Here is a 121896-nt window from a genome sequence, read left to right as displayed (position 1 = left end):
CCCCGACCCCATGCAGCATGTGCCCACCCTTCTGCCACCTCCAGAAGAAATGAAAAATTTGGTTTCAGAAGAAATTTAACCACAAGAACTCTAGGTTTGTGGTTGTCAGGCATAAAGATAGATGTGGGTAAACTGGCTAACTCAAAGCAGAATAGATTAAGTGAAAGTGTGTATCATGAATGATGAGAACATACCCTGCCCCCCTCTCCTGCTCAAATCCCAGAAAGCCAGTGGTCACCTCCTCCCTGAGGCAAGAATTGTTAGGATCTTTCTGTGAGGAAATTGAAGAGCCACAGAGAAAATAACTATACATATTGACATTTTTGTATGACCTAGTAAAAAAGCTAGCTAGCCACCCAAACCCCACAGTGAAGTAAGTGCACGCTCTCAACAAGTTTTGTCCTCTCGTGGAGTTTCCAATAATCCTTAAAGTATATCACCTTCACATATGAATGAGCCATCAAGGATCACCTGCCAGTTGGGGAATTCTTCCAACATGAAAGAGAGCAAAACAAACAGAGAAAAAGAACCTGACAAAAATAGAAGCAACCCAGAAATCAGACAAAGACTCTCAAAACACCCTCAGAGAGATAAAATGATGCTATTATCATAAAATAAGAACTAGATGCTAAAATAATTAAATGATTGGACATTAAGAATGAAATCTTAGAAAATAAAAACATGGTATCTGAAATAAGAAAAAAATCACTATACTGATTGGAAGATAAAATCAAGGAAAAATCTCAGAAAATATAATAAAAGGCTAAAAGAAAGGAAAAGACAAGAAAAATGAAGGATCGATCCACTAGTTTTAATGTTTATCTTTTGTTTAACAAAAGATGATCTAGAAGGATAGTATAGAGAAAATGGGAAGAAAAATTCATAACAAAATAATGCAAGACAATTTCCATTAATGAAGACTATGAATCTCCAGATTGAAAGTGACATTTGAAAGGTGCCTGGGTGGCTCAGTCGGTTGAGCATCTGCCTCTTGAAGTGGTGCTCGGTGCTGAGCATGGAGCCTGCCTGGGATTCTCTCTCTCTCTCCGCCCCTCCCCCACTCGTGCTCTCTCTCTCTCTCTCTCTCTCTCTCTAAAAAACAAACCAAAACCAAAAAAAAAAAAAAAAAAAAACAACTAAAAACCCAAAAACCTGAGGGGGGAGGGAAGAAAGTGCCATTCAAGAGACTAGTATAATTAAAAGAAAAAGGAAGAAAGTAACAAGTAAGATAGACCCAAACCAAGGTACTGTCTCATGAAATTCAGACCATGAGAATAATGAGAAAATTCTTCAGTTCTCCACAAAAGAAAACAAACAGGTAACATACAAATTATCAGGACTAAGAATAACATCAGATCTTTCAACAGCCATCTGAAGGAGAAATACCTTAAAAACTGATGAAAATGATTTTTAACCCTCATACTCTATCCACAAACAAATTATAAAGAACTTGAGAGAAAAATACAATTTCACTTTCCAACAAGTAAGGTCTAAAAAACATTTCCTTCCCATTTTCTAATTTTTAGGTAGTGACTCTAAGATGAGTTAATTCAGGAAAAAGAGGAAAACATGGACTCTGGAAACAGGAGATCTAACACTAGAGAGAATTGAAAACAGTTCCCCAGATGATGGCCAACCCAAGTGCCAGGATGAGAGGGGTGCTGTGAGCCCAGAGAGCAGGTTAAGAGTGGTCAGGGTGACTTCAGGAAAAGCAAAGAACTAAGAAATATCTTGAAAAAGAGGTCCAAGTACGTGGAAAAGTGAAACAAGAGCTGTTGGAAGCTGTAAGAAAACTCAGCAATGGATAATAAAGAAAACTTAAAATCGCTAAAAAAAAAAAAAGGAATTGTTAACTTTAGGGGAAATGAAATTTGTTTTTTTGTTTGTTTTTAAAGAATATTTGGAAGAAGATGGTGCCCTCTGGACTGATCTTTGAGCTCACAGTATCAGGTACTTATGGAAGCCACCAGTTTCCACTCTAGGCAACATTTCAGAGTGAAGAGAGAGAGGGTGCTCTCATTTTCCCACCCATCCTTTAGGGTACCGGAGACCTTCTTCCAAATCTTCTCTGTAAGGGCAGCACTGACGTTACCAGAGGCAAGGCTGAGGATCCCTGCCTGTTAGGAGGAATCTTTCTATCTCATTCCTCTAATTCCCCAGGGGAAGTCTTTTCTCCTAACACTTCCGTTATTCTCTACCTGCCCTCCTCATTGGCTCCTCCCCCGGCAAGGAGGAAGGACTTCATTTTATTGGTGGATCTGAGGGAGGTGAGGAACTGGGCATGCCTGGTTCTGCTTCTTTCTCTCATCTTGAGAGTGCTTTCTTCAGAGGCTGTGTAGATCGAGGCTTGCTCCTCTGTGCTGTTCCAGGTAGAGTTTCTTTCACTGGGAAGGCTCTTGAATGGGGAAGTCTGGCTGGTTATCCAGTGCTGCCAGTCACTGTGCGGCGTCAGTCTGCCCAATCCTGCAGTTCACAATTAGGAAGCCCACTGTTGCCCCATACCTTCACGCAAGCTTTCGGTAGTAGTAAAAGTGATGTTTTGGTACCTCCATTAGCCAGCCATCTTGTCCTTAGCTGTTATTTATCAGGTTGAATCTAATTCACCATTAACTCTCTCAGGTATCTGGCTATCATTCCTTCGGTGTTCTCAGTTCTGTAGGATTTTGTGTGGTCAGCTTCGTGGCAGTGTATAAATACCATGTATGCTAATTCTAAATTTAATAACCTTGTATCAAATTCTTCTTTGCATTCTTGGTGTAAAAAGTCAGTTACATAATGAGAAAATGAAGAGATTAAGTTAAATTTCCTTGATTTGCAAGTTACCCACATTGAAAATATAAAAGTTATCAATTAAAATATAGAATAACATTTTGTTTCCCTCCTGAGAAAATATGAAAGTGAGGAATATGAGATTCAGTAAAGTGAAAGGTTGACAAAAATGATGTATACTTTCCTATTGTATCCCAGGAGAATGAGTTCAACTCACATTAGGAATTGACTTATATAACAAATGTGCTTTGTAACATAAAATTATTGAGTATTTTCTATGTGCCAAGCAATGTTTTAATGCTAGGGATAGAGTAATCAACAAAACAAGCAAAAACCCCTACCCTTTTGGAGTCTTTCTTTCCTTATTTCTTTTTTCCTTTTTTCCTTTTTCTGCTTTATTGAGGTATAATTGCCAAAGGAAATTACTTTCTCATGGACAATGCAGATAATGAACCATAAATAGGTCAAATATGTAGTATGTTAGAAGGCAATGAGTGTGTTGGGGAAAAAAAATAAATAGGAAAGTTGAATATGGAGTGTTGAGGTTACAGAGTATTCCTGGAAACAGGATTGGTTGGGGTAGGGGCTGGACTAGGAGCAAGGTTTGCTGGGGGTGGGGAGCTGAAAGATGAAAATTAGAATACACCTGGGTATGCCATGATTCCTAATCAGGTAAGTGAACTTTATAATGGAGACATCAAAGCCAAGGTAAGGCGGTTTTAGTAATATTACTCTGATGACCTTGTAGTTTTGAATGGGGTAGGGTTGGGGGTAAGAAATTGACTTTGTGCATGACTCTATCCAAATTTGTTGTGGTTTGGCATAGGCACTTGACCTTCTAATACTTTGACCTCTGGTAATTCCTCTGCTCAGTTTATCTAAATTCCATTCCCCCTTTGAGGCCTAGTTTGAGTTCATGTGTTCTGTGTGGCTGTTAAAATAGTTTGTTCATTCCAATTCCTAATGATCTCTCCTCTCTATGATTTATTGCATTGAAAAGAAAACGTTTTTTTTAGATTTTCACTATGGTTGCACTTTTTTCTCTGTTGCTATTGAAGAATTGCAAAACCAGAGGACATGTATTTTAATTCCTTTATATTGCTTCCCAAGATGCTGTAAGTGTGCTTGGCGCTCTGTTTTATTATTGATTATCGTCATGATGATATTTGTGAAATCAGGTCACCTGCTCGTTAGAATTCTTTCCTGGGCTCTATAACACATACACAACAATGTTCAGATCCTTTAAGTACCCTCAGCCTACGCTTATAGTTTTCTCTCCTGTCATTCTGTACCATTTCCATGTTTTAAATAGTGAGGTTCTGAAAAGATAAACATTCAGCCAAATTTGTCATGCTCCCATCACCCAAGCTGCCAACCTCTTCCCTTGACTCTTACCTATCTGAAATACTTGGATGTTCTTTTTCTTTTCCTTTAAATGATTTAATTGATACATAATTTCCATATTATAAAATTTATCCTTTTAAAAGTGTGCAGTTTGGTGAGTTTTAGTATACTCACAGAGTTGTGCAACCATATATCTATTTGCAGAATACCTTTATTGCGCTAAAAGAAACCCTGTGTTGTCAGTCACTACACACTGCTTCCTTTTCCAGTTCCTGACATTTACTAGTCTACTTTCTGTCTCTATGGATTGGCTAATCTGGACATTTCATATACATGGAATAATACAATATGTGGTCTTTTCTGTGTGGCTTCCTTAACATGGCATAATCTTTTCAAGATTTATTCATGTGGCAGTACTTATCAGTCCTTTTAATGGCTGAATAATATTCCATTGTATGGATGTACATCCAATGTGAATGTACTGTACCACATTTTGTTTGTCCATTTATCACCTGATAAACACTTGAATTGTTTCTACTTTTTGATGATTTTGAATAATGCTGTTTGTGGATATTTGTGTACAAGTCATTGCATGAACATATGTTACGATTTTTCTTGCATATATACCTTGGAGTGGAATTGGTGGGTCCTACAGCAACTATATCCTTAACAGTTCTGAGGAACTTTTCAGGAACAGTTTTCTAAAGTGGCTGTACCATTTTATCATTGTACCAGCAATGTATGAGCGTTTCAATTTCTCCGTATTCTTGATAACATTTGTCATTGTCTTTTTTTTTTTTTTTAATTTTAGTCATCTGAGTATATATGAAGTGGTATTGTTGCAGGTTGGATTTTACTTTCCGTGATGGCTAATGATAATATTGGGCATCTTCTCATGTGTTTATTGGCTACATATATATATTTTCAAGACATTATCTAGTCAGATCCTTTGCCTATTTTTCTGTTGAGTTGTTTGTATTTTCATTATTGAGTTGTTAAGATTTCTTTTTATATTTTAAATACAAATTTCTTATTAGATATATGATCTACAAATATTTTCTTTAATTCTATGGGTGATGTTATCACTTTTTTGATGCTGTTAATTGAAATGTAAGAGTTTTTAATTTTGATGAAGCCCAATTTATTTATTTTTCCTTTGTGGTTTGTGTTTTTGTTGTCAGTATTTAAGAAACTCTTCCTTACCCAAGATCAGAAAGTTTTAGTCCCATTTTCTAAGAGTTTTACAGTTTTAGATCTTATATTTACATCTATGCTCAATTTTGAGTTAATTTTTGTATATGGTGTGAGGCAAGGATCCAAATTAATTTCCTTTGTGTGGATAACCAGCTGTCCTTGTACCATTTGTTGAAAAAACTGTTCTTTCCCTCCATTACATTGTCTTAGCACCCTTTTCTAAAATCAACTGATCATAAATATATGGTTTTGTCTTGTTTTTATGTCTGTCTTTAAGCCAATATGACAAAGTCTTGATCACTAGAGCTTAGTAGTAAGTTCTGGAATATGGGACCTCCAACTTTGTTTTTCTCCCAGGATTGTTTTGGCTGTTCCAGGTCCCTTGAATTTCTAGATAAAATATAAGATCAACTTGTTAATTTTTACAAAAAAAGCCAGTTGGGATTTGATTAGTGATTACATTGAATCTGTAGATCGATTAAGGAAGTATTGCTATCTTACTAATAATTATCTTTCAATCCATGAAAATGAGCTGTTTTTCCATTTATGTAGATTTTCTTTAATTTCTTTCAGTAGTACTTTATAGTTTTCAGAGTACATGTATTTAATTTCTCTTGTTATATGTATTAATTGTTATTTTTGTGTGTGATGTTATTGTCAATGGACTTGTTTTCTCAATTTTGTTTTTAAATTGTTCATTGCTAGTGTGTAGAATTCCAAGTGATTTTTTAATATTGATCTTGTATTCTCCAATTTTGCTCATCTTCATTAGTTATAATTTTTTGTGGATTCTTTATGATATTCTATATATAGGACCATATGATTTGCAAAACAAAGATGGTTTTGCTGCTTCTATCCAAATCTGAGAGTCCTTTATTTGTTTTACTTGTCTGTTTGTCCTGGATAAAACTTTCAATTTTGAATATAAGTTGTGAGAGCAGGTATCTTTGTATTGTTTCTTATTTTAGGGGGACAGCATTCAGCTCTTCACTATTAAGTATGATGTTAGTTATGGGTTTTCTGTAGATGTCCTTCAAAAGGTTCAAGAAGTTTCATGTATTCTTAGTTTGTTAAGAGTTTTTTATTAGGAAAGTGGTTGGGTTTTATCAGTTATTTTTTCTCTTTTTATTGAGATAATCACGTGGTTTTGTCCTTCATTTTATTAATTAATCTCATGCACTGTACTGATTTTTGGATGTTAAACCAACTTTGCATTCCTGGAGTAAATCCTACTTGGCCATGGTGTGTGATTTTTTTTTTTTTTTATATTGCTGGATTCATTTGCTAGTATTTTGTTGAAGATTTTTGCATCTGTATTCATTAACAATACTGGTCTGTAGCTTTATTTAACTGTGACATCTTAATCTAGTTTTGACATTATAAAACAAGTTCTTTTGTTGGAAAATGTCTTCTCATATTTTTTTGAAAGATTTGTAAGAATTGGCATTAATTTTTCTTCAATTGTTGGGTAGAATTTATCACTGAAGTTATTTATCTAGGTGTGGGCTTTTTTAAAGCTTTTTGTTAAAATTGAAGTATAATTGACATAAGATGTCATATTAGTTCCAGGTATACAACACAATAATTAGATATTTGTATACAGTGTGACATGATCACAATAAGCCAATAACCATCTGTCTCCATACAAGGTTGCACATTTTTTTTCTTGTGATGAGAAATTTTAAGATTAACTCTCTTAGCAACTTTAAAATCTGTGAAACAGTATTATTCCCTATAATCACCATGCTGTATATTTCATTCCCATGACTTATTTTATAATTGAACTTTTGTACCTAGCTCCAAACCCATTTTGTTCCCTCCAGTGGCTGCTAGGCTGCTAGTTTTCATAGGTTTTAAGGCTACTCACTGGTGTAAAGACCTATCATGCAGCTGGGAGAGAAAAATAGGAATAACACAAATTCAAATGCCACAGAGTTTACTGTTTTTGAGATTTAGTCACTTTTCTTGAAGGAACACTCCTCAGATTGTTGAAAGCCTTTGGTTACTTTACATAGTTACAAAAAAGTTGATATTTACAATTTTTTCCCATGTTCCCATTTTTTCAGAGGCACTTTTATGGAGGAGTAGATTTTCAGAGGCACTTACTCTCCCATTCTAGAAGTACTTCTCTTGGCTGTTCTTTTTTTTTTTTTTAATTATGTTATGTTAATCCCCATCCATTACATCATTAGTTTTTGATGTAGTGTTCCATGATTCATTGTTTGCGTATATTGGCTGTTCTTTTTAACCACCACTTTTGCACAGAGCTGGAAAGAAGTCCAAGCAAAGACTTAACAGCTAGCTAAACATAGGTAAGCCATAGACACAGACGAGAGAAGACCAACTTGCATACACTTTTCTTGAACATTGAAAATTGTTGTTTACAAAAAAATTAAACTTTTTCCACGTGTCAAGTTTTATGCCATGGTGAGCAAAACACAGTCTTGGCTTTTTTTTTTTTTTTTTTTTTTTTTAGTGGCCAAAGAACAAAGTAACTTTGGATCAGAGAGATGATACCAGGCTAACAATTTTGAACTTGCAAGACGTAAGGAAGAAGTGGAAGATTCCAAACAGAAAAATATAACATGGTCTGAAAAAGGGTGTGATGTCAATCATGATCATGATTGAATATAGCATTGTAGAAGCCAGAAGAATCAAAGTAGCACATTGCCATTCGATATAGTTGCTTTTATGCTAATCACAAGTCTTTTGAGGTAATGCGAAGGGAACATATTTTTCTACCTTGTTTTTTGTAACCATAGATAAGGAAAAGTTTAGACTTTAAAAGATGAAGATGTGATGGTGAAATGCAAAACACTGGCTCTACTGATATCATCTAGAGTTAGTCAACCCATGTGAATTCAGAAATGTCTCAGATATGTGACCACCGTAATTTTAACACTTTAATAAGCCTCATCCACAAACGTGAGAAAAGGTTGTTGTTTTTTTCCTTTTTTAAAATACAAGATGTATTAAACAATGAATAAAAGACTCCTGCCCAGCAAACAGTCCATTTCTGTGCTTTCCCAAAATGTGAAATACTCAATTCAAGACATTACTTTCTTTCCTATGGTATAACTCACCTATGGAATTTAAAATCTTTTGCAAGCACTAATGGGGAGAACCATTTATTTTTAATTTCAATTTTGCTCCTGTTTCCATACCGCAAAGTGAGTCTGGAGACCAACCAACATGACCATGTTGGTTGGTCTCACTATTACTGGTTGTCTCTGAATATAGTTGTGTCTCATAGTTATTCAATTGTCCCTTATTCATCCAAGTTGACTCCCTTGCACATTTATCTCATTTGACCTTGAAATCTTTTTTTTTGCTCTGCCAAGCTTGTATACTCATCCCTGATGGTTGAATTGTGAGCAGACATAATTGATTACCTCTTAATTAAGGAAATGGTATATATATATATATTATATATATATATTATGAAATTTCCCAACTTTGTTTTCTTTTAAGCTATCTTTGTGCTTTTGTGCATCATCTAAACTGTCTTTGCAGTTTTATTTATCTTTTAATTTTTCCTGTTTCAAAAGAAAGTGTGTCCCTCTTCCTCTTCAAGGCTGGTCTACTTCTTGTGTCTAAGATCCCAATACTGCCATCTTTTTTTGGACAGTGTTTAACAACCACTTTCTCTTGCATTGTTATTTTTACCATCTCCTTTTGCATTTACTTTCTCCTAGACCTGTACATTTTATGAAATTTCCTAAAATATAAACAAAGAAGTACAAAGAACCACTAGCTCAAAAATGTTCCCTTCCATTGTTTCATTTTTTTTTTACTTTCTTTCATGGACTACACTCATTTTTAAGAACATGTTAATTTCTGATTACAAAAGTATAGTATATGTACAGTTCAGAAAACTTGGAAAACAAAGAGTTCAAAGAAAAAAATTACAATAGAAAAAAGTTATTAACATTTTAGAGTATAGTCTTGCATGATTTTTCTGACACTGCAGTTTTTTTTCTGTGATAAACATGGTACCATTCATTTTATATATATGTCTCATAGTGTGTATTACAGATTGCAATATATTGGAAATATTTTCCCACATCAATTTTTTTTCCTACAATTTGATTTTAATGGCTATATAGCCTGCCATTGTATAAAGGTACCAAAACTTACTTGGCAAATTAATAAATTTTCGTATTGTTATTGGAAATTATATTGTATAATTATTGTTTACTTTTTTATTGTTTGTCTCCCCTACTACTTCTATGGGAATAGGAAACTTGATTGTCTTATTTCCCATTGTTCAGTGTCTAGAGCAGTTTGGGTACACAGTGCTCACTGAATGGATAGTTGTTTGTTGTATGAGTTAGTATATCAATACATAATTAAATTACTTCTAATTTTTAATATTGTAAATGATGGTGCAAGAAAATTTTACATATATATATATTTTATCACCTCTGGCTGTGTTTAACATTTTCTCTTTTTGTCTTTAGTTTTCAGCAATTTTAACATATGTCCAGCTATTTTCTTTTGTGTTTTTATATTTATTCTCCTTTGTGATCTCTGAACTTCTTGGATCTCTGGTTTGATGTCTGTCATCAATTTGGGAAGATTCTCAACCATTATTTCTTTACATTTTTTTCCCTGCCATGTTCTCTCTGTCTTCTGGAATTTTGATTACACATATGGATTGTTTGTTATCGTGCCATTTCTCTTGGATGCACTGTTCATTTTTTTTCACCCATTTTTCTTTTTGTTTTATTTTGTTAATTTCTTTTGACTTACCTTAAATTTCACTTGTTCTGTTTTCTGATGGGTCAGGTCTTTTGTTGAGCCCACTGAAGCCATCTTCATCTATGTTAACTTCTGGCATTTTCATTTGATTTTTTTTTGCTATGGGTTCAATTTCTCCACTGAAATTACTATCTGAATTTGCATGTTGTCTACCTTTTCTACTAGAGCTTTTTATATATTAATCATAGTTATTTTTTAATTCCTAGTGTGTTATTTCCAACATCTATACCATATCTGAGATTGGGTATGTTTATTGCTTTGCTTTTGACAAGGTATTGTTTTTTGTTTGCTTTTTTATGTCTTTTAAGTTTTTCTTGGCATATGGACAAATTGTGAAGTATAGCAAAAACTGTGGGGTGCCTGGGTAGTTCTGTCAGTTAGGTTAAGTGTCTGCCTTTGACTCAGGTCATGATCTCAGGGTCCTGGGATCAAGCCCTGCTTCTGGCTCTGCTCAGTGGGGAGTCTGCTTCTCCCTCTCCCTCTGCCTCTCCCCCTGCTCCTGCTCACTCTCTCTCTCAAATAAATAAATAAAATCTTAAAAAAAATGGATAGAAAAAACTGAGATAAATAATTTTTGTGCCTAAAGATGATGTAACAACTTTTTTTTTTTTCCTGACAGGCCTTTAGTATAGAAAGAAGTTAGGTCAGTTAGTTAGGAGTTGAGCTCTGTTTGCATTTTATTGTTGCTATGGTTACCTTCTGTAGAACACCAACTTCAAATCCTTTAGCATTATCTTCTGTTCAGGGTGGGGACTGGTTTTCTAGAAAGATTTCCTGATGGCTTCTCCACCCTCTGTTTTAGACCTTACCTTCAGAGTGGGCCTCCCTACATGATCTTGTTCCTTTCCCAAAAGTATCCTGCTGTTTCTCGTTACTCAACTTTAGTTGCATCATGGTAACAGGGTGTGTGTGTGTGTGTGTGTGTGTGTGTGTGCACATATGGTGGTGGTGAGTATTTTCTGTTGTTCTGATTAAGATTTAAATAGGCATTGTGTCCTGGGTCCTAGGAGTCTCATGGGTCATCTCCTGATGGGTTATCTCATGATGTCTCTCACCCAGCTGGAGAAGACCTTTACTGGTCTGGGATCAGCATGTGTTTCTGCCCCTCCCCTAAGGATAGAGAGCTTTTTCCTATTCCAATCCTTTAGCTAGAATGGATTTTCAGCAGTGCCCTAAAACAAGGGAAACAGGTTTCCCTCCCTCCCTTTTTCAATAGTTTTAAGCCCTTTGATTCTAGGAGAGATAGGAGAGAGGGATCCAGATCGGGTTTTGTGCTTTTCCAGGGGACTGTTCCCTTCCCAGAACTGCATCTCAAGGAAGGCTTTCTTAGTACTCTCACCGGGGTTTTTGTAAGCATTTGGGAAGGTCTGTAGAGACTGGGCTTGCAAGTGGGTGCAAGTCCCCTTATGTTTGCAGCCCCCGGGGGTTCTATGTTCTCTGGCTAGCCCATATTCAGCCTGTAGCTATTCTTTAAATATTTTAGTATAATTCTTATTACATGTGTCCAGAAGCATCTACCCCAGGTCAGCAAGTTCTTGCTTTCTGTCTTTGGAGGGCATTTCCTTAGGTTTCAGGTTAGTTTGTTCCTCCCCTGCAACCTCAACTAATGATGGGTTCAAGTATTAGAGATTTTCCAGCGTTTTATTGTTATGTACTCAGTGTGAGATTACATGGAGCTTAAATATTGAACCACCACACCTTGAGTATAGAATTAAAGCAGACAGTGAAGCCATAAGGACTCAGGCAGGATAGCCAACCTATCCAGTTGTTCTATTCATAGCACTTGGCTTTTGAGGTGCTCCCAAACTGAAAAGTCTTATGCCTTTTCCAGTAGAGGAGACACATCTACATGTAAGAAGTTGAAAGAATGATTCTGAGCCTTTTTAGAGTAGCAACAATGTAGTAAAAGAGTTGGATTTGCAATAATTCTTGTTTTCAAGTGCCTTTGATAGATGATTTTTAAAAAGGAAGAAGAAAACTGCTAAAAAGACAGCTGAGCTCAGAATAGTGCTGAGCAATGCTGGAAGACCTTCTGGCCAGCCCAGCGATCTCATATCACAGCCTCCATTTGCCTATAATCTTAAAGGATATTTGATCAATTCAACATTGTTAACATGTAGTAAGACTGCTAACTTTTTGGCACGTACATTTATGTCATCTGGTTATACAAGCATGGAGCCCTGTTGATCAGATGATGGTACAGCTGTTATTTATTGTAAATTTAGCCATCTCATTATAGGTGAATGAAATTCAAATCGTCAGAGTGTCAAGTACAATAAAAGCTTTATCTCTTTTCCTGTCCTTCCTGCCAAATACACACGACAAACACATTTCACTTTAGGAAAAGACTTAAAAGTACTCTGAAGTGCAAACTATTCAAAGGTCTCCAGTTTCTACAGAAAGAACACATAACAGCAAGGCAATTGCAAATCAGGCTAATCTTCAAGGTAATAGGATACTCTTTAAATCTCTTAAACTATGTCTCTTTTGTATATAATACTACAGAATTGTCAGAGAAGAGAAAGGAGAATCCCATAGTACCTTTGAAACTTAAGTGTTAAAAATCATATTCATTTTATATTCAATCATTTTAAAATGCAGGTCCCTAAATCCTGATCTGTAAAGTTTTCTTGATGGGATTGTATTGCCACGGAACACTGCCAATGACACTGCTTAAATAGTAGTCTTCTTTGTTCTACCTGCTCTCTCACCCTTTTCTGTCACACCAAGGCTCTCCCTCTATGCCTTAAAAATTCTATACAAACTCATCATTTTTATACAGCTTTCACAGATGGATGGCCCCAGGGTCTGGTCTCTCGGCAACAGTATAGCCCTCATGTCTGATTCTTTGCACAGCTGAAACTAGCTGTGTGTTTTAGTATGTGTTTTTATATACTTACATATTTATATTTATCCTGCCTGACACTAAGTGATACGCTTTTCAAATACAAAGAACATATCTACTCCCCTCACACTTCTCTACAATATCTGGTATACTGCTCTTTGTAGTGTGCCTTCGAATTAGACATAAAGTCAAGCTCTGAAATTACAGACATTTTGAAAAATCTTACTAGCCCACTATAACTGCAAACTGGTGGGGTATAATATGCAAAGGAAGGATGCCAGTTTTTCTTGAGCACAGGATTAGGGGCAGGCAACAATTTAATGTATATATTTCTCTTAAATTCAGCTATCATCTCTCTATCTATCTATCATCTATCTATCTATCTATCTATCTATCTATCTATCTATCATCTATCTATCATGTGTGTGTTTGTGTGTAATATAATGTGTGTGTAATTATTCTAATTTTTATATATGGGGAAAATAAGCCCAGAAATTAATAAATTTGCACAAGGTCACACAAGTAATACTTTGAAGAGAGAATTTATTTATTTATTTTTTAAAAGATTTTGTTTGTTTATTTTGAGAGAGCGAGCAAGCAAGTGAGCATGAGTCGGGGAGGGGCAGGGGCAGAAGGAGAGAGAGAACCTCAAGCAGACTCCTTGCCGAGCATGGAACCTGATGCAGGGCTGGATCTCATGACCCCAAGATTATACCTGAGCTGAAACCAAGAATTGGATGCCCAACCGACTCAGCCCAGGTGCCCCTGAAGAGAGAATTTAAACCAGGAGTATTTGCATATAAAGTCAATGCTGTAGTCAACCACAGACTCTCCATATAAATTCGCCAGTAATTATCTTGACTTCCAAATGGGACCCTTATGCAGTGAATAATTCACTGACTACCCCCAAGGTAAGACCTTGTCATCCTTGTTTAAGTACCAATTTTAGAAAGAACCCATATCAGGATACCGATTCTAGAATGATCTTCTATTGATCTTATTATTGAGAACTGATGGGTGAAAAAGTCCACCTGAGTTTAGAAATATCTGCTAAAAATAATACTTAAAGGTATTACTGCATTGGGTCTTTGGAAATAGAAATGTTAGTTGACAATAATTAATACTGATTTACTAAATAGCTGTCCTAGACACACATACAGTATCCTTTAACTAGGATGGAAAATGCTATTTAAAATAAGAGCCAACTGCAGAAGCTTTTGTATATAAGGGGAGCAGCCAGATTCCTATTGGAGAGATGACCTTTTGTTTGGAAATGGAAGAGATGAGAGATATGACAGATTCACTCTTCCTGTATTCATGGTCTAAACCAGAGATTTGGGAGCACCTGAGAAACTTTAGAAATTCTGATGTCCGGGACTAGCACCCAGGCATCAGTTTTTAAAGCTCCCAGGTGATTCCAGTGTACAGCAAATTTGGAAAACATGCTTCTAGAATCTTGCTTCTCAAAGTGCAGTCCTGGGTGCTTATTAGAAATGCAGAATCTTGGGCCCCACCTCAAGTCTACTGAATCAATGTCTGTATTTTAACAAGCTCCCCCCGTGGTTTCTATGCACATTAAAGCTCAAGAAGCACTGGGCTAGAAAAGTTTTCAACTCAAGATGTGCATTAGAATCACCTGGGAGCTGTTAAAATATGATATTCTGGCCTCACTCACAGTGATTACAGTCCATTTGGTGTAGGGTGGGGACTGAACATTGGTATGCTGTATGCTTCTCAGGTTTCCAGTGTGCAGTTACGATTATGATGGGTGATGCAGCAATGTGTTGGGAATGGGGGCTCAGAGAGGAAAGATTTTCCAGTGAGAAATTTCCATGGTGGTGGGGAAGGAAGAGTAGAGATTGGTTGAAGGACTTTAAAAACACAGATGTGTAATATTCAATTTTAGGTTGTTTTTTTTATGAAGCAGAAGAGGTGACAGAACATCTGACTCTAGTAATTCCCATGATTCTTGTGACATGTGTAAAATCCTAACAAGATTATGAAGGATGGAGGCTTGAGCTATTTAAAATATAAACTACAAGAAGAGTAACCCCAGAAAGTTAGAGGCACCGTCTTATCAGTCATATGGGAAACAAACACATCGTATAAAGACAGTTTGTCCTTTGAACAGCAGCTGTTTCTACTGCTTCAGGAATGAGTAGTACCTCTCTAGCTTGAGTCTAGGTTGGTAACTCATTCTGGCTTTTTGGTTATCTAGCCTTTTCTATACTCACTCATGCTGCCTCCTTCTTGAGATCCATGTTGTTCTTTTAGTCAGAGGATCTTTCTCATGTCTAGTTATTAATGCATGAAGACTTTTCATCTAACTCTTTGTCTCTGGTTCTTTGTCATTATGTCCAGACACTCCTAAGCAAGGAAGAAATTTTTCTGATTGCTGAGTGCAGGATACATCCCTTTTAAATAAGGAGACAGAAACAAAGCCAAACGACAAACCCAGAATTCTCTCTCCTTCTGAAATAAGAGGGGTCATTTATCTACGCTTAACTAATTTCAGAGGGAAGTGTGAAAAACTCCCCTTGAGGCATCCAGGTCATCTGTGTTAAGCTTGGGGATACAGCCACACTCAGTGTGGCTGTATCTTGTACCTAAGACATTTAAACCGAAGGGAGTATTAGGTGTAGTAGTGAGAGCTTAAGTTATCGAGCAAGCAGATTCTCAAGGGAGGAAATGCTTTACCTCATTTCATCTAACCTCTCCTGTCTCTCCTCTCTGAAAGAAGGAAAAATGGACAAGAAGTAGTTGTGGGAGATTTTGTGTCTAAAGTGTAACATGTTTGATAAAAGTGCTATTTTTCTGTGTACATCTTACCTTGGACTGCACAACAAGCAGGGCTTCTTTGGGGCTTTTGCTCCAGCAGTGAAGTAGCAATGTAAAAAACTGGAAAATGACCAAGGCTGAGAGTAGTCAGTCTGAGCAAGGGCAAGTGTAAAGGGAAAATCAGAGTTGAAAGAAGGTAAAGTGATAATACCAAGGTACCCCATTGCTTTATCTATCAGGTAGAATATCATTTTCACTATTTAATATTTAGCAGAAAGTATCTTTAAATAAGAACACAGCCCATGCATGAATCTCATACATATTGCTACTTAGTAGAGTAGAACCACATTTTCCCTTTGTGAGTCAATATGCCATAAAATGACTAAAATTAATCTCCCCCCATCAATCTTTACTTCATGTTAGGTTACAGACAGAGAGTGAGCAAAGAATGTCTAGGAAACCAGCCCAGGGACAAAGGAAGAAACTGATTCAGTAATTGGAGCAGTAGTCTGAGCTCATTTAGTATAGAGGCTGCCTCCCATACCATTGGATTTACCACATAGGGAAGAGATGCTAAAAACTGGCAATTAGAATAGACTAGTAGGTGGGAGGAATTCAGTGAGTTCAGTTTAAAGTCTGAAGTCCTCAGTGGTCTTGAGATGTTCAGAACATCAGCATGATGCTTATGATAAGGACTCTGTGTTACCAAGATAACGGTAAATCCTATTCTCTGATATAAGCAGGGAGGAGAATTCTACATCTCAGCCAGACTTTCAGCAAAATGATTACATTGTTTTGTAATGGGATTTAAGGGGTTACATTTTCATTATTCTAGATATTCACTTATTTGGAAGACCTTCCTGGGACATCAGTTGGATAGCTAAGGTGTCATGATATAAACGTGGAGTCTTCTCTTAGTTACCAAATAACATGCTTCTTCCTTATTGAATACATTGCTTGCATCTGTCCTTTTAACCTTGTATTAATAGCACCATTGAAAATTACTTTAAATGACATATTTTGGTTGCTTATTAAAATATATTGGCATGATCGTCCCTCTCTTCCCTTCCTTTAATCATGCACTGAGCCCACTTTCCTCTCCCCATACACTTCTCAAACCCTGATCAAACATAATTTGATCAGAATGCTCCCCTACCTTCTCTTTAGCTTCTCTGCTCTGTTTCTCATCTTTTTTATTGAAACTAACACCTAGACAATTTGTTTCTCAGTCATTGTCATTGCTCACCTCCAATTTTAGCTCTTCAGATGGTATCACACTTCTCTCTCAACACATGCAACTAATTCAGCCACTCGACATGTTTACTCCTCACATTTATACAAAACACATTTAAACATTCACTTTTCATTTGCATCTGCATTTCATACTGTTTAGAAAAAAGAACTCACACAAGAGAAGCATCTGCCAGAGCTCCAGTTCTTGCAATTTCATTGTGCTTCTTTTTTTTTTCTTTTTTCTCTCTTTTTTTCAGCCTCATTTGGTAATGAGGGGAGCTATAACATGGTTATGTAATACTTGGCTGACCATGTCAAACAAGGTACCAATATTTCCTTAAATTTACACCTATGTAAATATCTTTGGGAGTGATCTTTATGTGTGTGTGTATTCCACATGGATGTATGCACAAGGTCATGTATAGAGCATGTATTTATAACAAGGTTCGAAGATTGGCAGCTTAACTGTCAATTCCTATCAGACAGGAAACAAACCAGGCTCTTCTTTAGCACAAAACCACCAAAGAGACTGTGCTGTCTGGCAGTTGCTTTCAGGTGAATGATCAATTGTTCCTTTGCTTCCAGTTCTACTAGAGAAATTTCCACTGTGGACCAGAAATCCTCCAACGCCACAATTTACCCTTTCAGTACTTTCACCCTTTTGCCCAGGCAGTAGATTTTATCTTAAACACTCAGGAGGTTTTCTTTCACTTAATTGTATCCATATAATAATTTCTTGGTCTCTAACTTCAGCATTTGCTCAAGTGTATTTAAATAACAGCAGATGATGCTTGCCGGCAGTGTAGGGGTAAGAAGACAGGCTGGTTTGGTAGCTAAGCAACAGGCCTAGAAGTGATAATTTATAATCTGCATTGCTTTGTGACCCTCAGCCACTTTTTTGTCTAGTTTCATTTCTGGTAAGATGGGGCTAGTAGGCTGATAGTGGGTATTTACATGACTTCTATTAGATAAATAGACAAAAAATATTAGGTACTTCTTAAATCACAGAATCCCATTTTCCCTCTAACCTGCAGTGAAACTTTCTTAGACTGTGGGATTTTGTAGTTAAGGCTCCCTTTGTGGCTGAAGTACATCTAAAAGCCACTCTACGTGTCATTGGTTTTCCCCTTGAGATGTAGGTTATCCATTGATTCTATACGCTACTAAGCTCATCATATGTGACCTCAGGGAACTGATTAACCTTTCTCCTCCTTCAGGCTACTATTGCCCCTACGCAATAAAATAAACAATCTTTTTAATGTACTTTCTTGTATTCATTTGTCTTTCAAATCTCCTCAGTTTCTCTTTTCCCAGCTCTGCAATTATTCAGAACCCATGTAACCTGTTGGCTGGAAGCTTTAACTCCACTCCCTGTCCTGAGATATGAAAAGCTTCTCTTGCTTGGTAAACAAAACCTGTTAGTAAGAGTTTGTGTTACAAGTATCTATTATACTGGAAAAAAAAAAAAAAAAAGCCCCACAAACGCCCCAAGTATCTATTATACTATAATATCTTGGCTTATAAAACAGTTTACCATTTAGAAATGCAGGTACCCGATGGACAAGAATTTTCGTGAGGGATTTTTAACAGGTCACACTAATGGCATTAATAGAGCTAGGACACACCACCTTGGTCAGAAGGGAATAAAAACAGTACCCAGTGTACTTTTCTCCTCAGGAAATTCTTGTCTTGTAGCTCCCAGTGCCTGACAAACATGGTAATGTGTCTGTAAATTTCAGCTGACAGAAACACATCAGGTAATCAGTAACCTCAGAAAGTAAACAAAGCTGAGCTACTGAGAGTGATCCCCAGCAGCCAGCGGGGTTCTTGGAGGTGGTGTTAGGAAAAGCATACCCAGACAGGAAGGAACACAGAAGATAATTCTCTTTATCCTGGGTGGGAAACTGCCCTCCAGTCACTCCCAGAAGGCTGAGACATTAAATACTTGCCTGCCTCCTTTGGCTGGTAATTAGCTGGTAGACCATGTACCTTGATGCTTTGTACTTTGTCATCAAAACCCTTTTCATCTCTCTTTCTTTTTCTACTTTGAAGAGTTAAACAGACATCATAAAACTGTGGAGAATAATATAACAAACACCGATGAACCCACCTGGAATTTAAAACTGGAACCATTTTCACATGATGCTCTGGACTTAAAGCATAGGTAACATTGGCTTCCTTTTCTTCACCTAGTCCCATTCCCCTCCCTGCTCCTCTCACACAGGGAACTGTTTCATGAATTTGAAGTGATTTTTCCAGTCAGTTTTTTAAAAACTACTTATAAATTTGTTGCAGAAAAAATGGCATATGTGTAAAAACTTAGATAAGCGATCATCTCCTTGCTCCATTTAATTATTTCCTTACTCTCAAGCCTTATTATACTTTTGTTGCCCTGTCTTTCATTTTTTTTCTTGCATGTTTGTTCTCCTCATTTACGTCTTTATCTGGCTCATTCTATCGCCTTCACTTTTTTTCCTTCCTTATCTTTGTTCTTGTTTCTTCTTTTTTTTAATTTTTTTAAAAAATTTATTCATTCGAGACACAGAGATACAGAGAGAGAGAGCATGAGCAGGGGGAGAAGCAGAGGGAGGAAGAGAAGCAGGCTCCCCGCCGAGCAGGGAGCCTGATGTGGGCCTCGATCCCAGGACCTGGGATCATGACCTGAGCCGAAGGCAGATGCTTAACCATCTGAGCCACCCAGGCACCCCCTTGTTTCTTACTTCTGAGATACTTATTCACACATGCTCATCAGCGCATGTGCCCATCTATCCCATACATTGCCCATAACTGCACAACAAACCCTAGCCATCCTCTTGCTGGTGGACCTTCCCAGATTTAGCTTTCAGTGATGTGGTCCTCACTACCAGAAAAAGAACAGTAAAGTCCACACCAACAAAGGGGGGTACACAGAAGATCACAAAGTCTCTGACCTCTAGATTAACTCAAGTGTCTGATAATCAATCCTCTTATGGAAAATGCCCCATTTGTGGGTGATATATAAGCTTTGTGAATGAACAGTGCATCGAATAGTGCATTCAAATTAATGTGGCTGCCCCAGTCCTATTTTGCTATCTCCTGGTGATGGAAGCAGCTGGAGTTTCCAACTACAACTTATACAGTGTTAGGAGAGATTTGACGTTTAAAAGGATTGGGACCCCCTTTTACCCCGATAGTTTTGTAATTAGGTCTTGGGATTTCCCTAGAGCATAGTAAAATTATTCTCTCTACTGTATATACCTCCTGTTGCAATTCTCTGGTCCACTTACTGAACTCCCACTCAGATCAAAGGGCCACATGTTTAACTCACCAGATTCTTGACCAGTTCCTGCCCTCTCCTAAGTTACCTGATGGGTTTGCCATGTGGCTTCTCTACCACATACTCCTGTCCTCAGTCAAACACTGACACTCGTATTTTGTTGTACACTCTTGATTGACCTCTTCCTCTTGCAAGAGATCCAGAGAGCATACTTGTACTCAGCAAATGTTAAACCTCTTCCAAGGAGCTTGAGTCATTATGGATATCCTGCTCTTCATTTTCACAAAACTTTTGTGGTGCACAGGGGGTGCTGAAGAGAGGAGGCAGAGAGGTGATGTACCCTTTCCCCCAGTGATTTGATCTTCTTTGCACACTTCTTTGCTACATAATTAGCCCTTCTTTATTCGCAATTTGGTTTCATCTGCCCAAACGGATTTAACTTCTTTGAGGGAAAGGCTCATGACTATGTCATTCAGTCTGTTTGTATGAAGCAGGCCCTATCTACAGAGATCTGTGCCATTAGCATACTGTAGTTTTTTTAGTTTCCCGAATATGGTCTTCAGTGTACCTTAGTCCCTCGAACACAGGTTTATCTTTGCCTGAAACATCCCCAGTAAACCCTTTCCCCACTCTGACCCCCATGCCAGTCCACCCCAGATCTACATCTGGCTAACTTACTCATATGGTTTGTCTCAGTGTAGATACCGCTGTCTCCAGGAAATCTTTGATATTCCAAGTCTGAGAGCAGTCTCATCATCACTTACCACGTTCTGTCCTTATTGCCGACATGCCCGTATGCCTCCCCGTCTAGACTGCAAGCTGCGGCTGTCGTGTTCAGGGTGCACCTTGAATGCCGGGCAGTCTGATACACGATGAAACTCTTCATATGCGCCTGTATTATATAGATCGAGGGGGCTCTTACTTTACTCTGTCCCACAACCTCGTAAAAACATTTAACTTTTTTTACCTCTCCATTTTTCTTTTTCTAGTCAATTACAGAGGAAGGAAAGTTGTTTTACTCTTAACCTGTTCGTGAGTGAATGCACTGCACAGATTGAACTAAGGGAGGAGAACAACACCTTTACATATGCTTAGCTACTGAGTTCACTTGGCTAAAAACTTGAGTTTAATGAGTATAAAATTCACCTTGCTAAAATCCTCACCTTAAAGTGTATGAAGCACCTTAAGCAGAATCCATATTTCAGTTTAAGAAAGTTCAAATAATTCTTCTGATGACACATTCACCAACATCTCATATGTGTACTATATATACAGCTTTTTATCTTAGGATTTCACATGGCCTTACCCAAACTAATTAACCAGTGGAAACAAGATCCCGTGTGTAGAGGTAAAGAGATGGCATCAATAACTCCTTTTATCATTGTGAACTAAGAAACTCGTAGATTCTTATCCACTAATGAGAAAGTATACATTCAAAGTTGTATTAGTCCAAGGCGTTTCTTAATCCAGCAGACTTTCCTGCCCTTTGGCAATTAGTCATGCTTACATAGGCTGTCTGTGCAATAATGATTTGAAAACTTTTGAAACGTTGACCCCTGAGTGTGTAGCTAAGCTGAGCAACTTCTAGAAGGAGTCAAGTGATTATTTTTCCCATCCCTTCTTGTATGGTTCTTTCTGTGTGAAAGGAAAAAAAAATCTGGTGAATCATGTCAAACAAGTAGAGAATAATGGCCCTGAAATGTACAAAATGGCAGAATACTGACTCATCACATTTACACTTACATTATAGCTTATTTTAATATAAATTCAAGCTGCTAAAATTACTCCCACAGACAGCTGTGTAAAGTCACTTCCCCTCCCCACACGCACATTTTCTTGTAACCAGAATCTTAGAGTAATTCTTTCAAATGTCTGTAGAGGAAAAGATGAAGATGACATATCCGTCTCCAAATTAGGAAGCCACCTCAGTGTGGTGACCGTTTCTGGAGGAGGTACTTTGGAGAGCTGCAGTTGCTCTTGCTCAGGAGATTCTGGTCCTGTCCAGCTCTTACGCATGGTCTGCTATTGGGCCAGTCTCCTCACTCTGTGGAATAGGTGCCATGGAGGAGCATGGCACAAAAGTAGGTTCTGGATTCAGAGAATCTTTGCGCAGATATTCTCTCTGCTGCCTTCCAGCTCTGTCACTCGGATGGTTCATCTCTCACTTACACTTGCTGCCCAGGCTTGTGGTGAGGGTGACGTTAGATCATGTAAGTAAGGTGGCCAGCACTCTGACTGGCACATAGTAGTTACTCAATAAATGTTAGCTCCTTCCTCTCTCCTCTGTGCTCTTGCACATTCTCTTTCTCTCTTGGCAGATTCCCTTCTACCTTCAAGGAGCAGTACTTAGAACACTCATTCCGAGAGTTACTTCATCATTCCAGTCCATATTGATTGGCATCTGGCTTTAAGTTACTCTTAGTTGGGGTCACCAGTTTGATATTACATTTCTAGTTATATGGGTAGGTGTATTCTGAATATTCAGCAAAAATGTCTGTTGGACATGTTTTATTTTTACATAGCTGCCCTTTATACTCATTTTACATAGCTGCCCTAGTACCTAACAGTATGGGTAGGTAATCAAGGGGCTCCAAACTATGTAATTGATTGTTATTAGCTAGGACCCAGCAGATATGTAAGGTGTTGATAAGGCTAAGCTCTAAAAAGACAAACACGGTGCTTTACCCACTTTGGGGTTTCAAGCTTCTAATTAAACAGTCATCCCTTCATTCTATGAGCTGACCTACTGTTTAAGATAAACTATCAGCTGGTTGAGGTTTATTCCCCCCCCCCACATTCTTCTCCTACAGAAATCAAAACAAAACTAAAATTTCTCACTCTGTTATTGCATTTGAATTTCAGGAACTTTGAATAGCTAAGCACATATTGTACAGTCCCTCACTCTATTCGTAAGGACATTTAGATGATGGGTTTAATGTTGGTGGCATGAGAAAACAAGATTCAGGGAAGATAACCAGTAACATTCCTTCCAGATGTGATCAAATATACTGAGGAAAGACAACATAGGGACTGTTCTTTGGGAGCTGCTAACCAGCATACTGAAGATGAGATTGAGTTAAATGTCGCTAAGTCTCTATAAGTACCTTTTTTAAAAAAATTCACAGCCAGAGCAGTTGCAGATTACTTGATAAACAAAAACATCTCAATGTTTATAAATAATTTCTTTCAATAAATCAGTGTCTCTCAAAAGAAATTATTATCCATCATTAAAAATATAAATCCTTGCTGTGCCTCACCCTAGAGCACCTTATGTGGAGTTGCCCATTTGAGAAGCAATTCAAATGCAAAATAATACTTTCAATTCAAGAGTCTAATATTGCAACTTTTCCCTTTAGGGCTAAGGTAAACTTGCATTTTACTTTGTTCAGGATAGTGCTGGTTTATGCCGGTTGTCCTGACATAATTATGCATTGCACCCACTTTCACTATCAAAAAGTATTTTAATTTGAATAATAATTTTTTCTTTATCCTTTTTGGGGTCCTAATTGCAGCTCTTTTTGTTTTCTGTGTTCATAGCATTTTATAGCCTGGGGCTTATCTCTCCAGATTGGTATTTAGTGCCTGGCGTATTGTGGTTCTCCACCCATGTCGGCTAAATGGTTCCTGTTATTTGTTCAATCGTGTCCCTCTACAAGATACGTTAAGGTTCGAACCTCTGTTACCTTATTTGGAAATATGACCTTTTTGGGAATTCAGTATTCGAAGATACAATCAAGTTAAATGAGATCATACTGGATTAGAGTGGGTCCTAAATCCAATGACTGGTGTCTCCATAAGGAGAGAGGGATTTGAAGACACAGAGGTTACACCAAGGACAAGGCATGTGAAGACTGAGGCAGAGGTTAGATTTATGCTACCACAAGCTGAGGAGTGAGAAGCATTGCCAGCAACCACCAAAAGCTAGAAGAGACAAGGAAGGATTCCTCTCTAAGGCCTTCAGAGGGAGCGTGGCCCTGCCAACACCCTGATTTCAGACTTCTAGTCTCCAAGTTGTGAGAGAATACATTTCTGTTGTTTTAAGCTACTCATTTTGTGGTAATTTGTCATAGGAGCCCCTAGGAAACTAGCACATTTTCTCATTTCACCTGTTCTGGAAGATGATTCGGGGTTCACAAAGTGAACCAAGTTTTTTTTTTTTTTTTTAAGTAGGCACCATGCTCAGCGTGGAGCCCAACATGGGGCTTGAACTCATGACCTTGAGACCAAGACCTGAGCTGAAATCAAGAGTCAGACGCTCAACAGACTGAGCTACCCAAGCATCCCTCTATTACCCAGGTCTTAAATCAGACCATCCCAAATGTGTACTTCAAATGAGGTAAAATATATCCTCAGTTTTGGCCACCTTATAAAGTCTCTGAGACTGAATTTTGCATTTGACATAGAGTCTATATTTTTTTTTTTTAAGATTTTATTTATTTATTTGACAGAGAGAGACAGGGAGAGCAGGAACACAAGCAGGGGGAGTGGGAGAGGGAGAAGCAGGCTTCCCGCTGAGCGGGGAGCCCGATGTGGGACTCGATCCCAGGACCCTGGGATCATGACCTGAGCCGAAGGCAGACGCTTAACGACTGAGCCACCCAGGCGCCCCTAGAGTCTATATTTTAAAATAGGATCATCCCCATCATATTCTTCAAATTTGGTGAAAACTTACATAGCATGGGAACCATAGGTAAACTGACAGATTGTCAGAAACTCTTTAAAAATGTTTGTATAGGTAGATGAATATAGATATGGATTTATCTATTACAACATTTTAAACAGGGTGCCTATCCCATTGTTCGCTTAAAAAAAACCCTGATGTCTATAGCTACATAGCTGTAGCTGTAGTTATGGCTATTTATACATTCGATCTCTATCTGTATCTCTTTTTATGTCTATATCTCCATCCATATATGGTATTTTTCAGTTTCTGTCCATCTGTCAGTCTGATCTGTCAGTTGATAGATGAATCAATAGATACTGATAGATACAGATATATAAAGGCCATTTACATTTGCAGGAAGTGCCATGAATAAAAACTACCTTTCAGAATACTTCACGATTGGACCTCACTCCTTTACAAAGATATTGTATCCTTTCTGAAGCTGTCTTCTCTTGCTGAGTCTATTCAGTGGGAATAAAATCTACATGCTTTCCTAAACTGCTGTTAGGACTGAGGGAAAACATTCAAGTCCTGATGGCACTAATGGCAGAGAGACCAGGAAGGGCTGGATGCTGCCGAAACCCTGCTGGGGAGTAAGGAACAAGCCATCTGGACCTCCAGCTGAGGCCAATTGGATCCAGACAAGAGCTGCCAGCAGGAAGGGTCTGGCTCTGGATGAGGGCCATCCCTGCCGGAGGAAGTGGGCTGGCCCTGGAGCAGAGGGAGCGGGATGCTCTTCTCAAGAGAAAGGAGTTGGAAGACAGGTCCTCTCAGAGGTCACAGTGAGGGACAGACACGTTATAATTATTAACCTTGATGGAAGGCCAGCAAGATGATGAGCACTGTTGAGAACATGGAAGCATTTTTGATTTTTGTCCAGGGAATCATTTATTCAGGTCAACTCTTTGGCGTTCTTGTCCCTTACATCATAACTCTGCAGAGGAGTCATTTACTTGAACCGAAGAGACCAACTTTTTTCTTTTATTGATCCCACCCCAGATGTTATGCTTCTACTGAAAATTTCTTTCTTCTGGTGCTGCTGCTCTCATCCCTTTATTCTCAGTTATTTTGGCATCAACTCCAGGAGGAAAGAAACATCCCCTGGTTCATCACATCTTTTCTAGAAATATCTACAATATTTTCAAATGATGTGGTTTAGTAACATTATTGCTTCCCTTCATAGGTTTCTAGTTACTAGATTTGTATCAGCACCTCTTTAATTCTAGAGTAGACGGGGGAACCCTGAATGAACTCTTATTATCCGCCATAGTTTATTCATTGGGTTTAAAAATAAGCTCTTGGTGAAATTTTGTCTAATTATGTGATTTTTGGGGGGGTCTAGTTTAGATAAAAGATGATTCAAGGTAATTACTATATTTACTGACTTGACCTGTTCTCTGGCAGAATGAGTCTGTGCTGGTCGATAATTTTCTGTCCTTCAGTATCAGGAAAAGCATAGGAACATTGTTGCCATGAGCACCATGACACAGAATCTAGAGCGTTTTTGTTCTTTAACTACGCTGAACCATTTTACATATTTTCCCCATCAAATTATTTGGTTTTGGCACTACCTGGAAAATAGTTAAGAATTGGTTTATTATTATCAGAAATGTGCACCAAACCCAGAAATGTGCATCAGACCAAGAGTTTGTTTTTTTTTAAGATGCTTGTGTCAAGGTTACCTCTGGAGTTTTTGATTCATTTGTTCTAGGGTGGATACACATTGTGTGTAATTTTGTAAAACCATCCCAAGTCAACCTGATGCATATCCTAAATAAGTGTCATTATTTTAAAGAATGTTGCATTGTACATCATACACTCAGCAATCCAAGGGTTTCAGTATAGCCTAGTTTTTGTCTCCTTCCTGACTTCCTGAAAATGCTAAAATTGTCCTCTGTACATAATGACAAGTTGTTCCGTTGTCTCTACACACGTAGGCCTGCAGACTCAAGCCCATCAAATTCCATATTCCTGGCAGTCAGACTTTTCCATAGCTACAGACACCAAAAGACTTTTATTCATTTGAGAGTCTTAACCTTGTCCCCAATTTGACCTGCTGACAATAAGCAGGGTGAACTAATCTGGATTTAGTCTTTTTTGTTTCTCATTTACCCAATACTGAATAGTAAAAGGGCCGAGAGGGAGGTTGGCAGTAGTGAGCTGAAGCAAGGTACCTCATCAATCCGATAATCAGTCATCAGACATCCATCTTCTGGGTGATGGAGAGTAGACCGAGAAAGGCTGAGAGAGGCAGCAAAGTAAAAAGTGAGGTGGCTAACTCAGTCTGTATGACTGTAAACACAAAAGCAAATAAAACAGCAACAAAAGATTAACAAAATAAGAGAGGGTTAAACAGTACTGTATTAGACTATATTTCATTTGAGACTGTTTCTATTGGAACACATCACAAGTCTAAATTGGAAATAAAAGCTATTAAGTTTCAGTCAACCCATGAAATTATTACTGCAAACATTCATTATTTTTCGAAGCTGCCTATTGACAGCCCGTTGCCTGAAGAAAGAATTATATACCCAAGTCACAGTGGAACACAATCACTGAATTTCAGATTATAAATTCATCACTGTGCTCATAAGCCTATGCCATTGTTTCAAGTAATATTTAGGTAAAATATGTGTATGTTTTGTAGTTTTTCACACTTTTGGTGCGATATGCTACCTGATGGAAATCACAGTGCTGAAAGTCAAAATGTGCCAGATTATACACAGAGGCCAAAATTAGAATGTCTGTGTATATTAAAATATAGGACAGAGAATAAATAGGAAAATCTGAAGATGCAATTTTGGACATATGTACAAATTGATCTTCCTATTATATGAATAGAGATATTGTTCATTTGTCATTTATTCATTCAAAGAAGCATACTGGGCAGCTACTCTGTCCCAGATACCAAGTGAAGCAATGGGAAAACCAAGTTGGATAGGTCATCTTCTTGTTCCAAAGGACAAGCGGACAAATCCATCACAGACTACCAGGTAGAGTAAGGAGCTGCGGCTTTAGGGCATAAGGGGCTCTGGGAGCACAGAGGAGAGATGGTTATGGGAACTGGGTGGTTAAAGGAGGACTTGCCCGAGAGGTGACGCTTGGGCTGAGTTTTAAAGGGGCATTGGCAGAGCAAAGGGCAAGGGGAAGTGAAAGAAAGTTATTCTGAAAGAATGCTACATGAACATTCAGGTTCTTAAGACCCTTTTAAGTTTTGTACAAGGTCACGGTCTTGATGGAGTTGCTAATCTTGGAGTCTGAATACCCTCAGTGCCTTTGGTTTCTTGATCTTCTGGGCTGCAAGATTGTACAAAATCCATTGTGAATGTTTGGTATTTTTATTTCTGAGGAATGTATTTTTGGTAATGACAACTTCAACCAGATTTTGCCTTTGTTATGCTCTATCTTCAGAGAGATTTATTCAATTTTGTAGGATTTAAAAAATTCTACTTTTTAAATTCATTTTGAGTTCAGTGGAGTACCATATGCTGCAATGTAGACAAGTTGGGGAAATGGATGATTCTCCTGTGTAACAAGGACATCATTAAGTGATCTGATACATCAGTTCTGATTAGAATAAAGTAAACTTCAGTTCAAACTGAGATATCCATTTACACAGGGCTCCTATTTACCAGAGCAAGACAAATACTTTTTATAGGTCAGTGTACTTTCAGAATAGAATCTGATACATTTTCAGCATAAACAATGTGAAGAGCCTTTAGATTTCTGTCTTACATTTACTGGGTCAATAGAAACCCAGTAAATTTCTGGATTACTCTCCACTTAGCAGGGAAATATGAAAAGCACTTTTGTTTGATATTTTATAGATAATGAAGCATACAAACAAGAACATCTATATCCTGGAAATAATGAAGTAGTACTAAGGAAAAATATATTCGGATTTAGTTCTTTGAATAAGAAATGTGGTCTTGGAAAAGGAAAAGTTGGACATTTGCCAAGTTCATTTGTTTATCATGCATAGAAGGATTTTATCATATAGTGTGGCTCTAGTTGACTACAGTCATCACATTATACTAAATGTACATTATGTAGACCACATATTTAGCATTACCATAGCGTGAGAATGAATTGAGTCATGAGATAAAGTATTTTGAGAAGTCTAGGGATTGGACTGAAATTTGAAGTTTCCATACAAAGTTTAATTTCTGGCAGCAGCCAAAGAGAGATTCATTTTTCTGATATTTTTGGTACAAATTATGTACATAGAATGCCTTTCTTCCTCCTGCCCCATTTTCTAAAGCTTTGGCAATAGGTTTCCATGTGCCAGTGATAGAATTTCAAGTGCTTTAAGGGCTCTGTAAGTACGCGGTAGATTTAGGATAATCTGTGGATTTGATTTCGCTAGGCTCTCTTGTCCCATTCTCATCTTCCTGCCCCCTTTCTTTATCTTCAAGTCATATAATAAGTCAAGCCTTCAAATATTCCATTCATCCCTCCTCTGAGTGTTAAAAGAAAACAGCATGATTGTCACCCACTGTGAGAATCGAGTATCTAACATGCATGCTTCCGATGCCATGGCATTTTCTAAAACCATGATTGATCTGAGGGAGGGGAGACATAGATCAGCAACTGGAAGAGTGCCCTGGGATTTCTATTTTTCTAAGACTTGAACTTCTTGTATCCATTTTTCACTTTTAAATGTTTCTGACCTCATCTTCTGTATATACTTAAATGTTTGATGCTCCAACCTCCTTCGATTTTTTAAAGTTCATCAAGTTTGCAATGCCTTTTCACCCCATGTGGATTTACTCAGGTTGATCTTTCTGTCTCCAGTTACTAAAACCCTTCACTCCTGATGGATCCATTCAAGGATCATAGCCTAGTTCTGCTGGAGGGACGTGGCAGATGTAAAGAGGCCTGGGCACAATTTCTGTTTCTTACCGCTTAACTATCCTGAGAAACTTATTTAATCCCTTTGAGTTTTCATTGCCTCATCTGCAAATTGGGGATAATATAAGATTATTAAGTAAGAAAAGATATATTTTTCTCTGCTTCTTCCTCAACCTCCTCCTTTTGTAAAGCTTTCTCTGATGACCCTAAGTAGTCCCTCACAGTCAGAATCTTTTTGGCCTATGTGTTACTGTGCTCGGTTGCTTTGATAATAAAAGTGCTCTCTTATTATTTGTACTCTTATTACTAAAAATGCTCTCTTATTATAATTGGATGTTTGAATGTACATTTTCTCTCATAAGCTGAAAGCCCTGTGAGGGAAAGGACACTCTTTTGTTGCATACCTAAAACATTCAGTAAAAATGTGATGGCATTTGAAAATGGGAATTACATGATCCACCCCCCACACCCCCGGCCCTGAATTTCCCTGAATCATCTTTTGACATTTTCTTTTCTTTTTTTTTTTTAATCTTTTGGCCTTTTCTAAGATTTGATGTTATAGAATATATATGACATTAAAGTTGTAATAGAGAGTAACATAATTTCACCTCAGTTTGTCTACTTGGTGGTTTATTTTGTTTTTGCTTGTATTTATTATCAGAGAATTGAATCATTCCTGAGTGAACGTATTCTTACATTGTTATTACATTTCAGGATGCCTTGGTTTCTTGTGTAGGTTTCTGTCCATGACTTCCTACAGATCGATCAAAATTGGGTATATCGTCAGGGCAATGATGAGCTAAAAAGCATGACTGGTCTCTTCTCTGGTCTCTGCCTTATGGAGAGCTATAACACTGCACAGTACTAAAGCCTTCTTCCTCACTTGGCCTGTGTAGGCCCTTCTAGAAGCACAGGGCAGGAGAAAAGGTGTGTTGATGAGTGTGTGTGTGCTCATGTGTCTGAGAGTGGTGGGGAGTGTGCGAGCACATCGGGTGATGTTGGTGACAGAACATTTGGCATGCTTCTTCTACATCTGTTGGAAAGAGCCAGCCAAGCCACCTGTTGTATTTCAATTCCCCATTCCTCGGGGACCTGGCTGCTTGCAGCAAAAGGTTTAAGATAGCAGAAATCCACAAAAATAGAGAAGTTATAGGTCACCCAGTTCTTTACACTGGGGATCCCCATCAGACCATTCTCTGCGGTATGCTCTTTAATACAATACAGAACATTTCTAAAACAGTGCATACTTTGTCTATTGTAGTTTAAAACATTCTAAGGGACAAAGATTTCACTCTCCTCTAAAGGAGATGAATCCAAAAATCCCATTGTTTACAAGGTCAAGAAATGTGTCTGATTGTCAGCCGACAGAGTCACTTTCAGAACTTCCTCATATTCTCCACCTCACTCCTTTTGTACGTTGGGTCTTGAATGGAGAAAGCTCTGACTTATTTTGGCCCATAAAATACCCTGCAGGATGTCTCAACACATTGAAGAAAGGTTTAATCTATTTCTGTTAAAACCTGGAGAAAACTTTTCACCTCTCTCTAGGAGCTACTAACCCTGGGATGCCTTCTTTCTCTCTCTCTCATTTTGTTACCTGTTCTTTCTTACAGTGACCACAGTTTCTAATATCTCCGTTGGCTTGTTTTTGAATTTTCTTTCTCTCTCTTTCTTTCTTTCTTTCTTTCTTTCTTTCTTTCTTTCTTTCTTTCTTTCTTTCTTTCTTCCTTTCTTTCTTTCTCTTTCTTTCTTTCTAAAGATTTATAATAAAAATGTAAAAGCTGCTTTCCCAATTTTCTAATTCAGAGAGTCTTTCTTAGTCCAGCAGAGAAATTCAGAGGTGATCTGTTCCAACTCCCTCATTTTATAACACAGGTGACAAATACTCAGAGTGAGGAAGTGATTTTCCAGGAAAAGTCAGGAAAAATTTCAGCCCCACCTAGGCTTAGCCCCAAAAGTACAAATAATAAACCTTCCCAACATGTACAGTAGGACACTGTCTTAGCCCCGCTCTGTCCACATCATGGAGACAAGCACTCTCCCAATGTGCTAACCTCTGTGAGCACTTACCATGAAGCTCCAAGACAGTGTGGCAGCAAGCAGCTGCAGGAGTTGTCAAGAATCCCACACCTGCCTCAACTGGTCTGTGGGATGTCAGGCTGCCTGCTCTGGGATGTTCCCTTACTAGGTTATGGAGATTCCATGGCTCATTTTAGAGAGTGGGGTCCTGATCGTGACCTAGCTGTAGTGTTCTCAGCTAATGTTAAATAGTTGCACTAATTCTGGCCTCATTGGAACAAAGAATTTATATTTAGCTTTCACAACAAGAGCAAGCCCATGTAGTTCTCTTTGTAGTGCAAGCAAGTAGCCTGTATACCTGAGTGGTTCCCCATTAGGCTCAGGAATCTCACAGCTTTAGGATAGTCTGAATGCCCAGGCTGTCACTGATCAGCTCCTAGCCTTGGGACCAATTACCTAATCTCTTGAAGGGTCAGGTTTCTTATCTATAAAATGAAAAAAAATATTAGTACCTACCTCATAGAATTGACTTGAGGATCAAATAAACTAGCAAGTGAAAAATACTGGCATGTTCAAAACACTCAGTAAACATTAGCTTTACAGATCTTCCTCAACTTACATGGGATTACGGCCTGGTAAATCCATCATCAATTGAAAATACCGTAAGTTGAAAATGCATGTAAAATACCTCACCTACCAGACATCATAGGTTAGCCTAGCCTACCTTAAACGTGCTCAGAACACTTCCATTATCTACAGTTGGGCACATGAGGTCACACAAAGCCTATTTTGTGATAAAGTGTTGAGTAGCTCATGTAATTCATTGAGTGCTGGACTGAATGTGAGAAACAGAATGGTTGATGAGTACAGAACGGTTGTGTTTCAGCGGTTCACCCTGGTGATCTCCTGGCTGACGGGGAGCTCTGACTTGCTGCCACTGCCCAGCATCGCAAGAGTGTCTTACCGCATATGGCTAGCCCAGAAAAATACCAACATTCAAAAGTCAAATTACAGCTTTCCTTAGATGCGTATAGCTTTCACTCCATTGTAAAGTCAAAAAATCGTAAGTGGAACCATTATAAATTGGGGACTGTCTCTGTTTTTTCAATTCAAGGTGCCCTGAGTGAAAATGGCATCACTCAGAGATCTGCCATATTTCACTGGCTGTCACTAGCCACTCCTGGACTCTAGCCCTCTAAACAGCATTACTGTCCTTGCTCAGGTATTTCTGAGAGTGCAACAGGGTTGTTTCTCAGGTACTCGTGAGCAATGCTGATTATTTCCCACATGGTGGTGCATTTACACAGCACTGTTCGTTGCCTCTTCTGGGGGCTGCTGTTGCCACTGAAACTGGGGATGATCCTGTAGTGAATTGGGGTGGGGGAAATGCCTCTCTTCCATTTGGGGGGGTTGTCCTTTATTAGAGGTCCTTCCAAAGTAGTAGTCACTTGCACTCCATTGTCTTTTAGTTTCTACCCACAGCTTCTTAGAACCCAAATATGAGTGCCTGGAGGGCTGGGATGGCAGAAACCAAGCTAGTTCATCAGCTGAGCCTTGGGGTCTGAGTCCCTCTTAGGGAGAATTATCTTCCAAGAAGTTCCACAGTCCCCTAGACAAATACACTGCACATCTCCCCAAGGATGTTTGAATTTCAGCTGTGAGGCCCCTGCCAATGATCATTTAACCTGAAATGGCAGAATTCGTATCAATAATGCTCATCTGAGTGGAGTTAAGGAAGGTGTTCACTCATTTAAGAGGAGGAAAGTAAGGCACAGTGTATGCAACCAGCTACCATCTGAGGCACAACTTCTCCCAGGCAACTAAAACCTGCCACATAGGAAGGCTATGGGACGTAGCTTTTTGATCTGAACAGCAAAATCCTCTCTCTGTCTCAGAACGGCTAATTTAAAAATCTGGTCTGCCTAAGGCCTGTCAGTATTTAAATGACTGGCATTGGCTCTCATTTTTTGCCTCAATTTTCAGCATCTCTTAAAGCTTCCACTTACTAATGGGCTAGGTGTGGGAGATGCCAGGGATAACAAGGAAGTGATTTGTCAGCTTAAGAGATGTCACTGGTCATCAAAGAGTGCCTGTTCTTTGTGTAAGCTGTAAAATCCATCAGAGTCACAAAGTCAGATGGGTGACACTTGGTACATCTACAGAAACTGAACATTTACGCCAATTACAGACTCCGTACGTGAGGAAGAACAGAACTGATTTAGCCCCTAGACAGGTAACTCACCTTAGGGCTCTGAAAAAAAAAAATGCACAGTGTGAAATAACAACCAAAATAGAAGCTAAATTCAACCTCATTCCAATCTGCTGGCATCACTCTTTTGTTAGAGAAATGACAGGATAATCCAAGTTGTTTTGGGAAGGACTTCAAGTAGGCCGTGTAAGCTGGAGCAAAGGGATGAGTTTGGGGGACCAGCAGTGGAAGGAAAGCTGGAAACGCAGGGTGGGCTCTGTTGTGCTTTCTTTTGAGTGCTGGGCTAAGGATTTAATATATTCTTGAGTCACCACAAAGAACACTGTTGAACCAGATTGCACAAAGTACTGTTTTGGGGAGTCAGTCTTGGAATTGTATGGGATGGATCCAGGAGGTGAGACCAAAAGTAGGCAGGCCAATGAAGAGGCTTGGAGTATTGTGTGGGGGTGATTTTGGTGGAATTTGTAATGACTGATGGTTGATCTAGAAAGAAAAATCTCCTTACGGATGTGGGATGAATGAATGAATGAATGAATGAGTGATCAATCACAGGCTTTGATGTCTTACTGACTTGACAGGTGAAGGAAGAGGGAGAATGAGCAGAGACCTGAAGGTTTTTTAGCTCAGCTGACTGGGAGCAAGCACTGGGGTTGGGGGCAGGAGCCACAATCAGAAGTGGGGAATCCAGAGGGGCAAGTAGTTTTTGCTTGGACTGTTGCTAAGGCTCCCCAAATGTCTTTTTTAGAAATAAACCTCTTCAAGTTGGTAAATTAAACTTCAACTCCATTCAAATCTCCAGGCCTATAAAAGCTGTCTGTTGAGGACAAGTAAAATTAGGTATGAGAGGGAGGGTTGTGCAGTGTAATACAGGTAGGTGGGTGATGTGTTAAGTGTATGGACGACATCATTGACTACCCTCAGAATCTGCTGAAGATTATTCTCTGAAAATGTAGCTTTTATGTGGAACTGTATTCATTTATCTCTCATAAATCAGTACTAGCTCTAGGGGATTTATTTTAAAAGATTAGGTAGCTAACCCCTTAAATGAATAGGGCTTCAGTTAATTATTATTTTCTTTACTAAGAGATTTTCATAATAGCATTTGGAATTTGAGATTGGTAATGCGAGCTGAATTCTTCTAGATGCTAAACTGTTACTGAGTCAGATGAGACTGAGTTTGAATCCTTGTTCTCTCCTTCATAAATGTGTGATCTTTTGTCAAAGGGGGTTCCTTTCTAGAATAAAGCATGGTGAAGATTGAGTTAATATGTGCAAAGTGCTTGCTGCAGTATCTGGCATATGGTACCCTTTGAATAAATGTTAGGTGATGGTTTTGTATGTGTCTGTGTGTGTTTTAACAGACTCACCAACAGTTATGAACCCCAGAACAAAATAGGGTCATATTTCTTTAACTATTCCATTTGCTAGGCCTGGAACAACCAGATTGGCATTGTAAGAACAACCTTGTCCTTGCAGAGCCCAGGAACCTGGAGGCTATCTCAGATCTGGGGTCAGTTGGGATTATAATCAAATCCCATCAAGAGGAAATCAGTTGAAACCGTATGATAATTGACTTTCTCTGCTTGACTTATTTCACTTAGCATCATCTCCTCCAGTCCCATCCATGTGGATGTAAAAGTTGGGTATTCATCCTTTCTGATGGCTGAGTAATATTCCATTGTATATATGGACCACATCTTCTTTATCCATTCATCTGTTGAAGGGCATCTCAGCTCTTTCCACAGTTTGGCTATTGCGGACATTGCTGCTATGAACATTGGGGTGCATGTGGCCCTTCTTTTCACTTACATCTGTGTTCTTGGGGTAAATAGCCAGTAGTGCAATTGCTGGGTCATAGGGTGGCTCTATTTTTAATTTTCTGAAGACATAAGGAATAGCATGGAGGACATCAGGAGAAGGAAGGGAAAAATGAAGGGGGGGAAATTGGAGGGAGAGATGAACCACGAGAGACTATGGACTCTGAGAAACAAACTGAGAGTTCTAGAGGGGAGGGGGTGGGGGGATGGGTTAGCCCAGTGATGGGTATTAAGAAGGGGCACGTACTGCATGGAGCACTGGGTGTTATACGAAAACAATGGATCGTGGATCACATCAAAAACTAATGATGTATGGTGACTAACATAACATAATAAAATAAAAATAGAGCTACCCTATGACCCAGGAATTGCACTACTGAGTATTTACCCCAAAGATACAGATGTAGTGAAAAGGAAGGGGCACACGCCCCCCAATGTTTATAGCAGCAATGTCCACAATAGCCAAACTGTGGAAGGAGCTGAGATGCCCTTCAACAGACGAATGGATAAAGAAGATGTGGTCATTAGGAGAAGGAAGGGAAAAATGAAGGGGGGGAATCAGAGGGGGAGATGAACCATGAGAGACGAAGGACTCTGAGAAACAAACTGAGGGTTCTAGAGGGGAGGCAGGTGGGGGGATGGGTTAGCCTGGTGATGGGTATTAAAGAGGGCATGTACTGCATGGAGCACTGGGTGTTATATGAAAACAATGAATCGTGGATCACTACATAAAAACTAATGATGTAATGTATGGTGACTAACCTAACATAATAAAATAAAATAAAATTGAAAAAAGAAAAAGAGGAAATCAGTTATTTGGTCAGTTGTCTGCAGCCTTTGGCCTCACTGAGCAGGTGTTGGCTGTTGAAAATGGTCTCGTCTTCCCACTGCATCGTCAGGGTACAGATCCACAGAGGGAGAGAAACCTTCTTAGCCAGGGTCACCCCAGCCACAGTCACCCAGTGCTGGAAGACAGCTGGACCTCAAATATCACCGAACTCTTAGGTTTGTATACACACACTCGAACAGACGCGTGTTTGCACAGCTTTTTTTCCTGTGACAAACCCACTGTACCACGATGGCTGGTTCGGGCAAGTTTTCCACAGAAGTAATCCATGTCTGTGACAACCCAGACCTAGTCTGGAGTCTGGCTCTTTAGTCTAGATTCTGTCTCTCATGGTAAGATTTCTCTGTGCAGTTCCTAAGCTCCTAAAGCACCAGCTAACCTCAGCCATGTCAGTTAGAGGTGTTTGAGTAATCTGCAGCCTCAAAGGGAACAGGGATGCAGTTGCCCATCCCTTTCTTTCTAGAAACACTGTAGAAATTTGCCCATTCCCATTCCAACATCCTTCTAGTTCCCTATTCTAAAGAATTTGGGTAGAGCATCTTCAGTGGTGGGGGAAAAATAAAAAGGAAACCTGTAATACCTTTGCCCCATAACAATGGATGCCTATTTGTCTTATGCCACGTAATTAAAAATGGTTCGTTCCACAGCTAATTGACGTCTCCCCTTGTAGAAGTTGAAGGGATTGGCAGTTTTTGAAATGCATATTCTCTCATTAGAAGACTTAAATTTCTGCCTCACCAGTCATCCCTCTCCACTATTATTTTTCTTCTTATTATTATCATTTCAGAATTGAGGAGCTAAAAAAGTCCCTTGAGAAGACAACCTGAGAGAAAGAGGCAAATCTGATTCTTTTAAAATCCTGCACTCAAGTCAATTACCATGCTAGCTTTGGTCTGAATATACAAGAAGATACCTTAGCTTTCTAATGAGGTTTTCTCGTATGATTTATTGAACTTTAGGTCCATTTCAGATGGCCACAATTCTCTCTTTTTTTGTTTTTCAATTACAATTTTCTTAGTAATTTGTGCCTTTAAAAAAGTCTTAGGAAATTCTCATGTCTCATAGTTTGCATCAAAACCGGATAACCATCTCTTGTACCTGTGGCTTTAATAAAAAGGGAGAAAAAAACCCCATTGTTACAGTGTGATCACTGTTAGTTTGACATCCCCATCAAAGAAAACAGCTCTCCAAGCAAGGCTGTCCTTAAAGCCAGAGACAAGACTTGTCAGTAACTCACAGCCAGAAAAACTAGATTTCCAGAACTGTGATCAGACTGTCAGGGCAGTGCTGCTTCCATGGGGATCAAGCCGAGCCCACCTGTCTGAATTTTTCCCAGACATAACTAAGAACTCTAAAGATGAGCCCCGAGTGAAAGACATCAAACAATTGCATCACCGTTTCCCTTGAGGGATTTGGTCCTGAAGACTAAGAAAACTCTTTTAAATTAGCTCTAATTAAATGCTGTGAATCTGCTGTTCCACCATTCAGAAAATGGATTGCCTCATTGTTTTGTGGTTTTTTTTTTTTTTTTTCATGTTACTAACAGAGTGGGAGACTGGAGATTCTTTAAAAGAAGATTAAAAGCACGGAAGGGACCTTAAAAAAAGGAGTTAAAAAAAAAAATGACAAGGCTATTCTGGATCCCCCATGGATAAATGGATGGTGGCCCTAGATAATAGATGGTGGCCCTACACATCCGTCAGTATGTGTTGACAGAATCTGTTGATGGGATCACTCAGGTGGTACGCTAGCCGTATTGATTATGGAGTGATACGTATAGATTAAGACGACTACCCGTGCCTTTCACACCACAGTGGCTGACTGTGTATACAGACAAGAACAAGTTATTTTGTATAGACTATTCCTTAGGGGGTGTGTGCAGGGGAGGCGGGCTGGGGGGCTCACCAGACACTCTGCTTTAAGTCGTCCTGACAAAATAGAGTTATTTTAAGATTTACCATAAAGTGTTCCTACACAAAAGAAATGTTTTGTGGAAGGAATTCATGACACCATACAGGCATGTTTCTTTAATTGGAAACTGGATACACTCTACTAAACATTTTATTGGAGAATATATTCCACACTTAGGATCCTAAGAGAAATGCTTTGTGATTAACTGTGATTGTCCATTTATGAAAAATGAGTAAAGGGATAAGAATAAATATACAATTAGGAGGGCAGGCTTCCAATCCTTTATTAATTTTATGCCATTTCCAGCAGTACCATTTCTCCCAAAGATAGTTTATATTAGGCTGGACAGGTAACACCAGACCCACTCAGTTTGGTGTCCTGTTATCTTTCATTGTTATTTTAACCTTTAATACAAGGTGGGTGTAAATAGAAAGCTAAAGATGCCATATAATGCTGCAAGCAGTTTCATTTGAATATGGGGAAAAACGAGCCCGAAGACCTGTGCTGTTTTTAAGTTCTGAGATAACACTCCTGACTCACTTACAACAAGTGACTTTTGTTTGGTTCTAGTTTTTGGTTCTGTGATGGGTAGATCTGTACACTCTACCAGTAAGTTCCCCAGTAAGCAACATCGACCTCATCTGGAAACTTGTGAGAAATGCACATTCTCAGGTCAATCCCAGGCCCAGTAGATCAGAAGGTCTGCAGTGGGGGTTTAGTAATCTCTCTTTAACAAGCCCTCCAAGGTGATTCTGAAGCCCACTAAGGTTTGAGAACCACTGAACCACGCTATCGAATTCGCTCCTCTCCTTGCTTTGCAATCCCAAGCCCACTATTCAGAAACTACAGTCATGACCCAGCACAAAGTATAGTTCAGTGCCTTTAACTCAACCTACTGGCTTTGTAGTTTCATAAGCACAGAGCTCCAAAAAATTGAGCTAAGCAGACATACATAAAGGAAATGGGTGAGTTTCCCCCCTACTCTTCCTTTCTTGCGTATTTAAAGGGCTCATTTCAAGTTCTGAAGTGTGTTAGTAGTCTTTGGGCTTGAAGCAAGTAATTTAACTCCTCTCACCTCTGTGGTCTTCATCTATAAGCACACACTCTTGATGGAGTTGTATTGAGTATGAAATGAGACCCGACTCACACTAGCACATACAAGCGCCTTTATGGGAATTAGAAACAGGCGCTCCTCTTGGGGGGACCAATTATTGGAAATTATCATTTGTCAGGGCTAACAGTGTATCTTGTCCTAGATTTGGCCAGGAGAGCCCGGGCTGGATTTCTGCCCTGCCTTCTGCCTCCTCATCTGGACACCAGGTGCAAGTATATGCAGAATTCATGAATGAGACAATGTATGCAAAACAGCCGGCATATAACAGTCGCTTTTTATACAGTAGATTACATACCTGACACATATTACACATAAACATACTTTTCTCTGACATATCTGTCACCATTCGTGGAGAGGAGCGTACTTGGTCATCATTGGGTTATCAGTAAAGATGCTTAAACTGCCTAGTAAAAGTTTAAAAAGAATCATACTTCTCAATGCTGTGATGCGTTGAGAGGTATTTGAAAGCATTTCATATTATCCATAATGCAGGGTAGACGTATCTTCTCTGGACCATTAAAAAAAGGAGATCTGGAAAGAAAACTGGTTTCACATTTGCTTACTCAGAAGCCATCCATGACTTTCCTATGGACTGCTGAAATAATTTAAATAGGGGACTGACATTCCAGAGTGAGAAATAACACTTAGATATACATGAAATGTGGAGAAGATATTTCCTGTGTGATATCATTTAGGTGCTGAAGATTGGTTTCAAGTCCTTTTTTTTTTTAATTTTTTTTAAAGATTTTATTTATTTATTTGAGAGAGAGAGAATGAGAGACAGAGAGCATGAGAGGGAAGAGGGTCAGAGGGAGAAGCAGACTCCCTGCTGAGCAGGGAGCCCGATGTGGGACTCGATCCCGGGACTCCAGGATCATGACCTGAGCTGAAGGCAGTCGCTTAACCAACTGAGCCACCCAGGCAGTTTCAAGTCCTTTTTAAGGGCAAAGGTCAACAGGGAGGAAAGCCTGGACTCCTGCAAAAAGGGGATGAAGAGGGAGGGAGACACAAGAAGAGGAAGAGTGAAGTGTTTGGCTTCTTTACAAATTCACTTAGGGTCAACCCTTCCCGGAGTTTTCCATTTAAGAACTTGAGTGTCATCACCCTAGGAAAGACCTACAACCCACTGTCATATTTGGTTGTCTGAGATTTTGGTAGTCACTTTTAGCATAGTTTGTTACTACTGATTATCAGGTCCCTGGTGTAAGGAGCTAGGCTCCTGCCTCACACTCACCATTACATATTAAATTGGCACAGTGAAGAATGACTGGGAAAAGCACAGGCTTAAAAGCAACAAATTCTTTAAAGGCTACACTAAACCCATGTGCATCTATCCAATACTAGGTTACAGTACTGCTACTGTAATTAAATGCTATATGAGGAAATGTAACAAGATATGTGGACAAAGTAAAATGCTAACCTAAATAGGATCGTTAAAATGTAACACAGGAAATAAAATTGGAAATCACTATTAGAACACTGCTCATGTTACAAGATGTCAGAATCATGCATAATGCAAGAGTGGAACTGCTTACAGAGACTTTACACAAGAGAATTTAAACTTGCTTCTGTGGACATGAGGAACTACTCTTTGAAGCATGGGCTCTGATGAGATTCTGCCTGGCTGTAACGACATTCCAAGGGAATGTTCCATTTCCATCGGATGCATATTTATTTATAGGGCGCTGAGTGAAGGAGCATTCATACTATGTGGCAGATTGCACCTCCACCATATTTTTCATTAATCACCTTTCCTTTGGCATCTTCACCATTCTTTATTATTGATCTGTTTTTTGAAACCTCTATGTGAATAAACCTATGATCACAAAATTACCCATTGATCAATGTCAGCAAACACATTCCTGCAAACACAACCTTTAACTCTTTTCTCCCTGAACCCTCATTCCATTTCATCTCTTGGGCAAAGGCCTGAAAAAACAGATGATCCTTGTATTATTCCCTGAAGGTCAACAAATCCAGACTTTGCTAGGTTTACAATGCTGAGCATAAAGCCTGTCTTAAAGAGAATACTCTTCCTCTGCTGCTCAGATTTTAAGTCAAAAGACCTTTCTTGAACACTCGAACATTCCCCTCTACTCTGTGTTGGAGACTGTCGATCACATACTGGTCTTTGTTGTCACATACTGAGAAATCACCTTCTTTGAATACTTGTGCCAAATACAAACGCATTTATCCACATACTAACCTCTCTAATTTGGACATAATTAGAGAAAGGGCTATTTAATTAGCAAAAAGTCTTAAATTATAGATGGCTGATTACTTTTGAGTACATAAAGTAATAGCAGGAAATGACTAACAAAGTGTTGCCAAGTACAGGACCTGCCAGGCCTGTTTTAATGAATAGCTAAAGATCACTGAAATTAGCACATTAATTGTATGCATGTAAATTGCTTCGGCTAAGTGCATTAAAATGTTGTTCTCTTTGTAATCATGTTGAAATTATTTGTTTGGTTAGTACACCCTTTTCACAATTATTCATGGAAGACAAAAATGCAAACTTCAACAGAGTCCCTGCCTAAATTACATGCTTCTACATTTTACCGTGCATACCAACGACTCATGGCCCATTTTTTAAAAAACCCCAAATGCACATCTAACGAAACCCATCTCTGGTTACTCATTTCCTTGCTTTGTGTCATTCTTTCAGAATCCTGTGGAGGACAGGTAAGATCTCAGGCTCCGGATGAAAACTCCCAGAGTGGGAATCCCTTTTCTGCCACATCATTGCTGTGTGACTTTGGGCACAGTGTACAGAGTTCTGAGCCTTAAGATTCTCATCTGCCCTCCAGGATCGTGGTGAGGATTAAATGGATAAAATGATGTTTTGAAAAGTTTTCTCAAACCTCCATGATGACGAAAATCACTCGGGGGCGCTTGTAAAACCAACAATTCCCAGGCCTCTCCTCTGAGGTCTCTGCAGCTCCTGATTCAAGGGGAGCCACCAGCCACCCCCAGAGATTCTTATCAGCTGGGAAACATCGTGGGGAAGCACCTGGTTTGTAGTAGCTTCTCCTCGCTCACCTGCGGTGCACTATGTATTGCATTAGTGAGCCAAGAAAAACAAAGGAAATGTAAACTGAAGATACAGAAACCAAAAAGTTATCAGAGCATCCTTGACAGCTTTTTTTTTATACCTCCCAGTGCAGCGTGGTTCGCCATCTTGGAGAGTAGTTTGCTCCACAGTTGAACAGTTCCATTGGTTCAAAAGACAAATCTCTTATTGCGTAGAAATCTGTTTCTTTTGAAGTTCTGTCCATTGTTCTTGTCTGGTATTTGGAGCAACATGGAACAGGTCTGCTCACCTGAGCATTTGACAGTCTTTTTAAACATTGAAAGAGCTCTCTTATCTCCTTTTGATTTTCTTTTTTCCGAGCTAAATATACCAAGTTCCTTCATCCATTGTTGGTCATAGAACATGGTTTCTATAGTTTTCACATCTGTAGTTTTCACCTTCCTCTAGAGCCAACTTGAGACTACCAGTTTTCCTCTTAAAATGTGTTGTGTGATAGCGTTGGATAGAATGCTATCAATTTCTGAACAGAACAGAATCTAGACAAACCATATTTCTATAAAAGATGCTCAAAATAGATGATCTGAAAAGAATGGTGCACTTAAGTTAAAAGGAAATTTTGACCTCCACTTGTTTGACTTCCTGTGTGACCTTGGATGAGTCATTTAACATTTCCAGGTTCTGAATGACCTGATCTCTGAAGCCAGCATAGCAATATTCCTCTGCCTACTCACTCACCTCATAGGGTTTTTTGAGGATAAAATACAAAAGGAAGTGGTTTAAATGATTATGGACTACTTTTATGACCAAATCAACATAGTTAAAAAGTAAGATATATTTTAAAATTAAACAAAAGATAGGGCGCCTGGGTGGCTCAGTTGGTTAAGCGACTGCCTTTGGCTCGGGTCATGATCCCAGGATCCTGGGATCGAGCCCCGCATCGGGCTCCCTGCTCGGCTGGGAGCCTGCTTCTCCCTCTCCCACTTCCCCTGCTTGTGTTCCCTCTCATGTGGTCTCTCTCTCTCTGTGTGTCAATTAAATAAATAAATAAAATCTTTAAAAAAAATTTAAACAAAAGGAAATGATTTGTCACCTGTAAACTCCATATAAAATAAAATGTGTTCAATTTTTAAAGTTTTTTTCTCTTGCTCTTATAGAAAGTATATCATAACATTGGTTCATATCAAGTTCATGTCAATTTAATAAAAATCCTTGAATTTTTTTTAACATAGATGTGGCCAAGCCAGGTTATCTTGCAAACTGGAATTCTGAACTTTACTTTAAAAAAAACTCCAAAAAACAAAAATGCCTTTCGTGCTTTCAGGGTGAGGGTCAATAGCCAGGAGACTAGACTTTAGTGTGAAATCTTAAAGAACTACCTGTTAGGTCTGAAGAGAGAATTGGACATCACCTTCACTTCTTTTGAGTTTGCTGGAATTTTCTTCAGAGAGGAAGGCGTGGTTTGCAGAGTGTCTTATTCCTCAATTCATTTAAGAGATTTCATTATCAGTACTTCTCTTTTTTTCTTTTTTCTTCAGTGTGATTTCAACGTCAGGTTTAGAGTAAATGAGAAGTAGGTCTCTCACAGAAGATCGGGGCTTAGATTAATGGGAAAAATAAGCTAATTATAAGCATGAAGAGAGCCTTGCTGATGTTTTCAAATAATTATAGAAACACATTTTTTTTTGTCTAATGGTGAGAATGAAAAGTAGGATACAAAATTATATACATACGGTGTGATCAGAGGTATGCAAAATGTGTGTGTGTATACCTATGTGCATAGAAAAATAAAGAACACTGGAAGGAAGTAAACCAAAATATCAAAAGCAATGATCGCTAGTCAGTGAGAATGCAGGTGTTTTCTTTTTTCGTACTTGCCTGTATTTTCCAAATTTCCTATTATAAGCACATATTGCTTTTATAATCAGAAACAAGTTAGCAAGAAAGTGAAAGAACTTTGCTGCTAGGTAAAAAGTTGATGTTTGTATTAGAAACAAAATTTCATGGATACATTTTTTTTTTTTTTTAACTGGTGCCAACTCCGGAAGGTGGGAAAAGGACCTTCTTTTATTCTTCTCCCCATTTAATCTGACATGTAGGATCCTCTTTTAATGATAGATTTCAATGAGGGAACGGCACCTGGGGCAACAATCAAGGGAGATTGCATTACACTGTGACAAAATCTTTAGAAACGCTTTTCTATCTGGGCCAGCAAACAGACTGCAACAGGTGTTAAGTCCTTTTTCTTTTTTAAAGTCATTTTTAAGCAGACTTATTACACATTGAGATACACACTGATTATAAAAAAAATAAAAAACCAAAAAACCAAAAACCTCTGGCCTATTTCTGAATAATATTAGGATTCTCACTTCACATTAATTTTCTGGTCTTTTATCTAAATTTAGGAAGTCAGGTCAGCAGCACCTGGTCATTAGAATGAAAGCTCCATCAGAGTAGGAATGATGTTTGTTTGTTTATTTTTAATTCATCTCCGTGTCCTCAGCATCTGGCCTAAGGCCCGACACTTCGTCGTGCCAGCCCAGCAAGGTAGGAGCATGCCCTCACACCAGCTGACCAGGATACAGAATGGAGCTCTCTTCCCTTCCCCTGGGGGGGGGCAGGGGGGACAGTGCTTGGATCAAGGACGGAGAAACCCAGAGAAACATGGGTAGAAAGGACTGAGTAGATTCTGCCATCATAGGAGCAAACTGGGGAGGAGCGGGTAGAGGAGGGCTAGGGAATTGCCTGGAATCTCCTCCACGTGGAACTGTGAAAGCTCCGTACTTCGGATAGTGAATAGCGAAGACCGTTGTCCAAGCTCTTTGGCTTGTTGCTGTGTTTTGGAAAGGGATGGGGTGAATTACGGATAGCTGTAAAGTCACTCAGAAAAGTTTGAGAAAGGGTTGGGGCAGGGCCGGGGCTGACCAAGTGACAAGTTCGAGTTGGTAGGTCCCACATCCAGGAGAAATAGAGACAGAGACTTTGGCATATACTGTGACTTACCAGAACAGTTGAGCAAAGCAAAGAGGGGCCAGGTCTTGGCGACAAGCTCAGTGTGACTTCAGATAAACCCCCAATTACTGAGCTTAAACTCTGTAACCATCGGACAGAGGTTAGGCATGGCCTGTGGGGCTGAGGTGTGGGGAAGGGCAGATGGGAGTCAAGTAGTTAAACTCTGGAGCCATTTGGCTGGGGGAGGCTGAGAGAAGAGGTGGTTGGTGTAGGGTGGGTGCTAAGTGGCCTTGGCTGGCTAACCTCAAACAGTAAAGCAAACATCCTTTGAAGGGAAGCAAGAAGGGCAGCTTGGTAACCACCACGTACCTGCAATTTGCTGACATGCATAGAATTCCTGTTCCAAAATTCCTCTCCATGTAGTAAAGCTGCCGAGATTCTTACGTCTTCAATTACTGGCTGGAATGTGTGAGGATCCAAATGACTCACTATGAAAGAGCTGAGTTCATAAAGCTGGAGTTTTAAGAGAAAAACCACTTTTGTCCCCTGGGAGTGACAAGGGAGCAAGAGTTCCTAACTGAGGTGCAGAATAATGCACACTACTTTTAATAGGCTTTAGGGTGCCAGCACCTTAATCTAAAGTAGTGACTCAAATGGTGGGATTTCAAGTACTGTGAGAAACTTGCGAGAAATATGAATAGAGGCTTCTGAACTTCTCATGCCTGAGCGATCTGGACAGCTCCAAATTAAGGCTAGATGGGGTTTCCAAGGGATTCTTTACCATCCCTGGAGGGATTTGGACACAGCACAGCTAAATAAACTCATTCAAGGTTCCATTCTGTGCATCAGGAATCCCTTGGAGCTAAAGTCACCAAATAGCCGATTTGCTAGTCAAGTCAATTCTGTGCTAGTCAAGCTGATTCTTCTTTCAAATCCTAGTCCTCTGGCCTTGGCCCTTTTGTAAATCTGTTGACTTCCTTTTAGTTGGTCCTACCTGCCATCTCCAGATTAATTGTTCCAAAACACTGCTCCCATCGTCGTTTTCTACTGTGAAGTAAACTTTGATGGCTTCTCATGGAACCCTGGGTCTGAAGATGTGGTTCTTGAACCAGCAACATTAGCATTACTTGGAAAGTTGTGAGAAATGTAAATTTGGGGCCCTCCTCCAGACCTACTGAATTGGAAACTCTGGTGGTTGGGCCCACTGATCTCTTTCAACAAACCCTGATTCATGCTGGAGTTCTGAGAATCACTGCCACCGAGTTCTGCAACCTGGTGTTCAAAGCCCTCTCTCCTCTGTGGTCTTACGACAGCGGCCTCTTGGATTTGACACTTCCTGATCCTGCCTTGTATTAATTTTTTTTTTATTTGTGTAATCTGGTCTCAGCTTCAGAAATGTACACTCCTCGAGGTCCTGGTCTGTGTTTTCTAGACTTACTGACTTGTAAAATTATAAAGCCGGAAGAATCTGGAAGAACACTATCCAGTCTATTTTGCAAACCTTCGAACAGTACCTCATGCATGGTGGACGTTCAGTTAACAATCGCTGAATGAAATAACATGCCCACAGGGGCCGTGGAGGCGAATTGAGACTGCTGAGCCTCCAGTGCCATCGCCTTAATTTAGATTGTGCCTTCTGGCGTCCGCTAAGGGCTTGTGAGTGCCTGCGGGAAGCCTTGGCTGCCTTTGCCAGTTTTTCCCTCATGGTCCCCTTGTATGGGCTTTGGAATTTGCTCGCCCAATACAAGGCAGCACCGTCAGCACAGTGTTTCGAGATACAGTGGCAGAGCAGTTGAATTAAGAAAATAAAAACAACCAAAACTGATGTTGTTTTTCTTATTGCTGCTTTGAGACTCAGCATGAAATATGAATCTGTCATACGCAAGAAATAATATCTTGCCTTAATATCTAAGGCATAAATAAAAATTAATTGCAGCACACAGCTGTTAATTATCTGGCTTTGGAGCATTCCAGGAGCAGTTGCTCATGAATACCTATTCAGCTAAAAATCCCTTGCTTATTAGGACATGCGGACATTGACTATGAAGTTGTTGATTGGTTCCATCTGCATAGTTTAGAGATCCAGGCTACCAGTGGTCATTACACTCGTAAGGGATAGGCTGCTGCAGCAGAAATGGAGTATGTTTGGCTTATGAAAGTACTCTTTCTCCATCTCATGAATGTTCACACCCCAAGGGGAGATCCTTGACTTCCAAGGATGGCTTTGTGGTGATTCTTCTGATTGCATTGGGCCATAGATGTGGCAAACATTTCTGTGTGTGTCACCCATACCAAATTAATATGATTGACTATATTCCCCAGACTGTACATTATATCCCCATGACTTAGTGATTTTAAAACTGGAAGTTTGTACTTCTTGATCCCCTTCACCTATTTTGCCACCCCCAACCACATCCCTCTGGCAAGCACCAATCTGTTCTGTGTATCAATGAGTCTGGGTTTTGCTTTGTATTGTTGTACTTTTTAGATTTCTCGTTAAATGAAATCATGCTGTATTTGTCTTTCTCTGACTTATTTAGCATAATACTGTCAAGGTCCATCCATGTTGTCACAAATGGTGAAATTTTATTCCTTTTTATGGCTGAGTGATGTTCCATTATATATATGTATACCCCACATTTTCTTTATCCATTCGTCCGTTGATGGACACTTAGGTTGTTTCCATATCTTGGCTATCATAAATAATGCTGCAGTAAACATAGGGGTGCACATATCTTTTTAAATTCAAGTTTTCATTTTCTTCAGGCAGATATCCAGTAGTGAAATTGCTGGGTCAATTGGTACTTCTATTTTGAAGTTTTTGAGAAAGTTTCATACTATTTTCCATAGTGGCTGCACGAATTTGCATTCCCACCAACAGCACAGGAGGGTTCCCCTTTCTCCACATCCTTTCCAACACTTACTTCTTGTGTTTTTGATACTAGCCATTCTGACAAGTGTGAGGTGATATTTCATTGCGACTGTGATTTGCATTTTGCCGATGGTTAGTGGCCTATTTTTTTTTTTTTTTACTATAGGTCAAGTTCATTAAAACAAATTCACATGGACTTTCCTAATTATTTTTGTGGTTGTTGTGCTGGGATTTGATTTCAATAAGAGTGCTGCTACTTGTTTGCGAAGTTTCAAGGTGATTATAGTGATTGTAATTTTGGAACTGCTGGCTCTGTTTTCTTGATCTTGTTATTGTCAAGTCTCCAGTTTTTGCTGAACTCCCCTCACCCCCTCCCCCCCCGTCATCATGATCATCATGACCACAGCTTGTTCACTGAGCCTTCTAGACTTTCTGTGACCAGACCTGAGACCTGAGATAGAAGTCATTGAAGGAACTCTTAACTCCACACTTTTTGTTCCTCAGCATCGCCTTACGCTTCTAGTCTAGCCTTTGCCTTACGCCATATTTCTAGAATCGTGTATGTCTCTCGTTCTTTGGGTTCAGGATTGACTGTGTGCTGCAATTCTTGCCAAGTTTCCCCAGGTCCTCAAAGAACCTCACACTTGCCATTCCCCCTCTCTCTCGGCCATCAGGGCGCAGCCTCCATACCATAGGCTGACTGAGGCTCTGCTGTCACAGATCAGGCTGTCTGATGCTGCCTGCCTGAATCTTGGTGTCCCTTTTTGCTTCTGAATTCCTTGGCATCACACGGTGCTTTCATATTGAGTGAGCTTCCGCTATTTCATGTTTGCCTCCTGATGCCAGTTTCCTAGCTGCATTATCAGCTCTTACGTGCTCCCATATTTTTTAGCTACTTTGTTCTGCCTGCCAGACTGGACATTCTCCCAGCACCTGCAGCTGGGCCATCCTCCCTGGTGGCAGGTCTAGTTTCAGGTCCCAGAGTCTTCCATTATGACCTGCCCAGACCTGGTGTAACAAATTCCGCAAATGTAAAATATGTCCTTCAGAATGTTTATATTTCAGACACTGTAGTTTAATCCTTTTTACTCCAGTTGGGTTATGTTACATTTAAAGAATTACTCCCACACTTTTTTAGTACTCTGTGTGGATTGTGAAAATGGTTGCCTTTCCCCATTTGCAGGTCTTTTAAATAAAATGCAGATGAACTTCGCTTTTAATGAAAATTCCGAGCAAAATTCTTTTGAGAAGAACTTTATATTTTAGGGTGCTATAATCTGATAAAATTGTTCCTGTTTCTGTCTTGATGTCTAAGGCAGGAACTCTGGGCCTAATTATTGTGTTTATTATCCTCAATGTTAATCTAAATATGCAGAGCTGAAGAATGGGCAAAAGCAAAGAAAATCTATGTGTGAATGAGTGTGCATGTGTTGTATTGGAAGAGTGAATGGTAAGTAAGGTAGGTAACGACAGGGGAAAGCAGCTATGTCCATTTGACAAATGTTAAGGGATCCCTGTTAATGTAATAGTTGTTGATGATGTGAACACTTACTATGGTGTATCAGGCAGTGTGCTAAGTACTTGGATTACCTCAGTGAAACCCTCTTAAGTAGGTACTAATTTTTTTTTTTTTTTTTTTAGAGAGAGAGAGAGAAGGAGAGAGAGAGAGATGGGTGGGGGGCAGAAGGAGAGGGAGAGAGAGAGAATCTTGTGTGGGCATGGAGCTTGACGTGGTCCTTGATCTAATGACCCTGAGATCATGAACTGAACTGAAATCAAGAGTCAGATGCTTAGCTGACTAAGCCACCCAGGTGTGCCAAGTACATACTAATTTTGTTTCCACTTCACATGAGAGAAAACTGAGGTTTAGAGAGGTTAATTAACTTACCTGAGTCCACACAGGAAATAATTGCTAGATCAGAGAGTTCAACCCCAGCAGTGTAACTCCAAATTAGTATCACTGATTATACTGTTTTCCTGTTCTTCACTATGATGTTTCCAGATTATTCTTATAGGACCAGAGAATAGAGAATATAGGAGTAAAATAATTAGCATGTATTAGTTATAATTTTCAAAGGATTTTTACATTAATCCTCAAAAAAAGATAAGGTAAGTGGTATGGTCTCCATTTAAGAAGGCAAAAGAAAGACTGAAACAGTGATTCTCTATTATCACAAGTACCTGTGGTTTCTTCATTTGGCTCTTGTTTACTGTTCCATTGTGGGAGTCTACCATATTATCCTGTTGGTGGACGTTTGGATTTTTTCCAGGCCTTTTGTAGTGTATAGTGTCCCTATAAACATATACATATTTCTAATGCACATTTTGCATGCCTTTTTCTCAGGTGTATACCTAAGAGTATATATGATAAAAATGACATTTAAGACAGTATATATATAAAAAAAGGCCATGCATGGAGCAATGATGACAGTGTGTCATGAACTGGTAATTTTGATTAAACTAATTCTGTGAACCTGGGATTAAAAAAAATTTTCGGTGAACCTGAAGTCTCACCTTTTCTCCCAAAAATAGTAACCGGGCTTGATGACTTGTCTAGGGCAATAGAGAGGTGGAGCTGGAGCTAACTCTAAGTTCTATAGTTACGGACAGTTCTTAGTCCTGTCCCACTTCTATACATGAACATTATTCTCACCATTCCATTTGGGTGGCCTGAGAACTACAGTCTTCACAGATTCTGAGGAGAGATTATACACCACTGAGTTGCAAGTCTGTTTTTGCAGAAGAGATTTGGTTTTGAGAAATTACTCAAGAGTGTTTATGGGCCCATGGGCCTGTGTGCTGTTAAGCTTGAAATGAAAATGGCTTCGTGGTTTAGTTTTGTGAGGGAACCAAAGCCATAGAGTTATGATCCAGTGCATATAACATTGAAGGATAACAATTTAAAGTTCAATAACTCTTGCCATTTATCTTCACCAGAGGATCTCAGAGAGTTTTATGAGAAATTATAGACTAAGAATTTGGAGAGTTATGTGCAATTTATGGTTAAGAAAGGAAGTGCTAAAGTTTTCTGGAATGTTCCAAGTCTGTCATTAAAGAAGGCATGAAGAGAGCCCAGGATCATTGACTCTTTGGCGAGGAACCCTGGCAGGAATAGATGTGACCAAACGATTCAGTGATTCTGAATGGCTTCAGCTTGCTTTGAGTGACAATATTCCTCTTCCAGGGGCCTTGCTCATTGAAGGAGGACATAGAGGAGTCAGCATGAATTGATTCCCCAGAACCTTTAATAAACGGTGATATTGTGGCGGTCATATTAATACAGCTTTTGTAATATGTTCTCTGATTAGTGTTTCTCCCACTTTAATTGGAATTTTAAGCACCATAATGATGTGAGCCAGCTGAAGTTTTTAAACAGTACAGATATAAATGGTTACCCTAAATTACATTTAGGAGAAACTCTACTTGAACTATTTAGGTTAATAAATAAAGACACCAAATTAATATAGTCTATTTTAAGACCAAAAAATGTAATACTGTAAAACTTTGGTGATCTGTATGCTTTCTGTTGGCCAGCCATAGGATTTTTAATTGAATTACTACAGAAAATTCAGCACAAAATATTATCAGATTTAACCACCCACTGAGTGTGGTGTTATTATTTTATTAGGCTAAATCAAAGGTTGCCACAGCTCTTTTCTGCACTGACTTTCAACCCAGAGGGGTAAAGTTTTAAAAGGAAATGATGAAATTTTAGAAAAGAGCAAGAACTTAATAAGGGGATAATAGTCACATATTTTCTTCAGAAAATGAAACTATTTCATGGCTACTTTATATGTGCATTCCTAGGCTTTTAATAATTAGTGAGTGTCTATGACATTCAAGTTCTGAAGCTTGTAACTGGCCTGAGGTTGAGACTGAAGGAGAATTGTGGGGGGAGAGAGGTGCTCCTGGAGAAAAGACCCATGTGCAAGCCCAGGGGCAATAGTTTCCACATTTTAAGCGCACTGCATTTTGGCCATATCATCCCAACAGCTCAAGAGATGGGTGGGATGGCAGCATGGCTGGAAGAGTCAGCCCTGCAGATAATCATTTCAAAGCCTGTACATCTTCATCTGGTCATACATGGTTAGGAATGCTCCTCCCCCTTAATCTGTTCTGAGTCTATGTGTCTCCTCTTTCAATTTGAGATGACCTAATTCAGTGGTTCTCTAAGTGCAGTCTCCAGACCAGCAGCACTGCCCAGGAACTTGTTCGAAATGTATATTCTAATGTGCTCATCCAGACCTACTGAAGCAGAAACACAAGGGCTGGGCCCCAGCAATCTGTGTTTTAAAGGCCCTCCATGTAATTCTCATGCCTGCTAATATTAGAAAACAACGGATTTAAATTACATTGATCAAGTGAATGCATTTTTTTTAATCAAAGAGCAACTTTCCCAATGTCTGATTCATAGTAGGCTCTCAATAAATGTTACCCTGAAAATGAAAATATACTTAATTTGTCACACAACATTTGACAATGTTTATGATCATATTTTTGTCTTTTTGTTACTGTATACTCAGAAATGAGTACTTGCCCTCACAGATTATTCATTTTCTTTCCTTTTGAGACTAGCTCTTCAGCTTTTCATTTAATATGAAAGGTCATCAAAAAAATTGTTGTCTGATGCTTCAGTTGTTTAATTCTCCAGAGAGTCACTGAAAAGCAAAGTGAGTTTGTGCCAATCATTTCTTCCCCATTTTTAAAGAGGGATAGTCACTTCGCTGTCAATGATGATTAGTGAAATTTTTCTCTCGTCTCTTCTGCAGGACGAGCCAGAAGTTCAGTGGCCAAGAGTTTGTTGTCTTAGGGCCTCTCAGTTGGCTTTGAGTCTGCTTAGGCAGCGGATTCATCCAACGTTTTAATACTCTCAGCTTTGCTTCAAGTCATATGTGAAAAGGGTGAGGGGGAATCTACCACAAAGAAAGCTGAAGTGCAACAGGTTTCTGAAGACAAATGGACTCAGAGTGTAACATGTGAATTCACTTGTATCATATACCCAATACTTTCTGATGTGTGAAATCTAGGGGAATCATGGGCTCCAGAGTCAGTGAGATTGATGTGGTATAAACCTCTTTCACCTCTGGTCAGGCAAATGACTTTTGTGGGTTGAACAACATCCCTGCATATGAGCACATCTAGCCCCAGGGACAGGTTTCCCAGGTAGGGGCGCTCAAAGAAAGAACCAAGGCCTGGAGTTAGGTATATGTCCTGTGGGAATGAAAATGCCGATTGTGGGTGAAAACTTGCAATGCAGGCATCCCTGAGAGTTTGGGGAGGCTCCCACATGGAGCAGGGTGGGGGAAGTAGGGATGGGTAAGGGGTGCTGAGAATCGACCAGCAAGACAGAGAAGTGTGGTCCAGGCTGGAGGAAAGTATGCCTGCAGGGAGCCAGGGATCTGATTGGGACCTCTTTTGTTAGCTTTCCTTGTAATTCTCATGAGGATGTGGGTGGAAGGAGGCTCCTAGAATAGAATTGTGCTGGGTAGTGCTAACTACTGCCTGCGCAGCTCGTTCTTTCCCAAGTGAAACCTGCTACTCACGACACAGGCTTTGAATTGGTAGCTGGATGTATGGCTCTTGAGTCCTGGCCATAGCTTCTCAGTTTTGTCCTCCAGACTTCAGCGTGTTTGTTCATTCAGAGAGAGAGGGGTGAATTGGCCTCTAGAGCTCGGGCCCTGGAGGCAGACTAAACAACTGCATTTTGAAGTCCATAAATCCTGACCACCTTGCAGGTGCCAGGCACCACAGAGACACTAGGAATCAAGTGAGAAGCAAGAGTTCCTGCCTTCAGGGAACACCAAGTCTAGTGAAGGCCGTAGATCTCTAAACGGCTTAAATTCAATGGGATAATTTTTGTAGGTACAGAATGGTACATAAATTGAATCTGTTTTTGTTTCTTTGTTTGTTTTCTGCTTAAGGAAGTCAGCTAAGCCTTCTAAGAAGAGGTAATACTTAAAGCTAGGTCAGGTACTGAGGAGGAAAAACGCATTGTAGGCAAAAGGAAGAGTGTTTAAGAAAGCACGGTGTCTTCAGGAAATGGCAAGTGGTCTGTCTTCCCCAACAGCATATGCTCTCTGAGGGTGAGTGGTAGACTTGAGGTAGGACAGGAGACATGAAGTCAGATCACAAAGGACCAGTATCTTGTTGGGGGGCCTAGGGAGCAGAGCTTTAGATAGGAGGGTGACAGGTCAGATTTGTTTTCGAAAGATCATTCTAGCTCCTTTGTGGAGAGTGAGGTGGAGGGAATAGAGCCTTGTCAAAATACAGTGAGGCATGATGAGGACCTGGCCCAGGTCCATTGCCAAGGCGGTGAAGAAGCCAGGTTGACTTTTAGAGGCTTGAATTTGTCCAGCTGACTTCTCTTTTAGAGTCCTCGCCCACCTCTTTGGGGGCATCAAGGGCTGCTTCTGTAGTTGCTGCCTACACAGTTGTCTCTGCTGGAGGCTGCAGATTGAACCTGAGCCTGCATTCTCTCGTTTATCCCATGGTGTTCTTCTCTCAAAGATTTTACCAAACTCTCCTAATGGCGCAGAACTGAAGCTAATTACAAAGAATTCCATGTTAACGTATTAGTAAGTAAATTCTGTATTTAGATACCATTGTGTGTGTGTGTGTGTGTGTGTGTGTGTGTGTGTGTGTGTGTGTGTGTGAGAGACGAGCAGGATAACTTTGTACTTGACATGTAATTTAAGTAGCTTACATCAAATGCTTGAATTCATTCATGAAACTTTTATTGACATTACACTATGTGACGGCCCTATTAGCTTCACTGAGGGGTAACTTAAAAAAATATTAGACTTCCTCTTGCACAATGTACCAACTCTGGTTTATTTTTATAGCTGCAAAATCAGGGAACTTTCTAATAGCATTTGGTTCATTCATTCATTTATTTACTCATCCATCTATTAGTCTGTCAGTCAGCAGATATTTGTTAATCATCTACTTGGTGAAGGCAGAGTAATGATATGAGGAACACACTAGGGGTGGAAATGAAAATAGAACAGAGAGTTCTGGATGGACCTCAGAGTTCTCAGAAAGCCCAGAATATAAAATAACCTCAAGACTTCGGGTACTTAATCTTTAATAGTAGGGTCATTTTCATTATTAAAGAGCATCTTGGGTTAGGAAGTGAGGTTTTAGCTTCTTAGATAACCTATCCTATCTCTGCCCCCATGTTCCTCTGGTAATTACTTGAAACTTTTGGTCACTGGGCTGTGCACTGTGTACTCACTAGGCCATGATGATTTCAAGAAATGAATGAGGAAAGTATTTTCCATTACCTGTCTGCAGGGTTTTCTGCTCAGTAAAAAAGGGACCAGATAGTATGCTTTCCTAAGCAGGTGTGATAGAAAATATTCAGTCTACCCCACCTAGTCGCAGTCTGTTTGAAAATTGGCCAGTTTCAGAATTCAGCTACTAGTTGTTTGTGTAAATGACTAATGGTCATCAGAAAACCATCTTAGAAGTATAACACACCCAGATGTATTTTGATCTCTTCCTCCTTTAAAGCCCCTCTTTTAATTGAGAAAACTCTTTCTCATTCTACAGTTGTCTACTCCTTTGTGGAAAGAGCACTTGCTGGGAATCAGGTGACTTGATTTCTAATCCTAGCTAACCTGCTAACTAGTTGTATGCCTTTAGGCCAGGGTTGGCACAGGATAGCCTGCTGCCAAATCTGACCTACCACCTGTTTTTGTAAATAAAGTTTTATTGGAACACAGCCATGAGTATTTATTTATGTAATTCTTTTGTGCTGCAGTGCAGAGAGGAATATTCGTGGCAGGACTATATCACAGAGCCTAAAATATTTACTATCTGGCCCTTTACAGAAAAATTTGTCAACCCCAACTTTAGTCAGGCCATTATACTTGAGCCTTAGCTTCCCCATCTGTAAACCTAGGGGAATTCAGTTAGGTTGTCCCCAGGGCCTATGTTCTTTTTAACATTCTGTTGCTCTATAACTCTTCATACAGAGAAGCCTCATATCAATCATTGTACACTGGGATATAAACCTATTCATATTTATATTCACTTCTTCAATTTATGAAGCACTAATACTGGCAAGCCACCGTAGAGAACTAACAACTCTAAGAGTCTCTGCCCTTGAGAAGCTTATACTCTGGTTAGAAGACAGAGTTACAAGGTTTTGAAGTTAAATTATAATAGAAGATAATAAAGGATAACATCAAAATGAGTGAGGATGACTAAATGAGTTCAGAGGAGAGAGATCATTATGGGCTGAGATGATAAGGGAAAACCTATAGGGGAAAGTGGCATGTTTTTAAGAATAGTCATCCCCATGGCCCCATAAAATATTGGATCTAGTGTCCTTCTAAAGCAGTAGTTTTCAGGTTTTAGAGTACATATTTTAGAGTGTAGGTTCCCTGGGAGAAAATACAAATTCCTGCAACCCAGCTTTAGTTTAGAGGTTCTGACTGTAGGTCTGGGGTACATCCCAGAAATCTGTTTTTTCAAAGAGCACCCCCTGGTGATTCTGATATACATGGAGAATTTTCTTACTTTTAAAAATATTGCTTTGGAAATTGGTTAAGTTGCTAAATACTGTTTCTGTTGAGGAATTCATGTTATGTTTGGCAGAGTCTTATTAAATCCTACATTTTCTGTGAGTAGGAGGAACTCCACTATCAATGGAGCAATTACTTCAATGATCTTCTCTCTCCTTTTAGGAAGTCTGTGATCTCCCAGGCCAAGAACAAACTGAGGAGTATCTCTGAAAGCCATTGAATTCCTTAGAGAAGTCCAGAGAGAAATCTGAGATCAGTATAATATTGTGTCTGTGATAGCTGAGGATAAATTATTGGAAAGGGTCAGGGTACTAACTACTTCATTTTGCATTTGACTCTTGGTCCTTTTGTTGTGAGCTTTTTGTTCATGCAAAGTTGGCTGGGGTCCGCCTAGTGGGTCAAAAAAAAAACCCTCAATGAAAGAGGTTGGGAATCTCCAATCTCCATCCCAAAACATGTTACTGATGACTTGAACATATCACCAGATACTCAAGATACTGAGGAGACCTTCCACCTATGGGAGAATGACCCTCGGAAGAGAAATTTGGAATCATCATCAGAGCCATTGGAGGGGACATCTGAGAGTCAAATAGGTGATATTTCACAGGATCCTGTCATGCCTCCAGTCCAGAGGAGAAAGTTAGATCCACTTCCAAAAAAGCATAGAAATCTTAGGAAGGCCATAAGGACAAGGAGAATGAGGAAGAACAAGAGGAAGGAGAAAGTGGAGACCCACTGCCCCCCGATACTTCCAGCACCTTTGGTATCACCACAAAGTGAAGATGAGGTGGTAGATGCAAAGCCGACCATCCTCAGTGCTCAGGAAGACCATCCTGACCTTCCCAGTGAGGTAAGGATGAGGCGTGGGGTGTCAAAATTCTGGGCTTGCCACATTTTCCTAGGAAAAATAATGACACCTCTTCTCCTGCAGTGAGAGGAGGTGGGGATAAAGAGCTTGAGGAACAAACTGGGATCATTGGGCCCAGATAGAGCATGAACTGGCTTAGAGGGTGATGCCCTCTCTCTGTATGTGTGTTGGCATTGAGGGCTTTAACTTCTTTCTTCTGCTTGCAGGCCCAATTACAGAGTCAGCAGGAGGAGTGTCCTGATGCATCAGGAGTGTCCGATCCAGCCCTGTGAGCGCCCAGTGTCCCCGGAGCCTGGGTCCTCTTCTCCTGCAGTGACATCCTTGGCATCACCACCACTCTGCTTTGGTTGCTTCTTAAGCTGTGTCTGGCAGACCTTCTCGAGGTCTAGGAAGCGGAAGCCCTCCAGAAGACAGGGCACTGAGCTGGTGGAGGCTGGAGGTGATGCTAAGTCTTTGAGACCTGGCCTGCTGAGGGATCTGGGCAAAAACAGAGTGCAGCCTCATGAGGGCCTGTAGCAAGTTGATACCAATACAGGCTCTCCCTGTGTTGAGTTTTATAGCTTTCTCCATATTGTTGTTCCCTTTGGTTGTGTTCTTGTTTATGGAAAAGAGAGCTGCTTTTATGCTGAGATCCTTAAACCTAAAGAAGCGACAAAAGCAAAGTAACTTTGAAGTTTTTAACACTTTACCCCAGTAGTGGGATTGCTTCCTACTTCCTCCTATTAGGCTGAAGTAGCATTCACTCTGGAGCAGTGGTTCCCAAAAGTCATGTGGGTGTCGCTCATGTCTTCAGTTAGCTCAAGTCTCACTACCTTCTGTGAGGATGGAAGCCATACCATCCCATCATCCTGAGTAATGTTTCCAGATATCAGCCACCAAGTGGAGACATCTCATGGCCAGCTCCTCTCATTGTCTTTGGCTAGAGATTCCTTTTGAATTCTTCATCCTCAGTACTTTGTTGAACTTCTGCCACCTTCTGCTTGATTTAGATATGCCTCAGGGAATGATGGTTGCTACATTTCTTGGCCAGGGTAACACTACCACTTCCTCCATCTCTAATTGTTGTTTGGTTTTCTTTTTGTCACTTGTTAGTAAACTGTCTGGCTCTTTCTTCTGAATGTGCCTCTGGTGTTCTCTAGCCATACGTATTAAAAAACCTAGTCACATAAGGTAATGGGCTCCTTCCTTGTTATTCTTTAGCCAGACTCTCAGAATCCCAAGTTCTTCTGAGAACCCTAAAGAAAATAAGTACTTAAAGTTTAAGATTATTTCATTTCCCCATTGTTGTCTCAGCATACTAGGTTAATCCTCTTCCCAGGATGAACACTAAGAGTTTAAATTAATTGTATATCCTACTTTGAGAGGGTAGGTTTAAGAAGAGTTTGAGAGTTTCACTGTAGCTTTAATTACCTGTTATTATTTTTATTTCCTACTTGTCCCTGTTTCCAAATTCATATAAGAATAATAAATAAAAGTATAAGTAGAAATAAATGTATAAAGTATCTGCATTAGAAGGAAATTGTATACTTTATTGTCTTCCTTCCTTAGGACTGACCCTGATGGTTACCACACTAGAATTAGAGAATATAACCAATGTGTTTGTTTTGTGCTTTCTTGCCTGGAATAGGGCTTTGTAGTGTTGGAAGAATGAAGTTGGGAAGGGAATAGAATGACATGCAGGAGCAGTGGTAAAGATTCTTAAGGCTGCCTTGGGGGTAATTGGTAAAAATTGCCCTGGAAGAAGTCTTGTGATGTGGTGAGGATCTCAAGTTGGAATGAGGAATTTTGTAAAATGTTATACTCTGTGCTTGGAGTAAAATGGGACAGCTTTCTCAAGTCAGTCATGCTTTGATACCTTTAGTTGTCTAAAGAATGGTTGATTGTTTAGAGAGTATGGAATTTTAATAGAGCTAATTGAGCATTATAAATGGGCTCAAGCTATTACATGAAATTTCAAATTATCTAGAGTATATTTATGCACCTATTTTCTCAATGTAATATAAGAAACGTACTGCCAGGCAAGGCATAATGTATGAAAAGTCCTCTGTCATGGAGACTATTATTAAAAGCTCAAAGGAAGGTAGATATTAGCATTGCCATTAATGCTTTGTTATTGTTTCTTATCATAAGGTGTTTCAGGATGAGCTGTTCTATCATAGAAAAACTGTTCATTCCAGCCTGGTTAACCATATGCCACTCCCATCTACAATGCTGATTTTCATATAAAGTTTATTTATTCCAAATTTAGACTACAGACTGACTTGAGAAAGCTGTCCCATTTTACTCCAAGCACAGATAAGAGAAGATCTGGATAAGCACTTAGTTTTGATACTCTTTTGCTCATATGTCTCGACCACTTGACCACAAACAGGGGGAAAAGATGTCCCTGTCTCCCCTGCTGCATTTGTAAAGAAGAAAGTATGTGTTCCCAGGTTTCACATTCTGTGTTGCTGTCTTTATAGCTTGAATTATTAAACATGGTTTATGTCTTTAAATAAAGTTGTTTTTGCAAAATATATTTAGAAAAATAGTAAATCTGTATCAAAGTAAAAACAAATTAAAAATAAAACCTACCACTATTGGTGAGAGATAAAGCTTAGGAGTCATTTAAAAAAAAATATTTCCCCACAAGGCAGATAAACAGATACTGTCAATGTGTTGTAAACAGAAATACTTGACAAGTATAAAGATGATCATATTTAATGTATTTCGTTGCCTTTTTTTCTCATGGGAACTCACACAACTAGGTAGGTGGCAGGGATGCTCATTGCTACAAGTTGAATAAGCTGAGATTAGGCAGGCTGATTAAACTTTTCCAGTGATTTTTTTTCTATGGAAAAAATAGAAAGTATTTCTACTAATAGAAAGTAGTCATTACATCTGCTAGGGAATCATAATACAAGTTCTCTAAACATTTTATTTAACCACTCACCTGTGGTTTTATCTTCTAAATGGGATTGATTTTACTCTGGTTCTTGTCCCAGCGTTCTGTATGGGAACACTTCTTGCTGGACATTTTGTTTTTGTCACCTTGTCCTCACACTACTGTCCAAATTCCAACTAAGGCCACCTCTACTCACCTGGAAAATTTTAACATGAGAAAACTCTGCTTATTGTGGAATTGCAGAGAACCAATAGAGAGGGTTTACTTATTAACCGAGTTTTAACAGAAAAAATAGAAATGATCTAGTCCTTATTTATTGGAGGAACCTGAAACACAAAGAAATGAAGTCGCTCGATCTCAAGATAGCGTAGCTGCTTAGTGGCAAAGCTAAAGGAAACAATAACTAACAGATTCAATATTGTACCTTATACCCTTCTTCTATAATCTTCAAGCCATCTGCATGGGGTTGATACTAATATTTTCATTTTACAAATGAGACCATTTAAGTTCAGAAATGTCCTGGTAAGTCCTGATGCAGAATCGAAACCCAGGTTTGTTAGAGTCTGAAACCCATACTCATTACATTCTACCTCCCAGTATTACAATGTTATAAAATCTCTTTGTTTCCAGTCTAAGTCTGTAATGTCAAGAACAGGCTATTTCTCTTATTTCCCAAAATTTATATTTTAGCCTTAATGCTTGTATAATAAATATAGTTCAATTAAAAAAAGTCCGTTAAAAAGATTATTTCTTCCAGGTAAAATTTCTGTATTGGGCAGTAAATAGTAAAATAGTTAACGTAAGTGTCATTGATAAAATAGAATTTCAGTGTAATATAAACAAAGTTTTAATCATTACAACTAATTAAACCGAGACAATTACTTAACTGAAAAGTGATCAAGAGAAAAAGGAATAGCACATAATCAAAGCAGGGCCCTCGACTTGACAGGATCACAAGACAAAGCACAGCAAAGATGAATTAGGTCCCATAGAAAGCTAATAGACTTAAGAGTGTTTCTAAACTGTTTTCAGGTGAATGGTTTGGGATTTGGGTAGCAGAGAGACAGGCTCTTCTAGGTAACCCAGTGACCCTTGAAATAAGTGAGTCTACTGCTACTAATGAACTCCAGGCTTTAAATAGGAAATTTGAATTTTCTCACGCTTCAAAACATTCTTTTCATTTTGATTTGACAAGGCCTCTTTCAGGACAAAATAAAAGAACAACAAAACTGGTAGATTCAAACCACTGGACTGTGTGGTCAAGGAATGTTCATTTTTTTTCAAACTCAAGACACGAGGACAGCTGTTGTACATGGAAGGTTGGATTGGGGCAGATTTCCTGAGCTGTATTCTGTCAGCTGTAAAGAATTGCAGCGCTGCTCCCATCATGGAACCTTTGTGATGAACTGTCTCAGACACACGGTTATTACCCTCCTGGTTCCCAGTGCTAGAGGATGTCTTTGACGAGCACCCTTGTTTCCCTCCCCTCTTTCCCACCTCCTGATTTAGAGTCAGTCCTGCAGTTGGTGAGAGGCCCAAAAAAGGCTATTTTAACAGAGGTTTAAATAGTGTACACGAAGAGGAAAACTCAACACAGGTTAAAATAATTTTTACACAAGTTACGTAATTTTAAACGAATTCAAAATTCTGAAATTCTATCACAAATGATTTCTGATGTGAACTTGACTTCTCTTCTAGTTGTAATTACCATTTTGATTTGAGGATGTCTGTGAAAATACACAGTGCTGGATCATTACAATGGTAGCCCTTCTGGTGAGCAGGACAATAGGTCCATTCACACAGAGTGATGAAACAGTAACTGGGATTTTTTAATAACTACCATGAGAAATATCCCCTGAATATCTGTCTCTTCACATGGAAGAAAGCAAAATTATAAAGACGGTGAAACCAGAAAAAAAGAACACATTTCAATCAGCATTTTGTACCCAAACTCTTACTTGGTTTGTGATGCTCAAAAATCTCTGGCTAAAATTTATATAAAAAAGATAATAGACAAAAGAGAAAATAGTCATCCCATCACCTCTTTTCAAGAGCTACCATTCATCCTAATTTAAAATCTGGTTTCATTTTAAGGTTAAAATTATGAAGCAAAGTTCTGTGTCTAATTCAATGTGTTATGTAATTATATAATAAGTAGTTGGGAAATATCTGTCTGAGCCTGGACTTAAAAGTTAAAAAACTTAAATACGGAATCCAAGTTTTGCCATTTGCTATTGTGTAACTTCAGCTGTTTGTTGAAACTCATTAATCTTTGGTCTCCTCATCTAAAAAGGGAGATTGTTAACACCCCATAGGTTGTTTTGAGGATTTCTTGAGGTTACCTTGCTGAAAAAGCCTACTGGCTCTTTTGTAGTAGAGAGCTTTTGACCTTGCCATGCCTATTGAACTCTTAGAAAACAAAAGAAGACATTAACTGCCTAAGTGCTATATAAGGGTAAGCTACTCATGTCAGTATTTTGAAGAGAACTAAATTTATTTTGGGGGGCATCATGTGGAGCAAAAAGATTTAATATTTGTTTATTCCCAATTTGAGTGTCTCTAGAGAAACTTCTTACCCCAGAACTTGGCAAGCTAAAGCACCTTTATTGTTGCAACCTGTGAAATCCATATTAATTAGGCCTTTATTCTTGATTTATAGAAAAGACAGTCATCTGGTCCTAAACTGCCATGGCTTAATGCAACATCTTTTTGAATAAGTCATTAGCATTTTCTAAGAAAACTTCATTATAAAGATAGCTTATTCAATGGCTGTAATAGAGTAGTGGTTCTTAACTTTTTCTGCTCAAATCCTCTGAATGATAGGAGATATCCTAATGCACCACTGTAGAAAGAAATATTCAAGAAATGATGATTGAAGCACCTCCTAGATGCATTAGAATTTTGGAGAAATTGTCTTTGGGTAAACACCTTCCCTGTATCTTTTTTTTTTTTTTAAAGATTTTATTTATTTATTTGACAGAGAGAGACACAGAGAGGAAACACAAGCAGGGGGAGTGGGAGAGGGAGAAGCAGGCTTCCTGCTGAGCAGGGAGCCCTATGTGGGCCTCGATCCCAGGACCCTGGGATCATGACCTGAGCCGAAGGCAGACGCTTAACGACTGAGCCATCCAGGCACCCCACCCTCCCTGTATCTTGATACCCTCCTCACCATTTCCCTTACCTACCTGTGAATATTGCACCAAGACTTAGGGTCATTAAGTTCCAGTGTTTTGTGATCTGGATTTTATTTTTGTTCCACTCAATAAGCATGGATGGAATATCTGTGCCTAAACTGAAGCTATTTTATCTCAAAGTGAAACAAAGGAAACATACATAAAACATAGAAAAACTGCTCAGTGTTGTCAAGTAACTTATAGAATGTTCAGAGAAAATAAGTGAAGCACTCACATAGTGACTACTGAATAGTATCAAAAGTATTCAAACGAACTCCGAAGAATGGCAGTGTTAAGTAAGCAGTAATAGAATGCCTTGAAAGGGAAGATTATTGCAAGATGGAATATAGGAGGGGCCTTCCCGGAATAGGTAAATTTTGAGCTGGGCCTTGAAGGAAGAATATGGTCTAGATTTATCCAGTCCTGCAGTTAGGTTAAAATTACTGGATGGAAGGGGCGCCTGGGTGGCTCAGTTGGTTAAGCGACTGCCTTCGGCTCAGGTCATGATCCTGGAGTCCTAGGATGGAGTCCTGCATCGGACTTCCTGCTCAGCAGGGAGTCTGCTTCTCCCTCTGACCCTCCCCCCTCTCATGCTCTCTCTCTATCTCATTCTCTCTCTCAAATAAATAAATAAAATCTTTAAAAAAAAATTACTGGATAGAGTCCTGGAGGCTGGATGGAGCCAGAGCACAAGTGTAACCAAATCCAATAGAAAGTTGGCAGAAATGCTGCAGCCCTTATGGATGAGTCATTGTGCCCAAGGGTAGGCAGTTCAAGAGGTGGGTCAGGAACTGAAGACAGAGCTAGAAAGTTAGGTGCTGAATATAGGCAGAGGTGGTGCAGAGACAATCACAAGGGAAAGAGTAAAGAGAGAGGGTAGGACTTTTATCTGAACAGCAGAAAGGCCTGTGGGGTATTGGCCATGTAGTGTTTCAGGGGGAGGTCCCCTCCAGAGGAAAATGGTGGGCAGCTTTGAAGGACACAAAAGCAGATGATTCTGATGGAGAACATCATGAAGAAAGGTACAGATGTGGCAATATTAAGTTATATGTTGGAGACATGGAGTAGCTTAGACATGTGGGGAGTAGTGAGAAATAAGCTGGGGCCAGTCAAACTCCGTATTTGTATTTTATACTTGGCTTTGATTCATAGTTGAGAGGGAGATCAAGTTCTTGATCTTCTCTAAGGAGATAACATTGCCCAAATTAGCAAACCCCAAAAGAAAAAAGTATAGGAACAGAGATGTGCAAGGGCATTGACACAGATTCAGTAATGACCTTTAAGAATATGCTGTTTGGTTAGCTGCCTTCCACGATATATCTGGACTAGATGATTGCCATTTGTTTTGTTTTGTTTTACCATTTGCTTATGAATAATATATTTTTGTAAGAATAGTGGATAAATTAAAGGAACAATTACAAAGAAACCCTTACGTGAAAACACATAGTATACTGTATCATGAAGAATGCAGAAAGTCATGATCTGACTTACGGTTCCACATTCTACATTAGTCAAAAATTAAACATGAAAGTTGAACAGAATCAGTTTGGTGGGAACTTCTAAATGCTTATCTGTTCTTAAGGCAACAGAGCAGTACAAACCCAGTGTCTGAGTTCAATTCTTGGCTTTCCCACGTAATAACTCTGTACCTCAAACCAAGTACTTTTTTTGTGCTCCAATTTGCTCATCTGAAGAATAGGAATGGTTTGCCTACCTCCCAGGGCTTCAGTGAGAATTAAAGGAGGTAATACCACATGTAAGGAATTTAGACTGGAACTTGGCACACAGCAAGTACAACAAATACCCTTCTGTTATCTTCAGGTAGGCAGGACACTTTTTTGAAATACTGCTTTGTGTGGGAAGAGGTTGTGAGGTCTCAAAGGCCTTTGTATGAGGTACCTGGGGAGTCTGATCCTAAATGTTGGGGCTTTCAGCCTCAGTATCCTGAGCATGGCTCAGAGATAGTGGAATCACCACCACACCGAAAGAGATTCTGTGTGGTAAGACAGAGGTTATTTCTGTATAGAGAACCCAGTTATTACATGACCATGGGGCATGTTCTCAGTATCTACTTGTGAAGGAGTCTAACTGTGAATTTGTCTTCAGTGCTTAGCACAGTGCCAAGCACAATAAGCACATAACAACTTCTCAGTAAATGTCAAGTAAATGAATAAACAATTCAGCAAAGAACAGAATTCCAGTATGTGTAAAATTAAAAGTACCATTCACAGAAACAACATTTTGTTTCCTTATAGCTTTTGCAGTGCTTTGGCACTGAACACAACTCTCAGACCATGGCACATAGGAAGAGAGGCCCCAGAGGGACTGAATAGGAAGTTTTCTTCAGTTAAGTGGGATGGGGTGTGGTATCAGCATTAGGCAAGGTAGATTCAGAACTGCTATATTCAGTGATTAAGAAGTAACATATTCCTCTTGTCAGCAGTCTCAGTACTGTGCTTTAAAATGTGTGTGTGTGGGCGCCTGGGTGGCTCAGTTGGTTAAGCCACTGCCTTCGGCTCAGGTCATGATCCTGGAGTCCCGGGATCGAGTCCTGCATCGGGCTCCCTGCTCAGCAGGGAGTCTGCTTCTCCCTCTGACCCTCCCCCCTCTCATGCTCTCTCTCTCTATCTCATTCTCTCTCTCAAATAAATAAATAAAATCTTTAAAAAAAATAAAATAAAAAAAATAAAATGTGTGTGTGTGCATGCACGCACCCCCCCCCCCCCACAAACACAAATAGACAAATATATCAGTTACTATACTGCTTTATTCATTTTGGGTCAGTGCCGGCCTAACAATCTACCTGAAAACTTAGTAGCCTAAAACAATAGCAATCATTCATTTAGCCCCTGGATCTGCGATTTGGTTGGGGTTTGGCCGGGAAGGCTCATCTGCTTTCCATGTGCCATAGCTGGGACAGTTCTATTTTTGACTGAAGGTTTCATTCAAGATGGCACATTCACATGACTGACAAGTTTATAGTCCTGACTGTCATCTGGTTGCTCAGTCATGCTGTGGGCAAGGGACTCAGTTTCTTTCCACATGGGACCTCTTCATAGACTAGAATCCATTCACAGCAAGGTGGCTGTGCTCTAAGAGTGAGTTTCCTGGAGAGCCAGATAGAAGCTAGGTTCTATGATCTAGTCTCAGAAAGCACACAGTGTCAATTCTGCTTTAATCACAGACCACCTACACTCAAGGGGAAGAAATGTGGGCCCCTTCCTGCCCCAGGGAGGAGTGTCCATATTCATACTGGAGTATGTGCAATGGGAGATCTTGGAACTGCCTTGGGAAATATAATCCCTATTTAGAGAAATGCCAATTCAGGTACCTCTGAAGGTCTCCAGAGTGACAAGACTATTCTGAGATGCAAGAGATATTTTCTGGAAGAAGCATATTCAAAGGGAGGAGATATTTTTGTGAAAGTTTGGAAAAGATGGTTCTGATGACACGTAAGAGGTGTCACGATTTTGTTGTTGAAGAAAGTTAGACACAATATAAGTAGGACAAAGGGATGGATGGGGCATCAGCTGATTGAGGTAATTTAACAGGAAGAGCCGAGTGTCAGCAATTTTAAAAAATAAAAGGAGTCTTCACCTTGTCCTGTCGATGCCAGTAGAAGGGGACATTCTGAACAATCATGGACCCTCAGCTATGTGCATAGCTGAACCTAATTTTTCTCTCTCTGTGACTGAACAAAATCTTCCATCATAACTAGAGGCTCAGAAAAAATCTTACCCAGGAAATTGAAAGTAGACAGGAAAATCGTAGGAAAATCTATACCTTGAAGCCATGTATCAACATTCTTTGTTAGTAAATATTTATTTAGCTCTCACAGATGAAGTAAAAATGATGACTGCTGTTTTCCTTCAAGGCAGATTAGAGTTCAGCTGAGACCGGCATTCAACAAATCAAACCCCAGCACCTTTGACCTCTCTGCCAGAGAAGAGGTATTTAACTGGTTCTCAAAATTATCTCTTTTAGGACTTTGCATGGAAACCCAGAAAAATCCGTTTGCTAAAATCTATACCAGCTGGCCCGGATGACTTCTTAGTCTCTGTCCGCATCCATTCTATTCACAACTGAACTGCTATTGATTTGCATGATGAAGCAATACTATACAAGAGATCGAGCTTCCCCCAAAGCCAGAGCCTTTCTTGGTCTAGGGTTTGGGGTGGGAAAGAGAGATCATAGACAATAAATTTTCTTTTTCAAAATATACTTGTTACTATCAGCTTGCTTCCTTCCATGCAAAGGAGACTGTCAAAGTCCAGTTAGGATTGAACATGGCACTTCTTGTCCTTCTGGATTGCCAACAGGATCTGCCCTGGCAAAGGAGAGGATAATCGTGGTTGGTCTTTTACTAGCCTATGAGAAGTATTCCGTCATTCATTTCCCACAATTATATTATTTTAGCTGATCTCATATGCTTCAGTAATTTTTTTGTTTAATAGTTTGACCTTCTATTGAAGACTCGGGTAGCTAAATGATGATGCATTTGTGACAACTATGTGTACCTTTATGTCTGAGCACTGTTGTCAGGATAGGGCCTCTTTGGGAGTTTGACTAGAATGGAACATGTTAGTTGAAATGAAAGCAGGTCTTTTATCTCTTTCCCCGGGCACTTCCACGAATGGGGCCGTGGGCTCCTTTGACCTAGGAGAATTGAAGCAGAGCCCCAGGAGTGTGGTCATTGACAGGACCGTCTTATGCCATGTAAGCCTTCTTGCCATTTACTGGCTAGTATCTGATACCTTATTGAGACTAGACAACTTCAAGTACAGGATTAAAGGTGTTGCCCTGATCACAGCACCTCAGTTTCCATCCTTCTCATGCTGCCCGGGCATCACATGACCACTTTTTGCAGCTGGGGTTACCCTCCTTGATGCTAGGCAGAATTTGAAAACAAACTTGTTTTTATTTCATCTCCTTGTAGGGATGATAATACATGGGGCTGAGAATGGACATTTTCTGTGAGTTCCACAGGTTCTTCAACCTATGGCTGGAACTGATTGGATCCACTTAATACTGTGTTTGGAAGCATGTTTTGAAAGGCATTATTCGGAAGCTCGGTGCTTGGTCTTCCTTCGTCAAGTTTAATTCTCTTTATATCCTAAGTTCCATTTCTGGTTTTGAATGACTACCATTGCTTTCAGAAAATTCATTGTAACACATCTTGAGATACTAATATGACATGTACCTTATAAACAGTCTAGTTTTGCATTGTGTACGCTCTTCTTTCTGAAGAGATGTTAAATGAACCTGCTACATTTTACTTTAAGGAGTTAAGCTGAGAAGAACCCTTCAAACAGCAAGACTTCTTCAGACAGGTGGTAATTTATTGTTAGGCATTCTGAAATGGTTTGTCTTGCAGAAATAAACATACAATAAAATTACCCAAAAAGCATTCAGTGAGTGTTTTGATTCAACAAATGACAGGAAAGTTTGGAATTTGAATATTTTGTGAATTGTAGTAGTAACTTTAGCAACTGAAGGGCTAGGAAGACAAATCAAATGGAAAGCAATTTTGATTTTAATATGAAAAATGTGCAGTTATGTAGAAGATACTAAAGGTACTAGAAAAAGACTTCAACAAGGAACTAGAAATTATGTTTAAATAACCAAGAAGATCAAGAACACATGGTGATTGACAAGTATTAACAGAGCTATTAAAGATGTTTTTGAAGCAAATGCGCATGGCATGTTTTAGTATTTCTCCAATGATTTCAGCATAGTTTTTTGTTGTTGTTGCCTGCTGGTTGAGGTTTAGCAGATGATATGTAAAAAGCCAAAAGGCTACATAGTAAGAAAAACTTAATTGTCTAGCTGCCAATCTTTTTAAATGCCTTGTGTATTCAAATACATATATATAAACACCCAGAAAATAAATTGACAAGAAAGGTGGTAAATCACACAACAAATAAATAATAAATAAATAAAATGGGGTAGTACATTTATCTGTATCAGATAGGACCAGACTCTTCTTTAAGTCGTAATTGCACTTTTATTTGTTATTTTGTGAAAAAAACACATTTTTATATTGGGGAACCCACAGTAGACTTTTCTTCAAAGGGGTATTTAAGTAGTGGAAAATTAAGAAAGGTATCAGCACAAGGGCCAACATGAGTAAGTGTTTAATGCTGGAGTAGAGATGTCATCAAGACTAATTATCTGAAATTTTTTTAGCGTCTACAGACTATTCCTGTATCTTTCAGTCCTGAAAGTCAAATATGTATCAGTGTTTCTCAAATTTTGTGGGCATCACAATCATTGGAGAAGCTCCTTCAGAGTATTTTTGCTTTGGTTCTGTCCTCAAAGATTCCTGAGGCTAGTCCTCAGGAACCCGTACTTTTAACGTCATTCTTTGCCTCACTCCCCAGGTGTGATTCTTATGTACACTGAAATCTGAGAATTATTGGGGCAGATAACATACATAAAATGTGATAGGAGACCATGGCACTTGAATGGTAAAACATTTATACCTTTAAAGATGTCAGAGCTCGGGGCGCCTGGGTGGCTTAGTCACTTAGGTGTCTGACTTCGGCTCAGGTCCTGATCTCAGGGTCCTGGGGTCGAGTTTCAAGTCCCACTCCACGAGCAGTGGAGTGTCTGCTTGTCTCTCTCCCTCTGTCCCTCCCCTACTTGTGTGCTCTCTCTCTTCCAAATAAATAAATAAAATCTTTTTTTCTTTCATTTTATCATGTTAGTCACCATCCATTACATCATTAGTTTTTGATGTAGCGTTCCATGATTCACTGTTGGCATATAACACCCAGTGCTCCATGCAATACCTGCCCTCTTTAATACCCATCACTGGGCTAACCCATTCCCCGACCTCCCTCCCCTCTAAAACCCTCAGTTTGTTTCTTAGAGTCCGTAGTCTCTCATGGTTCGTCTCCCACCCAGATTTCCCCCTCTTCAATAAATAAAATATTTTTTAAAAATGTCAGAGTTCAGGGCACCTGGGTGGCTCAGTTGGTTAAGAATCTGCTTTCGGCTCAGGTCACGATCTTGGGGTCCTGGGATTGAGCCCTGCATTGGGCTCCCTGCTTGGTCAGGAGTCTGCTTCTTCCTCTTCCTCTGCTCCTCCCCCCTGCTCGTTCTCTCTCTCTCTCATATAAATAAATAAAATCTTAAAAAAAAAAGGTCAGAGTTCATCTAGAGTCTATGGTCTGCATGAAACAGTTTAAAACCCATTTTGCTTCTGGATTAGTTGTTTCATATTTTACTTTTTGCATAATTATTCTAGGCAATATTCCAAATTGACTTAGATTACACATTTTTAATAATGAAATAAGCAAATTATTAGAATTAGGAATCCTATTAATGGCTTCGTTTTAAGCTGTTACTTTTTTTTTTTGGACTTTGGAAGCAGGGGAAAAGAATCATAGCTTTCTGTAATGACAAAAAATTTTCAAGTATACAGGTATTTAAGTCAAGAGGAATCGTATTGAAAAGTGAAAGGCATTATACTTAAAGTGCTATAACTTCTTTATTGCTTATCCGCCCTACATGTTATCATTCCCCTCCCACTGACTATTTGCTTTCAGTTCACTGTGCCCTGTTCTTAGCTGCTAAGACCTGAAGATACAAAGGACTTTTCATAGGCTTGCAGCAGGGCTGGTGATGGTTGAAGGAAGGTAGGCTAATCCTTTGAGGTGAGGACTGATAGTATGTGGAAGAAGATTCTGGCTGGGGTTGTGTAGACCTGAGTGGTAGAGGCACGGGGAGGGGCAACGGAGTTGATGTAGCCAGGCCAGGTCTCGAGGCGTGCCTAAGCTGGGGGACAGAAGGGAGAAGTTGACTGTAAGCCTGGGACTAGCCCACATAGGAACACGGTGTTGGTGAGGGCAATGGAAGGTCGGCCTCGGGAGATGGTCTGGTGTGTTTGAAATAGGTACCAACTTCACTGGTTTGTCATTGACTGGCTTTCTGACCACTGACAAGTCCCTTGTTCTCTTTGCTCAGCACTTTTTTTCTTTGTAAAATGTGGATAAGAGTAGTATCTACCTCAGAGGAGCTTTATGTGGATTAAATAAACTGGCAACTGTTCTAACTGGGGTGGAGTAAATGCTAGATATTCTGAGATATCTTATATTGACTGAGGAAGTAGGAGCTATCTGAGATGGAATCGCCTTCATTAAATAAAAGATTGTTCCTATGAAATGTACACTTAACATTATGCATATCGGAATTCTTTTATTCACTGAATCATTTATTTGTTTATTTGGTAGACATATACTAAGCACTTACTACGTGTTCATTTACCTGGCAATGTGCTAAGCACTGGGAATAAAAAAGTGAATTAGATTCTTTCACAATAAGGTAGTAAGGTGCCCTATAATCATATAATAACTGAATACCCTGTTGTTGAAAGGGTGGTGTTTCATTGAATTAATTAACCTTTGTTTATTTAGTGTATGTTGGCGTCTTTAAAAAGGCCCAGCATTTTACTCCCCTTTTGTTCTCACTGGAGTACTAAACTAACAGGATGAATGAATAAATCATATGGAGACAAAAATATCCAATATAATTTGCTGAATTGAGAATGTGGCTTATATCTGTAAGCAGGTTTCTCAGTACTGAACTCCAGAGTTAATGAAATGAGTCACAGTAGGTACTGCACCATTGCATACCTGCCCCATAAGGATAGGGCCTTTGCCACCGATTTTATCATATGACTTAGAGGAATTGAGGACATAGTCTCACTCTGGGCAAGAGCAGGGGGGAATAGATGTGGCTGGGCAGTGCATGTCCTGTGTTACTCCAAACTCACCAATAGACTTTAGCTCACTCCTGATTCCTTAGGGAGCAGTTGGCCGGGGGGGGGGGGGCGGTGGGGAGCCTGGTGTGTTAAGTGGAAGGATACATCCGGAGTGGAAAATAAATGCTTCACCCTAGCATTATCATTTGCTAGACATATTCTATCATTTATTCTCTTTGTTATACATATTCCTATGAAGTAGGTTTCCTTTTTCCTTTTTCTCATCCACATTTTAGATTTTTTTTTTTTGAGAAGGGACTTTTGATTCTGGACACAATAGAGTAAACACACTCCACCCTATCTCATCCACTAATTATAACTAAAATAGCCCAGAATAAAATACATTAAGCAACTGAGTGACAGATGGACAAAAGCAGGCAGACTGGATAAGGATCTCGGGACTGGAGGAATGATCTGGCAAGTAAGTCTTCTGCTGAATTTTTGTTTTCCAAAAGCTCTTTCTCTCTACCAGCACATGGTGGCACAGTCCAAGGAGAGGAGCCCTGTGGATTCTCCCCAGCCTACATCAAGTGAGTGGCAACAAAAAGGTGAGACCCCTTCACCTCTGGGCTAGCATGACAGCAGAAACACTGTGAGGCCAAGCCCTGCAGAAATGCCTAGCCTTGTTACCCCTCAAAATACCAGTGAAGAGATGGAGCCCTTTTCCCTCCTCACTGCTGTGACAGAGGCAGAATTAAAGATCAGCACCCTGGCAGTAGTGTGGTGAGGCTAACTTTCTATCTTTCTAATAATAACACCAGGAAGATGGAACCCTGGGAACCAGAGTGGGGAAGGGATAATAGAGAGGAAGTAGCTGGGGAAAGTGACCATTTAAATCTATGTTTAAAGTCCTGGACTAACTCCTGAGCTGTGCATGCTTGAAACTAAATGGAATCACCTCAGCAAAGGTTTTGAACACTGACCTATGGTGAGGACCACTGCTCAGGTTTTAGTCTGAACTCTGGGTGGCTCACAAGCTGGGCAAACCAGGTGTCACTGCAAAGATTTTGAAAACCAAGTCGACACTGCAAAGACGGTGCATAGAAAGTGGGCCAGGATATGTACTGACTGCCTGTTAAAACAAAACAAAAATCCATGTTCTATAGAAGATTTAAATAGGATCCAGAGTCTTATAGTATTCAAAATGTCCAGGATACAACCCCAAACTACTCAACATACAAAGAAGTAGGAATATCTGAACAACTATTAAGGGAACAGGAAGACAACAGACACCAACCACAAGATGATTCAAGTGTTGAAATTAACAGAAAATGTCTCTGAAGCAGTCATTATAATCATGTTCCAGGAAGTAAGACAAAACACTCTTGAAGAGAATAGATACATAGAAGCAAAGAAATAGAAACTATTAAAAAAATCAGAGAAAAATTTTAGAACAGAATACAATAATGGAAATTTAAAAAAATCACCGAAGAGGCTTACTAGCAGAATGTAGATGGGAAGGAAGGAGTCAGTAATGTCAGTGAACCTGAAGACAGGGAATAGAAATTATCCATTTTAAACAATTAGAGACAGAGACAGAGATAGAGACACACACAGAGAAGCAGAACCTCAGGGAGCTTTGGGACAAATTGAATCAGGGAGCTTTGGTTCTAATATTCATGTTATAGAAGGAGAAAAGAAAGTATGTGAAAAAGCAAACAAATGAAAACCAAAAGTATAGCCTTGAATAACACCATTAGCCAACTTTATTTAATTGACATTTGTATAACACCCCAGGTCACAGCAGAATACACATTCTTTTCAAGCATGGATGGAACATTCACCAAGAGAGTCCATATTATGAGTCACAAAGCAAACCTTATTAAATTTAAAAGAATTTAAATTATTGAAAGTATGTTCTCTGATCATAACAAAATTAAACTAGAAAGCAATAATAGAATCATATCTGTAAATCACTCGTTTTCTAGATATTAGAAAATTAAACAAAACATTAGTAAATAATTGATCAAAGAGGAAATCTGGAGGGGAAATTAGAAATGATTCTGAACTGAATAAAAATGGAAATATAACCACCCCAATTTATGTGATACAGCTAAAGAAGTGCTTAGGGGGAAAGTTATAGCATTAAAAATTTATATGAGAAAAGAAAGTTCTCAAATCAGTAATTTAGTATTTGAGAATAACTATGGTCAATACTCATTAAAGTGAGGCTGACTGATTAATCTTAAGAATAAAAGTGTAGAATAAAGCTAATATCCATATTCAACATCTTAGTTTGCTTTTAGTTACAAATTTTTTAAAATTTCTTTCCCTAAAACATTCACAGCAGAAGTGTTCATTTCACTTACCTGTTTCACTTCTACATATCACCACAGTCACTGGGATTGCCTTAAGAAAAGGAATAAACCCAATGGCTATTAACCCAGCATGGCTATGCTTATTTACCTACAGATACATAAAATAGAGCAAAATATACTCAATACAAATAGAAAAGCAAAGTCAATGAAATTGAAAACATAAAAATCAAGGTAACCAAAAATCTGGTTATTTAAAAAGAAAACAGTTAAATTGATAAAACTCTAGTGCAATTGACCAAGAAAATAAGGCATAAATGTTCAACACAAATGATCACAAATGATCAGGAATAAAAGAAGGAATATTACTAACAACCCAAAAGACATTCAGAGGATAATAAGGAAATATTATGAACAACTTTATGCACATAATTTATAATTTAGATGAAGTAAATCAATTCTTTTTAAGACATAAATATCAAAACTCAATTAAGAACAGATAACTTGAGTCATCCTTTACCTATTGAAAAAAAATCTGATTCATAGTTAAACACCTTCAAAAAATATTTCCAAGCCCAATGGTTCACTGATGAACTTTACTAAATATCTAAGGAAGAAATGACATCAACTTTTCAAATTTCTCATTGGGTTAGAAAAAGAGAGAACATTTCCCAACTCATTTTACAGGGCTAGCATTATTCTGACACTAAAACCAGACAGGGACAACATGAGAAATGAAAACTACAGACCAATATTCCTCTTAAACATAGACAGAAAAATCCTCAAAAATATTAGCAAGTCAAATCCAGCGATGTATAAAAAGAATAATAAATCACAACCATGTGAAGGTTTATCTTGGGGAAACTCCCAAATAATTAGAAATGAGAGATCATTCCACCAGTCTGGGCTTCACAGTCTAAAATCAGTTCATATATATATATATATATATATATAAAACCACATTAACAGACTTAATGACAAAAAGAACAAATGATCATATCAATAGATTCAGAAAAAGCATTTGACAAAATTCTACATCCAATATGTAATAAAAGCTCTCAGCACACTTGGAATAAAAGAGAACATAAAAATTCGGATAAAGGCATTTATGAAAAACCTACAGCTAATGTTGTACTTAATGGTGAAAATCTGATTGCTTTCTCCTTAACATCAGAAACTAGACAAGGATGTTTTGTCTCACCACTTTTATTTAATATGGTACTAGAATTCTAGCAAATGCAAAATGTCTAAGAAATGAAATAAAATGCATTTTCCTTTTCTTCCCAAATGATTGGACAGGAAAAAAATATAACAGTTTTTACTTGTAGATGATATGATTGTCTCTGTAGATGATCTCAGGGAATCTATTAAAAAAACTTGTAGAACTAATAATTGAGTTTAGCAAGGTCATAGGATAAAAGAGCAATAAACAAAATTCAATTATGTTTTTTATATACCATCCATGAACAGTTGGAAGTTGAGGTTTTAAAAAAAATTAGTAGTATTTATGTTTTTTCCAAAATGAACTACTTGGAATAAATATAGCAAAATAGGTGCAAGATCTGTATGCTGCAAACTGTAAAATACTGCCGATATTAATGGAAAATCATATGTTCATGGATTGGAAGACTCAGCAGTTAAAATGTCAGTTGTCTCCATTATTATTTGCAGATGTAATGCAATCCCAATCAATATCTCAATAGGATTTGTTTCGTAGATATCAACAAGATGATCATAAAACGAATGTGGAAAGACACAGGAACTAGAATAACCAAACAATTTTTTAAGAGTAGAGTTGGGGGGCGCCTAGGTGGCTCAGTCGTTAAGCGTCTGCCTTTGGCTCAGGTCATGATCCCAGGGTCCTGGGATCGAGCCCCGCATCAGGCTCCCTGCTCAGCGGGACGTCTGCTTCTCCCTCTCCCACTCCCCCTGCTTGTGTTCCCTCTCTCGCTGTGTCTCTCACTGTCAAATAAATAAATAAAATCTTTAAAAAAATAAATAAAAGAGCAGAGTTGAAGAAACACACTATTGAATTTTAAGCCATATCATAGAACTACAGTAGTCAGAATAGTGTGGTAATGGTGGAGGGATAGATAGTTCAATGTTCTATTATAGAACATTGAAACAGAAGGGATAATCCAGAAATAGACCAATAAGAAGTGGTTGAGTTTTGACAAAGGAGCAATGGCAATTCTATGGATAAAGGACAGTCTTTTCAATAAATAGTCTAGAACACCTGGAAATTCACATGTAAAACAATGAACCTTCTTCTACACTTTACTCCATAAACAGAACTTAACTCAAAATGCATCAGAGATGTAAATGAAAATGTGAAATTTTAAACACTTAGAAAAAAACACAGGGGAAAATTTCTTTTTTAAATTCTTTTTAAAATTTTAATTCCAGTGTAGTTAATATACAGTGTTATATTAGTTTCAGGTGTACAATATAGTGATTCGGCACTTCCATATATTATAGGGGAAAATCTTCCTGACCTTCAGTTACAAAAGAGTTCTTAGATACAATACCAAATGTGCAATCCATAAGGAATAACTGATAAATTGGACTTTATAAAAAACTTTTGTTCAACACAGGACATTATTAAGAAAACTGAAGGACAAGGGGAGAGAGAGCGAGCGAGAGCGAGAGCGAGAATAGAAAGACAACCCACAGACTGGGAATAAAACATTTGCAAATCACTTATCAGACAAAGGATTGTATCAGAATATACCAAGAACTCTCCAAATTAAAGAATTAGAAAATAAACAACCCAATTTTAAAAATGGGCAAAAGGTTTAAATGGGCACTTTACCAAAAATGATATACAGATGGCAAATAAGCTCATGAAACTATGTTTTGCATCATTAGTCACTAGGGAAATGAAAATTAAAACTGCCATGAGATAGCATTTACACCAATTATCTTGCCTAAAATGAGACCCAGTACTGATGAGGATGGCGAGCAGCAGGAACTCTAACACATTTGCTGATAGGAGTGCAAAATGGTCCTGCCACTCTGGGAAACAGTTTGGCAGCTTCTGAGTTAGGCATACACTTACTCTATGACCTAGCAATCCCACCTTTAGGTATATATATTCAAAAAAGGAAAGTTTATGTTCACATGAAAACCTGTGCATAAATGTTTATGGCAGCAGAACCAGAAGCATCATCAATATTCTTCAGTGGGTCCATGCATATACACACCACTGTAATCCAAGTATGGAACCCTATTTACCAATAGAAAGGAATAAGCTGATACACACCAGAACTTGGATGACTCCCCTGAGAGTTAGGCTGAGTCAAAGAACTCAAAAAGTTACATACTGTATGATTTCATTAATATAACATTCTGGAAATGTTCTTCCCCCTTGCAAAAAAAAAAAAAAAAAAAAAAGTATAAAAAACAGATCAGTGTTTCCCGGGGCTTTGTAGTAGGGAGGGTCAGAACACAAGAGAGCCTGAGGGAGTTCTCTGGGCTCCTGGCATTGCTCTGCATCCCTTCTGTGGTCATGGTTAAAGAATTTATACATGTTAAAATATCACAGAACTGAACATCAAAACAAGTGAGTTTTACTGTTTGAAAATAATAAAATAAAATAATAAAATAAAAATTCATCTGGATCCTTGTCACTGTTTCATGTAATAACTTAGTGTATTCTCAGCTCTATAATCTGTTGGTATTTACTAAATGAAGGGATTTGATATCTTGTTCTTCTAGTAATATATTTTAATTTTCAACTAGGAACTTAATAGATGGCTCAAAAGATAATATGAAAACTAGTAGCTTTAAATTCTGATGTTTTGAAGGATTGTAAGCCCCCAGAGTTCCCTCTTCATATACTAAGTTCTCTAATCTGCATCTAAATTAAAATGGTAATTTCTACAAAATATTTAATCATTTATCTTCTGTAAAACTTTTTAAAAAATAGAATAAGATGAAATGTTTGTCTATTCTCAATGCCATTTCTGCATCCTTCTCAATTTATTCTGACACATAAACTTTTATTTCTACCAGAGGAGACTGGAGTTGAGAGCTTTATTTAAATTGAGTAACTGAGTGACTGTGTTAATGTTGCTTTGAGAAAAAAAAATGTGTACTAGAAGGTTCTGCCCAAAAGAGCAATGCTTTCTGCAAAACCAGAAATCAGTATAGTGTATATTTTTACAAACTTCTGATCAGAGGATTCACGATCAATCGGGGGTCATAGACTGTGAAGGGCCTAAAATTTTCCTCCACTTGCAAGCTAACGAGATAGCTGGCCATGGTTTCAAAAGATGCCCTTTGCCAGAGGCTCCAATCAGCAGAATCATCAGTCACAGAGAAATGTAGCTCAAAGAGGTCATTATGATTTGGGGGCCCCCAAAGTAAAGAATGGGCTCCAGCTTGATGTACAGGCCTCCAATCCAGCCTCTTGGTTGTTCCGCATTCAAAGGATATTTGTTTGCAGATTGGCAGATAAAACAGACCACGTGAGGTACATACTGTCTCCAATGTTCAGAGTATCACAAAATGCAGAGCCTTCTTTGGTCGGGGGAAAGAAGCAAAAGGACAACAGTTTTCCTTGACTGCCAGAAAGACTGAACATTGAGAATCTGTCCACTTAGTCCTGAGAAAGTTTACTTGGGGAATAAGCCCTTGAGTGTCCTTGGGATTTATCAGCTACCCCTACTGGTGGAGGTATGATAACAATGCAGTCAGGGACATTGAGCCTTGGAGGCTTTTGTTTTGCTAAACCCACAGGACACCAACTATAAAGTGGAAGCTTTGGACACCATGGGGTAGAGATACTTGTGCTAAATCCTGACCCACTCATCAGGGGGAAATAACAGTGGAGGTTAGGCAGCCCTGGCAGATCTCTGTTGGAAACCTTGCCACATGAATGAGAATTGGTCTTGGTAATCAGGCACCAGCAGCCAGCAATAAGGCACTGGTAATGTCCAAGGCAGCATTCCAGGTGCCATCGGTCTATGCAACGGATTTGGTTCCGGTCACAAATGGCCACGATGGCCAGGGCTGGAAGAGCAACTCCTGAATTCACCGATGATGAAGCCACTCTAAACCTCCATGCCCCTGGTGTTCTTTTCCATTAGGTATGCTGGGCTGCTGCTTGTAAGTCCTTACAGGACTGTCATTTCTCTTTTCCTCCTGGGAACGTATTCTGTGTCTGGGAAGGAATGCAGCTTAGAGAGTGACTTACCTGTCTCTCCAGCATTTTTCTACGTGCAGTAAGTAGTTCCTGAATGGGAGAATCCCTTCTGGTGCTTATAAGCACTCACAATACAGGCATGTCAAAAATCAATACAATTAAACATTCATCAGTGTAAACCACAATGGCAGTACATTGAAGTGTCCCAAAGGGTCCCAGCTACAAGGTCAAGTTAGCTTCCCTTCCTCACTGTGAATGTGGCCCAAACACAATGAACTGAATCTGGGCCTTTCCTCCCCTTTTGGGATGGGGTAGAATGGTGACTTGTCCTCCTGTATCCAACAGAGCCTTAAAAGTTTGAGTCCTTCCCTCTCCATAGTTTCTCAGAATACTTGGGCAGGTGCATATGGCGTTTGGTGCTCTTTGGGGACAGGGAGACTTTGCCTCCACCCCTAACTGGCTTTTTCTTTAAAACGGTTGGGCTTGGATTAGAGGAGCGAGAGAATCAGGGGCCTTGTAGGGAGAGGGTGACACAGCTGCAGTAAACAGGTCATATTTAATTTTCCATTTTGAGTGGTGCAGCAGGTGCTCATAGTTCAACTACATGAACCTCCAATGTTTTTGATCCAATCAAAACCCAATCTCAAGTGGCAAGGTCATCATAACCAACACCTTCAGAGTCAGCTTTGGAGACTCCTTAACAACCACAGCCACAATGATTTCTATTTGGAATCTCAGGATTTATGCCCTCTCTCTGACTCAGTCTTTACTCTTACAAGGTAATTTTTATAATGGAGCACACATTATTCTGGAGTACTCCACTGCCACATCACCAAGATAACAGCTCTTAAATACTCATGCGATTTCAACATAGGACTAGGGTTGTTTTCCGAGGCAGCAAAGATGACAGCAAACATTTATCCAGATCTAAGATTGCCTTGCTAGACTGTGGGAGGGGCTGAGCCATACACACCCCAGCTGTTGCCATCCTTTCTTAAGCATGGTGTGTTTCCCTGTCTCAGCTCCCAATTGAACCAGCCAAGGTCCCAACCATTTGCCTGCTTTCTCTCTATGGTGGTTGCAATTTTCCTTCCTCTTCTGCTCAGTGTAGGTATGCTTCTCTGAAACTTGTCTCCTGGGGGTCACAATATCACTCTTACCAAGAGGAATCTTACTACTAGTTGTTACAGGGGGGGTAGACCTGAGGTTGACTGTGAGCCTGACCAGGAGTTCTCCCTCCTCCACCGTGGGAGCTGTCTTTGAACCTACTTCCTTTTCTTCTATCTGCAACCATCTCTCCAATTTATCTTTGTTAACATGACATAAAATGGAGGACCATTTAGTGCCTAGTTGACTGTACAATTTGGTTAGATGTTCCATAGTGATCAGTTAAAAATTTCCATTTCAACTACCTTCCCTTCTGAGTTAATATGGAGATAATTGACTCTGTTCTCCTGTTAAATCACCCCAACTTCTGTTTAAAGTGACCAGTGGAAGGAAGGAAATCCTAAGTTTCATTTTCCAGGAGGAAGAAATCACTTTTACCCAAAAGAATTTAATCAAAAAGAATGAGATGTTAAACTCATGTATTTCTGGGAAAAAAATAAAAAGGTAGGAAGGAGAAGGCACTGAAGCTTGAGAGGAGCTTAATAGTCTCTAATTAGTGCTGAAATATTGGTAAGTTCTGATTAAATTGGCCACGGGCGTAAGTATCAGTGGAAGAAAACAGGATACGAGACATTGGACAGGTTATAAAGAAAGGGTACGTTCTCGTTTTTATGCATTTTCTCAGTGCGCACATGAGAAATACTTGTGGAGTTAGTTTCAGCATGCTAATGTGCAATAGCACCTGCAGGTCGAGAGCCCAGGCTTGGGAATTTGGCACACCACTTTCTCATACAATTTTAAACAAATTTGTTAACCTTTTGTACCTAACTTTTTTTTATCTCTAGTGCTGTGACAATAACATGTAATTTATACGGTTGTTGTGAAGATGAAAAGATGAGATAAAGGGCATCTGGGTGGCTCAGTCAGTTAAGCTTCTGCCTTCGGGTCCGATCATGATCCCAGGGTCCTGGGATTGAGCACCGTGTTGGGCTCTCTGCTCAGTGGGGAGCCTGCATCTCCCTCTCCCTCTGCTGCTCCCCCTGCTTGTGCTTGCTTTCGCTCTCTCTCTGTCAAATAGATAAATAAAATCTTAAAATAAATAAAAATAAAAGATGAGATAATATATGTAAAGTGATCAGTGCAGTGCTTAGCACATAGAATCCTGAATAAATACCCCCCAGCTATTATTATTAATAGATAAAGACCATACCAGTCTTACTTGGGTATTGCTAGAGCAGACAAATGTAGGACAATATGACTAGTGTGAAGAATTGGTGGCTTCCTATATACCAAAAATTCAGGAGCCAGTAATGCTCCTCCAAACAATTCTTAATTGATAAGACTGATTTCTGGAATTCCATGATTAGAATTTTATCACACTGAATTAAGATATCTCAAACGCATATAGAATAGTTGGTAGATGATAGACGCCCCTTTTCTTAGTCATTGTAGTTGTAGGAAACCTGATTTGATTTGACCCTTTCCTGAGAATAAAAGAGAAAAGAAGAGAGGTAGCAAACAGTAGGAAGTTTTACCATGAAGAAGTGTTGCCCTAAGGATGAGACAGTGGAGAATAAGGAGGTACAGTGTATTTGAAGACAAATTTTACCACCTTAGTAATTTAGCCAAAGTTCAACCCTATTTCAAAAGAATTGATATACAAACTTATGCCATTTAGCCAAAAATTCAAGAGCCAATAAAATTTCACCATTGTTTAATTAGTGCTTAAATCTTTTAATTTCATGTAAGTAAATAGAGATTATGAATGGAATTCTGAACTTTCACATTTTTCAGGTCATACCAGTTAATTACATCCTTGGTAACAGTATATTGCTATGATTTTCCTTCATGCATGCAAATCAGGCATGGAATTGTATTATTTTCTTTGGCCCGTCTTGGATGACCTGTCACACACTGGAAAATGTTTAAGTTTCTTTTCTTGCATTAGGTTATCTCTCTGCCTTGGCTTGAGTGTAGACTATTCACTAATGAATGAGATTCTTGGTATTACCAAACCAACAAGAAATCATAATTTTTTCATGATAATAGCCATTTGTAAATTATAATCTTCCAAGACTCTTAAGAGCTATATATATAATTTCTTACTCATTGTGGAAAACATCTCACTGTATGTATCCTTCATCAGCTTGAATGCTTCCAGAGTATGAGGAGAATACTCTGGCAAGGCAACCTCTTCTGTTGTTGAGCAGCTCTGACGAGAAGCTCTTTCCTATATTGAACCTGACTTTGTTTCTTGATTACAATTCTGCTTTTTGAAGCAGGAGAGAATAAGCCTTTCACTCTGCTCTATGATGGCCCTTTGAGTAAGTTTATGTTGCCCTCCACTGGCCTCCAATACACACAAATACACACACATGGCCTCAAAATATCAGGTTTCTTTTCATGCTATCTTCAGTGTGCTTATATGATTTCCAGAATTGCATAGACTGATTTTTTTTTTCCTTTAAAGGGTAGTGTATCTAAGGGGACCACATGCCCTGGATTTCCAGGGACAGTACAGTTGTCCAGGTGTAAATAATAATTATGCTGTCTTTTAACTCTTATAATGTTCTTGTTTCAATGGTAAATTGTAATGTCTCTGTTTTACAAATGAAGATGAATTGCAAAACAGCACTCACACAAGGCCTACCAGATTAGTGTTCTGGAAAATTCACTGGTGCGGTCAGTAGCAGATGTGTAGGCTGTGCCCCTCCCACACCCCTTGTTTTTAGGGCAGTGCACAAAAATCTATCAGAGTTCTTCATCAGACTCCATGAGAGGGACCACGGTCCCTAGGGTTGCGGATTTCTAAGCTGCATGATTAGTGTAGTGCCGGCTCCTCTAGTATGATCAGAAGCTGACATACCAAAGCTGTATAACAAGGCAGCACATGCAATACAGCCTATTCCACCACCTCGGTGAGTTTTACGTTGGATACACTTTAGCCCTTCCACAGGCTTGTTTAGGGCCAGGGGTCCAGGCATTGTAGTTGATCAGGATTAACTGCCTTAATCATTGGGTTGTAGCCAGTTTCCATGGAGCTTTGCAAGAGATCAACACTTTTTATGAGACTAGCTTCCTTTCAGAAGGTCAGTCAAATTAACCTTTTACTCAGTTCTTCCCTCTTTCTTCAAATCAACAAGTGGCCTTTAGGCAGTATAATCTGCCATTTTGACCTGTAGGAATTGTGTGGCTAGTGATGGCATCACCGTGGTTGATACTAGTTAAGAATGGATGAATAACTACTACCAAGAGCAGTTCATGTTTATCTAAGGCAGAATGCAAAGGGCTATTAATTTAATAGTCCTGGAGTTATCTAGTTGGAACAGGACGACTATCTGTACTTCAGTGTGGGAGCTGAGGACAGGTTAACCGTGACAAGCAGCATTGTTTCCTGGTCTCTTCCTATGACCGGGGATCGTCTGTCATTACAGTGCTATTGTACTGTAGTTCTTGATTACACCAGGGACAGACTGACACATCCATTATCATGCATTTAATGTTGCATAGTCAAGGGCTCTCTCTACTACCCCAGAAAAAAATGGGCAATTCCTGCCTTTGTGAATTTTTCCCAATGAACACTGCCCCAGCAATCTTAGGCCACTGCTGCTTTGGCCATTTTCCCTTGTGTGCCAGTCAACCTAATCATATCTCATTCCACAGGTCTGGGGGAGAAGAGCAGGTGGGATGGAGGAGACCATTTCTTATTACTCTTTTTAGAGTACTTCTTTTATACCTGTCTTTTCTTACCTAGTTGTGTCGAGTGGTGGGAGATTTCCCTTGATGTTAGATCTGGTTTAGGCACTTTCACTGACTTGCTGTCTTAGGTTGGACAAATCACGTAAACTTTCTAGTTCTCATATTCTTTATAAAATGGGAGATGTGGTACAAATACCCCATGACTATAATTTCTTGAGATTGGAAGCATGTCCTCTTTGCATTGCCCTACTCCTGACCCAGAGAACATAATATGTAGGTGTACTCTATAAATACCTGGTAGATGAATAAACAAATAATGGGTATCTCTTACCTTTCTTCTTGTTGGTGTTTGTATGCTATTCCAACCAATTGAAATAATTCTGAATTTGATTCTGTCTTTCATCATAAAAACTAACTTTCCCAGGGCGCTGGGGTGGTTCAGTGGCTTAGGTCTCTCTGCCTTTGGCTCAGGTCATGATCCTGGGATCCTGGGATCTAGCCCCTCTCTCCCCCCACGTTGTCCCCTGCTCAACAGGGAGTCTGCTTCTCCCTCTTCCCCTCCCCCTGCTTGTGATCTCTCTCAAATAAATAAATAAATAAATCTTTTAAAAAACTAACTTTCCCTTCTTGATATCACCTATAGAATGGATATACCTTCTACATATTCACCTTAGTCACTGAAGCAAAGATTGAATAGGATAGGTCATTACATGCATTTTTCTTTGTATGATAGGTTACAAAGGAAGGAGATTGGCTCCTCCATATTCTCTAAAGTCTACTAATTATTAAAAGCACCTTGAAGAAATAAAGAGAAAATTCAATGTTTTGGACTGACTGAACTACAAAATTACCAAGAACTGGCTGCTAAGATTGGTTGTTTGTAAGGAAATTTATTAAAAATGTATTTGGTTCTTGCATTTAATTGTCTTGGGCAATTCTGTTTCTTGAGAATGGAGGATGGTGAGGAGACTTTTACTCTCTGGTCTTCTGGTATCTTGATCCCAAAGACACGCAAGACCATTCTTTTTTTTTTTTTTTTAAAGATTTTATTTAGTTATTTGACAGAGACACAGCGAGAGAGGGAACACAAGCAGGGGGAGTGGGAGAGGGAGAAGCAGGCTTCCCGTGGAACAGGGAGCCCGATGCAGGGCTTGACCCCAGAACCCTGGGATCATGACCTGAGCCGAAGGCGGACGCTTAACGACTGAGCCACCCAGGTGCCCCAAGACCATTCTTAAAGAAAAAAAAAAGTAAAGGGGTAACATTAACCTTTTATTGGGCTAACTTTGTCTCCCAATATATAAAATGATAGCAGACTGTTAGTGACTATTAAACTAGAAAGATCTAGATGAGAAGCACTGATCAACACTGCAGGGATAAAATGCTTAGAAAGTTTAAGAAATTTATTTAGAGTTTAAAGGATGAGCTTAATAGGTCTGGAAAGTTGTAAAGACGTGGCAGTGTTTGAATCCTGGATAGTTGTCCCATTAAAAAAGTAACAGATATCTTTCATTACCAGAGCTTAAGCAAGCACTTTTATTCCCAGTGAGTGTGAGAGTCACACACAGTACAACAAGCAAAGAGGAGATTTTCTGGTGACCCTGACTAATGCCGAATCATCAAATTTTAGGACTGAGAGGGACTTTTAGAGTCATCAGGTTAGGCAGGGGATAGCACAAGAATCGTGACACTTCCAGTTATCCTTCTACATTTAAGATTATTTAAATTTTGTGCTGTTAGTTATGTAGTTATAAAATAATTGGGTATTTCTAAAATTTTAGAATAGGAAAGGAGCTCAGACTATGTCCTAATTAACTCACGGTCTTGTACAACTAAAAGGTAAACTGGGGCTGCAAGGAACAATTGTTTTACTTCTTCTTGTTAAAAAGTGCCCAGGTCACTAGACTTGGTGTCAGAGTAGTTAGACTTTTGTACTTGAAACTGTGTATTTTTGGCAAATGACTTAGCCTTTTGAGTCTGACTTCCCGTGGTGAGGCTAACCATGGCTTGCAGAGAATCAAATGAGACCTAACGACGAAACAATAATGATGTCATGGTGACAATGATAATATTTAATATTATTTAGCTCTTCCATGTAGGTATTGTGCTAAGTGTCTTAAATGTGTTTGAAAATTTAATTTTTGCATGATCAATCATATAAGATGGGTGTTATTTTCATATGTATGAAATCATTTTAAAAAATCAAAGAGCTATAGTGATGTGAGCCATTAATATTATCAGTGTCATCTTTCATCTGAGTAAAAGGACTGGGTTTTTAATGTTAGGAGTCCCCCCAACTGCTATGTATTTGCCACTTAACCAGGGCTCGTTTGGTGAACAAATACGCGTATTAAGAGCTAGATAAAAAAAATGGAAGCACGGCATCTTAGAATAAAGTTGGTATCAAATAAAATTTCTTTGTATATCTTTTTCTTCATAAAGAGAGCAGAGGATCTTAGTGGTCACCAAATATCTATATGATCTACTTTTCTAGCAGCCTGGCAATTAAAATAGGAATCTGTAATTAATTCTGACCAATGAAATGAGAGCAGAATTAATGTGTATTGCTTCTGGGTCAAGCAGTTTAGAGTTGATATGTCTCATGCATTTTCCTTTTCTCTGCTGTCATAATCCCAGATGCCACATGTTATAGATGGCATAACAATAAAATGGAGGCGGGCACCTCGACTTGCATTGGTTTGAGCTGGGTTAGGCCCTGAGATTTTAGTATTTATTTGTTACTGCAGCATAGCCTTATCTATTCTGACTAATGTAAGTGTGCTGTGCCTTACAACTGTATCCTCCAGTTGGAGGGTCTAGCATAATGTGGTAAATGAAAGAACTGGTTGGTAAGTATTTGTGTAAGTAATATAGTCCAAGCTCATAACTACACAGGAGGTGTCTGAGGTATAGCCAGGTTACATTTAATTGCCTGAAGTACTAAAGATCAAGTTCTTTCTGATCCCTTCATATAATTGCACTAATAGAAGATGAGAGCATTTGTGTGGCACACTTGGATAAATAGCCATGTTTGATGGGTGACACGCTCAAGAGTTTAGGCTGCCTCAGCTCCTTCTAGGCATCTAGGGTCTAAAGGATCAGTTTCTTCACCTGTATATACCCTCCTGTTTGGGCAAATCTAGCCCCCAAACCAATAGCTAATTAGCAATAGTTTCAAGATTAAAACCCAGGTGGCCTGGCATGCTATTTTACTACACTGGTTTTTGAAAATTGAATTGAGATGATTCAGATTCCAAAAAGTGTTTTGCTCCTGATTTAGCTACACTGATTGAATTGAGTACATTTTGAGTCTTCTGTCTCTTCATCTGTTAAATAAGGGGTTAATCTCTAAGGTTCCTCTAGCTGAAAGATTTTATAATTCTTCAAGAACAAGGAAATATACCACATGCTATGTGGACCTGACACAAATTGAAATTGATATTTTATGATAATACAGTAAATCAAATCAGTACAGATAGCCAAACTAGATGATGCTGTGCCTGAAGTGAATTCTATTCAGTTTGGCTGTTTATGTTTATCACATAAGTTGAGTGATTAGGTAACCATGGCCCCTATGTGAGAAGTCAGCAATCTGAAGTCAAGTTGTAGATTCTGAATAGACTGACCCACCTTTCACAAGGATCACCACACTTGATGCTTATATATGTGAAGCCTGTATATGTATTAAGCTTATATATAGGTTAGTCACCAAGTGCTGGGAAAACTTGATTCAGATACTTATAAAGGAAAATGATTTAAAACACTTAATTTAATATTGTTTAAAAAGTTAATACATTTTAGGGCTTGGTAAAATTTCTTTCCATAAATATGTTTTTTAGTTTACTACCAAAACTTAATTCCTATTAACCACTTCTGAACTAGCAAAATATTTAAATAATTAAATGTATTGCTATTTTAAGTGTTCATCCAGGATTTTTGCTGCCCATGAAAAGTTTCTTTGGGGGAGGAGTAAAATTATTTTCCCACTACCATCTTAGCTTCTTGGGCTGTTGCCCAGAAATTAGATGGGGAAAAGAAAAAAAAAAACCAAAAACCAAACAGATTAAACAAGAGAAGAGGAAGCAGAAGTTTAATAACACATGCATGATGCATACTTGTGGAGGCACTCTGTGATGAATAACTCAAAAGTGTGGTTACAACTTGGGCTTATATAGCATTTTAATGAAGAACAATAATTTTGTAGAATAGTGAGAAGACAAGGAAAAGGACTTTGAACTTTTAGGTTCAGCAAATTTGAGGAAGAAAATATATAGGGAAACTAATGGTAAATAAAGGCTGGTTTTAGCAAAGTTTGTTATGTAGATTCATCTGGGCCAATAAGGGTCGAGAGTTCTCTCCACTGATTATCTCCTTCCTGCTAGAGAAGAGGGGAGGAATACCTTTCCAAATTTGTGTTCCACTCTTAGGCAGAGAGTTTTCTTATATCAATTTTTTCTCAATTGTCTTCAGCTTAAGATAATCAATATGCCAAAGTAACATATTTTGGAGTGGCATATTCTGCTACCTTGTGCTGATTCGTAGGCGGGCTAGTGATTTCACCCAGGTTCAAAACCTACTGATACCGTTTGTGCTCTTTTCTCAAATGCAGTCGTTGACTCCATTACAGTTGTTACATATGACCTGTAGACCAGGAGACTATCCACTGTTCGCTGGAGTTAATCAAAATGCTTATTTTGCTTTTGAAGGCTATTCAAGATGGCTAACGTTTCCCTTAATGAACTAAAAGGCATGGCATCAGCTGATTGTACGACCTTTAACTGAAACACATGAATTTCACACGCTATTTTCTGTCTTGACAAGCCTGTGCCACATGTCACTCTGAATGGTCGTCCCCTTCCTCCGGCAACTTTCTTCCCTCCATTCAGTGACATAAGCGGTTCTCACAGATGGAACTGTGCTGGAGTGCTGAGAGTTAATCCAATTAAAACAGCATAACTAAATAATAGAAAAATGTTTGCTGCATATGGAGGGAAAATGACATTTGAGAACTCATTTATTAGATTGATGAACTGAGACATCTAACGTAGTGTTTTCCTGACATGCTTGGCTGGTGGGGGGGCCTCCATTTCAGAACCAGTTGACAAACTATGTCCTGCCTCATTAAGGCAGGCTTAACGCTGACGACATCTGGAGAGTCTTGTGTTTTTTGTGTTTTAAGTTCACTGTGAAGAATACAATGTGTTTGCGAGATTTCTTCTGGATATTCTTTCTGAATATGCAAATAAATGTGGGCAAGAAGTGAAAGTTTCTCATCTGGGCCTCCTGCAGCTGAGGCAAACTTTACGGAAGTCTTTTCCCGTGGTGTGCTTACTTTCAACTTTTATTTTATCTTTTTATACGAGGTTGATCTTCGCTACTTCCCTACACCCACTTTATGCTGTAGTCACATTGATTTTCCCCTCACTGCCTGACGAGCGCCTATTCATTCATGATGGAGCTCAAGCATCTCCTCCCCGTGAGGGTGACTCCTAGCATGACAACCGTGACAACGCCCAGAGTGCTGCCTGGGTGCCGTGAGCCCTGGTTTATTGCCTATAGTGTTATTTAACCTTTCACTTGTTTTTGTTGTTTCTCCATTTGCCTTCTTTTAACTTTATCTTTTCCCTCACTCATATCACCTCAGCTCTTCAGCTAAGTCCATGCATCCTTTCCCCCTGAAGACTGAACTGTACCCTACCCAAGACATAGCTCACAAACTGGCCCAGCTCTGGGCTCCACTGAAGATCTCTGCTTTGTCATTTTATTCCCAGGACCAGGCTTCTGCTTCAGTTTCTGATAGGCGATACCCGTTCCCTTCAGTTCCTTGCCTGAGGAGGTCACCTGTGGACAGGCATCTGCCTGCACGACCTGCTGTTGCTTGAACACACGCATGGGCTTTTCCTGGCCCCTCCGACCCTGTGCTCTGGTACTGCAGACTGTGGAGGCTACAGAGCCTCAAAGACTTGTTTATATGCAACTACCTTTGACAAGAGAAGCAGCCAGAGACTGTTCTATCCTGCAGGATAGTCTTCGGCCCTGAAGTATGGTTTTTAAGCAAAAGTAGTTCTAGAGCACTAGCCAGAGAGCATTGAGTTAAAGAGGCAGCCTGAGGTAAACGGAAGGGTACACGTGAGGGAGCTCAGGGGCCCCCAGGGTGGCTTGTGGGTAAATTCTGCCCAGTGGGTGCACTTGAGGGAATAGTGGCAAATCAGCCTAATCACACTTTTATTTTGAGATGTAGGACTTCTGAGAGAGTCTCACTATTCAAGATGTCCTCTAGCAGACGCTGAACATGTTCAGGATGAACATGTCTAGCAGACGCTGGATGTCCTAGACATCTGAATCTCAGAATGGTTATTAGGCCGGTGGGGTAATTTTCTTGTAGTTTAGTATTTTTACATCCTGGAATAAACCTCCATTACTGATGGCAAACCATGAGGGTTTCTGCCCTGGATTTTGTAGGAGGAAAAGTGCATACTTACTGGAAACTTACGACCTTCCCTTGGCAATAAAGTACCCACAGTTGCCTGAAGCATGCTCGCTCTTGTCAAGCCCTGTGAACGTTGGGCTGCACAGTGATCTGGACATGTGTCAGGTCCAAGCTCCATCCTTCGTCCTCCTGCCCTCGCTGCTCTAGGGCAAGACAGATTATAGTTCTCTGTGGGTCTGAGATAGTGTTTCAAGCCTCCACCTCATGTAACACAGATAATATACAGATTTTTAAGTAAATATTGGTTGATCCAGAGTCAATGAGGTGGCTATTGTCCAAGATATGTTCTTGCACAAAAGTAAGTTTGCATCCCATAAATATGTGCATATATGTTTGTGCATGCAGTCTGTGTGTATTTCTATATTTATATTATAAATATAATTTGTATTTTATACAATATAAAATATATTTATAAAAAGTAGTATTTCTATCATAAATTCTATGTGAACACACATCTCCAATACTTTAGTCCTAATAAACTTGCTGCTGTAGCCTTACAGTCAAACTCAGCTTCTTTATCAGAATTTTTAGCTAAGGGGAATCAAATTCCTTGTTATTCAAAGCTTGTCCCAGGAAGCCTTCCCCCCCACCCCCCCGCCCCGTGATATATGTAGACACAGTGTTGCTAAGTATAGAGGCCAGTCCTTGTCCATCCAAAGGATTTGTTGTGTTTTCTGGTGTCATGGTACCTCAGCTAAGCACTACTCAAGCATTACAAATGTAGCTACAGTTGTCAAGTGGTTTCATTATGACAGTAGTTTTATAATACTCCAAGGGGTACATTTAAAAAAAATAAACATGCTTCTATATATAATCTCAGCTGAAAGGTATTACTGGATGTAATTTTGCTTCTGAAGTGTGAAATACCCTTCTTTTGAGGTAGGGAGATTTGGTCTTAAGGAAGTTATATCCCATGGCTTCTCCACAGCTGCCTTCAGTTTTCACTGTGTAATAACTCCATGTCTTGTGTCCCTGACATGGAGTTTCTACTTCGGAAAAACAAATGTGCTGCTTTTATACATCTCAGCTAACTGGCGCCTGGCTTGCACTGTTCTATTACCATTGGCTGGAACGCTCCAACTTCTTCCTGCCTCCCAATCTTCCTTAAGAATTTGTCTCAAAACTCACTCCTTCTCGTTCCCTTTGTGGATTAAAGCCATACATACATGATTACTCCAGTCATCCCAGCACACTCCCATCACATGTGGGAATGAATGCTAATTACAAGTCTCATGATTGCTCCAGTTTCCGCCATTTGGCCATGGCTTTGAGTCATTTCAGTAATTCGAGATTTATAACTGGGTGGGGATGATGGAGGGCTAATGGCTTAGGTCAGTGAAGAGGCTTTGGGAAATTGAGGGTTGGGCACTTTGGGAGCATCAGGAGAAAGTACCTTTGGAATTCCCCTTACTGGCTCCTGGCAGAAGTGACAGTGATGAGCTCATCCCCTCAAGGGTCTTAGCAAGACATGATCATCAATATGGGGGCCACAAAGAGAGGACAGGGGTAGATGTATCCATCAACACACATGAGAAAGCTTCACAGAGAATTTCATCTCTGAATTGAAGCAGGTGCTAGCAAAACATGGAAGATTCACTTGAATGTGAGGGTCTCCATGGTCCTAGCAGGTCATCTGCCTCTTCTCATTACATCGAAGATGGTGCACAGAAATGGAGGGTACTTCAGGAGGACCACCTGGACCCTCTCTTTGCCTTTCATGGTGTCTCTCCTCTTAACCATGCTGTGGCCTGCTATGTTGGTGTAGAACTCCTCTTTGTCATGTGATTTTTCTAGATTCATAAGCAAGTAGTAGTTGCTCTCAGTGTGTCCCTGCCTTATCTAAAATACTTCCTGTTGTCAAGCACGGAGAAGATTCTTTCCCTCTACCTTAGGGCATTGAAACTCTTGGCTTAGCCTTCCTTTGTGGTTTGAATATGCTTGGCTAAATATGCTGGTGAAATTTAGAAAGATTATCTCTTTTTCCAAGGCAGTTTTCAAGCCTATCTATTATCTTGCTTATAAATAAGTCAAATATTTGCCCTCTTTTTGCAGGGGGCAATAATCCTCAAGATTCTGCACTGGAAGTGGAGGTTATTAGGAATCCTGAGTTAAGAGGGCAATTAAATACATATGTATACTATTTGTATATATCACCACAATTTTAATAACATCCTATCACAAACTGATTTATTTGTTTCTAGTACTTGGCTATTTTCAAAGACTTTATTAGTCATCATCTGAATTTATATACATAAGAACGTTGTCAGATTCACTCACTTAACTGGTATTTGTTGAGCACCGATTAAATTCCAGGCACTATTCTAGGCATTTGGGAGGCATCTTTAAATGATAACAAAGGTCTATGCCTTATAGGACTAACACTCTAGGTCAGGGAGAACAAAAATAAAAACAAAAAATATAAAAACTATGTTGTATATTATGAGGTATTTAGTGCTGTGGATATAAAAATGGAAGAAAATAAGTATAATCACGAATGTGGAATAAAAGGAAGATAATGGCTCAGAAAGTGACATTTGAGCAAAACCATCAGGCAGTGAGGGAGACGGCCATATATGTGTCTGAAGGAAGAGTGTTCCAGGCTAGGAGGACCACTAGCAAGAAGGCCCTGCTGGGGGCGTGTGCCTAATGTGCTCCAGAAACAAGCAGCAGCCAGTGTACCAGGTGGGGAGGCAGCAAGGAGGAGAGGAATAGAGATTCTTTACAACAGTTTTCAAGTTCACAAATAAAGAAATGCTTAAATATTAAAAACAATCTTTAAATCGATAAAATAAATTTTTAAAACAAATACATTGATGAAAATTGTATTTTAGCAAATTGAAAAGGATTTTATCAGCTTGTTTTTAATTTAATGCTGACTAATATACTTTTAAAAAAATATTTCACATCTTAAAAGGCCTGCATCAAGTTTCCCTCACCATTTTGTCTCTCTGTGCACTCCAACATGTACATCCTTGTCATATAAGCATAAACATGTGCATATTCTCACATATGTGTATTCCTCCTGACATGTGAGTCAGCTCATTAAGAGCATGCCACTTGTCTAAAGATACTAGCTTCTTGCATAGTGGCTGAGGCTATCTAATTATCTAATTTGTGTGAATGTAGACAGCTAAACTGAATAAAATTCACTACAGGGATTAAATTACCTAGTGTGCTGTCTGCAATGATTAGATCAACTCTATAATTACAAAATAGTTGCTTCATTTTGGGCTCCTTCAACACCTGTCGGCACCATACACAGCATAGTGAATTCTCTTGCTAATAAAAAATTTTAAGCGTTAGAGCTGAAAGGATTCTTACAGATTATCAAAACCTCCTCATTTTAGAGGGGAAGAAATGGAGGCTCACACACAATTCCATCAGTGTAATTAATTATAACTCAAAACAACTTCTGAAATATTTTAATTAGTTGTCCAGTCACTCAGTGTATTGGAGAATATGCCGGAGCCAAAAACTTTGGGTGTTGGGTCACCTGGCTTAGGCTATTATGAATGCTTTGAGATTTCCAGTGGGGAAAAAAATGGGGAGCCATTGCAGGCCCTTAGCAGAGGATCCATATTTTGCTAATTGTATTTTAAAAGGATCACTGAGGTTACTGTGGGGATTGAATGGACCAAAGTGGGTTAAGGGTAAAAGCAGGAGATCAGTTAGAGAGCTGTTGTAGGAATCCAGGGGAGAGAGATGATGGCTAGGATCAGGGTGATAGCAGTGGGGGCACTGGGCAGAAGAATAGATTTTGGATATATGTTGGAGGTGGAACCAAGAAGACTTTTGAGGAGATCAAATATGGAGTATGAGGGAGAGGAGTCAAGGGTAATGTCTTTGCTCGGGCTGCCAAAGTAAAATATTATAGATTGGTGGTTTCAACAACAGAGATCCATTTTCTCACAATTCTGGAATCTGGAAGTCTGAGATCAGGGTGCCAGCATGGTCAGGTGTGGTGTGGACTCTCTTCCTGGCTTGCAACAGCTGCTTTCTTGCTTTGTCCTCACGTGGTGGGAAGAGAAAACAAACAAGATCTTTGGTGTCTTTTCTCAAAAGGGCACTAATCCCACTATGACGCCCCATCCTCATGACCTCATCTAAACCTAATCACCTCCAAAAGCTTGATCTCCCAAATGCTATCACACTGAGGGTTAGGACATCAACATACAAATTTTTGAAATAATTCAATCCATAGCAGGCGACACCAAAATTTGTGACCTGAAAACCAAGGGAATGGAACTGTAATCCAACAGGAAGGCTGTAGGGGAATATGTTTTGTGGGAAGAGATCAAGATTTCAGTTTTGGACATGTTGAATTTGAGATGTTTTTAAGACCTCCAAGTAGAAGAGTCAGGAGGCAATCGTATATATGATTCTGGAGGATGGAAGAGAGTTCTGGATAAAAGTGTAAATTTGGGAGATGCTGACATAGAGATGGTATTTAAAACTGTTAACATCGGATTACTGAGAGACTGTGTTAGTTTGCCAGGGCTGCTGTAACAAAGTACCACAACCTGGGTGCCTCACACAACAGAAACTTATTGTCTCACAGTTCTGGATGCTGGAAACCCAAAGTTCAGGTGTCAGCCAAGTTGGTTCCTTTGAAGCTTGTAAACAAGAATATATTCCATGCCTCCCGGCTTCTGGTGTCTGCTGGCAATCTTTGGTGTTCCTCGGCTTGTAGTGCATCATCCTGATTGCCGACTTCATGCTCCCATCCCATTCTCCCTGTGTATGTATGTGTATGTGCCAAATTCCTCCTTTTCTTAAGGACATCAGCCATATTGGGTTAGGGGCCCACCCTCTTCCAGTATGACCTCATCTTAACTAATTACATCTACAACAACCTTATTTCCAAATAAAGTCACATTCTGAGGTACTGGGGATTAGAACTTCAACATGAATTTGGGGGGACATAATTCAACCCATAATAGGAATGCAGCATGTATTTTTTAAAAAAGAAAAGAGGTGCAAGATCCAGGAAAGGAGATTGAAAATGAGGAATCAGTGATCTAAGGAAAAAAACTAAGAGAAGATTTTATTCTGGAATCAAGAGAAGAAGTGGAGGTTAAATTCACCTACTATGGTTAATTGATCAACATCAATTTATACCTATCCGACTAAGCTCCAGAAATACCAGGATCAATTCTTTTGCTGCTGTTTTATAACTATAGTAGTCTTCATAGGCATAATGGATACTTAGTAATATACTGTTTATTGAGAAAATAATCAACAAATGGGTCTTCCATCCCTTTGACTTATAGTTTGACCCTCAGGATGCTTCATTGCTCTGGGGTGCCTAGTTTTATTTCTCCCATAGAAGGGTAAGCTCTTTGAGTACAGAGATTGTGCCTTCTGCTCCTATTTCTCACAGTGTCTAGCACATACCAGGCACATAGTAACATGCAATAGACACTTGTTAATTGATTCCTAGTATGCAAATTTATGCTTGTTAATACACTAGTTCACAAGTTCTTTTAACCTTGTTGATAAGTATATTATTTCCGTCATAAAAGACATTACTCATTTGGAAGACAGGCTAAAAACATCAATTATAATTCTAATATTGCAAAACAAATTCTTCTAGAATTTTAATCTATTTTTTCCAGTTAAGTTTATTTCATCCTTGATTTTGTACAGAGCTTCCATTGTCTTTTTTCTGTCTGCATATGTCTTGTCTTCTTTAATAGATTCTGAGAGCATTAAGGCCAAGAACCTTGTCTTTTATGCCTTTTTTAGTCCTTTAATGGCATATAGTTCAGCAGCTCTCTCCCTCCTCCTCCTTCTGTTCTCAGCTCACATACTTTGGATTTTCGATAATCACTTACAGTGAACTAACAACCTGATTCCCATACTCACTTTGAAGAAGACTTCCACTCTCATTTCTCACCCCTTGGATATTGCCATCTCTATAATCCTGTCTTGTGATTTTAGCAACAAATCAACACTTCGCCTAAATCAGGTGAAATTCAAGATGATGTTGTGAGGGCCTTGTTGATAAATAATGTTCAGAGAAGCAGTCTCCCCATTTAGACCAAATACTGAGTGCAGTGCATCAGAAACACGGAAGCTTTGGTCTTGTCTTTCAGCACCATGTTTCGGCGCTGTGATTGAGAATCAAGTGAGAAACAGAAAAGGGAATTAGGCAGCAGGCCTGGATCACTACAACAACTAGCAACAAAATCTCCTTTCATTGAGAAGCAATTTGGGAGAATGAAAGGAGGTGGTAGAGGGTAGGAAGTAAATATTTTTCTTTTTAATGAATGTCAGTTGTTTTATTTATCAGAATGTGCCCACTGAAAATGTTTTGAGGTTTTTGTAACTGTAATGATAGACTACAAATTAATGACTGTTTACCTCAAATCCTGGCAAAATAAGTAAAATATCTTTGAATGCAGTTCTGTAACTAATTGAGCCACAATTTGGACAGAATACACAACACAAAAATGTCTTTCAATTTGCTATATGAAGCATCCTCAAAATCCATAGCAACAAAGTTTCACATATTTGCCAAAATTCTCACATTAGACTTTAATTTAGTCCACTGTTGGCAGAGAGAGATAATTATCTTCTTCTAAAAGCAGCCATAAAAGTTTCTAGGTGATTTTCTTAGAAATCTTTTCTTCATACCACTATGAAAACTAGGGAATGCTTAACTATTGGGATAGATTGTTAAAAGTGATGTATATGTGGAAAAAATTTTAAGCATTTACAAGAAATCATAATATAAAGTAATGGAGTAGTAGAGAGAGGAAAAAAGACCGTCATTGACAGCAGCAAAATGAAATAGAGCCCTGGTGACCTGTTGTACACTATTCCTATGGAGTATCAGGAGGTATAATATACATGTAATGGGAGTCCCAGAAGGAGAACAAAAGAGAGAAAAACATAAGAAATAATTTGGCCAAACTTCCCCCAAATTTGGTAGAGACATTAACCTACAGATATAAGAAACTCAGCAAACCCGAAGTGGGACACAAAAAGCAGGCCACACCAATGCACGTCATATACTGTTGCAAAGCAGAGGTTTTCAAAAACCTTTGAAATCACAAAAGCAGCCAGAGAGACATTACATACAGGGGAACATTGATAAGAACAACACCTTTAATGTGCTGAAAGAAAAAGATACATTGTCAACTCAGATTCTATATTCACTGAAGAAAGACATCCTTCACAAATGAGGGTGAAATGAAAACATTTTGAGATAAAGAAAAGCTGGCAAAATTTGTTGCCAGAAGACCTATACCACGAGGAATGCTAAAGGAAGTCTTCAGGTGGAAGGCAAAGAGCACCGGACGGAAATTCAGATTTACAGGAAGGAATAAGGAGTTTGGGAAGTGGTAAATACATAGGTAAGTATAAAAGACAATCTAATTTTTTTTCTTGTACTTCTTTAATGGACAACTGATGGTTTAAAGCAAAAATGAAATATTTTCTTGTGGAATTTATAACACAGATATAAGAAAAATGTTATCAGTAGCACAAAGGATGGGATGTAAATACAATTATATTGTTGAAAGCTTCTTCTATTTCATGTAAAGTAATACAATTGTAATTCTAAATACACCATGGAAAGCAAAGTGTACATATTATAATTCCTAAACAAACAAATAAAACAATAATTAAGACAAAGAATTATAGCATAAAAGCCAAAAGAGAAAATAAAATAGGACACTAAACATTAGGAAAAAACAAAAACAAAAGCAGCTTTGATTTCACCTATGGCTTCTGTCTTTCTCTAACACCTGCTGGCTTTACCTGCAAACTATATATTCGGAGTCTATTTTTTGCCACCTCCACTGTTACCCGCCTCACTATCCTCTCTTAGCAAAAGCCACCTAAGTGGTGCCCCAGATTCTGTCCTTGCTTTCAGTGAGTCACTCTCAGCAAGGAAACCGGTGATGCTATTAAATGCTAAAGGCCTTACAGTGGCCTACAAGGCATGACAGGCTCCGGCTCCAGGGCTTGTGTCTACCTACCATTCTGCTCTTCTCCTCCAGCCACACAGGCCTCCTGACAATTCTCGCAGCACCCTAGACATGCTCGTGCCTAGACACACTTGTGCTCAGTGCCTTTGCACTGGCCATTCTGTCTAAATACAGTTTCCAGAGATGCTTACAAGGCTAATTCCTTACCCCCTTCTGAGTTTGCTCACACCTCAACTCCTCAGCAAGACTTACCTTGATCAACCTATGAAAAATCACACCACCATGTCTACTATCCTGATCCCTTACTCTTCTCTCTTCTCTATTCCTTTCTTAACACCTTCTAGCATACTATGTAATTGGTTTACTTGTTATGTTTATTGTTTATCTTCCCCTAATAAGACAAAGTTCCATAAGGACCTGCCCCTTTTCCTGTTTGTTTGATCATCATAATTGATATATGTCAAGCACATAGAGCAGATGCTCAGTAAATAATTGATGAAATGAATGAATGAATAAGGAAGAAGAACTAGCTGTCTTGCCACTGAGAATATATGTATGTATTTTCATTACATAGTACAGTGTCTGGACATAGTTCAATAAAAATTTCTGGGCTCAATTCTCTGAGACTTGTTGTGTGTGGGCTCAATAGGAGTGCCACTTTTCCTACTCAGTTGCAAATTTAAATGATGGGTAATCCTAAAGATAAGATGGAGACTAACCCATTTTTACCACTGATATGACTGACATTACTTTTAGTAGTGGTAAGACTGATCTTGCTGAACATGGCTTTTGACTGAGGGCACTGTTTGCTAATAGTGAACCCCGCAAGTTGACAGACCTACTCAGCCTGTCACAGGCAGTGCTATAACACTCATGGGTGGATTCCATGTTTGGAAACTTACAGAAGAGAAGAGAAAGAATATATGCTCTTTTGTTGAGAGAGAGAGAGAGAGAGAGAGAGAGAGAGAAGTGCTGACCTAAGCATCCCTGGCTTATTCTTTTCAAAATTAGCATTTGAAAAATAATCTCTCCTTCCTTTGGGAGGAACAAGAAGGAGTCATAGGGAAGCTGGGAGTGTTTTACTAATGGACATCCTCCATTATGGAAAAAACAAAAGGAGTGAGGGAGAATTACGTCCCTCATATCTAGAACACAAACCACAATGAATCATCAGTGACAGGATAGTATTTGATGCTATGGTCTTGGACAAACTCGCCTAAGAGGATGTAAAGAAGGCTGAGCCTAGGTCAGAGGCTTGAGAAACCGTCAGTACCTGGAAGGAAGTGAAACAGACTAAATTATGTCGTCTCCCCTCCCTCCATTCAGATGTTGGATCCCTAACCCCTAATGTGTTGTATTTAAAGACAGGGTCTTTAGGGAGGCGATTAAGGTTAAAAGAGGTCAAAAGGTTGGGACCCTAATATGATAGGACTGGTGTCCTTATAAGAAGAGGAAGAAACACCAGAGCTCTCTCTCCACAAATACACAGAAGAAAGGCCCTGTGAAGACACAGCAAGTAGGCAGCCCTCCGCAAGCCAGGAAGAGAGCTCTTGTCAGAAACAGAATCTCCTGGCACCTTGATTGTGGTCTTCTAGGCTCCAGAACTGTGAGAAAGTCAATTTCCGTCTTCTGTTGTCTAAGGAAGCCAGTCTGAGGGTTTTGTTGTGGCAGTCTTACCGACTAAGACAGCAAGGTCACAAGCTGGCCGGTAGAGGAGAGAGGTGCACACAGGCAAGGGTGTGTCACAGAAACTAAGGGCAAAGAGTATTTTCACAAGGAAGGTGCAGTCGACAGCTTCAAATGTGGCTGAGAGGTCAAGTTATGTGAGGACTGATTGATGACATGGATGATTTTGCTGTTGCATGGATTGATGGTCATGGTTGGCAGGATGGAGTTGGGACAACAAGCATAGACAACTGCTTCAAGAAGTTGGCTCTGAAGCTGAAAGGAAAAGGAAAAGGGAGGATAGCAGTGGGGAAGACACAGAGGCAGGTGTTAATTTGATGTGTTTATGGGCAGTAAACAGACAGACCAGCCTGATCAGAACAGGGAACCTACTTAAGAGTTGATAGCCACATGGTTAGATAGAATAGGTCTAGACTGATTGTCCTCAATCCCCAATGGAGAGAATTTTATTCGATGGAGAGGGAAATGGATAGACTGAGAAGGTTTTTGACAATTTAAGGTAACATTCATTAACCACTTATTGTCAGCTGGTAGCTGCTGTGACTGATTCAGAAATTAGTATGTAAAATATACATGTATATTTTTTCATAAAATCAAAATAATATTCATATTTTTTGTAACTTGATTTCAAGTTATTTTCTAATGATCACAAGGAATGCACTCAAATTAGCTTAAATAAAAAATATGTATTGCAGAGATTCATGTGCATTCATAATGAGGATGGACTCTCCCCGAAATACGAGAACAGTAAACAGTGCCTGTAAGACAAATACTCTGGATTGGTTCATTCAATCCCCCCTGCATTATACTTCTAGAAAACAAATCAGAAAACTAAAAGCTACACTCTGTACTTTCTTGCAGGCAAAAAGCTAAAATTCTGGATGAGAAGTAGGTTCTTCCAGTTAGGTTTATTGGCGCAAGATATGAGAGGCAGAAGGGAAGCTGATGCTATCTTCTACATCTCTGTCAAGCAACGTTCTAGAAATGTACAGTTTTCATGCATCAGCTTTCCAGCATCTGTTCTTCAGCTTTCTCTCTGTTTCTGGGAAAATAGCACAGGGGCAGAATAGCCTTATTTTGCCTGTCAAAGCTCTAGCTGTGACCTCAGAGGGAGTAGCTTACTAAGTTGGTTGGTTCTAGATCTTGTTGGAAGCCATTCCAGAAAGCTTAGACTAAACTAGGGATAGGAAAACTTTTCTATAAAGCACAAAAAGTAAATATTTTAGGCTTTGCAGACCATACAATCCTCTGTTGCAATTACTCAACTCTGCTATAGCTCGCAAATAGCAACACACAGCGTGTAAATAAATCGGCATGGGCGTGTTCCAATAAAACTTTATTTACAGAAACAGGTGACAGAGATGGATTTGGTCTACAGGCCATAGTTTGCTACTCTGTGGCCTACACTCTCTCCTTTAAGCTTTCTAATGATTTTGGAGCACCTAATTCACTTTGTTAATAATGCTTCTGCAAACATAATATGCAGAGTAGTTTCTGGTTCTTGCACTGAACTCTGACTAATACAGTTATAGGGCTGCAAAGTGGCAAGGAAGGGTTAGATTATACCACAGTAACAACAGTTCCCAAATCTCAGTGACTTAACATGATAAAAAATGATTTCTCATTCACACAAAGCATCTAAAGCTGGTCAGCAGGGTGTACTATTCTGTATCCTTACTTAGGGTCCAGGGCTGATAGAGCACCCATCTGAGAAGCATTGCTGGTTTCCCTGACTAGAGAAAAAGGAGAACATGGGAAGTCACACACTGACTCTTACAGTTTAGAAATGACAATGTCACTTATGTTCCTATTTGGCTAAGATAAGTCACATGGCTATGCCTCATTCAAGGGATAGGGAAGGGCAAGCCTGTAATGGGAGAGAAAAGGGAGAATCAGAGTATTCTGGAAGAGTTCTAATGACTCCTGAAAGTTGAATTTCTGGATAGTATAATAAGAGGGAAATTCTGGATCCAACTGGGCCAAAAGATGTTTGTGGAACATTATACTATGTTTTACCGTCAACAAGATTTAATTGCATTACAATTGTCTACCCCATTTGTTACACTTGTGTAAATAGGAAGTAGGAAGCCTCAGCTGACTCAGTTTTAATAAGAATAATAACAGCAGTGAGAAATACTTTTGGAAAGTGCATGAATTCTTTGATGCCACTGGCTACATAGATTGACTGATGTGGGTTCATGTAGCTCTCAACAACGCCTCTGAGTTGGCGTAGCTCTCAACAATGCCTCGCTTACAGGAGGAGAGCAGTTTGGAGTCTGAGAAAATGTGATTTAATCTCTACAGAATTCTTTCTGTAGTGCACTTCTGTCATCATATTTTTATTATTGTCCTATGAAAGAAGCAGTAATAATACATTTGGTTTTGGGCTCTGAAACCAGACTGAGTCTGTTGGAACTGTCTTCAAAACTTACTGACAGAGCATCATCCAGCATATTATGTAACCGCTTTTGCCTACATTTCTATAAAATGGGTTGAACAATAGTCACTACTTCATGGGTTTGGTGAAAGATTAAGTGAATACATGTAACCCACTTAAAACAGAACCTGGTGTATAGTAGCAGCTGAAAGGTGTTTCTCCTCCCCTCCTTCTCATCCTCGCTCCATGGCTTTATAGTGAGGATTACAAGATAAAATGTGTATGAAAAATCCCCTGTTAACTCTAAAGCACTTCACAAATGTATTAACGAACACATTAGAAAACCCGGGGAAGTTAACTGACTTGTCCAAGATCCAACTGGTCTCAAAGTCACACAAGAACTCCAGACTTCCCTCCTTTATGCTGTTCATGCCTCCATGATATCTCAGACCCTTCCAAATGATTGCTTTGCCAGGCAAGGTTTGAGTCTTTTTCTTCTACTTAGCTTTGCAGTATTTTTATTTAGCTCACTTTCATATTTTCTCCTCTCCATGCCCATCCCATTTCCACTCCAGCATTGTTGTTACTCTCCAACTCCCAGCAGAAGGGGTTAGTTCTGATACCTCCAAGAGAATTCCTGAGAATATGGATCCTCCCCTCTCCTGGCTTCCGTGGGTGAGAAGAGAGGTGGTACAGGACGCCTCGGAAGAACGGGCTCCACTGTTGGGAGCCCTCAGGGAGGCTCATTCCAAATCTGAGCCAGACAGCTCTCAAGCCTGGGGACTTGGCCCAAAGCAGAGTTCACGAAGAACCTCTGCAGTGGAGCCCAAGTCCCTGTGACGTGGCTCACTCTCCAGAATTCATTCTGAAGCACTTGAGAAGGGCTGGCTCTCAGCAATGTGACAGCATTCCCAGCCCTAATGCCACATCACAGGCTCAGCCTGAGTTTTCAAGCAAGAGCTTAAAAACAATGCAGCTACTCCCTGCATCAGAGCCCCTCCTCCCAAAGTTCGTGACTGATTCCATGGCTGCTGCCACAGCACCCCAGGGCATCTCATTATTAAGTACTTAACAGCCAAAAGAGGAATGTGACATTCATTTCCATCCCATCCAAAATGCTTGAGCTTAGAAGGGTGGGTAAGATCAATATTTGTCTAGAAGCAGAGGATGAAATTTGTGGGTGGTTCTGTAATTTCAAGATGTGGTACAAAGGTGCTCAGGAGATGAATTGCAAATAAAAGAGCAGGAAAGAATTTCCTGAGTGTCATTTTAAAAGGCTTCATGCTAATAGGAGCCAAATTCATCCTTTGATATTTTCCAGCTTGCTGAGTAAATAAATCATAAATTTCCCACAATGCTTATATGCATGCTACTGGTGTGCCTCAGAGTCTGACCTATTTTGCAGTTGACATTAGAAGTGGTGAAAGCTGTTGCCAGGGCACCAGCATTCCAGCTAGCTCCCCAGTTCTGTGTGCACCCCATGGGGTTGGGATGGCGTCCGTTGCAGGAGACTAGACTGACATCCCACCTGAAATCTGCTTAAGTGGTATTATTTCCCTTGTTTTTCTTTCCTTCAACTTTATTTATCTTTTGTTTCCCTCTAGCCAAGTGGAGAGAAAGACGATGTGTATCACAGAATGTTCTTGAAATTCCTCACCTCCTACAAAAGATTTTAAAGGTGGAAACACCTCCATTTAACATTTTTAAGATCAAGAGCTTGAAGTGTCAGGAAGTAGAAGGCAGACAATAAGTCAGGAGGTGAGTAGGGGGTGCAAGTGTTGCCCCAGGGGGAGTTTCCATGTTCATACCTTCTTTTCCCATCCACTCGTGCATTTTAATTGGTTGATGAAGCAGGGCATGCTGTAAGCAATGAGTGGACACGAGGAGATGGGGGAGGTGGAGCTGCTGAGCAACACTCGGACTAATACCAGCCTCAAGGACAATACTCACAGTGTACCTGGCTTTGTCTTTAGGTGGGAAAATTGTACATATGCTTAGTCTAGTTTTAACTGTGACATTTCCTGAAGGTAGCATTTCATGTGAAGCTCATTGCATGCTTTCTCATGGTAGAAACGAGGTGAATGTGGTTACGGTTCTCAATCCTACTTTCTACGTAGAAAATAAAACACTGATATTAAACTATAATAAAGAAAATGACAAAACCAAGACCACCATTGAATAGTCATATGACCAAAGCTATGGAAAACAGCAATTTCACAGATCGAAGGTCAAATTAATTTCAACCAAATGCTTCAGTGCAAAGGAGAAGTCTGAAATAAATAGACCATAATATGTTTTTAGAGGATGCTTGTTTTTATTTTCAGTGTTACAGACTCAGTGTCCTGGTTTACGGTAGCCAAGCTGGCAATGCAAGCCTTTGGAAAACATGAACTGCTTTCCTCTGCTGGGGTGTTTCATGGGCACTGGGGCAACGTTACATTTTCTTTGTTTATTTTCTGGAGTTTCTTGTTTCCTTTTAAATTTTTGGCCATCCTGTCTAGAAAAAAAAAAATTCCCCATTTGAAACAATAATGAAAAGGCTGGCTCCTTTGTCATTTTACAACAACCAACATAGGGCTTTTGGTTATGAATATGGAGCTTTGTGCACAGCAGGGAGGTGCGTGAGAAGGCTGCCCCGCAAGGTACTCCACAGATAGGAAAAGCCTAGCCTTTGGAGGATTCGGTTCTTCTCATCTCTGTGGCTTCCATTTATCTAATCTTTAAACTGCCTCTGAGGAGGTCATGTTACTCTTTTCAGCCTCCAGCTCCCTTTGGATCCAAATTCAACTTCTGTCTCGTCTCCAGCTCCTCAGCCTGGAACCACGGGGACCTCACTTCAGACACCTGCCTCCAATTCCTTTGTTTCTGCTCTCTCATCATCGCTGTCTTCTTGCCCATCTCCACTCTCACTTTGAAACTGAATTTGTGAACAAAGTCCCTAAACTGAAAATGACTCCAGCTTGAGGAGGCCTTCCAGAATATGCTAAGGAGGAGCATTAGCACAAACATCACAGGGATACCTCCCTTCCCGGTGAGGCTTTGGCTTTTAAAATTACCATTTCTGCTTTATAGATGCTAGAAGTCAGGTGGAGAGAGGTTAAGTCAGTCAGTTTGTAGGCGGATACAACTGAACTTAAATCTGCAGTATCTGTGCTTTCCCAACGAATCCACCAGCCCCACTGGAGGCAGTAAATACCTGTACTTGAAATATAATTCATGTAAGTATGCAAAATGACCCATCTTCTCCTTTATCCAGCTACCTCTTTCCAAATATTTGAACCCGCAAACCCTAGATACTTTCCCCAGTGCTCTTAGGTCCAACCACAGACCTCATAACCACCAATGCACCATTTCTAAGGATTCACCAGTTGTACCTAACCTAAAGACTCTTCAGTCTTTGGTTTAGATCACTTTCAGTCCTTGGCTGCACATGAGAATCATCTGGGGCGCTTCAAAAATTATAGATGCCTGGGTCCCACCCCAATTCAGTCCGAATCTTTGGGCTTTGCAGTTTTTGAAAAGCTCCTTGGTGATTCAGATACAAAGTACATATCATAACTACAGCATTGGAATATCCAGGTAACCATATCAATGTCCCATCATCCACAGCCCATAGAGGTTATTTCTATTTCCTTCATCTGCAAACCCTGAATTCTTTCCACAGTATTATACTCACAGTGCTTCTACATTCACATCTTTGGAGCCCTGAACTGTCCTCCTAAGACCAGTATTGCGAACTCTTCACAAGTACATCCTCATTTCTAGGGCCAAAGGAAACCTGACCCAGTGCCATTGGGCCTCTTAGGCCTCAGCACCTGAAATTCCTGAAGGTCATGCCAGGTTTCATCACAGGATGGGGTCAGTGCTCCTTCTAGAGGCTCTTAAGCACTCACCCTGGAGGCCTGTAGATCTCACTTCCGTCCTTCCTCCATCGATGTTTCTAAAGGACCCAGGGCCCAACACCAGAATGCACCAGTTATTAATTGGAACATCTTTTACTTCTAATCCTTTCAGGGCACTATTTATCCGGTCCTTTCTTCTTTTTTTTCCCCTGGTCATTCAGCATTTAGTATTTTTTGAACATCTTCTGTCTGCTAGGCTCTAGGTATACAATGATCCTTTTTCCTTAAGGAAGCTACAGTTACTACCTCTAAGTAATTCATATTCAATTTATGCTCCAGATTTGGTTATTAAAGCTGACTTTGCTGTTAATTTTTTTGCCAGGATTATTCTTCACAACAACACACAGTAAGTGAGGGGGTCCCATACTTACCCCTCTTCTTGTAGTCCAAATATGATTTTGCTTGGACACATTCCCAAATAAATGGTTCCTGCTATTCAGAAGAATCATCTCTGCAGCTAGTAGCCTGTGCCCCAGCAAAGGAAATAATATTTATTTTAAAAAAAACAAGCAATTTTGAAAACCTACCAACAGAACAATTAGGCATAGTAAAATGTCCCATGTTGTTTAGTGTAATAAGCATAAACCCACATGATTAATGGCTAGTATATCTCAAGGGAAGCACTATTAGAGCTCTAGGTGGGTCTCTTTATTCCTCATTCAGCAGGACTGTCTTGCATTGCAGAATGCTTAGTAATCCTGGTCCTGCCCAGTAAATGCCTGTTGTGTTTTCTAGTCATTGTGAAAACAAAAACGTCCCCTCATGAATCCAAATATCCCAAGGAATAAGAACCACCCTTGATGGAGAATCACTTAGTGAATCTACTAAATATTATAAACGTAAAATTTATGGCCATGCAGCAAAAGTGTGGCAAAGAGTGGACACAGCTCTATTGTACTGAGCTAGATCTATTGTAATAGTTTTTTAAAGAGGTGGCACACCCATGTTCATAGCAGCATCATTCACAGTAGCCAACAGGCGGAAGCAACTCAAATGTCCATTAATAAATGAATGAATAAACAAAACGTGGTAAATAAATACAATGGAATATTACTCAGTCTTAAAAAGGAAGGAAATTCTGACATATGCTACAATATGGATGAATTTGAGGACATTATGCTAAGTAAGGCAGTCACAAAAAGACAAATATTGTATAATTCCACATATATGAGGTATCTCAAATACTCAAGCTCACATAAATGGAAAGTAGAATGGTGATTACCAAGAACTGGAGGTGGGATGGGGAAGGGAGTTATTTAGTGAATATATAGTTTCAGGTTTGCAAGGTGAAAAAGTTCTAGTAATCTATTTCACAACATTGTGAATATACTTAACATTATTGAACTGTATACTTAAAAATGGTTAGGATAGAATTTAAAAATAAAAACAGAGACGATGTTTAAAAAGGCAAAAATAAAGATTATTAGGCAAAGCTGTATTCGTTCTCATGATCCCTCTCTAAAACCTGAGTGTGTGTCTGTTATGTGTCATCAATATATGTAATATACTGATTTTTGTATTTCATTTTATTGTGATTATAATGCATACACTGTTATTGTATAATATACTGAAGCACTTGTATTTTAAAGTAAAATCTCCCTTTCTGGATGTATTCATCAATATGTCTTAGCAAAGAAAAACCAGAAAATGAAAAAAAACCCAATAAACCAATGCAAATAAAAATATGAAATTCTAAGGGATAAATCTGATAAACTTTCCATGACCTATACACACCGAAAGCTAGAAAATATTGCTGACAGAAATAAATGAAGACCTAATAAATGGAGACAATACTGTGCTCAGAGATTGGAAGACTCAACATTGTTAAGATGACAGTTCTCCCCAGTTGTTCTATGGATTCAACAGTCTCTATAGAAATTCTAGCAGGCTTTTTTTTTTTTTTTTGGAAGAACTAACAAGCTATTTCTCTAATCTATATGAAAATGTAAAAGATGTAGAACAAACAATTTTATTTTATTTTATTTTTTTATTTTTTATTTATTTATTTTATTTATTTATTTGACAGAGAGACATACAGCAAGAGAGGGAACACAAGCAGAGGAAGTGGAAGAGGGAGAAGCAGGCCCCCCGCGGAGCAGGGAGCCCGACTGGGGGCTCAATCCCAGGACCCTGGGACCATGACCTGAGCCGAGGGCAGATGCTTAACGACTGAGCCACCCAGGTGCCCCCAGACAAAACAATTTTAAAGAAGAGCAGTGTTGGAGGACTTACACCATGTGGTTTCAACATTTATTCTGTGTCTTCAGCAAACACAATGTGGTTTTAAAAGAAGAATGAATGTATAAATCAATAGACTAGAATGGAGTCCAGAAATACACACATATAAAGTGCATTGATTTTTGCACAGGAATGTTAAGGGAAGTCTAAAGTAAATGGAAGCATTATGTTCTTTGATAGCACAACTTATATTGGAAAGGTATAAATTTTCATAAATTAGTCTATGCATTTTGATTATAAGCAAAATTCATTTGGAAAAGTAAGTCTATGCCAATATCCAGGGAATTTTTTAAAGAAAAATGAGTGCAGGTTGATAAGGATCAGTTCTATCTGATATGGAAACTTATGAAGCTATATGGAAATGATATGATAGAAGAAATATATAAGCAGAAAGTCAGTGAACATAAATTCATAAAATCCATTTTGAAACTTAACAAATTATAGTAATGGAAATAATCTAATCCTAGAGACAGAATTATATCCAGGGAAATCAATAAATATAAAGTCCATAAAGATCTTCTTTTAATGATAAATGTGTTAGGTGAAATCATTGATGAGAAGAGGGAGTCAATAGAGTTAAAATAGCTAATTATTTGGATAAAAATATCTGGAATTTCTGGGGTGCCTGGGGGTTTCAGTTGGCTAAGTGGCCAACTCTTAGTTTCAGCTCAGCTCATGCTCTCAGGGTCCTGGGATAGAGCACCACGTTAGGCTCTGCACCTCAGCATGGTGTCTAACGGAAATTATCATCCTCTCTCTCCATCTGCTCCTTTCCTGCTCATGTGTGCTCGCTCTCTCTCTCTCTCTCTAAAATAAATAAACAAAATCTTTGTAAAAAATTCTGGAATTTCTACCTTATTCCTTGCATCAGAATAAAGTTTAAATTGATCAAAATTTAAGAATTAAACTGTAAAGTTTTACCAAAAAAATGAGAAAATGTATGTTTGAGGAGGGCTTGCAGAGAAGAGTACAAAACCCCACAAACATAATGGAAAATATTGCAAATTTTGACTGCATAAATATTTAAAACTTCTGTATGTCATAAATAACATAAAGTTAAAAAACAGAAAAACAGTTGCAAAAATACGACAAGAAACTAAATTTATTATGTACAATTAGCTCATAGATATTAAAAAAGGAAAATAGTCAAAGATGTGAATAGTCAATTGACAGAGGAAAATAAATGGCTGATAAAACACAAAATATGCCCAATCTTACTCATAGCTGAATAAGTGAAAATCCAAACAAAAGACATTTTCTCTCAGATTGGTGGAGGTTAATCTTTTTATGTTGGGGAAAGTGTGGGAGTAGAGTGGTGTTAATTTTGCAATTTTTAGATGGGAATTTGAAAATATTTATTTTTGAATAACTCTCATACCCTTTGATCCAGAAAATCTATTTTAGGAAGTTAGCCAGTAAAATAGAGTATATGAAATTACTCTGTGTTGTAAGCATTAAGAATGCTTAATTTTTAATAGCAAAATGCTGGCTATAACCTGAATGTCCTTTAATATGGGTCTTATTGATAAATTCATTACATTTATCCAATGGAATATTATATACCAGCTACAAATGGGTTAGTTTTAACATAATGATTTAAAAAGTTAAGAATGAAAATGTGGACTTCCTCTTCAGGCCATAATGGAATAATAGAGAACAGATGTTCCCCCCCAGCCTTAAACAATTAGAAAACTGAATGAAGTGTATGAAAGAATGGTTTTCAGACATGGAACCACAGGCCACACATACTTTTGATCCCTAAGAAAAGGGAATTAATGAGGTAGGTAAATGCTATGAGTTTTTGTTTTCTGTCTGGAGATAATTTCCAGGCTGAATAATGATAGGTGAAATCTAAATAGACCCTGGGAATTTTACTGAGTATAAGAGGCAGAGAATATAGTTTCAGAAGGCCTAGGTGACCCAAAGGCTACCAGAGCTACACGCAGAGCTTCAAACATCTGTAGAGGAGTCCTTCTAAGTCTGGCTAAGTACTAACCTGTGCAGATACAGGAAGAAGATGACCGCAGGCTGGGGATAGAATACCCAGAGAGAGGAGGCTTAACAATTCTTGGAGCTCACATAGGGCTGAGAACAATTTGTGATTCCTACAACAAAGTAGAAAGATGTCTTAATAGGTAGGGCGTTGGATAGATCCTCAAGAGGCATTGCTACATCACTTGAGCTAAAATATCCTAGACTATCAGCTGCTCTGGACCTAACCTAATAAACCTTATAAACAAGCCTCAAAAGGGTACAACTGATTCTAAATAACTTAACAACATGCAACAAGAAGGTCAAATGCTATTTATAGAAACACAACTAAATCCAGAACCCAAAAATGTAACATTAATATTTATAATGTAAAAATTACCAGACATGCAAAGAAGCAGAAAAATATGTTCTATGCTAAGAGAAATCAAGCAATAGATACAGACCCAGAAATAATACAGAGGATGGAATTAGGAGAGAAGGACATGGAAACATAAATTGTAAATATGCTCCATTTGTTCAAGAACATGGAAGAAAGAAGTAACATGATGAAGAGAGAAGTGGGGGGAAAAGACTTCAGTAGAACGTCTATAGACGAAAACTACAATATTTAAAAGGAAGAGTAGTTTTGATGAGTCTTAGTGTGCTAGGGCTGCCATAACAAAGTACCACAGACTGAGTGGCTTAAACCAGAGATAATCCTGGAGGCTGGAAGTCCAAGGTCAAGCTGTTGGCAGGTTTGGTTTCATCCCAAGGCCTCTTTGTCTTTGGCTTACAGACAGCCATCTTCTTCCGTGTCTTCATATAGTCCTCCTCTGTGTCCTCATCTCTCCTTATAAGGATACCAGTCATGTTGGACTAGGTCCCACTTCAATGACCTCATTTAACCTTAATTTCCTCTTTAAAGTACTTTCCTCCCAATACAGTCACATTCTGAGGTACTAGGGGTAGGGCGTCAACATATAATTTCGGGTGAGACATAACTGAGCCCCTTGTAGATGGGATTATACAGGAGATGAGACACTGCCAACGAAAAGATCAATGAATTTTCAGGCATAGAATATAAACCATTTAAAATGAAACACAGGAAAAATGACTGAAAGGAATGAACACAGCATAGATGAGCAGTAGAGTAAAATCAAGCAGTTTAACTTCTGTGTAATTAGGTGGGGGCATAGAGAAATATCTGGAGAAATAACAGCTAAAAATGGTGAAAACTATAAACTCGCACATTAAAAAAGCTCAGCGAATCTGAGCAAGAGAAAATCACACCAAACATTAGAATCAGATTGCTGAAAACAAGTAACAAAAAGAAAATCTTAAAAACAGCCAGAGGAAAAAGAATCATTACATACAGATGAAAAAATGATTTCAGAAATTTTGCAGTCAAAAGACATGGTGGTAACACCATTAAAATAATACTAACATTGAATTTTGTATCTGGCAAAAGTATGTTCCAAAGATAAAAGAAAAGTAAAGGCTTTTTTATAGATAGATAAAAGCTGAGAGAATTAATTATCAACAAACTTGTACTACCATTAACTTCAAGTTTTAAAAAAATGATACCAGATGAAAATTTGGATTGATATAAAGGAGAACACTGAAAATTCTAAGTATGTGGGCACATATAAAAGATATTTTCCTTATTTCTAATTTATTTTAAACAAAGATAATAAAACTTTGTAATACATGAAGAAGCAAAGTGTATAACAAGAGTAAAAAGGCAGATGGGGAAGTTTACATGATGTGTCCCAATATTATTTGGTGCAGACTGTGATATAGGAAAATTATAGAGTAAATACTAGAGAAACCACAAAAAGCATAAAACAAAGATATGTACTAATAAACCAAAAGGTAGAAGTTAAAAAAATCAAAGTGCAACAGCGTATATATTTCTTTTGGAGAAATATTGTTTTTGAGAGTTTCAGAAGTTAACAGTGATTACATTTAGAGTAATAAAACTCTAGGTGGAGAGAGAGAGAAATATTTTTTACAATTCATTATGTACCCTTTAGGTACTCTTTGAATATTCTTCCAATACTGAATGTATTTGTTTTAAATTTATTGATTTATTTATTTTTAAAGATTTATTTATTTTGAGAGAGAGCACTTGAGCAGGGGGGGATGGGCAGAGGGGGAAGGAGAGAGAGAATCTCAAGCGGACTCCCTGCTGAGCATGGAGCTTGACCAGGGGCTCAATCCCACAATACTGAGATCATGATCTGAGCCAAAATCAAGAGTCAGACGCTTAACCGACTGTACTGCACAGATGTCTCTTTGATTTATTTATTTTTAAATGTTAGTGTTAGCTGGAGTTATGGGCCATTTTGTTTTCTTTATACTTTTCTGGCTTAAAAATGAATAATTATTGTTATTAAAAATGACATTAAAATAATTATCCACACCTCATATTTTGACACTCATAGTATAACAAAGGCATAATTATAGTCCTACTTTAAATGTTAAAATTCTGTCATTTATGAATAGATTTACTTGAATGAATTTTCACTGTATATGCATTAGGTTGATCTTCTACCTAATGCTTTTCTTTTTATGAGATATCCAAAAGGAAAATAATATAAAAGATTGTATGTGTAATTAAACTGGATTAGAAAATATTATTTGTCTATAAAATACAATAAAATTAAAATTAAGTTTGAATTAAACAAAGTCTACTGAATTACATATGAAATATCCATTTACCATTCTGAAGCTACTTCCTGGGAAAGCACATGTTTTCAGATGACCACCATAAAGCTTTCCAAGAAATGTGTAATGCACAAGGATCTGTTCCATTCCAGCATCCATTAGGTAAGGGAAAAGCCACAATGGGAACTCTAGAATCTAAATGCCATTCTAATGGAAAAAATATTGTCCTGGGTATATTTCCTGCTTTGATACAACATCTAATTTTGACAAATGTTTCTGTTTTGTCTCTACATTTACAATGACATATAAACCCATAATACAAAGAGACAGTATTTGATTTAACATATTACAGTAACTAAATTTTTATGATGGTCTTATCAGATCGCATGGTTGCAAATGGAAATAAGTATGTGAAATGCTATTTTAACAGACTAAGGTATAAATGCTACATCATTATAAGTAGAATTTTAAAGCACCTAGCACCCTTAATTTTTCCCTCTGCACAGAAAATGAAGACGCTTTTTTGTTTCTCTTTAGTTTACCTCCTGCTTATAAAAGGGCTTGGAGAAGTATGAATGTTGACAATGGACAATTGTTGTATAGGGCTGGTTCTAGACCTCCTTCTCCAATTAAGTTCTGAGGGAAGAAAGGAAAAAAACAAATGTGGGACGCCTGGGTGGCTCAGTCGGTTGGACATCTGCCTTCGGTTCAGGTCATGATCCCAGGGTCCTGGGATTGAGTCCCGCATCAGGCTCCTTGCTCAGCTGGGAGCCTGCTTCTCCCTCTGCTTGTGGCACCCCCTGCTTGTGCTCTCTCTCTCTCTCTGACAAATAAATAAATAGAATCTTTTAAAAACAATGTTAATAGGTTCTAGGACAACATTGTGAAGTATTAAGTATAGTTGACACGCAATGTTACCATTAGGTTCAGGTGTACAACATAGTGATTAGGAGAGTCTATACATTATGCTGTGCTCACCACAAGTATAACTGCCATCTGACACCATAAAAAGCCACCAAAGACCAATGAATATGTATTCTATGCTGTACCTTTCATCCCGGTGACTATTCATTCCATAACTGGAAGCCTATATCTCCCACTCCCTTTCACCCATTTTGCTCATCACTCCACCCGCCTCCCCTCTGGCAGCCATCAGCAAACAAGATCTTTTAAAACTTTTTATTAATTAAAAGTTTTACTTGCAGTAGAAATCACCCATTCTGATGGACAGTTCTGTGAGCTTTGATAGATGCCTAGAGTTGAGCAAGCACCACCATAATCAAGATACAGGGCTGTTCCCTCCCAACCCCAGCAAACTCCCTTATACTTCTCCTTTGTAGTTAAGCCCTCCACCCCCCAAAACTGTTAACCATTAATTTATCACTAACCAGAATCATCATTTTGTCCTTTCCTATAATTTCACGTACTGGAATTATTTGAGATTTTTCTATGTTGTTGCCTTTTATTGTCAAGTTCCTTCCTATCGCTGATTTTGTTTTACTCTATGGATGGACCAGAGTTTGTTCATCTATTTACAAACTGAAGGGCAGCTGAGTTGCTTCCAGTTTTCAGCAATTATGAATAACGATGCTCAAACATTCATACAGGTTTTTGTGTGAACGTAAGTTTCATTTCTCTCGGGTAAGTACCTAGGAATAGGATTGCTGGATCATAAATATTTAAACATATAACAAACTAGCAAGATGCCTTCCAAAGTGAGCATTACCATGGTACATTCTCACTAGTAAGGTACGAGAGTTCTGGTTGCTCTCTGTCTTCATGAGCACTTGATATTATCAGTATTTTTAAACCAAGTTAATAGGCATATAATGGTATCTCATTTTGGCTTTAATCTGTATTTCCTTGATGAGTAATAATGTTGAGCGTTTTGTCACGTGCTTATTTGGATTCATATCTTCTTTGATAAAGTGTCTATTCAAACCTCTATCTCATTTTTTAAAAAGGGCCATTTGTTTTCTTATTTTCAGAATTCTTTATATATTCTGGGTAATATAACAAAACATATGTGATTGGCAAATATTTTCTCCCAGTATGTGGCTTGTTCTTCATTTTCTTAATAGGGCAAAGTTTATATTTTGATAAGGTCAGTTTATAATTTTTTTTATGGGTTGTGCTTTTGGTGTATCTAAAATTCCTTGTCTAGCCATGGTCACAAAGTTTTTTCTTTTCTTCTCCTTAAGTTTTATTTTTTAGCTTTTACATTTAGGTCTATGTATTATTTTGAGTTAATTTTTATATAAGGTGTGAGGTATGTATAGAGTTCATTTTTTTGGCATATGTGTATTTAATTGTTCCACCAGCATTTGTAAAATAGGCTATTATTTCTCCATTGAATTGGCTTTACAGTTCTGTCAAAATCAATTGACCGTATGTGTATGGGTTTATTTCTGTGCTCTTTATTCTGTTCCGTTGACCTATTCTTTCACCAATGCTACACTGCTTTGTTACTCTGGCTTTTATAATAAGTCATGCAGTCTAATCATACTCAACCTGAATGATTTTCTTTTTCTTTTTTTTTAAGATTTATTTATTTGAGAGAGAGAAAGAGAGAGTGTGCACACAAGCAGGGGGAGCGGCAGAGGGAGAAGGAGAGAGAGAGAGGCTCAAGCAGACTCCCTGCTGAGCGGGGAGCCCAACATGGGGCTAGATTTCATGACCCTGAGATCATGACCTGAGCTGAAATCAAGAGTTGGATGCTCAACTGACTGAGCCACCCAGGAACCCCGGGAATGATTTTATTTTTCAAGAAAGTTTGTTCTTGGGACTCCTGGGTGGCTCAGTCAGGTAAGTGTCTGCCTTCAGCTCAGGTCATGATCCGAGGGTCCTGGGATCTAGCCCCGCATCAGGCTCCCTGCTCAGTGGGGAACCTGCTTCTCCCTCTGCCTCTGTCCCTCTCCCTGCTTGTGCTCTCTCTCTCCCCCAAATAAATAAATAAAATCTTTAAAAAAGTTTGTTTTTCCTAGTTCCTTTGCCTTTCCACATAAAATTTATAATCAGCTTGTCAATATCTGCAAAATAATCCTGAGAATCTGACTGGGTTTGTAATAAATTTATTGATCAGTTTGGGGAGAATTGACATTCTAACGATATTGAGTTCTCCAGTTCGTGAGCAACATGATTTATTTCTACATTATTTCAATCTTTCTTTCTTCTGTGTTTTGTAGTTTCAAAGATACTGATCCTAGACCTGTATAGCCTTGTATTTTGTGATCTAGCTAAACACACTTTTAAATGGCAAATGATTATTGGTCAGTTTCTGATATTATTTTATGTAGATAATCATATCTAAAAATAAAGTTTTATTTCTTTCTCTCCAATCTGTACACCTTTTAATTCTTTTTATTACTTGCTTGCACCACCCAGGACTTCCAGTATGATATGGAATAGAAATGGAAAGAGTGGACATTCTTGCTTTGTTCCTGATCTTAGGAGGAAGACATTCAGACTTCACCACTAAGTATTATGTTAGTCATAGTATTTAAAGTATGTAGGTGCACATGAATGAATGTATACTATTTTGTTAAATGATTGTATTAGTCAGGACTCTCCAGAGAAACAGAACCAATATCTTATATATATAAAAAGATTTATTATGAGGAATTAGATTATGGAGGCTGAGGAATCCCATGATTTGCTGTCTTCAAGCTGGAAACTCAAGAAAGCTACTGGTGTAATTAAAGTCCCAGTGTGAAGGTCTGAAAACCAGGGCAGCCAATGGTGTAATTTCCAGTCCAGGCACAGGAGGAGATTGATGTCCCAGCTCAGGCAGGCAGGCGGGAAGCAAAAGGGATGAATTTTCCTTTCCCTACTTTTTTGTTCTACTCAGGCCCTCCGTGGATTGGATGATGCCCAGCACATTGAGAGGGGGGCAATCTGGTAACGGAAAATAGGAGTCCAGGGTTGGGCTGACCTGAGTTTTGGATGACCCGGTGAGCCTGGGGAGGAGAATGTAAGTTGCTCACTAGGAAAGTTTGTGAGGAAAGTGGTGCAGCCATAGGAAACCCAGGTTTCAATAGCGGTGAGGAGATAAATGGCATATCCCATGGAAAAATTTCAGGAAACTGGAACATTTCTTTGGAGTGCCAGGGCATGGTGGCAAGAATAAGACAATCAACATCAAGGAGAAAACAAAAGGCAAAGGGGAGCTCTAAAGCAAATGGAAATGGGGAGGAGGTGAGTGACTTCAGTAGGAAGTTTGGCGATGGAAATAAAATAACAAAATTAAAGCTGAAAAATCTCCACTATCCAGTGGATATGTGGTTGAAGGCATTTCCTGGTGGATGGTACCTTGTTCTTCAAATGGCTGTAAGACCTGAATGCCTCTGCAGGAAGTCTGCCTCTGCTTTGTAGTGAGGTCCCTGGCAATTTACTTTGCCTCTCTGAAAAGTCTGTCTTTGTTAATGAGCTAGTAACTATTTCTGGTTCCTAAACTCCTCCCCCAAATTCTGTAACCTCCTCCCCAACCATATGCTGAAATTCTGTCACTCACAAATCCTTTGATGGCTCTTAAACATCACATCTGGGAGGTTGTGTGACTTCGGTAAATTGTTCAACCTCCCCAGGGGAGGTTTCTTCAGCTATAAAATGAAGAGACTGAACTAGATGATCTCAAAGTTTCTTTGTGGCTCATTCTTTAATTATGTCCTTAGCATAATCATTTATGTAAATCTGTTTTATATGCATTTGGAGAATATAAATAATACAAGCAGCTTGGCGAATTACTCATCCAGTCCTTGATCATGAAACAATTCCATGTGTGTTATTACCAGCTTAAGCAAGAGCTTGCAGACCAAACAATGAATATTAGCTACTGCTCATGGGCAAATTGTGGGTTAGGAGTTGTGGATGGTGAGGTGGAAGCTGTGCTAAATCTTTCCAACCCAAGTTCTATTCCCCATCTTGATGATTTTGGCATTGGCAGCTAATGGTACCTGTTTTGCAATTGACCAGTAAAACTCTGTTGTGGAGGCAACGTTCATGAAATTCTGAACCTTTAAAATCTAATTTAGGGGTAAATCAAACACAGACAGTGTTTAGGGAGTGATCCCGTAATGAGTGAATAGAAAAATAAAGATCAACGTAGTATTGTGGAAGCAACTCAGTTATTTGGGTTTCAACAAAAACACTCTAGAGGTCCTCATGAAGCATTCTTTATGTCTATACCAGGACTGATATTTAGGTATGGCACTCCTGAATTAGAATATTGAGGTGATTTTAGGTATTTAAATGTCCTCTCAATATCCCGGATGCCTGGCCCCCTTTTTAAGACTTGCTGAACCTCCTTATAGGTTCTGAACCTCAGTAACTAATAGTATAACCCCTGGAATACCCTGTTCCCATGCACTGACTGACACCAATGACGATGTGTCTGAGCTTTATAGGGGATTACATATTTCAATTTTTACCTCTTGTCTGTACTTAGAACTATTTTGTTTTAATTTTTTGAAATTAGTTTCCAGCATTAAAATACCTGGATATTTCAGATAAAATTAAGATTTCCTATTTTTCTTGATAGATCAGAAGATCTGACAAGACTGGGTCTATATTCCAACATGATAGAATTATTTGGACCTGTATGGTTGCTGCCATCTCCAGATCAGTAGAATATCCTCCATGCCGAAGAAACAAAAAACCAAAAACCCAGACATTCTTGTGATTTATTTATTTATGTTCTCTGTCTTGCTCCTAAGAGAGGTGACCACATTTCCTGGTGTGCCTGCAACAGTCTTAGTTTACTCCTATTGACCTATAATTCATGAATATTATGCCCTATGCAGTCAAAAATGTCCTAATGTAGATGATCAATTACATGGTTATGCTGTCCCTAAGAATTGAATCTGTGTTTTCTGATATAAGGAAAGGATAGGATTAGGTATAAAGAATTGGTATGCTTAAGTGATATTTTTATTTGGGATGTGATCATTTTATATACAAATTTTATTAAATACCTACTAATTGTAGGGCAACGTACTAGAACCCAGGGATAGAGTGAGAGCAAGAAGAGACGTTCTTTTTCCTCTTACAAATTATGAGCTCTATTTAAAAAGACAAACAAATATACAATAATTAAAATAAAATCTGATGAGTAATAACTTGGAAGAAATACCAGGTTTTATGGGAACATATAGAGGGCAACCTAAACTTGCCTATACAAACCAGGGGGAGGCTTCCAGAAAGAAGCGGAAATCTGAAGATGTCAAGGATTTCCTGGGGTGGACTGGAAGAAAATGTTCCAGAGAAAGGAAATTGCACAGATGAGAACGTGTCATGTTCAAAGACTGGGGAAAAATCTCTGTGTCACTCTACAACAGCCTGGTCTAGAAGGAAGAAATTAGGAGTGAGACTGAAGATACAGGTGGGGACTTACAAACTATGTTAAAGAATTGATCATTTATTGTAAGAGCAATGGGCAAAGATTTTGTCAGGGGAGTTATATTTGTGTTTAGAAGGATCACTTTAGATCAAGTTGTAGACTGGTTGGGTGGGTTAAGAAGCAGTCCTCATAATCCAGAGAGATAATGGTGGTATGGCCTAGAATAGAGACAGATGGATGGAAATGGGTAGACCCAAGAAGCAATTAGGGGATAAAATTGTCAGTATGTAGCAGTTAACTAAATATTGGAAGTGAAATGTGGGGAGGAATAAAGGATAACTCCTAGATATCTGACTTAGAAAATCAAGTGGATGGGGCTTCCTTTCCCTGAGATAAGAAAGACTTGAAAAAAAATAGATTTGGAGGGAACAAAATCACTGGGTTTTGGACAAACTTAGTTTGGAGGGCTGTGAGACACCCAGATGAGGAAATTCAATAGGTAGTCATATATATATGTATATATATATGCTATTGGACTGTATGGCAAAAGAACAGCCTGGGGCTACCAATTTGGGATCATCTATGGATGAAAACAATCTTGGTATATTTTATAGATGGAAACAATCATGAGATCGTGGATTAAGGGTTGTAACGGGATGTATTAAGTACTTAGAGGGACCCTTAATTAGGAACTATGTGATTAGCTTTTAAAGTAATACAAGACACAGTCTCTAGTATGTTTAAAATCCATTTACAAACAACCCATTCCCCTGTCAAAAAGACATTTCTTCATCTGAGCTTGTCTTCTGGGTCACCAAATTAGTGGCATCTTCAATGCTTCCTAAGGTTAAATACGTTTACTTGGAATATTGCTGGGTCCATTAATGGTAACTCCTCCCCCCACTTTGGTTTATGTCCTAGATGCTTGAAGGGTAGCTCCCAAATTTTGTCCGGGCAATCTCTCTAATGTTCACATCACCTGCTCTTACCAATAACTTCTGAATTCTTATTAAATTAACCTGACATCATTGTGTGGGACCAATCCACACACACACTAACGCTATGAATTAAAACATCTCTCTCTGTTCCTAGAAGGCTGGAGGTAAGATTTAAATCATTAACTGATCTCTGTTCTTATGTAGGCACTGAAGGGCGGCTTCAATTTTTCTGGAAACTAATAGACTCAACAAGCCACAGTCAGCTTAGGCAGGATATCAAATGAAGGGGAAAAAAGAGAATAACATCACTTTTATACTTAGCCATTTCTTTCAAGGAACTCAAAGGACATCACATGCATGAATTCATTAATACTTGAGAATTTTCTCATACCGTGAAAAACATTTTATAGTTAGAACAAGGAGATTATTTGGATAGTTTTAGGAATGTTTAGCAGTAAAAGGTGAAACT

The 121896-nt window shown here is 39.0% G+C and overlaps 1 protein-coding gene across 1 annotated transcript; it reads left to right on the top strand.

Annotated features, from left to right (window-relative positions):
* Positions 1 to 2273: 2273 nt before the first annotated feature.
* LOC112821481 (uncharacterized protein NECTIN3-AS1-like) lies at positions 2274 to 60419 on the top strand. Its single transcript, XM_025868751.2, is given in 4 exon segments — positions 2274 to 2369; positions 57480 to 57844; positions 58069 to 58094; positions 58096 to 60419. Coding segments are annotated over 4 exon segments (762 nt in total). The 5' UTR covers positions 2274 to 2281; the 3' UTR covers positions 58379 to 60419.
* Positions 60420 to 121896: the final 61477 nt, after the last annotated feature.

The sequence above is a fragment of the Callorhinus ursinus genome, unplaced genomic scaffold, assembly GCF_003265705.2.
Source record: "Callorhinus ursinus isolate GAN/ISIS: 27379988/994484 unplaced genomic scaffold, GSC_fseal_2.0 scaffold1, whole genome shotgun sequence".
Lineage (NCBI taxonomy): Eukaryota > Metazoa > Chordata > Mammalia > Carnivora > Otariidae > Callorhinus > Callorhinus ursinus.
This window is presented reverse-complemented; position numbering and strand designations above follow the sequence as displayed.